At 43.0% G+C, this 142,533-nt stretch overlaps 5 protein-coding genes and 1 long non-coding RNA gene across 12 annotated transcripts in view; 4 read left to right on the forward strand and 2 right to left on the reverse strand.

Moving 5' to 3' along the window:
• Window positions 1-7,280: 7,280 nt before the first annotated feature.
• KPNA3 (karyopherin subunit alpha 3) lies at window positions 7,281-60,434 on the forward strand. 2 transcript variants are annotated; one of them, XM_042867608.1, is made up of 17 exons: window positions 7,281-7,388; window positions 26,359-26,403; window positions 39,773-39,862; window positions 40,075-40,104; window positions 40,192-40,244; window positions 40,338-40,433; window positions 42,724-42,809; window positions 45,385-45,471; window positions 45,864-46,033; window positions 46,750-46,794; window positions 49,792-49,923; window positions 50,965-51,093; window positions 52,780-52,884; window positions 53,020-53,091; window positions 53,193-53,355; window positions 56,131-56,225; window positions 57,682-60,434. In XM_042867608.1, exons 1-17 carry the CDS (start codon window positions 7,308-7,310, stop codon window positions 57,778-57,780), a joined length of 1,578 nt encoding a protein of 525 aa, XP_042723542.1. In that variant the 5' UTR covers window positions 7,281-7,307; the 3' UTR covers window positions 57,781-60,434. The 2 variants fall into 2 exon arrangements, with proteins under 2 accessions (XP_042723542.1, XP_042723543.1); XM_042867609.1 differs by lacking the exon at window positions 7,281-7,388 and adding an exon at window positions 18,065-18,131.
• Window positions 7,973-11,415, forward strand: LOC122177848. The gene is made up of 3 exons (XR_006178173.1): window positions 7,973-8,593; window positions 11,000-11,100; window positions 11,346-11,415. It is a non-coding gene; the product is annotated as an uncharacterized LOC122177848 (long non-coding RNA).
• A 5,270-nt stretch (window positions 60,435-65,704) lies between the features above and the next one.
• Window positions 65,705-66,975, reverse strand: ARL11 (ADP ribosylation factor like GTPase 11). Its single transcript, XM_042867835.1, has one exon. The coding sequence runs from the start codon at window positions 66,655-66,657 to the stop codon at window positions 66,088-66,090; it is 570 nt and encodes a 189-aa protein (XP_042723769.1). The 5' UTR covers window positions 66,658-66,975; the 3' UTR covers window positions 65,705-66,087.
• Window positions 66,976-71,826: 4,851 nt separating this feature from the next.
• On the forward strand, window positions 71,827-92,556 carry RCBTB1 (RCC1 and BTB domain containing protein 1). 4 transcript variants are annotated; one of them, XM_042867665.1, is made up of 13 exons: window positions 71,827-71,921; window positions 72,059-72,146; window positions 75,713-75,863; window positions 76,285-76,435; window positions 76,917-77,083; window positions 79,474-79,632; window positions 80,622-80,729; window positions 81,257-81,399; window positions 84,284-84,474; window positions 86,952-87,078; window positions 87,556-87,707; window positions 88,493-88,623; window positions 91,606-92,556. In XM_042867665.1, exons 1-13 carry the CDS (start codon window positions 71,906-71,908, stop codon window positions 91,744-91,746), a joined length of 1,725 nt encoding a protein of 574 aa, XP_042723599.1. In that variant the 5' UTR covers window positions 71,827-71,905; the 3' UTR covers window positions 91,747-92,556. The 4 variants fall into 4 exon arrangements, with proteins under 4 accessions (XP_042723599.1, XP_042723602.1, XP_042723601.1 ...); XM_042867667.1 differs by lacking the exon at window positions 72,059-72,146 and having other exon boundaries at window positions 71,839-71,921; XM_042867666.1 differs by lacking the exon at window positions 71,827-71,921 and having other exon boundaries at window positions 71,951-72,160.
• Window positions 92,557-93,919: 1,363 nt separating this feature from the next.
• On the reverse strand, window positions 93,920-129,993 carry LOC122178415 (histone-lysine N-methyltransferase SETDB2-like). The gene is made up of 28 exons (XM_042868589.1): window positions 129,890-129,993; window positions 129,155-129,214; window positions 126,096-126,218; window positions 124,990-125,055; window positions 124,081-124,183; window positions 122,844-123,410; window positions 121,395-121,517; window positions 120,450-120,619; window positions 119,839-120,058; window positions 117,997-118,081; window positions 116,724-116,832; window positions 115,590-115,915; window positions 114,431-114,519; window positions 112,384-112,498; window positions 108,116-108,426; window positions 107,325-107,352; window positions 106,725-106,850; window positions 105,350-105,456; window positions 104,654-104,758; window positions 104,426-104,561; window positions 102,561-102,668; window positions 101,679-101,812; window positions 99,485-99,531; window positions 97,848-97,906; window positions 97,186-97,252; window positions 96,197-96,319; window positions 95,501-95,572; window positions 93,920-94,398 (listed from the first exon to the last, which is right to left on the reverse strand). Exons 1-28 carry the CDS (start codon window positions 129,903-129,905, stop codon window positions 94,259-94,261), a joined length of 3,735 nt encoding a protein of 1,244 aa, XP_042724523.1. The 5' UTR covers window positions 129,906-129,993; the 3' UTR covers window positions 93,920-94,258.
• A 341-nt stretch (window positions 129,994-130,334) lies between these two features.
• CAB39L (calcium binding protein 39 like) overlaps window positions 130,335-142,533 on the forward strand; it is a 66,654-nt gene continuing 54,455 nt past the window's right edge. The window contains exons 1-2 of one of the 3 annotated variants that reach the window (XM_042866886.1): window positions 130,335-130,374; window positions 132,139-132,338. The gene's annotated coding sequence lies outside the window, so the exon portion shown is untranslated. Of the gene's footprint in view, window positions 130,375-130,427; window positions 130,658-132,138; window positions 132,339-136,998; window positions 137,049-142,533 lie in introns of those variants that run through there. The other 2 variants (XM_042866885.1, XM_042866887.1) reach the window with 2 other exon arrangements.

Below are 142,533 nucleotides of genomic sequence, written 5' to 3' on the forward strand. Positions count from 1 at the left end.
TCCTATTGTGATTAAATGCTTCAGTTTGAAGGGGAGACACCTAAAAATACAAAGTGAGGCCAGGATCCATTTTGCTACCTCTCCTCTCCCACATCACCATTTCAGTGGTATTTTTGCTGAGAAGATTAAAGCCAAATGGGTTCACAGTACACGGAATACATCTGATATCGTTAGGAAGCCGTTCAGAAGGATGAATGCCGGCCTACTTTAAAAAGTGGTGGTGTAAAAATAGCACTCTCACACTTGACACGTCTGACCCAGTAGAGCAGATCTCTCTGTGTGCTCAGAAAATAGCTATTTACTTTCATGGCTGAAACGAAACCCTCTCACTGCAAACATGTACCCATATGCTTAGCCTTATGCGCGTGTCGTCTGGTTTATCCAGTCAAAATAGCTGTGCACATTGTTATTTTCAGGATTTAAGATGCTATTACCATGGGGACTGAAGATCCAAATAGATCTTGAGATCAGATCACGGGAGGTTTTAAAATAAAATTGCCTTTTCTGCCAATAATCATGTGAAAGCAGCCAAATGCTTTGATGAGTGAGCCTGGGGACTAGCTGCTTTGCTGACTTCTTACACATGGAAGTTACTGAGACAACAAGAAAATTATATGTTTTTCTTAACAACACAGTACCAAATGTGCAATTATTAGCAGGCTTTAAATGTGTAGAATGTCTCCTCCAATGAATGGGATGTGGTAGCAATATAGCCAGCTGTGACGGGTATGACTCGATACCAGAAACATAACTACACTTGAATTTTCTCCCATTAAGGCATACAAGGGGAAGGGGAGCTTATTCCACTTACACACTGCATCTGTGATATTCTACATGTGATATACACACACACACATACAACATACATAGGAGTAGAAACTAAAGCTTGTTATGCAGAACAGAAGCTACTGAGATATGCCTCTATTTCTGTTGTACACTGGGGTGCAACCTCCACAGCAAACTGACCTCAGGTCTCCGGAAGGAAGCAATGTCAGGGCAGGTTAATACTGTGATGCAAGAATGCGAAAGCAAATCCGCCACACTTAGGATGCTGTAATCAGAGCTGCATTAACGAGGGGCAGGGACAGCCCAATCTGTGGGAGAGTGCAGGAGGCAGTGGCTGTACGACACAGCATGGTGATGCGTGCTGCTTGCTGGCATCAGGGGGAGTAGAAGCATCCTGAGCCAGCCCAGTAAATCTTCACCTTTGCTGCAGTAATTATTCACCTAAAATTGCCTTTGCTCACAAGAGAAGTTCTCAGTCCAAGCTAGTGAAATCACATCAAGTCCACTCGAAGGCTATTGATAACCTTTGATGACGTGAGCACTAAAAACTGCTTTGGTGGCACTGCAATTCTAAATTGAGATGCTTGTGATAAAAAATGCCCATTTCCTACAGCACAGGTAGTAAGCCTTGTAGCTCTCGTAGTGTGTAGGAGAAAACATGTATCACTGATACATGCCACAGTCTGAAACTGGGCATCACGCCTTGTGATGGTAAACATGTGCTGGTTAACAAATTCTGGGCTAGCTAAATGTTTCTGGCTGTAGTAGATCAAACCACAATTTCCCCATCCATCCCAGGACATTAACATGTGCTAGTTAATGTATATCACTTAGTACCTGATCAAAACAGCAGGGTCACGGCACCATAGTCTTTAGGAAACTGGCAGTCCATGAGGCATTCAGCATTGGTTTGCATTATGATTAGGAGGCGTTAAAGGTCACTCCTACTCCATGCACATGTTCCAACCACAACACAGTGTGTTGCACTGTCACCCTGCCTTCTTGCAGCCATGCAGAGCTGGTGCAAATGACACCAGTGAGGTCCAGCCATGGCAGATTGCCTCAGTTTTGTTACAATCTTCAGTGCAAAGACATCTGGTTTCTAAATAGTGGATCTTCTTCATGATGGGGCATACAAGGGGAAAATGTTAACCTCTACCCATGCTCCTCCATCCATTCAGGTCCCCTTGTAACCAAGTGCCAATTTTAGGTCAAGGGAAGCAGTACTCACTGATGGGAGCAAGCTGCGGGTCTTCCCATGCTGGCTGGCTGGGTCCAAGATCTCCATAGACAGACATGCTTCCCCTTTGCCATGAAACAGAACCAAACGTCTCCTGATGCAGAGGGTGAGGAATGTGGTAACCCATACTCTGTGACCACTATGTTTAAAGTAGGTTTTCATTATCCCTGCAGAGTTTCCCAAATCCAATGACGTTATTTTCCCTGCTGTAGAGCACTTCTGCAGTTATCTCCCTTCCAGACACACTTCCATCTCACTGCTTCTACTGCGGTATTCTGCGCATCTGTAATGAAGAGAAGAAAGCAAACTCCCAATTATACCAATAAATTATCCACTTTGAAATATAAATTAAGAGAGCTATCCTGCAGACAGTCTTCCCCAGGTCCTCAGGGACCCTCCCTGTAAACATCCCTTTGCTGTTTTCTTCAGATGCAGCTTTATCTGTGTCAAGAATTTCCTGCTCCTTTTTGGGGCTGAGCATCCCCAGACTGCCTGTACCAGAGGGTGTGGGCCATGCAGCAGACCACACAGAGCTGTTTATGCCAGGAAAATCAGCCAGCCCATCAATTTTTACTGCTCACAGCCCAGCCTAGCGCAGCTTTCCAGTATTTGCATCCTAATGCCAAACACCAGGAAACTGGAGGACCCGTAGCTCTGCAAACTATATCTCAGAAGATTTTCTTGCATCAAAGCTGTGGGTAAGATGACCCAGGCTGCTAGTTGTTATCTGCCTTAAATTCGTGAGGGCTGGCCTGAGGCCCTGGCTTACGTCCCAGTGACCCCTCTGAATCTGCAGTGGCCTGGAGCTCAGATGTCAGGGGATATCTGCAGCTCCAGGTGTGTGTTCTGGCACCAAGGACATCCTCCTCCTCCTCCTGAGGTTGGCTGGGCCCAGGGCCAGCTCTGACAGCGCAGCTGGCTGGCCTTGGATCAACAAAAGGATTGAGATGTGAGGAGAACTGGCAGGGACTTGCTGCCCTTCTTGGGAGCTGCTGTTAAGCAGGGCTCTTGTCCTTAGTCTCTCCTGAGCTATGATGAAGTTATGCCCATACCTGGCCCTATATGTCACCAGTATGGACCCTGACTTGACCTGGGATCTGACTGATCACTGTGGTCTTGTCTGGTGATCTGGGCTTTTGGCTGGCCCTGGATACTGTTGCCCAACAAGCTCATCTTGTTTGGGCACCATGGCAAGGAGCCGCTGTTCTAAAAGACCACACCCCACATCCATCTCGCCATCACCCTTGGTCTTCGTTCACCTCTCACTGAGCAGTTCTTGCTGCTTGCTGGAAGTGGGAAACAGCATAAAATGAGGAAGATCTGGGGTTTCTTACAAGAATAGCAGAGGAGAAAAGTGATACCCTGTCCCTGGGGAGATTCCCCTAACTGTTCTCACAGTCAAAGTATGGGCAAAGTTGCTGAAAGCAGCAACTTGCCTCATAGGCAGCACAAGGGAGCTGTGAATAGCCAGAGATTTTATGGTTCCTCCTTCATTAGAAATGTCACCCAGGTTCTGGAAATGCTAGTGTAAAAGCCAGCTGCTCCATCAGTGCACCTGTTCCTTGACTGCAGATACCAAGGCATGAATAAACTCATGCTTTTATGCCTGCATAAACACTGGTCCCTCAAAAGCAAGCCTCATGTCAACTCCTCCATCAGCTATTCAAGTCACCCCAGAAACAACTTCCCCCAGAAGCGAAGCCAATCCTCTGGGACTGTCCGGCACAGGTGGCCCCAGGAGGGGCCTGTTTTCCCTGAGCTCCAGGTCAACCTATGTTGCTTTAACAGTCCTAAAGGGGGGATGACTGGTCTTGCAAAGAGCCATTGTCCATGCTGCCTGTGGGAAGCAGTAGATGTTGTATTGCTATAGAGAACTATTCAAGACAGTCAGACCCATTGAGATACCATTGGAGGACACAGAAAGACACCAGAGAGCCAAATTTGATGAAGTACATACTCCTGATATAGCTAGTATCCTTGTGTAAGCCATCCTAGCCTGTAGCTGAGTTTTCAGCCCAAAGAGCTGCATTTTTCACCCCAGACTGGAGCCTGTCACCAGGTAGGATGCCTCCAGGGTGGATTACTGAAGAACCTGGACCCTGATGTGAGAGAGACAAAGTGGCAACAGGAATTGTATTTGGGTATCAAATTCATAGTGGTATGGCTCATTGAGCACTACCTTGCTGATATAAATGTAAGGATTATGCTGGTTCAGAATAAAAGGTCATCATAGCCAGTCCAACAGACAGCAGTAAATGGATGTCTTAAGAAAAGCATAAGAACAGGAAAAAAGCAATAATTCCCCCAACACTTACCCAGGTTCATTTTCAGACGAGGAGTTTTCCTACCTGGGTGTGTATCTTTGTACACAGCAACTTTCAATTTATTTCTCTTTTGGTGGATCTATCTTACCTCTCCTTCAGTGCTTGTTATCTTATCTTCGATGATGGCATTTGACAAAGCTTGGGTCTTCACCAGGACTTACTCTGTGGTCATTACTAAGTCCTAGTCATCATGAGTTAAGAACATAACTTATCCTATCAAGACAAATTTTGACATCAGTGATAGAAACATTAATAACCTCCCTCTAACAGACTACAGAAAGCAAGCCCTATAAGTTAAAATCTGCTGGGAATTAGAGAGCACATGCAAATTCAGTAGAGAAAGGTCCATCCTGCTCTGCTGTGTCAGCAGTCCTACACTGTCCCAGAGGTCTTGCAACTCAAGTTGTCCCATTTTGTGATGTGCCAGAGAGACATGAGACTGACAAATGGGTTAGGTGAATTTTGAGGATTAATTAACAGTATGATTAGAAGTTGTATGACTATACAGATTATTTTTGACAGTGGTCTGTTTTAAATCAGGGGTTTTAAATCATACCACCTCACCAGCTGCCCCGCTCTCTTGCAGTGAGCAGCAGGAGGCACGCACATCTCCCACATCTTGCCCACATCTGGGTCAGCTTGTTCTGCTAAAGCCAATAGGTCATCCCAGAAAAAAAAAAGCAGCACGCAGCTCCATGTATAGAGTGGGACACCTGAAAAGATGTTGCAATCCTTCATCTCTGAGTTGTTACGAAAAATCTTTCCTCCCTATGACTCGTAAGTGACAAAATGTACGTTGTTGGGGCACTGAAGGCACTCACAGATTTCACTGGCCACAACCAGCCTTCCTTCCTTCCCTTCACCTTTCCTTATTTCAGTCCAGACAGGACAGCAGGTTGCATTCAGATCTGTGGCTGGGCAGGGCTGTAGTGGAACTGGATACTAGCCCTGATGCAGCATTGCTGGGGCAGGGACTGATGCCGCCAGAGGGGGCTGAAATGGAGTACTGGGGGGCTGCTCAGGGCCAATATATCTTAACAACCTGCTCTTGGCCCTAGTATCTTGAAAATCTTGGTGACTAGGAATACATCAGTACGAAGCTCATTTGGTGAGGCAGAACAGCCACCCTGAGCTATATAATTCATTCAGTTTCCAAAGCAGCAAAGTACTCACTCCTCACATTTTAGTAGTGTCTGCTAATTATAGTGCCAAAAAGCAGTATTTGCTTAACTACATCAGAATGTTTTCTCTCTGAGTACATGCAAGTTTAATTATCTAGTCAACAGCTCCACCAAGAAGCTTTATTCAGGCAGTAAAACTAATCAAACTGCCATGTAGCTCTAAGAGGAATCCAATTCCTGAGCGTCTACTAAGACTCGCCCAATGCACCACAGCAACTGACAGGCTTATACGATGAGCAGGAAGAAATGGGGCTCAATGATCCTTAAGGGTGCCTTCCAACTTGGGTTATTCTATTATTCTGTGATTCTGATTTGGAGTCAGTGGTAGCAGTTGGCAGCCAGACTTGATGATATGTTGAGATCCCTTCCAATCCCTCCCTGCATTTCTATGATACTATGATCACTACCACCATCTATAAAAATACGACCTATTTGGTGGGTGTAGGTTTACGGACTGGTAAATTGAGTTGCCTCAGCCTGTAGGTTTCCCATTTTTTATTCACAAGTTTTCCACTTTACCTCATAGGTTAAGTTGAATGGATCTGAACAAAGCTCCTTTGTTGCCAGCACCGCTCTGATGTCCAAGTGGCTCTGAATAACCACAGCTGACGGCTGCACCACCTTCCTTGGCGGGCAAAGCAAAGTTCTCAGCTACTGAATCTGCTTCGGCAGCTCTCCTGAAGACAGCTGGGCAGCTGGATCCAATTCTCCTTCACAGCAGTGAGCGTCAGACCTAGGAGCCACCCCTGACATGGCCATCTTGACAAATGTGGTCATGCTGTCCATTGCTCCCAATGTGGCAGATAGATGCTCAGAGGAGCATCTGTTGGCAGCTACTATCATACAAGAGGGATGGATATGCTACATCGAGCCCTGGGATACAAGCATTTGGCACGCGGCTGAAAAGCAGACAAGCGCCGGTTCTCCAGATTGCATCCATCCCCCAGTAGGCTGCAGGCCTCGGTTTGCAGAGCTGTGAGTTGGGAGCTGAGGGACAGAACGGGGCTGGGGGAGGCGGTGAGGGAGCACTGAGACCTGTCTCTGTGGGGCTGCGGCATAACATGAGCTAGGTGTGAGCATGACATGGCTCGGGGTTTTTGAGGGGAGTGGGTTTGGGGTTTTCTCGGATGCTATCCACAAGAAACACACTCTTCTTCACGGCAGGCACTCACTGTCCACCACATCACCTCGGCACTCCGTACCCGATGTCACCTCACCTCACACACCCCCGTGTCCAGCTTGGCAATGCTACGTGTGACTGAAGTACCTCAGACCCACTGGCAGCACGCTGCTGTGCTGCTTTCGATGGCTTCGGGAGGCCCGGTCAGTTTCTCTCCGCGCTCAGAGGCTGGCACAGAAGCGGCGCACACACCGCGCCCGTCGGCCGCCTCAGGCCCTTGCGCGGCGCCACCGGCTCCGCCCGCTCCACGTGCGAGGCCACCGGCCGCCGGGGACTACAGTTCCCAGCACGCCCCGCGCCGCCGCGGCGTGCGCCGGGAAGCGCGGTCTCTCCTCCAGCCTGGGGACGGAGAGCGCGGCAGAGAGAGGGCGGGGCGAAGCGGGTGGAGCCGCGCGGCGATTGGCCGAGCGCCGCCCGCCGCTCTCCCAGTCGCTCGGCAACGGCGGGCGCGCCCCCTCCCCCCTCCACCGTTCTCCTCCCGCCCCCTGTGGCGCGCGCTCGTCACGGCGCGTCTCCCGCCCCCCTCTCCTCCCCCCCGCCCCTCGCGCGAGCCGCCGCTGCCGGAGCCGCCTCAGCTGCCGGGAGCCGCCGCCGCCATGGCCGAGAACGCCGCCGCCGCCGCCGGCCTGGAGAACCACCGCATCAAGAGCTTCAAGAACAAGGGCCGCGACGTGGAGGTAGGCGAGGGGCCGGTGGGGCCGCGGCTGGGCCCGGCCTCCGCCTCCTCCTCCTCCTCCTTCTCCTCCTCCTCCTCCTCCGGCGGCGGGCGGGCGGGCGGCGAGAGGAGGGGCCGGGGCCTGGCCGCGCTCGCGGCGCCGCCGGCGGGAAGGAGGCGGCCGGTGGGGGAAAGCGCCGCGGTGCCGTCTCGCCTCCGTCAGTCGGGCGCGGCCGGCGGGGAGCGGGGGGTGGGACAGGGAGGCGGCGGGGCCCCACGGCGGGGTGCGGCCCCCGGCACCGCCGCCCCCGGGGCCCGGCGCGGACAATGGTGCTACCGCCTTTTGTGGCCGGGGCCGTGCGCCCATCCCGGGGCCGTTGCGCCCATCCCGGGGCCGTTGCGCCCATCCCGGGGCCGTTGCGCCCATCCCGGGGCCGCTCCCCGCCGCCCGCGGGGCTTCCCGTCTCTCTCCGCGCCAAGTCGGCCTTCCGTTCCGTGTTTAAATGTCGGTGGGCGCGGATTTGGTGTCCGGTTGAGTCGGGAGCTCCACCGGGGCAATGTGGGGCTGAAGGCCCGTCTGCCCCCCGCCGGCATCCCTCCGCAAGCCCGGGGCCGGGCTGGGAGCTCGTCCCACCCCGCTTGTGTTTGAGGTTCTGTAACGGGAAGGGAAAGGGGTGGGAGCCGTGCTGGAACCGCACCGGGGCTGGAATCGGATGAGGGTTGACGGGAATGAAAGCGTCGATGTGTGTCAGCGTGCGCCGACTTCTCCTGGCCTCCAGCGCTATCGTCGAGATGGACTCGTACAGTCGGCCCTTTGGAGAGCGTGTGGTGTCTGTGCAGGATTCCCACCTATTGTCTGGGTGGGGTGGCGGCGGTGCCGTTAAGCTGACATTCCCGATGCGAGCTAATCTTTACCTTGATTTTTTTGCTGAACTTACGACGGTGGAGCTTCCTCACACAGATATCGCATGTGAGGAGCTCATTGACTTCGATACTTCTGGGTAACGCTGGGAAGCGTTAGCAAGTAGCTAAAAATTCCCGTCCTTTCTTTAAGCAGTTGCTTCTCAGGGCAGGAGGAGGCGTGGTGGGGTTCCTTCTTCCCTTCTCCTCCAGTGAGGCTCTTCCTGCGGCTCCTCATTCATTTAGCCCATGCTCGTTGCTGGCTTTGTTGCTGCTTCCTCAGCCTCTGGCCTGAATCCATCGGAGCTCCAAACAGGGAAAGGTTAGGTATGTTGGTGCCCGGTGCAAACTGAGCTGTCATCCATCCTTGCTTATGTTACAGCGTGCCCAAGACGGAGGGGAATTAAATATCCGCCTCTGTGGGGGGGAGAGGAGAATTGACGGCCTGAGCTTTACTGGGATTAGTTAAAGCAGCCCTGCTGAGGTACCTCTGCTCTCAGGAGAACGTTTGCTCCTGAAGTGGAGTAATTATTTTGGAATTTGCAGTTACAGAGAAGTCTATCCTCCGGGGTTATCTCCCAGTCTGCTGACTGGCTCCTTTTGTGGCTGAGCCCAAGACTGTGGTGGATAACCACATTAACCCTGCTGGACCTGAAGCTGTCATCCGTGCTTTTGGGATGGGTCAGGCTCTCAGAGGAATCTTTCTTTTGTGGGCACCGAGCAGATGAAACACAGGAATAAGTAAAAGCAGCATGCTCGTGGATACTTGCTAGAATGAAATTTCGATTCATTTAAAGGACTATTAGAAATGCCAGTGTCTGTTGTGTCTTTGAGGACAACTTAATTCATATCAAGTGTCTGAAATTTTCTACTGTAGCTCTTTTTTGACTTTTTTCCCTGATCATGATCCTTATTTAAAAGCTGGAGTTCAGAGTGCTTCTATAAGTAAACTTTATGTAACTTGGGTGTCTAGCATGTAAGCTAAATTTATAGCAGAGAAAGAAAGAAGTGCAGCAGTGCTGTATAATTGCTATTACTTGCTGTGCTTCTCCTCAGCTACCACTGTACGTTCTGACAGTGTCTGTATTCAGTGAGATTATCAGTTCTCCGCAAAACAGTTCTTGCCTAAATCAAGTGCTGCACGTAATTCCCTACTGTCAGCAATTAAATGCACTTGTTTTGGTGCGTGCTGCAACAAGGAGTGTTACATAGAGATGCTGCCTCCAGTTTTTGTACGTGTCTTTTAAAACCAGACTGAGAAGTGCTGTCACTGATCTGCATCTGCACTTTCTCTTAGATTCCACCATAGGGAAAATAAGTGGTTAGAATGATGGAGCAATAAATCATGGTCTGGTATCTCCATTATATCCTTTGGAAAGCCTAACCTATTCCATACCGTATGTTCCCAGGTTGGGTTTGAAAGCAGCGTTGTTTGAGTCACCTTCTGCCTGGAGACAGTCCCTGCCTTTGAACTCATCAGGCTCAAAAGCATTTTAAGAATACCTTAGCAGCCTTCCCTTGGCTTCTAATAAATACTGAAGAGTTCTTATTGATCCCCTCTGGGTACAGGCTATTATAGCAGACCAGAACACTTACTCCTTTAATTTGTAGTTAACTCATATTTTATTACTGGGTTTGCTAGGCCACGATCATCTTTGCTGTTTGTTAATACAACTTTAAGAGGGAAACAAAAGATGAGTAAGTACTTCTGTCTGACTCTAGGACAGACCTTTGTGCCCTGTGGTCCTCTCCTAAGCCCGAGGAACAGGATCAGGGAACTGGGCAGGTTATAGTAGTCTGTTGCACTATTTGGCCTGTGCACTTCTTAAGTCTTAGATTGGGTTGGAGGTTTCTTACATTGAGTCACAGAATCACAGAATGGCCTGGGTTGGAAGGGACCTCAAGGATCGTGGATCTCCAACCCCCTGCCACATGCAGGGCCACCAACCTCCACATTTAATACCAGACCAGGCTGCCCAGGGCCCCATCCAACCTGGCCTTGAACACCTCCAGGGACAGGGCATTCACAACCTCTCTGGGCAGCCTGTGCCAGCACCCCACCACTCTCTCAGTAAAGAACTTCCTCCTGACATCCAACCTAAATCTTCCCTCCCTCAACTTAAAACCATTTCCCCTTGTCCTGCTGTTATCTACCCTTGTCAAGAGTTGATTCCCCTCCTGTTCATAGGCTCCCTTTATGTACTGAAAGGCTGCAGTGAGGTCACCCTGCGGCCTTCTTTTCTGCAGGCTGAACAAGCCCAGTTCCCTCAGCCTGTCTTTGTAGGGGAGGTCCTCCAGTCCCCTGATCATCTTTGTGGCTCTCCTCTGCACTGTCTCCAACAGCTCCCTGTCTTTCTTGTACTGGGATCTTCAAACCTGGACACAGTACTCCAACATTGCTGTTGCCTTCCTGCATTAAGGAGGTATGGTTGTGTGTGTAGGGCTGGAATTCTGACTTTGAAGAATTCATACTTGTTATCCCCAAAGAAAGAGTAATGGCAAAATCAAATGCCAGAAATAAAGTGCTACTCACTTAATGTTAGCTTGTGTTCTTGCTTTTATGAGTGAGGAGACTTCTATTTTTATAGGCACTGAAATAGGATTAGCAGTAGTCAGAACTAACCTGAACCTGCACAGCTGGGTGATAGAAGCCAAAACGCCAGTGTCTTCATTTGGATGAACAAGTGCCAGAACAGTTTATCCTCACAGCCTTCTCTATTTTATATTCTCCAGAGTTGTGAAAAGGCTTTTAAAATCATCCCATGTACAAGGAGAGTGCCTTCCTGTTCATCGCCAGCGTGTGGTCTTAAGGCTCAATGGGTGTTTTTGTAAAGGTACAGCACTGATTATTCCGACACAATTGAGGCTTTACTAAAAAAGATTAAAAGAGTTGCAATTGCTTAATTTGTGATACTCCTTATAACTGCTGGGCTTATTTGTTTATGATGATATTTTGAACCTTCTGATTTTTCTGCTTGTGGTTTTCCAGCTTCATTCTTTACCTCATAATGTCGTTCTGAGAGCTTTTTCCTCCTGCCACTTCTTGGAGCAGAAATATGTTACTTACTCTCTATTGCAGTAGCAGGCACCGTCTTGAGGATGGAGATGATAGATCACAGAATCACAGAATGGCCTGGGTTGAAAAGGACCACAATGCTCATCCAGTTTCAACCCCCTGCTGTGTGCAGGGTCACCAACCAGCAGACCAGGCTGCCCAGAGCCACATCCAGCCTGGCCTTGAAAGATGAAACCATTCAGCCAGTTTCTCATTATTGGGATCAGTCAGCATCGTTGGCTAAATAAAATTTAAAAATTCTTGATAAATTGAGATGTCACAGCCACCACTGCCTCCTCCTGTTACATTTTTTGGGCCCGCTGTGTCACCTTTTGATCTGTGTCATCTGTGGGCCCAGGGACTTTGTGGCATCCATTCTTATTCCTTACCATCAGCAACCTGATCCTGAATGAGGCAGAGCAAGGCACCGGGCTTAGCCCAGATCTCCATCAGCAGCTCTGGCATCTTCTGTGTGTTTGCTGTTCCTGCTCTGCTAGCAGTGTGGATCTAGCTCTTGAAAATGCTGGGATTTATTCACATTTTTTTGTCACACTGCCATGATTTTTTTTTTTTTTTTTTTTTTTTTTTTTTGCAAGCAGAGGAATATTGCTGTGGGGAGACCAAATCCATGTGATCACTGGGCATCTGAGAAGGGTGTGGGCTGACTGAGAGCTGTGCTCCTGTCAGATGTCCAAGGCGTATTGCAGTGGAGGTACCATAGCTGTGCAGTGTTAACAAATGAGGGGATGTGATGCTACTGGCTCATCTCATGGTGCTGTTTGTGCACTGATTGGTGCTTTTGTGGCCTCCCTGTAATTCCCTCTAACACCAGCTGAAACAAATAAGGCTTGTAGCAATCCCAGAAAGCCAGTTGTTTCCAGCTATTTTGCAGTAACCCGCCTTCTTTCCAGGGCATGCTTTTGCAGGTTGATCAGCCTTCTGCCTCTCGCTTTGCTGGCACAGGATCTAATACTGACAAAGCAAGGGTTGGGAGGGAGTAGGGCTGGAGGGCTGATTTAGGTTGGTTTAAGCATCTGTGGTCCTGTTGCTTTAACGGCCTCAGTGCAGCTCAGGAGTCAAAGTGAAAGCACAGGTGTCAGGTAGCTTCCTGCTGGGAACTGCTTTTAATGTAACATCAAATATGCTCAGGCAGAGCTTCTAACCTGCAGATCTACAGCTCCTTTATTAGCCTTTCAGGCCACTGTGCTCTCAGGAGAATGCAGATGTGCACGCCTGCACCACAAGAAGAACTGCTTGGGTAGGAAATAAGATGCAGATATGGGAAGCTTCTTGCTTCCTTGCTGTTGCTACATAGCTTTCTAAACTTCAGTTACTCTGCAGGTAAAAAGTGCAGTACTGTCAAATGTTTGTCACCATTGGCAGCAAACAGACACCTCCTTACTTCACTTTGGTTTACTTTTTTCTTGTGAAACTCAATCAACTGAACTCACTGCATTTGGAAATGTTTAAAAACGTGTACTTTGGGGAGGCATTGTTTGTTTCAGAAATACCTGTGGAGAAGACAATTTGGAGATGGCATCTGATGATGAACGTAATCTCTGTAAGCTGATTGGAATCTGTATTGATACCCAATTATTATTTGTTCTTGTGATATCCCAAGGCTTCTCTTCCTGTAATTACACAATTTGGTTTTCTTCATTCTATTGTGTGTTCAGCAACTACAGCTCTTGCCCTGGTATTCCTAACACCTCTTCTATCATGGCATCAATTTTTAACCTGTAGTCCAAGTTGGTAAGTTGGTAGCAGCATAACTATCACACTAATTTTAGGGGCTCCTTCACTATTTTTATGTGAGTTGTTTGAGGTTTTCTTAATGCTTGTGCAGTACCAGCACAAAACCAAGGATGATTCTTTTCCTCTGAAACTGTGTTACCTGAAGAGGTGATGATTAGGAGGATGTAACAGCTACCACCAACTGGTTAGATTTGCATGTATTGTGGGGTTAGAAATGGAATTGGACATCTAATATCTAAGTCCTAAAGAGGCAACAAGCTGCCTGAAGCTGATGTCATTAAAGGAATAGAGACAAACTGCCACAAAATATAAAACCTATGTATTTTTCCAAGAATGCAGCCTGCTCGTTGTTTAGAAAATACCTAGGGCTGTGAAACTGATGCTGAGTTGGTATTCCTGGATCCTTCCGTAAGAGCTGGGGCTGTGGGCTTTGCATTCCATTCCACTGAATTTGATGTTGGTAATCAAAGAGCTAGTTTCCTCCAGAAGCTTGTCCTGCACCAGAACTAGCTGTCTGTGGAGTCAGCTAGTGGCTAAGTTCTTTGTGCTTCATTCTTTTCATCTTCTGCTCCCTAAGCTGGTCAGTCACATCTGGAGATGAACGGTTGCTCAGGGAGATTGGCATGAAGAGGAGAGTGTCGACCTTGGTCTAGAGGGGGATGTCCCTGCCTATAGCAGGGGGCTGGAACTCGATGATCTTAAAGGTGCTTTCCAACCCAAGCCATTCTATGATTCTATGACTGTTAGCCCTTTGCAGTCAGGTTGACACCAGTAAATTTGCTGAGGAAGTTCCATGCTCGTTCTTCAGGGTCAGCTAACACTTGTATCCCTTCCTGGATTAAACAAAGCTGCTGTCCGTTTTCAGCTTGATTTTGTGTGTGTTTAGTGAAACACAGGAATGCATGCTGCATGGATGGCTTCAGGACCAGAGATGAAATGAGTATCTTCCCCATTCAAACACCTGCGTTGCTGCATTGGTCATTTCCCTCATTTTTTAATGTCTGTGTTCAGCTGAGGATCTCTCCTTGTATGTTTTTAACCGTGGTTATTGTCAAGTTCAATAACAGATGGATTTTGGAGGCAGTGATGGAATAGGTGACTGTGCAAAATCAGCTTGGAGAAATAGCTTCCTCACAGTTTGAGTTGTTAGCCTTTGATGGAAGTGCATTTTAATGAATGATCAAATCCTATTGCAAACTTGCTGTACAGAAGATAGTCAAACCTCATTTGTGTGAGGTTAAGGTGGTCAGATACGTGTGGGGCACCTCATTGCCTGCTTTCCGAAGATGCAGGAAGGGATTCCTGGCCAGGCATAACTTGATATCTCAGACTTGCAGGTCTCAGAATAACCCAGTCCTTAACTTCTTCTAAGGAACTGCAGTCTAAGTCACAAAACTGGAATTACACAGAGACTCTGGAGCTCTCTCCCAGGTGAGCCCATGTCACCCTGATCCACTCCTATCCCAAGTTGGGGGATGGCCCACTTTGTCCCTGGGTTCACTTTGTTCTCTGGCAGTGTTTTCCGATGGGTCCTGTAGCTGGGAGTTCCAGAGGAGCTGTGGTACTTGGCCGTCAGAACCACTCTGCTGCTGGTGGTGGCAGCTTCTTAGCAACAGCTGACACCCTTCCATGGAATGGTGTGCAAATGGGACGTTTAAGAAACTGAAGGCACGCCGAAGAGAGGTGGTATAAGTATGGCATCGGGGCTCTTATCACACTGAAAGATGAGGTGGAAGCACACAGAGCTCATGACGTTGCAGTGATTAAATTCAGAAAGATTGCTGATGCTGGAAATCAGTGTATTTTGCAGCTCCTAATGCTCCGTTTTCTCCTTGGCCTGTCAGCTGAGACTGTTCTCATGCATCTTGAGGAGAACGATCTCTTCGTAGATTTAATTAGGCAGCTTGCACATGTTATACTTAATCTTTTTTTTTTTTTTTTTTTTTTGCATTTTGATTTTATCTTTTAAAAACAGAAGAAAACAACAACAACAATCATTTTATTTGAGCTAGGTAATTTTAGACCAAAAAAGCTTCCTATAGAAGAATATAGAGCATCTCTGTAAGGTCTTTGTTTTGTTTTCCTTCATGGCACCCAATGAACGTGTGCAAATTGCATTTATTCTTTCCTATTTTATAGATAGGAATAACTTTCCCCACTTAACAGGGAGGATGTTTATAAGTATAATGTGGGAGGTACTTTAATATTACAGCAGAGGACTGTTTAAGTATCTGGAAACAGAGTGTCTTTGTTGAAACACAGATTGCTCAAGAAGGTATCTGGCATGTCCTTAGCTGAGTGTTTTGTCTGTTTGAGGGGAGAGATCTAGGTTTTGTCATTAGCCTGAGCTGGCATTTTTGGAGGGAGCATAAGGAAAATGAGTTGCAAATTCAGTGCCCAGGTTATGGAAATCCAGCAAGTCCCAGCAAGGGGGTCTGCCACTTTCTGGCTTAAAGGGGAGGTGGGGAGAGTTTGTTTGCTCGGTTTCTTCATGTGAAAGGGGGGGAAGGGGAAGCTAGGATAAATATTTGGCAAGCTTAAGAATGTCTCATCTTCTGTGGCAGAAGTCTGTGAGGCCATTCTGACCAAACACTTCATTTTGTAATTAGATTATGGAAAGTAGTCATCTGCAATTTTAGAAGAAGCTCTTATATTTAAAATTAAGCTTTTACATTGATTTAAGATTTAAAGAAATCTGATAGTTGCACCCGCTTACCATGAAGAGCCATTTTAATTTTACTTTATTTTCTGTTGTCTCACCCCCAGTACACGAATAAAGACGATATATCGGCTGTGAAGTGCTGCATTAGAAGTGGTGGGTTTGGTTTCTTTTAAAGTCTGTTAGTGGGGAAAGAAACTGGGCTACCTCTGAACTGGATTCTTCTATGCTACATGCCCTATGCAGGGCTCCCCTTCTGCAGCAGCAGCTGGCTGTGCTCCTCAAGCAGACAGTGGGTGTACTTCCCCTCCTCACTCAGGGAGTAGGAGGAACGCTGGCTTCCCCTCCTAGGAGAAGACAGATTGCTTGTTCTTTCTGGTGGGAGTGCAGGACAAAACTACTGCTTGGAAGGAGTTGGTGATCATGGCTTGGCTGCCTGTCGGCCTGAGCAGAGTATGGTGATGAGTTAGCTGGGGTTAACTGGAAGCTTGGCCTTTGGTGGAGCCCATGCGGCTGTACTGAAAGCTGTCTGCTCTCAGTCAAGGTGTGATGAATGGACTACACTTGTGTTTTGATGTTAAGCAGAGAATTCAGCCCTTCTTTCATTCTATATTAAAACAGCAGATAACAGTCGTATTCTGGATTGCTTCGTGTCCTTCAGCTTCAGTGCAATTCGTGTTGAATACAAACAGCTAAATTGCTTTGAGTCCAGTCTCCTGAGGGCTGGTTGATATACCTGTACCTTTAAACTGGATAATTAGTGTATGGAAATTAAAACAGCAGTGCTCACAACTCACATCTTTGGTGGTAGCTCGGTATGTAGGTTAAAGAAGTGCAAAGAGGGGGTGTCAGGATCTCGAAGAGTAGGCTTACAAAAGAGTGTGTTAGAAGAAAACTCAGCAGCTGCTTTTCTGTGGAGGTCACTTGGAGTAGCAGAGGATATCGTGGATGGGCAGCTTTGCGTCCTTAGGGCTTTCAGGTGACTCAGCACCATGAGCAACAATAATTGGCTTGTGGCTTTTTGTGTTGGCTTGCATGTCTGACTGCAGTGAGTCATTGCCCGTCATTGAGTAAAAAACTCAGTGGGTACCTGATGCACCCACTCTGCTGAGGCTCTCTGGGTTCAGATATGCCAGAAGAGACTGAGAAACAAGCAGCAGGTAATCATTTTAGAGGCCACAAACAAACAAACAAAAAAACCCAAACAAGTAAACATGGCAGATGTAACTGAAAAAGAACTTTTTGGTGGCCTTCAAAAAATAAAAATCATTGCTCTTCAGAGGACAGTTCGAAAGTTTATAGAACTACTTTGTAATGAGATAAGTCTCAGAGTTGGACAGAGGGAAGAAGAATCTGTGTTCGTTGTACACTGAGGGGAAAAGAAACGTTGGCTGATATCCCTTGGTGCTCATACCTAAGGAAGCAAACAGAGTAGGAAGGGTTAATTCTGACAACAGTTTGATTGAGTTTGGCAAGGATGTCAGATCTTTCTGGGAAGAAATAGAAGGGATCCATGTCTGTATTGTCATTGGTTTCAGTTCTAAGTACTTGCATTCTAAGTACTTCCAGTTTTAAGTACTCACATTCACACCACTGAGATGCTGTTCCAGAATTTTGTGTTAATAATCCCAGAATTTTGGATTCATGCACTGATTTTGCTTGCTGTTGTTGGAGCAGGCTCTGTGTGCTTTGAAGATGTGAACAAGTGGAACAGCAGCATCAGCTTCTATCAGTGTCTCTTTGTCTGAAGCTTTGTTTCTGGCTGAAGCCAGCTCTACCAGAACAAGTACAACAGTATCATCAGTCTAAGCCTCAACTTTGAACAGACAAACAAATTATATTCCTATGCAAATAGAGAACATCTAACTTCTAATGTTAACTGAAGATAGGCAGCTGCTAACCTTAGTCATCTGGAATACTGTATACAAAGGAGCGCTTGGATTTTTTGCCTTCTGACCAGAGCCAGCCCAGCTTCTGAGGCTTTTGCATTTTCACATAGGTTGTGCTATTTCATGCTTGTTCAAAGGTGTCAGAAGGAATAAAGAAGAAAAGCTAGTAAAAAGATTTCAGGGGACGGACAGTGTTTACTTCATCAGTGGAAACGCCTTCTCTCACTGTACTGCACCCACAGCCACATTGTAAACTATTTAAAACTGTGCTCCAGGGTATGCTTATGTGCAGGGGGGGAGCTATTAGTTCAATCCAATCCAGCTGTTGGAACTGGGCCAGTTTCTCTTAAGTTAGGCAGGTGGAAGCAGACTGGAATTGACTTGCAAATGCTAAGCTTTCCTGGTCCCTGTGCATCTAATCAAGCTACATACTATTCCAGGTGTGTATTCTTTCCTGTCGGCATTCATCTCCTGGTTTTCTGAGTCTGGTTCCCAAAATGGTGAAAGGTAAGAGCAGAAATAAAGAATTTCAGTGACCAGTTATCTTTTAATGAAGTTTGTAGACTCTAAGAAATTAGAATCAATTTATTCCCTTCTTTCGTTTTTAATAGTCAAAAGACCAAAAGCAGCTAAATGCATGTCTTAGCCAGGCTCCTGAAAACACACTTTGTGTCCAGAGAATCACCAGAACTCTTCTGCTGGCTTGCTTAAAAGCATCCGAGTCATAGAATCAGAGAATCTCAAAATTCTTAGAGTTGGTAGGGTCCTGTAAAGGCCATCTAGTCCAACTCCCTGCAATGAACAGGGGCACCACAGCTACATCAGGTTGACCAGGACACGATCCAGCCTTGCCCTGAAAGTCTCCAGGAACAAGGCATCCACCACTTTACTAGGTAACCTGTTCCAGTCCCTCAACACTCTCACCATAAAAGATTTTTTCCTTATATCCCACCTATATCTACCCACTTTGAGCTTGAAACCATTTCCCCTTGTTCTGTCACTACGGACCCTGCTGAAGAGTCTGTCCCTTCTTTCCTGTTGCCTCCCTTTAGATACTGAAAGGCTGCTATCAGGTCACCTTTGAGCCTTCTTTTCTCCAAATCTTTCCTCTTCCAGCACTGATGGAAACGGTGTAAATGTTTTGATTAAAAGCTACCACTCCTTAGGTATTCTGCATAATGAGGTGGCAGGTCTGGGTGAGCACCACACTGAGCTCCAGATCTGCTTGTTACCGTGGTGAGTAGATTGAGCCATTAAATGGTGGCTGTGCTTTCATCTTCCCTCTACCCAACAGTATAGCTGAAAATGGTTAAAATGTTTAAAATTCATAGCACTTTGGGAGGTTTAGGTTAGATATTAGGAGGAAGTTTTTCACCCAGAGGGTGGTGACGCACTGGAACAGGTTGCCCAAGGAAGTTGTGGATGCCCCATCCCTGGAGGCATTCAAGGCCAGGCTGGATGTGGCTCTGGGCAGCCTGGTCTGCTGGTTGGTGACCCTGCACATAGCAGGGGGATGAAGCTGGATGATCACTGTGGTCCTTTTCAACCCAGGCCTTTCTGAGATTCTGTACTCTGGTGACGTTTGATATACATATTTTTTAAATGTAGAAATGATGTGTGTTATTAAAACAGATTTTTGTGAAATTTCATTTGTAATTTAAACATAAAATCTTTATCCGGGAATAACAGAGAAAGCGGTGACTCTAGATTTCTAACTAGTTGTATCATTCACACATTTGAATTGGTTTTGCTTTTCTAGTTTGTGCTATATCTGGAGATGAAGTAATCTTACCAGGCGCCCACAGTTCCTTGTCTCTAAAACCAATTTATCTCAGGGACTTTAAATTGCTACTAATCGATTAAGATTGAGTTTTAGATAAAATGTAGACATTACAGATTAATGGAAACCCTAGGACTAGTTCCAGTTGTGGATTAAAATTAACTTGCCATAAAGGAGTACCGGTGTTGGAAATCTGTTACTACCTTCAGGGGTTGTCTTTCAACTGAGAAACTGCTGTATCTCATGTGTAGTTTTGTCCTTTTGAATTGGCCTGAATTTTCTTCTTGTTTTGTTTTTCAGGAGAAATGTACTACACCATGAATTTGCTAGGATAGTTTTTGGAAAATGCATTCATTTGTTCTGGTATACCTTAGGCTAAAATAACTGATTGATTGCTGGATTGCTTTTATTTCTTTGTTCTGTTTCTGTTTGTTTATGGGAGCCCTGCAGTTGCCTTTTCAAGTAGTGTGACGTATTGTACAGTTAAAGGCTCAAGCAGCCAAAGAAGCTTGTTTACCAGACTTAATGCTGTCCTTACAAACTTAATCTAAGTGCTATCCAGAACTTCAAAGTACTCGTTTGTTTTTCTTGGCCACAAGGTGTGGGTGGCTTTCTGAAAGGCAAGGAGTGGCAGAGCTCTGACAGACCCTTAGCTCTTTAGCATATTGTGAGCACCACTTACAGGGTTTCACAGATGTTACTGGTGAGGTACATATCAGAGAGTGGTGGAGATTGGAAGGGACCTTTAAGGTCGTCTAGTTCCAGCCCCCTGCTATAGCACACCTCTAGACCAGGTTGCTCACAGCCCCATCCAGCCTGGCCTTGAATGCTTCCAGGGAGGGGGCATCCACGACCTCACCAGGCAAACCTATTCCAGTGTCTCGCCACCCTCACAGTAAAGAATTTCATCCTAATATCTAGTCTAATTCTACCTCTTTCAATTTAAAGCTGTTTCCCCTTGTTCTGTTGCTCCATGCCCTTATAAAAAGTCCCTCCCCAGCTTTCCTGTAGCCCCCCTCAGATACTGGAAGGCTGCTATAAAGTTCCCCAGGAGCCTTCGCTTCTCCGTGCTGAACAGCCCCAGCTCTCTCAGCCTGTCCTTGTAGGAGAGGTGCTCCAGCCCTCTGATCACCTTCCTGACCCTCCTCTGGCCCTGCTCCAACAGCTCCATGTCCTTCTTGTGTTGGGGGCCCCAGAACTGGATGCAGTACTCCAGGTGGGGTCTCATGAGAGCAGACTAGAAGGGCAGAATCACCTCCCTTGACCTGCTGGTCGCACTTCTCTTATATGCTTAAGCCAGGAGATCCCATATGTTCAGTGACTTAAAGATGTGTCTTTAAATACAATAGTAACAAGGGTTACATTACAGTGACAATTCAGAAGTTAGCAGGGTTATCTTCAGTCACTGCTTGATATCGAGAGTTTTATGCTCAGTTTTGTCTCCATGTCTATTGACTGAAAAATGGGAAAGAAATTTTCCTTTTCTGACTGAAATTGAGCTTTGACATATCTTGTCAGGGGAGGAATAGCACAGTTGGAATGCTGATCTGATGAGAATAGCTTCTGCCCATTGACAGAATCAAAGGCTGTTTTGCAGGAGCTGTAGCATTCTTTGAAGCCTTGTTTTGGGACGTTGATTTGAAGAAGCTTGCTTTATTTTCAAGGCTTAGTCTCTTTTAATAAATTTTTATCTTGTGTCAGCTTAGCATCGTTGTGTTTTGTATTGCCCTGGAATAAGGTTCCTCCATTTGTTAGGTTTGAGTTTCTAGCTCTTCCTGACCTTTGTCATAAGGGTGGAAGAGCCTACAAAGGAGCAATGAAATAATTGGATTATATTAGTAAGTGTTGCAGTCCATAACGCAGCAGCTCAGATATGCACTGTGACTTTCTTTGCTGACATATAAACGTCAGCGTCTGTTTTGGTGCTTGGAAAGTGGAGATTATATCTCTTTTAAGTGGAAGATGTCAGTGCTGCTCTTGACATGTAACGCTTTGCATCTGGCTTTGTGAGAGTATTCAGAAAGAACAGAAGTGAGAATACTGATTTATCTAGCAGCATCTGGTAGATTTATTTTTTTTTTCTGATTTGTTTCATAAGGTAATGAAAAATAAACCAAGGAACCTGACATTAAAATTTTTGCTAGATGTCTGGTTTTGACTTGTAAGCAGGCTTAGTGTTCTTGGGGCATGACAGCTTCACCACTAACTAACTGTTCCACTACAAGACTACAAACTGGAAGAGAAAGATCACATTGTGAAACTTCATTAACTTAATTATGACTTGAGCGATGATAGAATCATAGACTGGCTTGGATTAGAAGAGACCTCAAGGATCATGAATCTCCAACCCCTAGCACCTCACCACTCTCTCTGTAAAGAACTTCCCCCTGACATCCAACCTCAATCTTCCCTCCCTCAACTTAAAACCATTTCCCCTTGTCCTGCTGTTATCTGCCCTTTCAAAGAGTTGATTCCCCTCCTGTTCATAGGCTCCCTTTAGGTATTGAAAGGCTGCAGTGAGGTCACCCTGCGGCCTTCTTTTCTGCAGGCTGAACAAGCCCAGTTCCCTCAACCTGTCTTCATAGGGAAGGTGCTCCAGCCCCCCAGTCATCTTTGTGGTTGTCCTCTGGACCCTCTCCAACTGCTCCCTGTCTTTCTTGCATTGGGAGCCTACTCTTGGACACAGTATTCTAGATGGGGCCTCATGAGAGCAGAGTAGAGAGGGACGATCGCCTCCCTGTCCCTGCTGGCCACCTTCTGATGGAGCCTAGGATACCGTTTGCTTTCCGAGCTGCAAGAGCACACTGCTGGCTCATGGTGAGTTTTTCATCCACCAGGACCCCCAGGTCCTTCTCTGCTGGGCTGCTCTCAAGGATTGTTCCTCCTAGTCTGTTCAGTGATGTGTAAAGTTGTAGCACAACTTGTTAACTGTTATATGTTCTTGCTTCTTAGCAGTATGTGCTAACCAGTAGTTACTACTGTTTATTTGTTCTATCATTTTGCACCTTGAATATGATGCTTTAGTACCTTTGTGCTTAGGTTTACGTTCTGTGGGAATAAACTTGAGTCAGTTTGTGGTTTTTAAGGATTCTGCCTTTGCTGAGTTTTCCCTCTGAGTTTTGGGGTCTGGTTTTATGCAGTGAAATGGTTCAGCTTTGTCTTGTGATAGCTTTGAAAGATGCCGTTTCAGCTTGGCTTGAAGTTACGCGTTTGAGTACGTTAAGCTGAGAAATGACTGCAGTCAGATGCTGTGGATGTCAAACGTGGTATTGCCTCCATTGCTAACATCTTGCTAGGCTGCAGCTAATACTGTGTATGGAGGTTTTAGCAGATGGTTGTCCTCCCAGCCTAAAAGCTGGCAAGGAATCCATGGGCTTAGGTTGGGAAATCGTTTTCTGTTTTAGCTGGGGAAAATGTTTAAGCTTTCCATTGGTGTAAATCTCTTGTAAATAATACATACTGACTCTGTACATGTTGGGGCTTGTAGGTCGTATGAAAGCTTGTTCTTAAGTGGTAATGCTTCCTTAAAGGGAAGCTTCGTTTATAGCTGTTGGGTTATGTTGTGTTTGCTTCTGGAGCTGTAAGAAGATGCTGATAACTGCTGTATTTCTAAAATAATTCATCTGAAGCATGAACTTTCTAAACCTACTTTTTAAGAAATTCTAATTAATTCACTAAGCCTGTTGCATAAAATAAAAACAGGTTGTGCTTATCAATCTGCACACTTGAAGGCTTACAAAAGCTCAGCAGATAGGTCCAGTACATAGCATGGTGCTGTACGGCACCTGGCTTCCTTGTTGTCAGATGAGTGAAGCATGTTTCAGGGTTTAGAAGCAAGGTCCGTCAAGGCACAGATAGCCTAACTGCATTGAGATCTGTCATGGAGCAGTTCCTTCACTACTGGATCATTGTCTGCTCCTGTGGGAGAGAAGAGATAGTCAAGAAGGGGGAGCAGTGTAAACAAATCTTAATTAAACAGAAGGCATAAAGCTAAGAAACGTGGCTGGTGCATACCCGTATGCATACGTGTATTTTTCACATACACTCTGTAATTCCAACAACTGACGTGTTTGGTGTGGAATCTGTGATCATATATCAGTATCTAGTGGCCAGAGGCACAAATGCTTGCATCATCAGTGTGCATCTGGTCACGGTCAGAGCATGGCAGCCAGGTGTAACCCTCATAGGCTCTTCTGTTCCATGTATGTGTGGGAGAGACCATAGCCCTAATGCTGCACTGCTGAGTTTTGCATGGCCCTGGGTCCCCTGACACACTGGATTTTTAAAGGCATGGTGATGACATGGAGCTGGATTCCCCCTGGGAGTCCTTAGTGCTTAGTGAAGTTTTGTCTAGGTGACATCTCCTGCTTGCTCTGCTAACGGAGGAGCAGCTCAGCACTTAGTGGTGCATACTGCCTGCGTTGTGTCTTTTAAAGGAGGAAAGGAAGAAAACCTGCCGGCGCTGCTTCAAATGTCAAACTGTGTACAAAAAGCTTAAAAGGAAATGCAGGAGAATGCCTAAAAAGGTAAAACTCAGGTGATGTGGAGATTGCCTTAAGACACGTATGGAAGCTCAGAAAATGTATTCAGCTACTCAGAAAAACATCCATGAAGTTGATAAGCTCTCTGAAGAATGTTTCTGAAGAGTGATAGCTCTCTAAATGAGGAAGAGATGGGAGATTTCTTGCACGTCAAGTGTAAAACCATAATGCAGTAGTCAAATGTTTTGAAAAGCAATTTGTTAAAAGCAAACAACTAGTGAAGAACAATATTGAGACGGGATGGTAATAGGATAGGATCATTGGGGCTGAAATAATGGAAGCATGAAGCAAAGATAAAACCCAATTGAAGAGCTGAGTGAACGACTTGTCATTAGGAAGAAGCTTAGAGTCTTCCCAGTAGAGCTTTTGTGAAGAGTTCACTCTGAGTAACCATCTTCAGTTAAAGTATTGCTAGAGATAAATTGATGAAATGAATAGTAATGCTTGCTTGGTGCTACACTGTTTTTCTCTTTACTACAGCAGTCAGCTACTAAACAGTTGAAATGGCGTATTTTTCTTAAATCTGCCTTGTTTGTTGAATGGTAGGTGACAAATGTTATGGTTATCCCCTAAGGAGTTTCAAATGTGGTCTGATTTTTTTGTGTGTTCAATGGAAAATATTCTCGAGTACTGTCACAGATAACTGAGAAAATGCAGGTGGAAATCATAATTTGGGATCAAACTGGAAGCTACGTTCTGCCTTGCATCTATTAGACCTCTGAAATTCCATAATCTGGTGCTTACAGTACTGGATTTGGTGTGAGGGGAGATGCTAAAGGGTGCTGAGCTTAACTGATGGGTCGTGCTGGGGTATGGCTTAAATGTAGAAGATTTGGTGTCCAGCATGTTCAGAATGATCCAAAAAAAAGTTTTGTAGTAGAAAATTAAGACAGATTTGTCTAACTGAGCAGAGTTATGATGGGAAGTATTGAAAAGCATTTTTAGACTACTTAGTGGCCTTAGATTTGACTTAGTTATTAAAGTAAGTATAAAATTCTAGTTGGCTAGCAGCTTGAATGACTGACCAAGCTAGCTGCATGCAGTGACTTGACAAGTTCTTCATCTTTTTGGGTTTTTCACCCATTCCCTAGCTCTCCAATTCCTTCCCATACCTCAGCAATCGGGTGTAGGTGGTCGCAGGGATCAAGTGGTATAACAAAATGGTGAGGGAGGGGAAAAAGTGTGGTTCTGGTAGATGCTGTGGTGCGAGTGTCCTCTTAGTGCAGTGAGGACTTGTCTTGTTTGAGGCAGCACGTTTCATGCTTGTAGATGTGAAATGAGACTTGTGTTGACCTAAGTTGGTTAATCAAGCACTGAACTGGAAGACAAGTCTTCCTTATGCTTAAGTCAGCCTAAGATAATTAAATGGATACTGCAGTGCAAACGGATTGAGAGCAGTAAAGCCAGGGGTAATGTTGAATCTGCATCCCATGTAGGCTCATGTGAAGAGCTCTCATTTCAATCACCCGTGTGTGAGCTTTAGGATGTTCAGTGTTACCCTAGATGGCCGGTGGGCAGTAATGTTGGTTTCTGTGTACTGCTCATTTTGACAGAAGTTATTTGCCCTAACTCAAAAGGAGCGAAAGTGGCAGTGAAGGTCAGTAGCAAAGATGGAACACAGGAAGTATTTTAACAGGTAAGTTTTAGTTAGTGTGGCTGATCTTTCTAGGCTGCCAGCAGTCATTCAGTCCTGATTTTCTTCTGGTTACGTTCTGATGGTACACCTTCTCCACTGTAAAATGAGCCTAGGGAGAGTGCTTTCACTAAGATAAACTGTTCTTACTGACTTTTTTAATCCCTCTTACAATACAGGGATAACTGTATTGTAGAGAATGCATATCGAGTGCCTGGTATCTTCCTGGAATTAAGACTTGTATGGGCTCATTTTCCCTTACAGTGTTTAAGCTGTAGATTTGAAGTAGATTCCATGCCATTGTACCTCTTGGTTTCCTTTTGCCACGAGCCTAACCTGTCTTTGCATTGAACTCAGTTGTCTGCTGTCACTCATGGCCTATTCTGGCCAGATGATAGGCATAGGTTTTGTGTTTGGGTCATGAGTGTGGTCATAGGAATCTTGAGACTGTCTGAACCTGTATTTGCTGCTGCTTTTCATGCATGTACATAAACACCAGAAGAGTCATTCCAGTGAAACTCTGGAGAAGTAAATATTTTCTGTCTTCAGGATACTTATTGTGGTTTATAGCAAAGCTTTCTGTAAGGTGTGTAATCTCTTTTTAAAAAAGAACAGAACAACTCATGCATCTTACTAGGAGAGATTGAGTTCTACATTATGCACACTGTTTTCCCTATCTTTGAATGAATGAGTGTACTTTTGACCTAGAAACAATGGATTCCAAAACATACACAGCACTTCACTCATATATAAACTCTTTTCTTTTTTTTTTTCTTCCAGACTATGAGAAGACACAGAAACGAAGTTACAATTGAATTGCGGAAGGTGAGTGCTTCTGTTTATCAGTGTTGATTTTCTTATAATGCCTTGGTATCTTTGCTGAACGTTTTCCCATAATCTTTGCTGTTTGACCTTAGACTTGTATAGAGAAGTTGTGTATTTGTAGGTTATGAACTGTGGTTTCTAATGTTAGCTTTACTCTGCCGGTCCATAGGCTCTGTAGAGCAGAACTGAGTACTGATTTACTCAGATTTATGCCTTGGAAATGAATGCTTTCTGTACCAGTTCTCATATTATTGCGAAGCTGTCAGCTGTTTGAATGTTTAAAGTCTCTGAATGGGGGAAAAGAGTTTTAGCACTTAGAAGATATGAAAGTTACTGTATTAGGTTTATGTGGCAAGATTTTGGTAGCCAGGGCTGCAGGGCTGGCCTCTGTGAGCAGCATCCAGCAGCTGCCCTGTGTCAGATCACAGGCAGCTCCAGCTGTTCCAACAGAGACCTGCTGCTGGCTGGAGCTGAGCTGTGAGTGATGGTCGTGCTCTGAGAGAGCAGACTTAAGAAAAGGAAAAACCTCTGTGCAACAGTAGCTGAAAGGGGAGAGAGAAGTGGGAGAGAAACAGCTCTGCAGCCCCCAACATCAATGCAGAAGGAGGGCAGGAGGTTCCCCTGCAGCCCGATGAGAGGCCCATGGAGAGAGCAGGCTGTTCCCCTTTAGCCCTTGGAGTACTGTGTGGAGCAGATATCCTTGTGCATCCTATGGAGGAGCCCATGGGGCAGCAGGGACAGAAGGTGACCATAAAGGAGCAGCAGAGACAAAGTGTTGTGGACTGACCACAACCTGTTCCCCTGTGCTGCTCACAGTAGGAGGAAGGAGGTGTTTTTTGCTTTTAATTTCTCACTGCTCCAGTCTGTTAGCAGTAAGCACTAAATTACATTGATCTCCCTATGGCGAGTTTGTTTTCCCTGTGAGTGATCTCCCTGTCCTTATCTCAACCTTTGAGCCCCTTTTCATTGTATTTTCTCCCTTGCTTTGAGGAGGAAGAGTAAAAGCAGTGTGGTGGAGGTGAGTTGCCCAACAGTGGTGTGAAACCACCATAGTTAGCATGTTTTATTTTCTGGAAAATACTATTTCTGTACTGTGGAGGAAGTTGATTTTTAGGGTCAGGTTTTGGTTATATAGGTTAAATGCCAGCATAGCTGGGAAGATAATAACCATGAGAAGTGGATCTGGTTCAGTTCTCTGCCTAAATACAGGACTTGTTACACCTTTGTCATTTGTAAAATATTTGCAGCAGCCTTTCTAGGCATCTCAGAGGCTTGCTGCTGGAGGACGTGTCCGCAAGCTGAACTACATCTGGGCCATATATGTTAAGAGAAGGGTACCTTCAGTGTACTTCAGGATAGATCTTGTTCCTTTTAGGCTTATCTTGTTGAGGCAAATGCAGTTCTTCCCTCTTTATGTGCAAATACCTAAATTTAACTCATTGCTACTCATCAGTTTCAGATTGCCAGCATTTTTCTGGAAATGCAAAGCCTCAACTGAGGTTTAAATCGTGCTGAGGACAGTGAAGGGCAATTCTTTACAGTGTTCCTATTTATATTGAGTATGTTGTTAAGTAAAATTCATCCTGTGATCCATAATATCCTTTGGACACTGCCTTTAGTACCGCAAAACAAGGGTAGTTTTTGGTGCTCTACTTGCATAGTTCAGTAGATGCAGTTTTAGACATGATGGCTTCTTGTTAATTCCATATGCTTTCTCCAGACTTCCTTGACTTGAATTTCCATTCTGATTTCCAGTATTCTTCAAAGCCTCCTCAGCTTGGTATTCCCTGAGTGACTTGATGGAGGTGAATGCTTTGAATATTCCAGATTCGGGCCAAGCTCCTTTGGGTCTCCCTTTGATGCATTTCTCCATTCTGCCATTTGATTCATTTGATCATGTTTATAGAGCGTTCTTGAAAGTGCATCTTCCCCCCATGTTCATGGAAACTTGTTTTGTGCATTGTTTGCACACCGAGAGAAGTCAGAAGCCTTGTTAACATCAAGGTGAGATGGAGCTGTATTGACTTTTTTTGATAAATCTTGATTTTTGTAGGATAATACCAAGAATCTTATGCTAATACTTTTTGGGATCCTTCTGTTCTTCTAACAAAAAATTTTTTTCTTTTTTGAGTTTTTATAGAAACTCCTGTCTTCCATTATGATATTACAAAAAAATGCTTGTGAGATTTATCCTTAGAATACAAGGGATCATTAGAGAAACCTAAGTGGACCCAGATGACTGGAAAAAAAAATCTTAAGTACTTACATGAGTGTGATGTATCATCTAAAAGTTGTTTAATACTTTCATATTTTCCTAATCAAAGAAACTAGTTGAACGTGTCTGAAAGTTTTGTGTAGCTTAACTTGACTGTGGCCTCATCAATCCTGACAGAGAAACTGAGCTGTGGAGAAACCTGTCTGTGTATGTACAAACAGCTAGCAAGTGGAAAATTAAATAAGCAAGCTTTTACTAAAATGAGATTCAGGTAATTAATTTGATATTTGAATTATCATCATAAAATTCAGCTGCTATTGTGGCAGAGGCCCTCTGTTTTTCAGAGCCAGCATGTTGACTCAGTGTAAAACTTGCTGTGTAACTGAGCTATGCTGTGGAGAGCCATTCCTAGCACTTGGGCAGACCTACGCCCGTTAGCAGAGCAGTGCTGTAAAAGATGGCTTCTCTAATGCAGCATATCCTCATACAGCTGCTTCAGTTGTGAGACTGCTTACAAGTATTCCATCACATGAACAGGTCTGTTACGCACTTAAAGACATGTAAGCACTGGATGTAGGTCGTGCTGTAAATCATGAGTGAACAGCAGCTGCAGAACACTTGAACACAGGAAGTTGTGTTCTCTTGGAGTGTTTGCTGAGTGTCTTCCATTGCAGACACCCAAAGTCATCTGCGTTACAAGAGATTCAACGTGCATCCAAGTTGTTGATTTGCAGCAACTGAACTACTGCTGCTGGTGGCCACCTGGTTTTCTGCAAGAATTCTGTGGCAGATGTGAGGCCACTGTTTCTGGTATAGACTTGGGACTGAAATATAGAGAGTAAATAATTTCAGTAAGTTCCAGCGGTAGAGTGGATCAGATGTAATATTGTTGTTTCAGTTTTCAGCTTTACAGCTAACACTGCTACTCTAGCACAAGTGTGTCAAATTCAGGAAATGCCTCTGTTGGCATGAGTTCAGTGATCCATCTGTGTCCCTTCATGGATATCTCTTCTCAATCCCAGCTATCCAGATGCTAAGTGTGCACCTGGCTTTTGAAGAAAACAAGCAAATATATACATATAATACATATTCTTGATTCCTACAATTGAAGGACTGGATAGGTACAGATCTGTCTTTTAAATCAACTTATAACTATTAAATCAATGGATCTGGTGAAGTTGCTTACATGTCTCTTTTGTAAGATGGAATAAATAAATCACAGCTTTGAACAGCAGTAAACAATTTGTGTGCATTAATGTAAGGTGCTTATTCTCTTGAAATTCCAGACATCAAGTTGCAACACAGTGTTTCAAAAATATATTAACCTTATGCTGTCTCTGTAGCATGCTGCAGCTCTTATTTAGAAGGCAACTTCAGGTTTTTTTTACATTTCTTTTTCCCAACCACGTATTTGTGTATCAGCTGAGCAAGTGAACTTGTTTCTGACATAGCAGTTGTCCATCAGAACGCTGGCCCAGTCCTGGGTTGGCACTGTCAGATGACAGTCAGATGACACTCCTACTAGTCAGATGTCCTTCTCTGATTCCATATTGGCCTTGCTAAACACTTCAATTTAGTGTTTAACACTTTGAGAGTGGACCTGCTATGCTTCTTTGATTCACAGAATCACGGAATTGTAGGGGTTGGAAGGGACCTCTGGAGAGCATCGAATCCAACCCTACTGCAAAGCAGGCTCCCTACAGCAGGCTGCACAGGAAGGCATCCAGCTGGGTCTTGAATATATCCAGAGAAAGAGACTCCACAACCTCCTTGGGCAGCCTGTTTCAGTGTGAAAAGACGGTCTTGGATTGTGGCTACACTATGAGTGCAACAGTGGGTCCTAAGAGGTTAAAAAGTAGCCACCTCTCTTGCCAGAGAAATAAAATAATGGTGCCAGTTTTAAACTTCTCAATGTGTAGTGATGGAGGAGGATTAGGATTCAGTTTAAAGTTCTGTACTTGAATGGAACCTGTAACTATATTGCTCTTAGGGATCCTTTGCTTCTAGGCAATTTTTGTAATTTTTTTTTTTTAAGGGAGGATAAAGCTCTCAACTTGGACTATTTATTTGCTCTAAGAAGTATAGTACTTAGCCTTATTAGTGCTAGTACAGCCATTAGGTCACATGCTACCCTTCAAATGAAGTGTTATAGTCCAAACTTCAGCAGAAACAGAGGATGCTGTCCTCCTTTATCATGCGTTAACTAGAACCCTAAAAACTTCCAGGTCCCTCACAAGGTATTTATTTTTGACTTTGGCAAACTCAGCTGTCTGAGAGCTCACAGGCATGAGCTCATGAAAGCTCTAATTGACAATTAACTTTGATGCAATATGCAGCAGTTATTTTCTAACCAGTGTGTGGATTAAGGAGCCGTGGGCATACGTCCATTTACCTGCTTCTCTGGCATACAGTACTTTTCTCTACTCTGATCCTTCTTAAATAAGATTTCTTATGTGTGCAGTACCTGCCAGCTACAGTCATGAGCCTTGAAGAGAAAGATCTGTCTTCATCTTACTGGAAGGACTGTGGTGGGGAAGATGAGAGTGCAAAAGGAAAAACAAATCTTAGAATCACCAAAGTTGGAAAAGATATCAAGATCATCCAGTCCAACCGTCCACCTACCATCAATATTTCCCCACTAAACCATGTTGTTTAGTGTAACATCTAAGCATTTCTTGAACGTCTCCAGAGATGTGTTCAGGTTAGTTAGCAGAACCTCCTTTGTTTGTGTGTGTTGTTTCACAGAATGGCTGAGGTTGCAGGGCCTAGCAGAGGTGCCCAGGGCCACATCCAGGCAGCTCTGGGAGATCCGCAAGGAGGAGACCCCACAGCCTCTGTGAGCCTGTGCCAGTGCTCCATCACTGCACAGCACAGAAGGGCTCCTGGTGTTCAGGAGGAACCTCCTGTGCTCCAGTTTGTGCCCATGACCTCTGGTCCTGGCACCAGGCATCGCTGACAGAGCCTGGCTTTGACCTCTGGCACCCTACCTTCAGGGATTTACTGATGAGATCCCCTGCTCTCCAGATTGAACAGTCTCAGCTCCCATAGCCTTTCTTCTTGGGACTAGACCCTTCACTGTCTCTGTCTTTCTTTGCTACGCTCTCTTAAGTATCTCCACATCTTTCTGCTGGGGAGCCTAGAATTGGACATAGCTGTCCAGATGTGCCACCATTGTTGAGTAGAGGGGAAGTATCACCTTCCTAGATCTTCTCAGTGTAGCCCAGGATCCATTAGCCTTCTTTTGATGGGGGCACATTGCTGGCTTGTGTCCAGCTTGATGCCTGCCAAAACTGCCATGTGCTTTTCCACAGAGCTGCTTTCCAGCTGAGTGGACATCAGCACGTCCTGGTGCCTGGGGCTGTTTGTTCCAGGGTGCAGGGCTTTGTATGTCTCCTTGCAAAACTTTCCTCAGGTTCCTATCATCACAGCTCCAGACTGTTTAAGCTGGGATAACAGCTCAATCCTCTGCTCTCTCAGTTACTCCTCACAATTTTGCATCTTCTGCAAACTTTGAGGATACACTGTGTCCCATGATGCAGATCATTAATGAAGATGTTAAAAAGGACTGAACGCAATGTTGTCCTCTGGGATTCACTGTTAGTTCTTAGTCTCTATTAAGATTTTGTGCTACTGGCCAGTAGTTAGGACAGTTTTCAACCGAAGTCACTGCCCATCCAGTCCATTCATCAACAGCTTATCTTTGAGAATCTCACAAAGGACCGTGTCAAAGGCCTTGCTGTATTCACAGCTCCCCCTTCTATCCATCAGGCTGGTAATTTCATTGTCAAAGAATCACAGAATCACAGAATTGTAGGGGTTGGAAGGGACCTCCAGAGATCATCGGGTCCAACCCCCCTGCCAAAGCAGGTTCCCTACAGCAGGTCGCACAGGTAGGCATCCAGGCAGGTCTTGAACATCTCCAGAGAAGGAGACTCCACCACCTCCCTGGGCAGCCTGTTCCAGTGCTCCGTCACCTCACTGTAAAGAAGTTCTTGCGCACATTTGTGCAGAACTTCCTATGCTGCAGTTTCCAGCCGTTTCCCCTTGTCCTGTCTCCACTCACCACTGAAAACAGCTTCACTGAAACACTGAAAGCTTCTCAGTTTGGTCAAGCATGACGTCTCCTTGATGAGTCCATGCTGACTACTACTGGTATTTTCTTCCCCTCTGTGGGGTTTGATTGTAGGGCTGGATTGTGGTTTCCAGGATTAGCTGTTCCATCGCCTTTCCAGGGACCGAGATGAGACTAATCAGACTGTAGTTCCCTGTGTCCTCTTCTAGCCATTCTTGGAGAATGGAGGCATCATGTTTGCTTTCCTCCAGTCTTTGAACACTTCTCCCAGTTGCTGTGATTGATAAGGAATTACGGAGTGGCTTCACAGTGATGTCTGCAAGCTCCCTCAGCACTTTTGGATACATTTCATTAGGACCTCTGGATTTTTTTAATGTCTGATTTGTTTAAATGCCCTGACCTGAACCTCTTCCATCAAAGGTACATTTTCCTTCACCCTTGATCTCTGAATCCAGGCATTTCCGAAGACCCGTCCTGCTGATAACAGCTGAAGCAAAAGAAAGTACCTTGACCTTTTCCCTGTTTTCTATAACCAGGTCTCTTGTTTCATTCAGCAGTGGGCCCCTATTTTCCCTGTCTTGCTTTTTTTACAGATACGCTTACAGAAACTCATCTTGTTGCCCTTAACATCCTGGGCCAGATTCGTTCCTGTTAGAGCATTCACTTTCCTAACTTGTATGATGTAGATTTAGTTTTCTTCACTTCCCAAGATCACTGCTATTTTTTTTCTGGATAGCATCCTTGCATCCTTAACAGATGGCTGGAGAACATGTTCTTATGGTATCACCTCAAGGCTTTCTGATTGTTTTTTTTTCCCTTTGTCATGCCCTTAAATCTCTGTAGGTGTTAATAAGTTCTGTAAGATGGTAATAGTAAGACAGTAAGTAGAGCCAACAAATGGTCCTTTCCCAACAATTAAAGAAATTAAATCTTTCCCCAGGTTCATATCCCAGAGCTGTTTCTAGAAATCCATTCAAGCTTTCATTAAGAGGTTGTTCAGAAGAGGTTTTCAGAACATCCCTTTGCCACTCTGATGTTGGATCTGCAGGCATTTTATTCCTTTCATGATGGTCTGCAGCCAGTGCTCTAAGGTGCCCCACTCCAATCAAAAGTAAATCTAAAAGATTTTGAAATTATATTTAAGTGAAAACCCTAAAAATTAGCACAGTTTGTTTCTTTTAGCAGTGACACCTTAGAAGAGATGTCCGGACTGTTCAGATCTCCTTACTGGACACTGTGTTTGTGGACCTTTCCCTGATGTGAAGAAGTGTTTGATAAAGTTTCTTTCACCTGAAAGCAAACACTTACTTGTTTCTTTTCACTTGAAGCTTCTCAATTGAAGAAAAGTTGAGAAGAATATATGATTATGTATTTGTTAACACCTTTCATAACTTCACTAGCATGTCCCATTGCCATGGTCTGAGGTAGTAAGCTGAACTCAGCACATAGCTTAATGGATATCATTTTTGACCAGAAGAATTCTTCCATCTTGTTTGCATTGATAGGCATTTTTTTTAATCCTGTGGCCATCACCCAAGAAGGTAAACAAGAATTTGCATGCTTAGTGGTAGTTAAATTTAACCTCCCTGCTGTCAGTGAAGCAAGCAGGGTGGGTATCTATTATCAGAGGCTGTGAATGGATCATCACAGTGCTCTCATGGTATTGTTATTGTTCCTGTTTGGCATTCTTGCCAGTCATGTATGTCCACAAACCTTTTGTTCGTATGGAAACATCTGTAGACTATTGTAGTGTGGTCTTTACCAGAGCACTGACAAGCTCATAACCCGCGGTCAGCTACTGCTAATAAACTTGCAGACTTCATTATAGGTAACAGGCGTGGTTCAAGCAGTGGTTGAGGTCTTTCCCTTTTGAAGCAGAAGACCTGCATTGTTTCCTTGGTGACAAGGCCCTGCCCTTCAGCAGGAATTCCAGTCTCCTCTTGAAAGATTGCCCACCGGTCTTTGAGCAGAGAGGCTGTATCCAGGCAGGTTTATTTGTCTTCACCTTCACCTTAGATGCCCACAGAAGCTGGTGCTGTGATAAAACAAAAAAAAATAAGGTTTTTTTTCACCGTATGACAAAATGCAAGTGCTTTAAAATCATGCCAAGGTTCAAATTCTGTTTTATTTTACCTTATGCAGGGGAGCAGTCAGTTTATGGAAGTACTATATACACTGCTGTTTCAAATAGCCGTAGAGCTGCTTTTAAGACTCGAAGGTTCCATGAATGTTCTGAATTTATAAGACCTGCTAATAAGAGCAGCTTCTTTTTTTTTATTTTTTTTTCTTTCTTTTTTTCACTTAGATGATCTCCAGAGGTGCCTTCCATCCCCAAATATTCTCAGTAAGAAATTTTCAGTGCTTTTCAGTAAGTGCTGACCTGTCTGCCTCAGGCCCATGCAGAAGTTCCACTCCTCTTCTGTATGTTCTTGCCAGTTTTTCAGTCCAACCATCTGCAAACAATGAGCAGCTCCAGGAACTTTCTTGTTCAATCTCACTTTTCCTGGCTCAGATCATACTTTCTGAGCTTGTTGCACTGTATGACTGACAGCCTGAAGATGTTGCCTGCATTCACAGAAATTCTAGCTATGGTCAGTTGTGTCTTGGGAAATTCAGTTCTCTCCTACAGGTAAACGAGGGCAGTATATCTTACATGGTTGTTCCTGCTTTTTTGGTTAACACCAACATTAGGAGTTACTCTCTCGGGCACACTCATACTGCCAAAGGAATTGGCTATTGTGTGTGCAGGTGTAAGGGGCTCTTCAGGGAGCTACTTACTGAAACTGGGGAGAACCAGGTTTTTGATTAGTTCAGTTATGGTGTATTTTGTGGCCATTTTTGACATGCATCTAGAAATGGAAGACTTCTCAGCGTTATGCAGTCTCACCATGTTAAGATTTCTTAGTAGTCTGGTGCTATTCTTCTTTAGTCAGGAGACCCTGTCCCTCAGTAGGATTTCACAGAAGCATTAGAATGGCTTGGGTTGGAAGAGACCTTAAAGACTATCAATTTCCAACCCTCTTGCCCTGGGCAGGGCTGCCACCTACTAGATCAGGGTGACCAGGGGCCACATCCAGCCCGGCCTTGAACATCCTTGAGGATCCACAGCTTATCTGTGAGCTCCTATTTCAGTACCTCACCACATTCATAGTGAATTTTTAAACCTAGATTATGTATGTTTTACGGATCAGAATTTGAAATATTCTTGCTTTGCAGTTCTCACTTATTGGTGGCTTTGCAGTGGAATGATTTCATTCCTGCTATCTGTAGAGTTGCTCGTGGAAGCTGTTTTCTGTCATTAGAACAGTTCCGTGTCTTTTCATCTAGGGATTCATGAAACCTCCTTCCAGGTAAATAGGATTTTTGTGGGGAGTACTGTTTGGAGATACCCACTGCATCGGTGTGCATACGGACAGTTTCTTGAAGAAGAAACATTTATTTCTCTGTTCCTGATCTTCCTGTGTCCATTGCCAAGCAATGCCCTCTTTGTCCAAATCCCTGAAAGATGTATAGGGAATTGGAGGAACTTCAAATTAGTTTATTAATTAATTAAAAATATATATGTTCACCACCCATTTTCTGGCCACAGGCAGAGAGAACTTGTGCACACCTTTCTAGATATTACCCAAGCAAACTATGTCAGCTTACAGTATTTGTATAGAAGCTCACTCACTATGAATAAACGTGAAGTGTGCATCTTGAAGAATAACACCTTCAGCCAGGTGGTGTTTCTGAAGTGCTTTGTCTACTGGTATGATATGCTCTGGGGTTACCACCTGGTGTTTGTGGGGAGTGATTTTCCAGTTGCTTGGCAGATGAAGGCTATTCCTTCTATTCTGTGCAGATGCTGTTCAGTCACCCACAAAGGGATTCATGCTTTATTCCATCTGTGATTTCTGTACTCTCAGCTATATTCCAGCTCTTACCATCCTTGTATTTCAGGATGTTTAAGAGAGGTTATCAAGATGCATCTTCCTTCTTGTTTTCTAGAGTAACTGGATACCACAGCCTGTATGTTACACTGTCGTAGAGACACAACCCTGATGAACACTGATAGCTCAAAATAATGTTTATTTTGAAGGGAGGCACACATCTATGGTGAGATATACATCTGTATTCAGTACCACAGTTACAGTGTGACTTTGCTTCTTGCATCCAAAAACTCCTAGATGTTTCAAGCTAGCAAGTGAATCATACAGTTTCATCTGTTTCTAGCTACTGTCATTTCGGAGGAAAAGAAAAAGGAGGGTCGATGAAATGTGTATTAGATACAAATGCAGTCCACATGTGTGTGAATATCTTAATGTTCCTGTCCCTTTTAATAGTGTGGTTTTTGTTACAAATGGATGGCATCTGTTTAACATAAACACAGTTGACAGGATTTGGACCTTACTTTTGAATTTCCACGTAGGAAGACTGACTTGAAATGATTCTTTCATCCCTTCCACATTTTGGAGGGATCTCAGTGGAGGATGTCTAAAGTGTGCCTGTTCTCTCCTGTTCTGCCCCAGCACAGGTGATTTTGTGTGGAGTAAGCAGGGTATCTCCTTTCTCTCCCTGGATATGAAGGTAGTTCCTTAAGATCAGTGGATTCAGTGGTGGGGGAATCCACTAAAACAGAGGTGTGAAAAAAAAAAGCAACACCTAAATAGGAGAATTTGCAGTTAGAGCTCTTGGGAAGTTTTGTTTTATTTTTTAGTGATGGGAGGCTTATATAAGCAAGAAACTAGAAAGAACAAATAGTGATAGGACAATGGGGAATGGTTTTAAACTGAGACAGAGGAGGTTTAGGTTAGATATCAGGAGGAAGCTTTTCACTCAGAGGGCAGTGAAGCACTGGAACAGGTTGCCCAAGGAGGCTGTGGATGCCCCATCCCTGGAGGCATTCAAGGCCAGGCTGGATGTGGCTCTGGGCAGCCTGGTCTGGTGGTTGGTGACCCTGCACATAGCAGGGGGTTGAAACTGGATGAGCATTGTGGTCCTTTTCAACCCAGGCCATTGTGATTCTATGACATTTCCTAACTGGAATTTTTTTTATTTCCATAGAAAGATAGTTCACATTTGCTGTAATTCTTGACTATTCCGGTTATTTCATCATTGCAGTCAGGGGATCTGCATGAGTCCTACATCTAAAAGGATTTCTAAAAAATATAAGAGTAAAGATCACCTGTTTTTATTACAGGATGTTGCAGCGCATGGCTGAGCACCTCTGATAACGAATCACTGTTTGAAAACAAGTAAATATTACAGCTGAATGGCCATGGAGAGCAATTCTTAAAATAAACATACTTTACAAAAACCCTGTAAGGCTCTCTCCCTGAATTTTATGATCCAGTCAAATGCTTTAAGGGGAACTCAGACTGAAAACTACCTTTTATCACTGTAGTTTGCTGCTAGTGACAAAGAAACTCAGTCCTTCCCAGTTGGTGATTTGCAGTGAATTGTTTAACTTGCTCCAGCAGAGAGCTAGTGGCACTTCTGCACTAAGACCCCAGCTAATTCAGCCTGCATCTTTTCTGTAGACAAGAAATGAATGCTCAGTCAGCGTGCGCACCCTAATAACTGTTTTTCTCCCTGTACATTCATGCATGTGTGGACTCCAGTGTGGCCAGTGTGAACTGAAGTGGTATCTCAGGGTGGAAGGAGAAGGACGGTAGTACTGAAGGTATCAGGACATTCCTCCAGCATCAGTCCCTTCTCCCAGTTTTGGTGTGTTTTAGAGTCACAGCACAAGTGCTCATGTAAGAGCCATCCATCTTGAGACAGGAAGGAACCGCTTCCTCACAGGGGAATAATGCAGACCTGCACCTGGGAGGGGCCTCTGGAAATCAGATCTGTTCCCTGCAGTCGCCAAAGCATTGACTGTGAGTTAGACGAACAGTGGCAAAATGTGCTTGAGCAAGGCCAGATTGACTCAGGTAGAATGGTGTTTGCTCTTTGCTTAGAATGGCAGCACCAAGTATTTGGTGTGGGAGAATAACAGGAATGTGACACAGGTCTTCATGGTGAATCCATCTGTTAGCCACCCAGTACAGCTTGTCTGTGTGACGGTGTCTTCTCAGCATTGAACTGCCTGCTCATTTTTGTCTTCCTTCACTCCAAAAGAAACGCTGTGTGGGGGGCTCCATTGAACATAATTCGGTTTAAAGGGCTTGGGGTACATTAGAAGCAAGGCATAATACGATACGATCTCCGTAGTCATCACTGATTGTGCAGCAGATAATTGTTTGGAAACCACAAAGCCTGCTGTTCAGTGCTGGGATAATATATATGGTCGAGGTTTAATACACTTTTAATAGCTGTTTAATACACTTTCCCAGTGTTTTGCTTTGCTTTGATTGAAATCTTAATGTGCTTATTAAAATATAAAAAAAAAAAGAAGTATTCAGATATACATGCTGCATCATCGTGTTCTGTAATTGTATCTCTAGACACAGCAAGCAAAAAATCTAGTCTAACATTTGGAAAATGCCACTTTATACTTTGGAATAATAATACTTTTAAGACATTGTAGATTGCAGAAGTGTCTGGATACAGTTGCAAGCACTGATTTGATTCCCTTCTTTTTTAATTAGGGCTCAAGGCGTTCTAATTAAAGGTATAAATATTGAATCATTACCTTATCACTGAAATGGCAGTGCTTTGTCTAATTCCTTAAAGGAGCTGTGGCTGGAGGCTGCTTTGTTGGAGCAGGCTGACTGTGCAATGCCACAGGTGTCAGCGCTGCTTTACACACAGGGCTAACACAGGGTTAAAACTAATGCAACAAGGGAGCTTCAAAGTACGTTTAGCTGAAGATCTTACACTGGAAAATAGTTTCTGTTACATGTGGCTGAACACGAATGTCATCCAGATCTACGTGTGCAGTAATTTTGTTAGAAAATTGATAACTGCAAGGATTTTTTTCCATTCAGATTTCATGGACTACTATAGCTCTGTGTGAAATACTGTGAATTCTGTTTGCAGTTACAAATGGCTTTATAAAAGCGATTCTATTTGAAGTCTTATTTTGAAAGGGGCTATGATATCATCACCCTACTAATTAGCATTGAATGTATGTATTTTTTGCCATTCCTTTCCAGAACAAAAGAGATGAACATCTTTTGAAAAAACGAAACGTTCCCCAAGAAGAAAGTTTAGAAGATTCTGATGTTGATGCTGACTTCAAAGCAGTAAGTCCCTCGATTCTGGGAATTACTTCTATAGCTTTCGTATCTCAAAGCAAAGTATTCTGATTTTACTTTAACAGTGGAAGTCTTATAGTTACTTGAAAGCGAAATCGTGAACTGATGCACTGTTTAAATTAGTGTGATTGCATAATATGTTGAAAAAAAAGGAAACAAAAGCAACAAAATGACTGAAACATTTTGTTTTTCTTTTCAAGCAAAATGTAACACTAGAAGCTATACTGCAGGTACGTTACTTTCATTTCTTCATGTATTTGTTTATAATTAGCAGTGCTTGTTCTGTGCATTTTTAGTTGTTGTTGTTATTATTTCAGAACGCCACAAGTGACAACCCAGTGATCCAGCTGAGTGCTGTTCAAGCTGCAAGGTAAAAATGAATGAATGGAGGCACAGAAATGAACTCTCTGCACATTTTTCATGATGAACGTTACTTATTTTAATTCTACATTGAATTTCACAGAAAACTCCTATCCAGTGACAGAAATCCACCTATTGATGACTTAATAAAATCTGGAATTTTGCCAATTCTGGTAAAATGCTTAGAAAGGGATGATAAGTAAGTATACCTTTACAAATGTTCATTTGCACTGAAAAATTCTATCCAGATGACTGTTCAAAAGTAGCTGAGGATCCATAGCATGTTACAGTCTAACACAATGGATCAGATTCCATGACAGCAGAATATAAATTCTCCAGGAATATTGTTTATTCTGCTGCTGAGATGTCATTTTCTTTTTTAGTGCTTTCTTGTGTATATCTAATTAATGGAGTATACCTTACTACATTTCTCATTGGTTCTGAATACTGCAGACTTTCCTGTTAACTACTTTTAAGAAACCTGCCTCAGTCTTCGTGTGAGCATTTGAGAGAGCAGAGTGTATGTATGGTTGTAAACAAGGCTGTTCTGTATGCAAGAATACAGTTGTCATCTGTTTCATTGGGGTTATTAGCTCAAGTTTATGGCTCCTTTCACTCCTATTGCATGGTGGGCTTTCTGACTGTGTGCTGCTCCCTCAGGTGATAGAACACCACAGTAAGCACGCTTTGTGTTCTGATTCTTTGATGGAAAACGAGAGCTTCAGTAGAGGAGATAGAGAATGTTGTGCATGTTGTTGCACGACTTTCATGTCACGTAATGAAAAGTGCTGTATTCCACAATCTGTGAGCCTCTTATTGAGACAGATGGGGATTAACATGTTTGAGGTAAATGTTTTGGGCTATCTTTGGTCTCAGTGAGCCATAAATGTATTTGCAGGATTTCCATTTTCAAAGTCATTTCTGCAGCCACAGGGGCTAGGAGCTTCAAAAAGTGCAGACTGACATTTTGGGTGGAATTGGATGGCTGCAAAAAAATATGAAGTGTGACTAGCTTTGTTTCTAGTTTGTTTAGCAGAGAAGTTACTAAGAAAAGAGCAGGCAGTAATGTCCAAATCAGATAGTGTTTTGAAAGCAGACAAATGCCTGTCTGCTCTAGAATTAGATGGTTCAGTGCTGTGAAAGTTTAAGGTGAATTTTATTTAGGTTGTTTGTATGATTTATCTTTGTAAACATTTAAAAGGCCTTTTGAAAGTGAGCTCAGCACTTTCTTAGGCAATCCTTTTGATTGTGATTGCTATGTAATGTTCAGTAAAGGTAAATTTTGCTAAGAGTTTGTGAAGCAGATAATTAAAGCTGTTGTTTGTGTTAACTGAAAGTTTATCCCAAGGGCACTCAGATCACAGGGGGAAGAAAAATTAATTGTGTGCATGAGGACCAATTCAGAATTTCAAAGCATTTGATCCTAGAATGTAAGGTTTATAGATAGCTGCTTACACATGCCGTTTGTTTTTACAAATTTTTATTTCCACATCTTGTACCTCCATCTCTATTTCTTTTCCAATCCTATCCCCAATAACTCCTGAAAATGCTTTGGAAACCAATGCATGAGAAAAGCTTAAGGGAAGCAGGTGATATGGCTGTATGTAAAACATTGAGGAGGATGTCAAAAATGAAAAGTAGTTACCTCATAGTAAATATTCTGTGCTACTTCTGGGTCTTGGACACCTTGCTATTACTGCAGTCACTGTAAGCCTGAAACTCTTTTATAGATTTTACAACTCTTAGCCTCTAAAATTTGCATGCACAAGTTTTTGTGCTTTGTTTTATTGGGCTGCTGTTGGCGCAAACAACAATTGATGGATAAGTAAGCTAGGATCAGTACGGGTATGATGCTGTCCTTTGGTACTGATTGGTGTACCTGTACCCTGTCTGTGATAGAGCAGACAAAAGTCTTTCTCCCTGTGTATCTGCTTGCATTTGATCTTGGATGTGATGTTAGAAAGGCTACAAGGTTTTGTTGGTTGTGGTCAGCCATGATTAATTTGCTAAGAACTCCTACTGGCAGTAAGACAGTTGCACTTTCTTCATTAAACACTCATGGCCTTTGGGTGGGTTGGGTGTGAAGAGGTGTCTGTTACTTATTAGAGGGGCATAATCCAATTTTATGACGTTGTGTACCAGAAGTGTTTCATACTGAAGGCAATCTGCTGATTTGAGTAGCAGTCAGCTTCACTAGTTGGTGGATATTTCAACAGGTGTTACTGATTTTCTTTCTTTTTATTTTTCACTAACATGAGGTTGGAATGATAAGCAGTTTAAAGAGCTCATAAATGTAAAATTTGTGTTTTTCTTTCCTCTCTGTTCTTCTGAATTGTCCAAGCTTAGAGTTTTTCTAAAAAAATCTTGTAGGCAGGAGGCACTGCTTAAATGTGGCATCATGGAGTGCATACAGTGAATAGTGCTGAAGTGAACCATAAAATAATCTGAAGATCATGTCAAGTCACTACTGTAAAATTATTTCATTACAGTCCTTCATTACAATTTGAAGCTGCATGGGCATTGACTAACATAGCATCAGGCACTTCTGCACAAACTCAAGCTGTTGTACAGTCTAGTAAGTATTACAATATGTTTATTGGGGGCTGGGCGTTTGGGGTTAAAGGAAAAGGGATTTTTGGATAACAAACACCATTCGCTATCAAAACTAGTAAAACAATAAAAATATGTGCCTGTCCTCTTTCTCAGAACTTTCTGCTTTTGCTCTTAATGGTTAATCAGTTTGTCAGTAATGATTAATATTAAGGATCCCAGACCTGAATTTCCCTCAAAGAAGATAGAGAATGACAGGTGATACAATGAGTGTGACAAAAATGTTAGTCCTTTCTAGTGTTGATTTTTGAGTTCATGTACTGTTAATTCCCCTACACCTAAAACTTACATTAGAAAGTAATTCTTTCTACTTCAGTGGTGTGTTCATAAATCTTAGCAAAGTTGTTAAATACACGTAGTTATGTAAAATTGCCCATCTAAATACAGAGTTAGAATTACCTTCCTTTCCTTGACTGTGTGATTCGTCTCTCCTGTATGCACTGTTTGTTGTGCTGGCTTTGGCTCCTAACCAGCCAGTGAGATTTCCATTACCAAGAGACAGGAAATTAAAGTTAGTTGAAGATAAATTATGTTTACTGAATTGAATCAAACTGTTCTTATTTTTTTTTGTTGTTTATATATGTAGCTTTTGTGCATTGACACGGTTATCTTTAAGCAATCACTTCGATGCTAAACGCAATGTTTTGTCTTTAAATGGGAAGCTATGGCTGAGCAGTTAGCAAATTGTCTAGACATATTGATATTCAGTGCTGTTATATGGGAAAATGATGACTTAGTTATTTGATTTTTTTTTTTGTAAAGTGAAAATTAAAATCAAAAAGTGCGTATGCACAGCACAGCAGAGTTGAAAGCATTGCTGTTGGGTGCACAAAGGCTAGGAGTTCAGGGTGGATACGTCCCTCCAAAATCTGTTCAGGTAACACCTGAAAAGAAGCAAGCGTGATAAAATGACTGTAGAAAAGCAAAAATATTTCCTTAGTTTTGCTTCTGAAGAGAATATGGAAGTTTAGTTTGAAAGGCTAGCTGCCTCTTTCTGGCAGGTGACCAAGGGACTCTGAACTGTGTTTAGATAAAGGCTGGTTTGCAGGAATGAAGCGATAGACCCTTGCAGCTACAGAGGAAGCTGCTGCAGCCTAAACACGAAAGAAGGCCTCAGCAGTCAGGGACAGATGGCAGTTGGAGGACTGAGCAAGAGAGGGAAGGTGCTGTTCACACAGAATAGATCTTGGCAGGAACGAATTTGGAGCAGAAGTAATTAATTTTTGTGAGAGCAGTGGATCAGATAGCCTGCAGATCCCACTTTCTCAGACTTTTCTCCTGCTCAGGTACCGATATGAAGTATTTTCATTTCTGCTTTAAAAGCAGGATTGCAGTCAAGTGTAAACTACATACCTGACCCTCCCCTCTGAAATATGTTGAATACATGTACAGCTGCAGTGTAATTTCAGTAGTCAGAGAGAAAAGGAAGCTTGAATATTCCCCTTGAGCTAATGGAAGTGGGATGGTTCTGACAAGAAAAGAGAGTGTTCTAAACAGTATTGTGTTGCTGTCCCTCCCAACTCGTAGTAGAAATCTACTCCATTACTCATCCATGGCAGGGAAAGAATTTGACGTTCTCTTCATTCTTCATCCCTCTGCATTTTTTTTCATGAAAACATATCAGGGATTTTTTTTGGCTTGTTCTCACATGTGAAATTATCACCAGGGTATCAATTCACAGTTGCTCACAAACCGTGTTGTAGTTTTTTAAAATTCCAAAGCCATTTTGGTTCTTACCATCTCTACTAGAAAGACAGTTTTTCCTTCTACATAAATTGATCTATTTTACATGAAAGACTATAGGATGAGTATGATAATATGTTGAGTTTAAAAACTGCTATAAGAATTCCCATGTGAAAAAGAATATGAGTTGGCTGAGGGAAGATAGCTCACAGCAACAGCAGAGGGATGGTTTCTTAGCTTTTAAGTGTATTTAATGCAGCAGAGATTGAAACAAAAAATCAGTACCACTTCCTTAATCTGCTGTGTTGCTTCTGTTATATAAGAACAAATACAAACTTGTCTTAGCACTGTATGGCAGATGGATGTAAATCTTCACTACACGTGGAAGCTAACTATAGCTGCTTCTTGGAAGGAAGCTATTTTCTTAAAATCAAGATTTGAAACACGTTTGCATGAGTAGGCATGTCATTCTGCTAGGTATGTATTGCTATCTTGGATAACTCTAACATCTGAATTACCAGGAAATTAAACCTAGCGCCTACGTACTTGTGGCTCTTAGGTAGCACTTGAAAAATACGGGGAGATATTGAAATGTGGACAGCATTGTTGTTTAATTCGCTTGTTCTCAGGTTTGTATTTTCTGCCTCTAGAGATTTTTGTAGAAATGTTTAACAGGATTTGTATGCCCTTCATAACAGAAGCATGTATGTTAGTGTAAAGCACGGTAGAGAAGGTGTTGAATATGAATCAATGGAAGTATTTTTAACTATGTCAGTTATTCCGTTTTTCATTATTTCAGAAGGTTATTGCAGTGTTTGAGTTCCACTGAAAACAAATCCAATCTTTGCATTCCATAGATGCAGTACCCCTCTTTTTGAGACTACTCCATTCTCCGCACCAGAACGTTTGTGAGCAGGCTGTCTGGGCGCTGGGAAATATTATCGGTAACTCTTGTTCTTACGATGATTTGCATTCAGGGAGTGTTTCCTTTTAGAATTTGACTTTTGAACATTGACATTATCATATGAGACTATGTTTCCTCTAAGTTCTGTGGCTTAATATATTTTTTCATGTGGCCAGAATTACGTACGTACATACTGTTGTTTTCTAAAGAATAGTGTCACTTGCTGCACAAAATGTTAGCAGGATAAATTTTGTGTCTCTTAAAATATACATACATATCCATATGAATGTATATTTAATTGAACACGAACTTTTAGTAGTAAACTGTTGGTGAGGAAACATAGAATTTCAGAATCCCAACATGCCATTGCATACATTTCAAGATTTTCCATTTTTAATGTAATTTCTTTTACAACAATTTTCATTTCTGTAGGTGATGGTCCTCAGTGTAGAGATTATGTCATATCACTGGGAGTTGTCAAACCTCTTCTGTCCTTCATCAATCCCTCCATTCCCATCACCTTCCTTCGGAACGTCACATGGGTCATTGTAAATCTCTGCAGGAATAAGGACCCCCCACCGCCTATGGAGACAGTTCAGGAGGTAAATACAGCATTATGAGACAGATGCTATTTTATACTCTGCACTAGAGGCCAGATATTTCACACTGTCACACTGTGAATTTATGCATGTCTTTTGCCACTGTCTTCTGCCACTTACTAGTTGTTAAGTAACTTGACTGAGATAGCAGCAAAGCTACTCATCTGAAGCTGACAGATAACACTGCTTACTTATATATTATAATGGACGCAAGAAAAATTGACATCTGCATGGTGTTAACGTACTTTTTATCTAAAAAGACTATAAACATGATTCTGTCTATATTCTATAAACAGAATCATTGGAATACAGTTATTTTCAGTAAGAGGAAATAAATATAGACTAGTGAATATAGTTTAGTTTGTGTTTTGACTAGCTGTGAACATACAGTTGTTGTCAAGTCCCCACTTGAGAAGCACCTGAAAATCCCTTTACACTGATGATCGGGGAGATGTCTATGATGTTTGCTTGTTTTCCTCCAAAATATAGTCTACTCTTTGTGTCTTTGAAACGTATTACTGTCTTTTTTTGTGTTTTTACAAATTTTAAATAAGGTACATATTTTCATACATACTTCAGGGGAATGAGCAGTTGCTGAGAAGTACATGAGTGTAATATGCTAATTCAACCTCAAGCTAAGTTTTATGTTGACACTATTTGAATTCATGTTTGCACAGCAAATTTTATTCTGTTGTAATGACTGATGAACTTCTTTTCAGATTTTGCCAGCATTGTGTGTTCTCATTTACCATACAGATATAAACGTAAGTAATTTCTGAAGTTTTAGATATTTTGCTTTTCTGTGTTGTTTAAAGAGGAAATACTTTGAGATTGTATTTGAGGCAAACTTGATTTTGTTTGTTAACTTACATATAGTTGAGTAAATGTACAATTAAGTACTAAAACTAATGTAATTGTGATCATTCAGAGCAGGAAAAAGGAAGTGCGAGCACCATTTCTGAAATATACTTTCTAAAAGTCTTATTTTTACACTAGAAACTACATTTTTCAAAAACCCTATTTTACAGAGTTGTGCTCTAGAAGTTTGGAATTTTGAGATAAACTCTTGGCCTTAATTTACTTTAATTTTGCCTCAACTTGTTACTTTGTGTAAATAATAAGGTTTGAATTTTGGTTAGTCCTTTGTATGGTGAGAATCTGGTCTTTCTGATCCTTGTGGGTCTCTTCCAACTCAGGCTATTTAATAATTCTCTGGTTTGGAATGTATGATTCTGTTTATCAGTCCAGTCAAACACTGTGATCATATGGTTAAATCTAACTTCTGTAACCTCTTGGATGCCTGAATTTGCAACCTGTTTGACTAAGGAAATCGCATAGGAAGATGTATTTAAATATATTAATATTTAACTATTAAAGGTATTTAAATATTTATGCTCCTGAGCCATGGTTTTTGCATACATTTTCAAAGTCCTAGAGAGTGGTCTTACCTCCTGAGGTCTTTTATTGTGGCTTCAGGAACCAAGATCAGTACACGTAAGGGATACTGAGCTGCTTTTCAGCTCTTCTTCATATCAGGACTTTGTAATGTCTGGAATTGTTGCTCCCTGTAGTAGCACCACAATGTAAGGAAGCAGAAATTGAACACCTTGGTGGGTCTGGGGATAGGGCGTAAGGTTGGTGGAAGTGCCTTAGATAACCTGAGGCCTTAGATAACCTAAGGCATTTCCTTAGGCTTCCTCTTCGATGAAGCGTGTTTCTGCTGCTCTTTTAATGGTGTAGTCGTTCCACAAATATTTGCAAACAGTTTAATTTGGGATTTTGCCAGGGTTATCCCAGTGTAATGTGAGTGGGAGACAGCACATGGTGACTTTACAGTTCATAATTTGGACAAACCAAAATGGAGAGTCATAGCAAAACCGAAAATACTTCTGACCTATAGGCTTTGCTTGGCTTTGTTTTGTTTTGTTTTCTGGCAAATTTGAAAGCTGTTTGCAAGGAATGATTTTGTGAGAGCTTCTTAAATAAAATGTGAGACTACATGGTGCCAGGTTTTGACTGATCTCAGTAAGGGTACCCATCTTTCTCATCCCAAGAATCAGGTGCTGGTTGGAGGTACCAGCGTGGTCCCAGCCTCCCAGTACTGGAGCAGCAAAGCTACCTGTGGTGATGAGTCAGTGAGGCAGGTAGATCAGCAGGCAGTCCTGTGAGCACCTCTGGTGGCTGCTGCTCTCATCACCGCCAGGGCTGTGGGACAGGAAACTGGTGAAGCTCCATCTCTCACTGCTTCTGCTGTGATGTTGGCTCCACTGCAGCACGTTCTGCTGTCCCTGTGGCAGCAGCTGGTGAAGGCAGCAGCAGGCTGCGTCAGGAGAGCAGTAGGTACATGCTGCCTGATCTCTGGAGATGGGTGGAAACAGTCTGTGGGGCAGGTCCTTCTCACACCTTCAGTATTATTTAGCTTTCTTAATAGCTGGAAATTTTGAACGGCTATCTGTTTGAAAGTAAAGTGCAAATGCCTTTACTTAAATAGCAGATGAGGTTTCTTTCAGTTAAGCTGTCAGAAAGAGGAAGCTGGCTCACAGATCTCCATTTGGGTATGCTGCATTAAGCCATTCCCATCTCCTTCTCATAAGCTTCCTTAAATCTCAGCGAGCTGGGCTGCTAACTCCTTTTTGCTCACCATGAGACACTGGGCACAAACTCTGCCTGCAAAGCCTTCAAAAACTTCAGACCATCTAACCTCAGAACATAAATAAGTTGCTTAGATTTAGAGCCTATTGCTCTAACCTCTTTCTAGTAAATCAGATGAGAGCCCCATTCAAAAGGTCGTTTAGTTCACAGAGTAGAATATAAACTGGGAGAGTGGGCTTACTGTGCTCTTAATTTAGACACTTCACTTAGGTGCAATGAGTTCAGGCTCTAGTCTTTCTTAAAATTCCAGAGAGTAACTGCTTGGCTTTAGTTAGCTTTGGAAATTGACTTAGAAATGCCCTCAGGGGCATCCGGGCTTCTCTTCCTGTAGTTCTTAACATCACCTCCAAGTGATGGGATATTACCTCTTTTTCTGCTAGCTTTGTTTCTGCTTCATATCCTACCTTTAAAACAGTTAATTTTTCTACCTTTCCATTTTTTTGGAGGGCTCTCAAATCATCCATACCAAATCACCAGTGACTTCATTGTTACTTTCTTTAAGTGTGTCCTGTGTAATAGTCATTTCTTTGTGTTTGTTCCCTTCTCTTGAACAGTTGCCACCTTAAAATGTTTGTCCTTTAGCTGGTGTAAGAAAGTTCTCTTCTTTGCTGTAGATTTAAATCTCACTGCACTGTGCATTAAAGTGTAGCTAGATGGCTTAAAGACTAAGGACATTTAGCTGTTGTGTATTCAGAAGATAGTAGATCTAACAGATGAGACCAGGGCTGAGAAGTTGGTTCACTATGGTCTTCAGAAAGTTACTAGCTCAGTTACTTAACTGAGCCATTCATCTGTCTCCAAAGTGCAAATCAAAGCCAACAATTTACCTTTGTCAGGTGGTGAGTGCTGTGACTTCATGTACCAAAACGTGTCAGTTAAAAGGATTTATAACTTACTATCACTGAACAAATGGCCCCGGTTTTCATTGTTGTTTGTAATAATCCAACACTTAATGCATCAGGTTGCATTTGAGTTTTTCCTGTAACTAAATGGCATGCTTTTTTTTTTTTTTTTGCCCAGATATGGAAAATAATCACTAAATTAAGATTCAGTGATAGGAATTTTGCTACTCAGTGTGTAAATTATGCTATGTTCTTTCCACCTTACAGATTCTTGTGGACACCGTTTGGGCTTTGTCCTACTTAACAGACGGTGGCAATGAGCAGATACAGATGGTGATTGATTCAGGAGTTGTCCCTTTTCTAGTTCCCCTTCTGAGTCATCAGGAGGTCAAAGTTCAGGTAAGTCTGCCTCAGTTTCCATGCATAGTCCTTTGTAACCTGTTTGCTTTCAAATTGTGCCATGGAGTATTTATTACTGCGGTTGAGATGAGCATTGTAGCTACAGTTGTTGTGGATAAACTGAACAAAAAAGTTACCTACACCAAGAAAAAACGTCTAAAATTATATTGAATCTCTTTTTGAAGTAATTTTTTTTTATTTCAATAAAGCAGCAGGTTACAAATTTATAAGTTAAGTTTCTCAGATTATGTGTACTCTTTTCTGGTTACAGCATCTGAGTAACTCATGGAAATCAATTACAGTTTTGATACTTTTTGAATGTTAATGTCTTTGATTCTGAGTCTTTTCAGTAAATCTCTGATTTTCTACAGAAGGTAGGTTAACTGACTTTCAACACAAAGGGAAGCTTTAAGTTAGTTAATGTGTGCTTGATTTTTATAAATTAACCATTGGAATGTGGAAGCTTCTGTGCATATCTGTGCATTTGCCATATTTGTTTAGTTTGGACTTTGGATGAAGGTTGCCTGGCTCAAAATTTGTCAAACCAGTTCACTTAATGGAAAAGTCTCTCCAGTTTTCTATCACTTACAAAACATTTATTAATTCATAAGGATATAATGCGCGTTTTTGAAAGTCAGCTGAGAGTAAATAAGAATATAAGTAGTCTTTTTTTCTTTATTATCTTGCAACGGAGGTGTGAATTAAAAAGCTTGCAATGTTTACAGCCACAGTCAAGGCCTAGATATGTTTATTGTAACTCAGATCAGATACATGACAAATTATTTCTTTTGTTATTCTAATCTCTTTCTACTTTCTAATCTTTTGGAGTCGATCTGCCGCGTGCTTTTCAGTAAAATACTGCACTGTTTCTGTTTTGATGAAACAGTGCCTGTCCTAGAGTGCAGCTCAGCAGCCTGTAGTGCTAAACTCTCTTCTGCAGTGTTTTTGTAGAGACATTTAAAAATGATCTTTATTTTAACAGAAGTAACAGCAACATTTTTAACACGCAGTTTTTTTTCCCTTCCCACTTTGCACGTTCAGACAGCAGCACTGAGAGCAGTAGGCAACATAGTAACTGGTACTGATGAACAGACACAAGTTGTTCTCAACTGTGATGTTTTGTCTTACTTCCCAAACCTCCTGACGCATCCAAAAGAGAAGATAAACAAGGTATGTTATCATCTGCTTCTTCTTTGCTTAATCCTGTTTAAAAAATAGAACAGTGATCTGTAGCATGGCGCAGAAGAATTTCTCAGAGCTGTTATCTCTGGGTTGTCAGCAATTCTGCATGAAGACACCGCCTCTCAGACTGGTGCAGAATTAGGGCAGAAGTCAAACAGGCCTATTGAGGGTCCCTTCATTACTGTTAATGCATCAGTGCTGATTTTTGGGAGGACTGATTTTTTGCTTTCAAGTATGATTTTTTGTTTGCAAAGTGAGTAAGTGGTGAACTTATACTACAGGTTTTTGTATCTGAGGATTGTTGCTTTTGGTTGAGTTCAGTGAGATGGGTAAAAATGGCCCAGTTTTTCCTCCCAAAAATTAAAGGGGTTTAACAAAACTACACTTTTTTTCACAGTTTTTTTTCTCTTCTGTTGTCCATCTTCATTTTCAAGGGAGTACAGAATACCACTGTCCTTTTTGAAAACTATCCCTCCTTCCTTTTGGCAGAAGGAACTTTGCTGTTGCGAAGGATTAGATGGAATAGGGAGAATTAGATGAAAGGAAGTGATAAATGCCCTCCTTTCTAGAGCTGCATTTGATGATGTTTGCTTTATTTTTTGATAATCATCATGCCATCTTTCCCTGCAGAGATTGGGCTGGCTGGAAAGGAGGCTTTTTCTCTTTTCTCTGCCCCTTTGTTTAGCTTACAAGATTTCCCCTTTTTAGTGTATCACAGAGGGGGATTCTGTTTCTTCAGGCCTTGGAAAATGCCAGTAGTGCTGAAGAAGTTAATCGCCAGCAGTTCAGACTGCTGTGATCTCTTTCTGTCTCCCCTTCTGGCACTCAGGAAAGAATGAGAAAGGGCTCTATGAAGGAGCTATTTTGCTTTAAGAGGAATCTATGAATACCTTTGAGTTTTTTGTTTTAATAACGTGAGGAACAAATACAAATAAAAGTCAAATGTACCTCCCTAAAAAATTGAACCCATTATGTTTTCTCCAGTATTTTATGATTGGTTTGATGGCTTATTAAAATCAGGTTGTTTTTAGTTCAGGCTGAGAGCTTTTTTTGGATATTCTTGATTGGCTTGGCAAAATAACCTGTTGTAAGCAGGAATTTTTTATTGCCAGTAGGTGTTAGCTATGCTGATGAACCACCTGAATGAGATAATTGCTTGGTAAGGTCTCAGGGCTGAAAGTCTTGTCTGATTATTAATGGGAAAACTCAAATGAGCTTTGTAAGCTCTGCTTCATATTTAAGAGAGTAAACAGGAGATGGAAGCACAAAAGGCTACTACTGACCGGTCAGGTCCAAATTTACAGTAGTTTTTTTTATTTGGGGTTTCTTTGCTAAACTTATTTAGAGTTTACAAACGTGGCTATAGCTGTAGCAGTGCAAAGTGGATGTAAGGTTTAAGTTGGTATTGCTGCCACTGTGTGAAGTAAGTAATACTTTGACCAGTGAATTAATCATATCAATTTTGTAGTGATCTCGTGTGTGTTTGGCTTTCACAGTGCAATAAAACCTTGTCTGTTGCAAGTGCTACTGGGGAAGAAACCTGGAGGCTCTATTTAGAGATGGTTGTGATATGAGTTGAGGTTTTGAAGCTGTTTTTTTTTTCAGTTTGATTTTTTTTCATCTGTTGACTGCTTTCAAAAATGTGTTTTGCTTTTTTATTTTGTTCAATTTTAGGAAGCAGTTTGGTTCCTTTCCAATATCACAGCAGGAAACCAGCAACAAGTTCAGGCTGTAATAGATGCTGGGCTAATCCCTATGATCATACACCAGCTGGCTAAGGTCAGTCAAGCTGTCAGCTATGCAAGTTGTCATCCTCTTTTTATAAACCTGACATGAGGAGTGTGTGATTTTTAATAATGAGCCTGACAGATGTTTCCATGTGGATTTTAATGAGCTATTAATTTTACTCTTCAGGGTGACTTTGGAACACAGAAGGAAGCTGCTTGGGCAATTAGCAATTTGACAATAAGTGGGAGGAAAGATCAGGTACGTATAGTAGGATTTCAGGTTGTCACTTAAACATTGCACATGCAGCCATTTCTAAGAAGCAAAATGTTCAAAGTCCTTTTTTTTCTTCCATTATTTAGGTTGAATACCTTGTACAGCAAAATGTAATCCCACCATTCTGCAATCTACTCTCAGTAAAGGATTCTCAAGTGGTACAGGTGGTGCTGGATGGTCTGAAAAACATCCTGATAATGGCTGGTGATGAGGCTAGCACAATAGCTGAAATTATAGAAGAGTGTGGAGGTATGTGCTTAGTGTGCTTTAAAAAAAATAAAAAATTACTGAATTCTGTTCTGTCTTCTCTTTGCTGTCTGATGTTTAGTACAGAATTTTTGGGACTCTGGGCCATCTGAATAAGCAAATGACACTCTATTCTCTTTATCTTGGTTTAAGGACAGTCATGTTAGAAACAATTAGTGGAGGAGCTTTCTGTAGCTAGGTGTTCCTAGGCTTATATGAGAATTGTACTTCATTTCATTTGGTTATTGAATATACTTGGTTTTGCAGTAAAACACACAATTCTTGTTTTAGTTCAGTGCCTTGGTAGTAGATGGCTGAATAGGGACCTGCTGGTCAAAGTGAGAGATGAAAGAAAATGCACAGGCAGTGTAAGTAGGGATGCGTTGCCTTGGAAGAATACAGGGATTCCATCTGAATGTGTAGAGATGGGATCAAGAAAGCCAAGGCACACATAGAACTGAAACTGGCAAGGGACATGAAAAATAACAAGAGTTTCTACATTTACACTGGTCAAAAAAGAAAGGCCAAAGAAAGTGTTGCCCCTCTGATAAATGAGAAGGGAGACCTGGCAACAACAGACATGGAGACCACTGACGTACTCAATGTGTCTTCACTCTCCGTTGGCCTTCTTGTGTCCCTGTACCTCTAGGCAGGTTGGGGGAGCAAAATACTTCCCAGTCTAAGAACAGAGCAAGTCAGAGGCTGAGTATGTACAAGTCTGTGGGGTTTATGTGCATGCTATTGTATGGAAGGAGCTGGCTGTAGTTGCCAAGGCTCTCTCTATTGTAGCTGAAAATTCATGGTTGTCAGGGGAGATCCCCAGTGAGGAACCCTAACATACCCCCAGAAGGGGAAACATAACTTCTATTTTTAAGAAAGGTAGAAAGGAATATCCAGGAAACTACAGGCTGTTGAACCTCATGTCTGTACCTGGGAAGATCATGGAGCAGATCCTCCTGGACGCTATGTTAAAGCACGTGCGAGATGTGGAGGTGACCCAAGACAGCCAATGCAGTTTCACCAAGGGTAGATGGTACCTGGTCTATCTGGTGGCTTTCTGTGATGGAGTGATGACATCAGTGGACAAAGGAAACATAACTGATGTTGTCTGTTTGGACTTTGATGTGGTCTCACACTACATCCTTGTCTCTAAGTTGGAGAGAGATGGATTTGAGTGGTGGAACATTTGATGGATAAGGGTTTGGTTGGATGGTTGCAGCCAGAGAGTTGTGCTCAGCGGCTCTGTGTACAAGTGAAGATGGGGGACTAGTAGTGTGTTCCCATGGGTCTGTCTTGGGACCGGAGCTCTTCAGCATCTTTATCAGTGACACAGACAGTGAGATGGAGTGTGCCCCTCAGCAAGTTTGCTGATGACACCAAGCTGAGTGGTGCAGTTAACACTGTACAAGGGAGGGATGTGATCCACAGAGACTTGGTCAGGCTTGAGAAGTGGACCCGTGTGAACTTAATGAGGTTTGACAAGGCCAAGTGCAACGTGTTGCACTTTGGTCAGAGAAATCCCAGGGATGTGTACAGAGTGGGAGGAAAACTCCTTGAGAACAGCCCAGCTGGACATGAGTCAGTGATGCGTGCTTACAGTCTGGAAGCCCAGCAGTATCCCGGGCTGCATGAGCAGAGGGGTGGTCAGCAGTGAGGGCGAAGGCATTGTCCTCCTCTGCTCTCATGGGGCTCCAACTTGTGTACTGCATCCAGGTTTGGGGCTCTTAGCACAAGAAAGATGTTGGAGTGTGCCCAGAGAAGGGCGAAGAGGGTGACCAGAGGATTGGAGCACATCTACAATGAAGAAAGGTTGAGGAAGTTGGGTTTGTTCAGCCTGGAGAAGAGAAAGCTCTGGGGACACCTTGTTGCAGCTTTCCAGTATTTAAGGGAGCTTGCAAGCAGGAGATGGACTGACTATTACACAGTCCGACAGTGACAGGACAAAGGGGAACGTCTTTAAACTTCTTAAAAGAGGGGAGATATAGGTTAGATGGTAGGCAGAAATTCTTTATTCAGAGGTGGTGAGGCATTGGCACAGCTGCCCACAGAAGCTGTAGATGCCCCGTTGCTGGAGGCACTCAAGGCCTGGTTGGCTGGGGCCCCGGGCAGCCTGAGCTGCTGAGTGGCAGCCCTGCCTATGACAGAGTTGGAACTGGATGGTCTGTGAAGTCCATTCCAACCCAAACCGTTCCATGATAATAATTTCATTAAGGCTAACGCATACAAGGAATCAGGCTTTGGGATATTTCAATCTTAGTTTGAATTGATGTAGTGTATTAAGGTAGCACTGAATGTAAATTTGAGAACTTGATGTATTGGAAGCTTTTCTCTTGTGTGTAACACATCCAGAGTTAGGGGACTAGGATTTTAATCTGACTTTAGGATGAGATTTTGTTGCCTTAGTCAAATAAAGCCACTTCCTTTGCTTATGTGCAGAATCATAGAATGGCCTGGGTTGAAAAGGCCCCCCCTGCTATGTGCAGGGTCACCAAGCACTAGACCAGGCTGCCCAGAGCCACATCCAGCCTGGCCTTGAATGCATCCAGGCATAAAACAAAAGCTATGCACTAGACAACAGTAGTTTTAAAAACAATATTTCAAAACAACCAGAAGCACAGTGGCTTTTATCTAAAAAGAGAGACAATTCCCTTATCCTATGTTCTAGTACGTTTCTGTAGTAATGTTTCATGGGTTTTCTTGGTTAGGTTTTTTTTCTAAAGTCGTCACTAATTCACTCCCAATTAATTTTAAAATTCTTCTCATTTTTTTTGTGTCCAGGGTTAGAGAAAATTGAAGCCTTGCAACAACATGAGAATGAAGACATTTATAAACTAGCGTTTGAAATCATAGATCAGTATTTCTCTGGTGATGATGTAAGTATGCTAAAGATGGAAAAGTGTATGCGCTGTGCTGTTAGTGCTCCGTTAGTAAGTACGTTGTCCTTGGTGATCTGTTCCATTTGTTGTGAACATAGCCTGTCTGGGAGGTCAAGCTTCCTGCTCCCTTTTCAGTGCTCCTTCCCTGAATTGCAAGTCTTTGAAGAATTTCTCAATTCCAGGAATTTTCTTCAGCAGTATCAAGATGACTGATCTCATTTTGTGTAAATACATTGACACAGACCCAGTGTTCATTGCATTGACACGTACCTGAACATATAATTACTTATGATTAGAATCTGAACAGTTCTCTGGCTCTCCTTTTTTTTTTAATTTTTTTTTTTACTTCAACATACACCAGTCTTAGAAGCTGGGGAGTGGATCCTTGTTTCAGATAGATTACTGTATTTCAGCTCTGTAATTGCTCAGTGTGGAATTCACATTGAAGAGAATGAAAACAGAAAACTTTCTGCAGCTGATTGATGTGGACCACCTGATATTTTCTTGCATCCCAATATTTTGACCCAGTTCCCTATGCTTGTGATGATTCTGTGGATAGTATCTAGTATCCTCCATAATGGTTCTGAGATATCTGTAGTTAACTGAAGGGCATGATCTTAGTTGGTATAGGTGGAAAAATAGCCTTGTTGAGGTTAGTGCTGCTTTTTGTGCATTTACATTTTGCATAAACTAAAGTAATTTAGTGTGTGCCTAATTGGCTGAATTTACTGCCTTTTTTGGGGATCAAGACTGTACTTCAGATTATTGCCTATACTGGTAGCACGTTTTCTGGAGTTTCTGAAACTTATTAGAGATTGTAGAAATTCTGTAATTGGAAGATAGGAATTAAAAAACGTAATGACAGATGAATTTTCAGACAGTAACTTTAAGTTGCAAAATGAGCCCTTGTCATTTTAGTACCACTGCAAACCAATGCAAATCCTGCCACTTCGGGAGCTCCGCGTTCTCATAAGATAGCTTCCTATTGAATTAAAGGTGTGCAGACTTAGGCAGCATTGCTTTCAGAAGGCAGAAGTGTTAATTTGTCCACTCACAAACATCTGCAAGCAATTCTGAGACCAGATTCAGTCTTTGTAGTGGTGTGCCCTAGTCCTCCTCCTGAGAATTGCTGCTGTCCCCCAATGCCTTAGTCCCTCTTTCCAGTTCAGGTGTTAAGTCGCCCAAAGTAAAGGGAAATGCCTTAAGGTGAGTCAATTCTGCTCCACTCCAGTGCCAGACCCCCAAAACCTATTTAGATCTCCCCACCCAGAAGGGCTCATTTGTGCTTGTGGACAACACAGAGTGTGAGGCATGTGGCTGCTGCAACCAAATTAATGCTATCGCAGTAATACTTAAAATAGATAAACAGATGAACATTTGTGAATCTCTTTTATGAGTACCAAATTGTGCTGGGAACAGACGTTTAACAGATTGCTGTTGTATTGTTTGATAGATCGATGAGGATCCCAGTCTCATTCCTGAAGCCACTCAAGGAGGTACTTACAATTTCGACCCAACAGCCAACCTTCAAACAAAAGAATTTAATTTTTAAGTTCAAAAAAGTGCAGCGTCTCTGTCCCACACCAGTATGAAGCACCACCAGATGGCTACCAAGTGAAGAAACAAAAGGCTCCAAGACACACATGCCTCTTCGTTTTGATGCTTCTAAAGCAAGCCATGTATCGGTCACTTTGCAGTTGCCAAACGTCACTATCACATGGACTGTAAATGCATATGCATGATCTCTTAAACTGTTTCAGAATTCTTTTTAACGGTCCCAACTACCTTTTTTTGCCTTTTTCCTGGTGCCACATGCTGACAACCGCAATCTGCAGTTCTGTTAAGAAAATTCCATAGTGGTGGCACATTGGCTTTCCACGGAAAAGTAGCTTCTTTGGAAAATGGTGCGCTGTGGATCAAGACACTTTGGTATGATGCATACATTTTGGAAGACTACAGGGGCCCAGTTTGCTCTGAGCCTTCGTCATTGTCCTCCACAAACATATTTTCATATACTTTATGTGGAAGAATAGATTAAAAAATGCAAGCCAAATGATTTCATTGGTGAAACTGAAATAAAAGTAACTTAAGCAAAAACAAACAACAACACAACACTTGGCAATTGATTAAACACTTAAAGCAAACAAAAAAACTACTTCATCTATCAGTAATTGATGTGTGTTCATTAACTGCCTCAGAAACCAGGGTTGGAGAATGAACTGTAGATTTGGACTGGTAAAGCTTTTGCCATTATACCTAATTTTTGAGAACAGCGAGCCCTATTTGACCACTCACTTCAGCCTGTGTGTTCCTGCTGTTTTGAAGTAATCAAATGCTGTGCATGGTATTTTACCTGAGCTACAACCTGTTACGGACTTGAACTTCTGGTTAAGCTGAAAGCAAGAATCCCAGACTGTAGAGAAAAGAAAAAAAAAAAAAATTCTGTCCAAAAAAACGTATCGGTTAAAAAGAATCTTGCTTTCAACTTTCAGCAGTCAGTATATTTTGTTTTAAATTGATAATTGGATATGGTTGATTCATATTGGGTTTAAACTGTGGAGCTTTCATGTTTACTGTAATTTAGTCTTAATCTATTTTTTACTTAGTAACCAGTGCTTTTGATGATGTGGTTGGCAACAAACCAGCAACTACTTAGAAGCGTCATAAAAGCTTCATTCTTGGAGTATTGGAAGAGTTACTCAGAAACCAGTCTCAAATCTTAGTCGCGCGATGAAACAAGATGCAAACTGGTTGACGTGTGAGGCTGTATGGAAGCTGCCGCCATTCAGCAACAACCTGATGTGCAGCGCACATTACATAACTCTACGTAAGGTATGTGAGGTCACTGCTTTAGGAACATGGCCCGGCCCAGTGGTTTTCAAAGGGATCTCGGTGTCACTGGGGCGAAGATGGATAATTCCGTAAGCTATCACACAAACTGGTTTTGTTGCTGTTGTTTACTGGGTGTAATTTCCCAATGCGTTGATGTGAAGGGATAGAAAAATCTAAACTAATTTAGTTATTGGATGTGGGTTGTATTTACTGTGATGAAGATAAGGACAGATGCCATCAGAGCTTTGTGGATCAGCTGTTTTTCCACTGATGAACAACGCATAGCAGGTGTGCATTCATTAAATATATATCTGCCAAGGTGGAGCCACTTTAAAGAGCGAGTTGTCTTGTATCCCAGCTGGATACAAGCGTATGTTTAAACTGCAAGATTTTTACTTGCTAGATAATCTGTTTTAATATAGTGGTTTGGCCTCTGATTATTTATAGGTTTTATAAATTTTAGAATCAATTTCTCTTTAAGGTGGCTCAGATTTTTCAACTCTCGTGCACATAAAATTGAGTTGAAGTTCATTGTGCCTTTTTTCTTTTCCCAGAAGTTGAGTTGAAGCTTCATATGGTAACTGCATCCTATTCACACACTATAGTCTAAAACCTTGAAAATGTGTGGTGTTCGCTAAGAAACTAAACAATAAAAAGTCAAAGTTAGGTAAGGTCACAAAGGTTTTGTGGAATTCGAGTTCCAGCAGGTGTTATTGTGAACAAATATTTCCCCTTCTAACTCCATTTCGTTTCCTTCTCTGCCGTATAGACTGACGGTTACCCTGCTCAGCCTGTGCTCACTATTATCCTACCGATTACCTACAAATTGATATTAAAGTAATGGTTTTCCACGACTGTGAAGATCTGATCTTTTTCTTGCACTCAGTGCATTATGTTAAAAGTGAACATCGGCGAACTGAGTCCAGGCAAGACAAGGCGTGTGCTCAGTTCTTTCTGTTGTGACCTTATCAGCTTTTGATTGGGATTGCACCATCGCATAGTTAATAAAGGAAACAAAGTATATTGCTGCACTTTTACGTTTTCAGAACAGTGTTTAAAATTGCATTGTTTTTATTATTTTTTTAAACTATCAGTTAAAATAGACTAAAACGTTCTTTCAAAGAGGCATCTAAATGTGTTCCTAATTTTGTATATGGGCTTAGGTTTTGTAACCAATAAAAAGCTGCTATCAAATACTATAAAAAAAAAATAATTCAAGAAGTTATTTTGAAAGTTACGGAACTGCTTAGTCTTTGCAGATCAACCTATAGGGGTTTTTGTCCTTGACTAAGTATTAGTTAGCAGAAGTCCACCTCAACGTCTGCCGTATGTTACAAGAATGAATAAAGTAAGCTAACGCAGTGGTCTCTGGAACTTGGGTACTGTTCTGGTACGGAGTTTTATACATTTCTGTCAGGTGTTGCCATAAACGTGTACAGGCGGCGATGGTAGGTGGGCTGCAGCTGATGTGTGTAACTGGGAGACGGTGAGTTCTGCTGCCTGCATGGTGTTCTGTAGCATTGAGGAGCTCACCATCCTGCTCCACCTCCAGAGATGTCTCCAGGTTCCCAGTGCCACTTGGGATCTGTTGTTCTGCAGTGATTTGCCACGCGGGATGGCAGGCGCCTCTCCTGCAGTGTGCCTTGGGAAGCCCTGGGCAGGGATCTGTGGCCAAGCTGGGTGGCAGCAGCCCTCACCTCAAGGTATGAGTTCCCCTCTTGGGGTTCCCAAGTGGATTGGAAATGGGCTTTGCATTGTCATGTGGTATCGTGGCCATCTGATAGCTTCCACTGGGCCCTACCTGACTGACTGTTGGAGAAATGAATGTGTTACTCTAGGAAACGTCTTAGAAGGAACGAAAACTAGAAGATACGCTGATCCTCCTCATACTTCTTAAAACACAAGCGTATCATAGAATCACAGAACGGCCTGGGTTGAAAAGGAGCACAATGCTCATCTAGTTTCAACCCCCTACTATGTGCAGGGTCACCAACCACCAGACCAGGCTGCCCAGAGCCACATCCAGCCTGACCTTGAATGCTGCACTTCCATTTTGTTTGCTTAATCTGCACAACAGAGAAATAAGCATGAAGATGCGCTGCAGATGTATTTAAAACAAAACAAAACACCACCTTAAAATCTCTAAGTATGGTCTATTTTGTTACTCTGCTCTGACCTATAATGCCCTTTGGGTTTTGAGTGTTTCAAATGGGTCTTTTCTACCAAAGCAACCTGGTTGCCTTGTGTTCTTTCTGCTTTTGTTGCATAAAAAATTGCTCCCTTTTGTGGTAAAATCACACGTGTATTCAAGCAGATGTAGGACAACAAATGATGGCAAGCCATTAGGAAGCACCTCTCGAGAAGGGGAAAAGAAGCAGTGGAGAGCTTGGGCTGCAAGAGGCAGTGCTTTGTCACCATGGCCACCACCATCCCGCTGTCCCTGTGATCCAGGGACACAGGTGTGGAAAGTGAGCTAGCTGTTCTGTTTCCTGTGGCAAATTGTGGTTTGTTTTGTGGGTTTTTGTCATGTGCTGAGATGAAGCGTAATGGAGCTCGTGTTTGCACCTTAACTATTTGTGTGCTGATCACCCTTTGTGATCTGTATTTCTGTTTGTTTAATCCTACCTCATGGAGCCAGGTGGGAACTTATGTGAATCCAAAGGAGAAGAGAGGGTGAGATGGAGATGTACTGCGAGCAATCAAGCTGCTTTCAGTGTTTGTGCAGGAAGATGCATTTCTTGCCCTCTGATCACATCCATAGCTGTGCCCTGTTCCTCAGCATTTCAGACAGCTCTGCAGGATTCACTGTGATCAGCACAGCTCCTGGAGGAAATCTTCCAGCTTTCCAGAACTGGCTGCTGGAAAACATCACTCCTATCAGCTGGGTGAAGAGACTGGAACAGAATCCCATAGGAATCATAGCTTCTCCTGAACCTCGCTGCCTGTTTAAACATGGAGCAGAGAGGCCAGGTTGGATGTGGTGCTGGGCAAGCTGCTCTAGCGAAAGGTGTGCCTGCCCATGGCAGGGCTTTGGAACTGGGTGTATTTTAAGATTCCTTCCAATCCGGCCCAAAGGCAGCTGCAGAGCTGAAAGGAATGGGTTTGGTCTCTATTTCCACTAGGAACAGTGTCAGCAAGGGAATCTACGTGGGATGTAAGAACATCTCCCATGGGTAGGAGGAGAGACACCAAAGAAATAATAGAGATTTTAGCTTCCGTGCTGGCTAAGGACAAGGTCATGAAGTCTGCTGGCTGCACCGGGTGGAGCTTCCATCAGATCTGTGCACATCCCTGCCTTCTTGGCATCTCCCATTGCTCAATGGGTACCAGAGACTGCATTTTCCTGGGGTGATGAGAGATGCAACCAGCGTCAGCTGCTGCAGGAACATCCCTCCCTTCTGCCTGCAGTTGGGTCCAGCAGCCACAGCACCCACATTGCCCACCTGCTTCCGTTGTCATCCTTTAATCCCTCCACACGCATTCCTGCAGTGTGAAAACCTCAGCATCTTCCAAGATTTTGTTTTTGCTTTTTTGTTGCCATGTGGATTGCTTGCCTTGCCAGCTCCTGGGCACCTGCTCAGGGTGTCCCAGCTGGAGCAGAGGGCTCTACCAGCCTCGGCCTCAGCAGGCAGCTCATGGAGAGCAGTGACTGCTGTAGTACATCAGCAAAGCTGGTCCTGGTCTGCTCTGGGATGGTGTCTGTCTTCCTGAGGAGATCTCCAGCTCAGTCCTTCCAAGGACTGGTTCCTCTGTTGCTAAATCTGGCCTGGGGCTGCATGGGTTTGTCCTCTCACTGGAGAAGCCGATGGCTTTGTGACCCCATCACGATGATGGCTTGGTTACAAAAAGTGAATTTAAGAATAATTCATCAACTCTGTGAACTTCGGGTCTTGTAATGCTTTGCAGACAAGAAGTTGATTGTGATTTAAATGCCATAATCAAGTGTCAGAAAGGTGAGGGAAGCCAATTAATTAACCCTTGTAAATGCCAAGGTGTATTTAATTGTAATTTATCATTTGTTGTGGCCTTAATTGCACGGCTGGTGTTTAATACCATGTGGCAATGGTGTTTTAGGCAGTGGTGGCAGATGAAGTTTAGCTCCTGTTTCTGTGAGCTACATGCAGTGAAGCTTTATAGGTGGTATTATTTAGGAGGAGGAAATGATTGTACACCTCTTAGGTGTATTAAAGTCATAATGATGACATTTCTCTGCATTTTCTAACAGTTGCTTTTGCAAACTCCTATGACGTAAAGCCTAGATGGAGCTCTGAGCACCTGATGGAGCTATCCGTGTCCCTGTTCATTGCAGGGAAGTTGGACCAGATGGTCTTTAAAGATTCCTTCCAGCTCAAACGATTCTGTGATTCTGTAATGTTGAAAAAAAAAAAGTTATTCTTAGCATTTCTCATTCTCGTTGGCCTTTCTGCCCCGAGGTGTTCCTGTGTCTCTGCCTTACAGCTCCTCTTTGAACCGTCCCTAGGCAGTGGTTCCAGTGCTCCCCTTGACCCCACAAAGGCCCCTGGTCCTATTTGATCTTGGGATGCTCACCAAAGCCAAGGGGACGCAGGGCTGGGACCCATCAGAGTAGGCCCTGCCTCTTACTAGTTGTTGTCAGCCCTATGAAAAGGTTCCTGGGTCATCAGGTGTATCCTTTCCAACACTGTACATCCTCCTGTATGCATACAGAGATTCTTCTTTTTGGTGTCCCCAGAAGAGGTGGCCGTCCTTGGACGTACTTAGAATGGCTGCACAGTGTCTTCAGCAACCTGCTGTAACCTCAGAGCTGGCCCTGCCTTAAGCTGTGCTTTGAAAGATGTCCTCCCAAACTCAGCTGTCCCGTGACTTGGCTTCTTCTGCACATAGATATAACAATGGCCTCCAGATTCAAGTCAGAGAAAAGCAGATCATATTACCAGCTGAACACTGATGATAAGACCAGGGAAACAGGGCTGATACAGCTGTGGGGAGCTGCTGGGGTGGCAGCTGTAGGAAGCCAGCATCCAGGAAAGCTGTTGGGAAAGGTTCCCCTGCAGAATCTCCACAGTAAAGAAGTGACGGCCCAAACGGCTTCCTCCAACCCTCCACGCTGCTCTCTTTGCACCAGTGAGTTTTGACATGCAGTATTTAAGTGCTGTTGTGCAAGGATTTTATTAGGACAGAGGAGGCTGGATAGATTTACCTGTTGTAACGCGCTCTGCAGCACAGGAGGAATGAACAAAGAAGAGAACCCTGTGGTGTTGTTTCAAATGTTACGAGCCAGCATCGTTCTGGCAGTCTCTGTCTCTACACACCAGGAGCCAGCTGTAAAAGCAGCAGCAGCACAGCGTTTCAATCTGCACTGAGCTTAATACGCTGCTGATCCCACAGTGTCCAATGGCCTATCTTGTACCATGAGAAATGTGAGGCCGCAGCATCAGCAAACTGGGTACGGAATATTTTGGGGCACAGCAGTGTAACAGAGTGATTTGCACTGCACCCATGGGTCTGCTGCTCGAGGACACCATGTGTCCTTTCCACGTGCTGCACAGACAGCCTAAGTTTGCTCATCTTGTATAAGTGCAGGTGCTTGAGGACTATTTTATCAGATATAAATAATTCTTCTGTCATGGTGCAGCTAAAAATTATGACATTTTTCACTTGGATTTTTTTATGGAGAACTTCTTATATGTGGTCTTGTCAGATTCTGTTTGTTCGTGACCATTTGAACTCTGCATTCCAGCTGCTGCCTCCTATGAAATGAGACCAACGGCTGGGTTGTTAATTCTTAGCACCATAAAATGCACTGTTAGAAGAAGACTTCTTTATGCATTTTTCTTTGGTGATTATTCTAGGTTGAAGTTCTTCTGTGAAAGCACTTGATTTCTGCTAGCAAAAACGTTCTACCTTCTCTCTCTCCTCCCCCCCCCCAACACTTCCATTCATTTCATAATAGAATTATAGAATCATAGAATCACAGAACATTCCCAAGGATCACGGAGTCCAACCCTGGCTCCACAAAGCACCACCCAAAATTCAAACCCTACATCTGAGAGTGTTGTCCAGATGAACTCCTTGAACTCCAGCACTGCCCTGGGCAGGCTGTTCCATGCCCACCGCTCTCTGGTGCAGATCCTGTCTCTAGCCCCCAGTTGCCCCTCTCCTACCATCTCTGTAGCCCTCCTTCAGATGCTTTCTAATAGTTTTATGTCCTTTTTGTGCCCAAAACTGCATCCAGTGCTTGAGGTGAGGCTGCTTCACTGCAGTGTAGGGCAGACAATCCCTTCCCTCAGCCATCTGGCAATGCTGTGTTTGATGCACCCCAGGATACGGTTGGCCTTTCTGTCTGCCTGGGCACACCACTGACTCAACCCTGACTAAGAGAATTTTGGGTGCAGGGAGCCCTCAGGCATAAATCTTATGGCTCCTTGCCCCCCGTGGCCTCAGTGAGAGCAGATGGAGCCCTCGCTGCAGCAAGGGCTCCTTGCCCCAACCTGAGCTGCACATGATGGGCATTTTGGGTGCCCAGGACATGGTGAGCATGGGGAGCCCTTTGGCTCTCAGTCTGCCCACACGATGGTTTCACCTGATTTTAAGATATCCCAGAGATGGGGCTTCACCTTGACCCCCAGTGTCTTGCCATGCAGGCATTTCCAAACACTCAGAAGTCCAAATTTAATTTCTTTATATTTAAATATAATCCAAGGGAAAACAGGTGCCATTTTCCTGAAAACAGCATTCACTAAAAATAACAGAAGGAAAGAATGAACCAAGACAAGAATCACAGAATGTCTTTGGTTGGAAAGGTCCTTTAAGTCCTCTAGTTCCAACCCCCAGGGAACAAGGAATTAATACACACGCATTGTCCATCAGCACTAATCCTGATTGACTTCCATGGCTTGAAGATCATACCCACAGGTGACATCTTACAGCCGAACAGCTGCTGCAAGTCCTGCTCCACCAGGGACGTAGTGTGAGCTGGGAGGAAAACAAAACCCTTCTGTCTCTTGTAGACACATCTGGCAGAGCAGAATCCTGTTCTGAATCCGGTTCAGCTGAGGGGCTGCTCTAGGGCCAGGGATCCCTGCCTCACGCCCCGGAGCAACTCCCCCAGCACCCCCAGGATGTCTTGCAAGCCCTGCCCAGTGTGGGCACTGCATCCCCGCAGCATCCATGGGTGCCCTGCCAGCCGTCCCCTGCACAGTTGCTGTCCCAGCTCAGCGGGAGCCATGGCCCCTGGCAGCTCCTGCTTGTTGGCCAGGAGGAGGACAGGGACCTCAGCAAGACCAGGGTGGCCCAGGGTCTCCTCCAGCACCGCCAACGCTTCAGGCAGCCGAGCCATGTCTGCGCTGTCTAGCACAAAGACCAGGATGTTGGTGTCCTCCAGGTAGTGGTGCCAGCTGGCCCGGAGGTTGGGCTGTCCCCCAACGTCCCAGAGGTTGAAGGACATGCCGCAGGGCGTCCGCATGGCCTCCACGTTGAAGCCCACGGTTGGGCACGTCTCCATGGTCTGGCCGCCCTTCAGCTGGTACAGGATGGTAGATTTCCCAGCGAGGTCAAGGCCCAGCATGACCACACGCGCGTCTCTTTTGCGCCAGCCTTTGGAGAACAGCTTCCCCATCGAGACACTGTTGCAGCCAGTCAAAAAATATAGCTAAAATAAAACGTATTTCTTGGATAATATCAGTGAATAGCAGAGCACTCCGTCCTACCTCCCTTAGGATTGCTGAAGGAGGAAACAGGCAGCCGGCCCTGGCTTCTCCGCGCAGCTAGACCAAAGCAGAGCTGTTATTTCAGAGGCATGGAGCGGAGCCAAGGAGCACAGCCCAGAATTACGGCTTCTGCACTCCCGCCCCGCCGCCTCCTGCCTCCATCCCGCCCACAGCCCTCTGAGAGCTCCGCCAGCATCCCGCAGGAAGAGCCGGGCACAGCAGGCTTCCTCCCAGCGGGGCAGGAATACACCAGCTTTTGTTCATTGGCTTCTCGAGGGGAAATCCACCCCCAGCCGGACAGGAGGAAACCCGGGCTGCTCTGGGAATGTGCTGAATCACAGCTCAGGGGTGTGGATTTCAACACGAGCCACAAGACAACCGACAGTTTGCAGTCTTACGACCGCACAACACAAATCTCAGTTCGGCGTTGGTTTTCACGACCTGCTGCACGGTGCTGATGGATTTAAAGAGATGCATGCAGACAGAAATTTTAGTGTTTGGCGGAAATACGACCAGCACGAAAATCCATAAAACTTATTGCATCAAGATGCTCACTACATTTTGACTTCCGTAAGTAAGGCAGTCAGTCCTCCGACACTGGGGGCGGGGAAAGAAATCTCTGCTCAAAAAGTTTACCAAGATGGCACCACTCTAACTTACACACCAGAGGCAGACACGGGCTGCTGAAACGGCAGAGCTTCTTGTGCAAGAGCAGCAGGTGGCAGCCAGCAGAGCCTGGCAAAGTGGATGGTACCCCCATCCGGTGGGTTTCTTGCCCTACAGCTGCTTGAAGGCACGCTGTGCTGAAGCAGCCATAAATCTGCAGAGCAGAGCAACGCTCTCCAGGTTTCCCAGAAGGAAATGTGATTTATGTGTTTTTCCCCATGCATCAGCAGGAGATGTAATTTCCTGGGTGCTGCTGTGCCTGGCAGCTCCGTGTCACATGGCACCACTGCTGGGACAAGCCCAGCACTGCAGCATAGGGAGGTGGCCGTCTGGACATACAGACAACTTTGGCAGGTGTTCCTATGAGAAAAGGCTGAAGCACACCCCGTACAGCTGGGGCTGGGAGGCACTGGGACCACCAGAATACAGAAACAGAAAAAGAGAACTACGATAAGGAGCACAGTGATCCTAACCCTGCAGCCCAAGGGCTGCCCAGTGGCCCGAGTCCTTTTCCTTAAAGGAGTTAAATCGGTGCCTGGCTCCTTAACCTATTTCTCCTCCAATCTGAGGAAACCTTCCTCCCATGTTGCCTTGGGCTGTGAGATCAACACAGTGGGTATTTTGTGATGTGCCAATGCGTGCCACCAATTGCCCCTTGAATCTGTGTTTCTCTGCCTTTGCTGCTGCTCTGCTCTGAGGCTGGACGAGTGAGTGGTACGGATGATCTGTTTCATTCTCATATCCCTGGTAATGAACACAAGTCTGTTCATTTTCTTTCTCCCTGCCACTTGTTCTAGTCATGGAGGTGCAGTAGATGCCTGCAGAGTCTGATCCACCCACAGCTGTGCTATAAAGGCATCATATTCCAATAAATAATACATGGGTGCAATTGCAATTCTGTGTAAGAGAGAAAAGAAAGTAAAAGCAGATGAGACAAGCTCTTGAGTGAATCTATTGCTGGAGCAGGAAGGCTGTACACTAAATAATTCAGAAACTGTGTTCAGAGGTGAGGGCAACCCTTACTCCAGCTATATCTTTTGTGGGCAGAACAAATGCTCTCGCCTTGTTTTTCATGTCTCTGAAGCAAGGATGGCGGTAGTTAATTCTGCTTATAATTAATAGATTCATAGAATAATTAAGGTTGGAAAAGACACTGGGATCATCTGGTCCAACTGTCAGCCCACCCCCACCATGCCCACCATCCATGTCCCTCAGTGCCACATCCACACAGTTCTTGAACACCTTCAGGGATTGTGACTCCACAAATTAAAATATAGCTCTGACTGTCTTGAAAAGCCTGAATCTCGATTCTTCAATTATTTTTTAGCATGTCTAGGTGAAAAGGGGGGAAAAAAATGAGCAAAAAATGTTATCTGGGCCAAAAAAGACTTTTGCTCAATCCTTTCTTGTACCTTTTACTATTTGCTCCTCCATCTGTTGAGCATCAAAGTTTTGAAGCTAAGATAGCTTTTTTTATACACTGTTCCTTCAGTTTCTGTTAAAAGGAAGCCCTACAGAGGGAATCCACGCTGCCAACCTATTTGTACTACGTATAGGTAGCTTCTTATCTGAAACTGTTAATTCTATGGGAAGTAAAAATCACAGCTTGCAGGTAACTTGGTGAGGCTCTTCTCTGTAGATCTATCAGGATGAAAGTCTGCTTTGAAATACCCAAATCCGGGTTTCTTTTGTACCTTTCTATATGATACGATGGATGAAAGCGAAGAAAACCTGTGACAATTGATTTTAACTGCATTTTCTCGTGCTCACCACAGAGTGTCACTGTTGCCACACTTTTCTCAGCGAAGATGCCGTCTCCAGAGGCATCAAACAGCTGCGGCCAAACCACTGGTGCTGGAGCTCCCTGCTTCGGTGAGGGGAGGGCTTCCTTTGGCATCCTTCTGTGACCGGATCTTTGAAACAGGTTTTCCTGAACAGCTCTCCATATATTTTGTGAACCTATTTATAGAACGATTTGGGTTCAAAGAGATCTCAAAGAACACCTAGTTCCAACCCCACTTCACATTCGCAGGAAGCTGACGGCGAGGACTGCAGAGCAACACGAAATAAGGTGGCAGTTATAGGTGATATTTAGCTTCAGATCATTTCATCTGGCATCATATGCTAGGACTCTGCAGCTAACTGATGGAAAAGGTTATGCTGAACAAAGAGGAGAGAAACAGAAGAATTTTCTTTTGGTATCCTTTAACAGTTCATTGAGAGTTGCCATCACGACTCTGTGCTGTAGTTGCTTACAGAGCTGCAGATACAGACAGATCTTTTTTATCCAAGGCAGACAAAAGGCAGTGCATTCTATCTATTCTTTTAATGTGCTCCTAGGAATGAATCTGATGATTCAGGTTACAGTAGGGCTCGTGGAGCAACTCAATGCTGTGCTATTGTTCCTTTTGAATTTCAGATGCTCTGAGTTTAATCACTGGAGAAAAGCATTTCATCTGCTCTGGTTATCAAAAGAGATGCAAGTCGAAACGATCAGTGCGAGAGAGATAGCAGCATCTCAGCTAAGTCACCCTGAGCTAACTCATCCAAGTCAGCAATGAGTTACAGACATTGGCAGCACACCGTGTTATGCAATAATTGTTTCTATTCTTAAAGCAAACAAAAAAGCCTCTGAATATCATTATTTGGCCCGGTTGATCTGTTTAGAGCTTTTCTAAAGTTTCCAGTCTGTCATAACTTTTCCAAGACGGATATAAGGCTTCATATCCCCTTTCCTTCTGGAAAAAAAAACACAATGAGAGAAGAGTGGTTTTGTTATTGTTTGTTTTTATGAGAAGGAAAACAAGGGAACAGAAAAAGAACAGAACTAAGCAGCATCCACTAGATTATTAAGTGCATTCCACTTCTTATAAAGCACTTGTATCTGTTTCAGCCCATTGTAAAGCTCAGGCACCAGTATAAACCAACTGCAATTACCCTGAGGTGTTTGAGGACTTGCTGCACATGTTAATAACTAGCAATAACACCAAGAAACCTGAACCCATGTGAATAAAAAAACTCCACTGGATGCTGTGTACCAGTACTTGCTTCAAAAAAATGGGTTTCTCTATATGATCAGCAGATCTTTTCCACAGTTCTAAGTAGGATCAAAGTTCTGTTTATGTAGCCTCACCTTCTCACCATCTCCTAGCAGTGTCAGGAAAGGCAGCTATCCTCAACAGATTATTTGTTTGTGGGGACAAAAAGATGAGCAGAAAACAGACACATGTAGGCACTGCTATTTCTGCAGCAAAAAGAAAATCATCAATGTGTTTAGGCATACTGTAGCAATCCCCTTTCTGGCTCTTTTAGAGCTTCCCACTGAGGCTCTGACTACACTTTTCCACATATCTTATCTATGCTTTGACTTTGCAGCTCGATGCTGCACAAGCTACCCAGCAGTGTCTTCCCAAGGCCACAGCAGCACAGCATGCAGGAACTTGGCAGGGAACATCTTTCTACCCCTGGCCTCCTGCTGTGCCTTCTCTGCCTCGGACTCCAGGGCAGAATTTCTTCAGCATCGCTGATTCCCTCTCACAGCAACCCTTCTGGATTTGACTCCTTCGGTGCTGAAATTATGATTACTCTTTAATGTACTCTTTCTCGTAAGCTGGCCATACCCAAACACAGGCTGATGCCTCTTGCAGGCCCTGCCATGCTGCTCCACAGCTCCCATCAGTCAGCTCCATCTGAGGGTGGTGACGCACTGGAACAGGTTGCCCAAGGAGGCTGTGGATGCCCCATCCCTGGAGACATTCAAGGCCAGGCTGGATGTGGCTCTGGGCAGCCTGGTCTGCTGGTTGGCGACCCTGCACATAGCAGGGGGTTGAAACTGGGTGAGCATTGTGGTCCTTTGCAACCCAGGCCATTCTGTGATTCTATGATTCTCTCTGCTGTCGCAAGCCCCCGCTGCCCCGTGACCCTGAGCACGGCCAGGAAAATAAGGAAACTTGAAGCAGCAGCAACCATTTCCTGGTAAGAGCCTCGTCGAACAACAGCAGGCTCTCTTGGGAGAGCAGCTCTGCACTCTTCCCTTTCCTGGATCCTCCCTACAGCTGTGTCCCGTCCTTGAGCTGCAGCTATTAACACGCAGCTGTAAAGACAGAAAACGTCAGTACTGAGTAAAAGCGGAGCGTGAACGCTGAACTAAACGCCTCTAAAACCCCCAACCCCGCCCCGCCCGCTCGCTGTCCCTCACAGCGCCGGGAAGGAAAAACAGACGGCGGTGACGTGTTCCACCCCTTGGAAGCAAAACACCAATAGGCGACGAGGAAGATGGTCACGTGACGGCAGGCGCGAACAGTCAAGCGGGAAGGGGGGTTGGGGGGGAATAAGGGGGCGTGTCACGTGACGCATCGCCCTCCGTCCTCTTCTGGTCGCTGTCACGTGCGCCGTGCCGGCGCGCGCGCTGCCGTGGGGCGGCTGCAACGGTCGTAACGGCCGTAACGGGCGCTGTGTGTGGAGGGGCCTCGGAGGGAGCAGCTCCGGAGGATGCGGCAGCGGCCGGGTGAGGAGCGTGAGGTGTCTGTGGCCCGGCCGGCTCTTCCCGCCTGCCGCTCTTCCGTCCGTGCGCCGTGAGGCTGCGGCTGTCACACAACGCTGCCCGGCGCCTCGCGAGCGTCTTCCTGCTTTTCTTTCCTTCAGAAAAGCATGTCTTCGCATTCAGGACCTTCTGCTCGTCATTCCCTTTGTTGCCCGTTTCCTTAAGGAGCAGGTCGAGCACGCTGGAAAAGTGAGGCTCTGAAGGTTGTTTTCCTCGCTGGTCTCTATATCAGTAATTACTCTCTTTAGGTCTCGAGTCTCTTGTTTGGTAATCTGTAATGCTTTTTTTAAGTGGGGGCAGTTTTGCCTCTTTGGAAAAGCGTCCTGCAGGCTGCTGATAGGAGGTAAGGTGGGCTCTCTGTGTTGGAACTCAGGGGAATGTGTGGGAGAGCCTTTGGAGCAGAGAGGGGCTTAGAAAAGCAGCATTTGGGAGGGAGAACTGATCTTTGCTGCCTTACTCCATGGGGCTCTGGGGCATTCTTATTTCTGTATGCATCTTGCTGGAATGTAGGTGGGTTTTCCAGGGTGTCTTGTCCAGAGTGAATTGCTTCAGTGAGTTGTGCTAATGACTCAGCTTCTTATTGAAAAGGAAAATGCACGTTGTGACTGGGGCTGTAGCCTTGTTATGGTGGTTGAGTGGCTCGGTCATCCTAGTAAGGCTTTTCTTTGTGTGATTAAAACAGCCTTGTGTTCAGTGGTGTCCATGTATGTGCTGGTTTTTGCTTGCATCTCTTTCAGCCAGCTGCTGAGCCAGGAGGACAGCTTGCCAGGTTTTAGTCTTCCCCTGCACTGCTCTTAGAAAGGCATCCAAAAATAAGTCACCTGCACGCAGAGGTTTGAGCATATTGTCTCAGGCATCCTGTCTTATGTAAGGTCTGAGGAAGGTAATAAGTTATGACATGTGATTTCGGGGATGTGACATTCTCCTTGCCACCAAAAAAGATGTCACAATAAAGTCACTTAGTCTGTGTCTCCCGTCAATGTCAGTAGCATGCATTGTTTCCCTCTTTTCAGCACTGGAACTTGAGATTAAAAACCAAATGAGAGAAGATGTTGGGAGGACCACCCTCCTGTCTAGGAAACCTGTGTCTAGGGTTTGGCTGTTCTTTGATTGAGGGGTACTTAAAAGAGGATCAAGTTTGCCAATTGTTTCTTGTTTTTCTGAAACTGGATATTCCAGCTTTCGTATTCTCACTGCTGGTTGATTTCCCAGTAGGGGAAATGAAGGCCTCAGCCTGCTATTTTTCTGTGCAGGAATAAGAATAAGCTGCAGTGTTGGATCCTGGGGAAGGAGTGACACAAACACACAACTGTTCTCAGATAATCCTTACAGGGGGATAATCTCTGAAGAGTTAACTGAAGTTTTTTGTTCTGTTGACAAAGGGTACTGTTTTCCCAGTAGGATATTGTATTATTGTTCTGTACAGCATGGGTTTGCTCAGCTAAACTGTAAACTCCATAAAATTTTATCTAAAAGGATTTAAAACAATTTTGTAAACATTGTTTTCAGGGGCTTTGTCATTTTGTTTTGCATTTGGTTAGACAGGGATTCATGTATGCATGCTGTGTATCGCTCGGAATCAGCGTGCTCATTGTTTCTGTAGAAGGCAGGCTAGTGAATGCATAGGCAGCAGTTCAGCACAGAATATTTGAAGGGCTTCTATCTCTGAAAGCACCGGGCTTGTCTTGTTGTGAACAGCTCTAGGAATTTTTTTCCCTAATGCTGATAGTGCCTTTGAGTTTCGTTTCTTGTCAGCGCAGTGTGAGGCCAGTTTGGTTTCCTTTTCGACAGGTCATCCTTTCTTGCTTATTTTTGGCATCCCTGAAATTTAAGCAGTCATCTTTGTTTCTGTTCCTGTTTGGCTGCTGATATTGTTGGGTAATCTCAAAGATGTCAAAGTAGTTAGAAGAGGCACGGCTGATATGAGCCCCTCTCCTGGTTGGTTCTGCAGTGGTGGAATACTGGCGTGGCATAAAGCAGCATGGTTGGTGTGGTGTTGTTTATCATGGGGTCATGAGGCAGAAATAAAGACAGTTAAGAGGAGTGGGGCGCAGTGTTTTGCAAAGCAATATCTACCAGAGCACCAAGTTTAATATTATGCCTTCTGTACTTACAAGCATTTCATAGAACCTTGGAATGGCTTGGGTTGGAAGGGACCCGAGGATCATCACGTTCCAACCCGCCTGCCACAAGCAGGGCCACCAACCCCCAGGTCTGGTACTAGACCAGGATTTCTCATATTCTTATCTTAGAAACGTAGGCATTAAATGTAGATATTGATGTATACATGACGGGTATTCCTGGGAACTGCTGCTGTGTTGCATATAGAATCCAAGCAATGGCTTGTTAGCTGATTGATGGAGACTTGAATTCCAGTACATTCACTACTGCATTGCACTTAAAAACTTCCCATTAAGGTGCAGGTTTTGAGAGGTGTGTATTGTAGTGGGGTCCAGGCCTCTGTGATTATCAGCACGAGTAAACTTAGCTCTTTGCTCGTGTTGTACAGGAAGGTGAGTGAAGGACGCCATGTCCCTCTGTGCCACTGCTTGCAGTGACGTGTCTGAGGTCTTCTGGATCAGCCTTTCATTGCAAGATGTGCCCAGAAGAAACTCTGCTTGTGCCTTTTGCTCCTCATATTCAGCTAGCTCCGGGGCTGAAATGAATTCTAGGTTGTCATTGGAGAGAACCTGGTGTGCTACACATGTAGCGTAGTCTCTTGGTAGTGTCCAAGGACTCACTGGAAAGCTAGGAAAGTGGCTAAGGTTGGTAGGGAATCCATTTTTAGGTGGGGGGGGAAGAATGGTGCTTATGCCTAAGTTGGGCATTTCTGTGGGAAATGGCAGATAAATAGTTAAGAAAAAATCTTTTTCATGGCAAGTTTGCATTAAGTAGGGTAAATTAAGTAGGTGAAGTCAAGAATGGACTGAGTTGGAACTTGGTCTTCTCAAAAGAGCAAGACATCACTTTTTTTTTTTTAAGTGACCAATAACATGTAAGCATACTGCATTGCAGGATTCACTGCTGGTCTTAGATGGCACTTCTGAAACTTTGCCTTGCTTGTCAGCACAGTTTTGAGAACTAAGCATGAGAAGCTAGAGTATCTAAAGCAGATAAAGGAGAGAACTAAGTATCAAGGAATTCCATGGAACTCTCCAATGAAAACTTTTTGGATCTCATGAGACTAGCTGATAACTGTGGGAATGGATCATAGATTGACAGTGGTAGAATCCCCCCAGGGTGTAAGCAATGGTATAATTTTTATGGGCAAGATTGAAGGCCTGAATGAGGTTTTGTTGGCTGGCAGCTTTGTTCTTAAGCTGGTGCGATTATCCTGGGGAAACTGGGAAGAAGCAGCACGGTGTAAGGACATATATACACGTGTGTATTCACTGACAGGTGGATACAACATCTGTTATCCAGGCAACTGTTTCCAGCTTGTTTCCAATTAAGCTTTGTTTCCAATCAGCTTTTCCTCCCACGTATCTCACTAGTTAATATACAAACCAGCAAGTTTGTCTTGTGGAATGGTGGCTGTTTAGTAGTACCACACACAGTTTGCTTATATACCTAGTTGAGAAAAGACCACTCTTCTAGTGTCCTACCCCAGTCATTTGCTGTTTGTTCACCTTACTACATAGGAATATAATGTAATACTTCCTATAGGATAGAATGTTATACTCTTGGACACACCGATTATCACATCTTTTTTCTCATTTATTTTCTTAATTCTGACATTGTCATCTCGCTTGCAGTAAGTTCATGAGACACAGTAACATCATGGTGGATGTGGGAAAGTGGCCAATATTTACCTTGCTGTCACCTCAAGAAATAGCATCTATTCGGAAAGCGTGTGTGTTTGGTACATCAGCCAATGAAGCCATATACACTACACACAATGATGAGGTAAGGCTTTACTACAATGGAGCAGGTTTTGCAAGCCTGGGTAGACTGTGATTTCTTTTCTTCTTTCACATCTTATAGAGCTAGTAGGACTGAGTCCTCAGAAGTAGAGCTGTAGCTGAGAGAATATGCTTTTACATGACAATACTGTCTTCCACTTTTGTGACTGTGTACTTCTGATAGTGCAGTTCCTGCAAATGAGAAGCCTGGCTTTCTGGCCTACACAGGTCTGAAGCATTCAGACTCATTAGTTAACGTCCTGAGTGCCCCAGTGCTGACATTCGAATTTAACTGTGAGTGAAGTCTTTGACCCTCAAAAGTCCACAGCAAAGCTCTGCCCTGGCTTCATGAAGACCTGCATATCACCAAATCTGTGCACACCTGAGTGTAAGTCACTTGAAATCAGTCTTCCTCTGTTTTTCAGGTGTTTGTTTTTGGACTGAATTGCAGCAATTGTTTGGGAACTGGAGATAGTCAGAGCACAATAGTACCAAAGAAATTAGAAGCCTTGTGTGGGAAGAAGATTTCCAGTCTCAGTTATGGAAGTGGACCACATGTTCTACTTTGCACCGAAGGTAGGAAACGAAGGTTAAATATAGAAGGATAAGTTACAGATTTAAGTTCTGCTTATATTTAACAAGAGTGGATTAGAGGACAGTTGTGTGAATCTGTTAATTGAATACTAATGCATTATTATGTGTATGCTAGGGGGTCTTCATTGATCTTAAGTGGAACCAAATATATTCAGTAATACGTTTCCCTTGCACCTCCAGTGCGTGGTAACTGCGGAGTTTTATGGTATCAGTTGTGGCTTACTTGGTTTTACCTGTGTGCTTTCACTTATTTCCACTGTAATCTGGAGGTCATACCGTGTTATGTGTAGTGGTTGTTCACAACATACATAATCTGTTAGCATCCAAAGGAACGTTGTAGTAGTCTCAGTACTTTTTAGTTTCTTTTTACTGTCTTGTTGGCACTTTTCCAATCCTTAAAATTCTATCTTAATTTCCTCAGAATTTGTGGTAGGTTTATCATATTCTTCAATGTCTTTTGCAGATGGAGAAGTGTATGCTTGGGGACATAATGGCTACAGCCAGCTTGGGAATGGTGCGACCAATCAGGGCGTTACTCCTGTTCAAGTCTGCACAAATCTGTTACTAAAGAAAGTGATTGAAGTAGCTTGTGGCTCTCATCATTCCATGGCGTTATCGTTTGATGGGGATGTAAGTTGAAACCCGTTCAAATCTCTTAATTCCTTCTTGAAGTGGGAGGTGTAGGTGACCTTGCAGTCTGCAGTGGTTACAACTCGACCTTTTCTTTTGCTTCCTCGACCTAAGGTGCCCTTTACTTCAGAGCAGACCTGAAAATAGCTTCCCCACTACTTCCTGCCTTTCCCCCCCACTTCCTCCCCCAAAGAAAAGAAATAATAGGGTAATAAATATTTCACAAGGAGGGCACCAGGCAGCTGTACTGCTTACAGAGGGAAGACTCTTTGTGATGTGCCAAACTGGAGATTACTTGCTTTGCAATTCTGCTATTAAAGGTGTTGTTGTCACTGGTTAGCCTTCAGTCTGCTTCTTGCAGTCTTCATGATTTCCACTGTTATTATGGAAAGAATGTTGCTTTGTACATCTCTGCACACTTGTGTGTGTAGCTGCTGAGCGAGCATTTGGTTCATGTGCCAAGTCTGCTTTATGCTGTTTGTTTCTGTGGCTTGAGGCTGTGTGTCATGGGAAACATGTCCAATTATTCTCCATTTAGTCAGATTTGACCAGTGTGTGTGTGATTGGAACTGCATTTTACTGCATGGAAGAAAGCTCGAGTCGACTCTGCCTAAAAAGAAACAAAACCACAAAAAGCACAAAGCTTTCTAGCGATGAAAATGGAAACTGCAGCTCTGTCCATCCCAGAAATCTGTGCACGTCTGAGTTATGGTTAATTATGGAGTCATAATGCTGCAGTTAACACAAAGGAGCTGAGGGTAGGAAAGAGACTGAGTTAATTTAAGTGGAATGCATTATATCTCTGAAAGGAGAGCCTGTGCTTAGAAAAGATCTTTGTGCTGTCATGTTTGCTTGGATTAAATGATAGAATTTGATATGTAATTCTCTTCCACGTGGGAAGGCAATAATATTCATGTGTTAGCTTAACTCTTGGTGTCAGCTACTGTGTGGTAGCTGCCTGGGGTGACTGTGCTGTCTTTTGTAATAAACATAACGTGTTTGAAATCTCAGTGGAAGGGGGGGAACTTCTTTGTATTTCCCATGGAGCTGATGTTTGCAGCTGCCTAGCTGCTGTGGCTAGTTAATGTACTATAAACACATCCATAGTGTACCTTGCTGTAGCTTAGTCTGTGCTCTGAGGTTTTATCTGTTTCAGAATCAATTAAATTGAAAGCAATGAAATATTTTAAGTGGAGTTTTAGTTACAGAAGGATTTGGCTGCAGGAAGCCTTGTGGCCTGATCTGAAGTTTTCAGAGAGGCGTTGGAGTTGGAAGTAACTCATGGAAATGCTTGGAATAATTCATTTGTACTGTTGGTTCAGTGTGAGCGTAATGCATTGCAAATAAAAATCGTGCAGAGATTTGTTAGATCAAAATATTCAGTAGGGATCAAAGATCCAAAAACTACAAGTAACAATAAGCAAAAGACTAATGCTTTCTCCTCTCTTCAAATTAGCCATGATGTATGAGTAGTGGGTTTTTGTTGCTTTGTTCTGTTGCTGTTGTTACTGATGTCTGACTCTTGGCTTGATGAACTTGCTCTATTCTAGGTTAACTGGCACCCTAGGGTGTGCAGATTTGACATAAGGTATCTCTGTCAGCATGCAGGTGGTTAGCATCTCCATAGTGAGTATTTCAAGAGGACAAACTTGTGAACTGTCTGGTTTATCAGAGAGCTGTCAAAAACAGTTCTATGCCAAGGGTGTAACTTCAGTAATAAATACTGAAGAAGCTGAGTGTTCAAAGCTGTAAGTATTTTTATAGCAAACTACTTCCCTGTCTCTTGGACTTCCACATGAAAGAAGGCTTTACTAATATGTATATTAGCTGTGTGCCACTGGCAAACTTGAAACTGCTACAAATGCTGTTTTTTGTTAATGCCACTGTGTAACAAGGTTGTGTTACTTGGACATGTGGCCTGATAAAACCAGCTGCCTTAAAAACTCCTAGAAGAGTGAAAAAGAGGAATGATTATCTGGCTGTAACCTAGGTTATTGTTCTCTCAAGAGTACTGAACAGGGGGGACTTCTGTGGGTCTGGGAATCAAATCACTTTCACTTGAATTCATGTCTTTCCAACATGGTGAAAAGCATGAAGTCCATTCATTCTGCTCTTCTGATCTGACTTCTACTTTAGGTGGAAGTACATGCCTTGTGCTGGCTGAAGTCAAATGCTCTGATTCTGTAGTAAAAAGCTGGAGAAGTGCTATGTTCTTATTTGTGATGTCAGTTCTGTAGTTCATTAACTTAAAACAGATGAAAATTATCTTAAGCATTTTAGCTAATTGAATAGGTTGGTTTACCTGATCTTGGCTATCGTTAGATTATTATTTATTACTGCTATTAAGTATTAAACTACAATTTTCTGTTTGTTTCTTCTTTTATGGACAGCTGTACGCTTGGGGCTATAACAACTGTGGTCAGGTTGGATCAGGATCTACAGCAAACCAGCCGACTCCTCGGAGAGTTTCAAACTGTTTGCAGGATAAAATGGTAGTTGGCATTGCTTGTGGTCAGACCTCCTCCATGGCTGTAGTGAACAACGGTGAGGTAAGCATTGCTGTGCTCATTCACTCTGTGTCAGTTACCCTGTCTTATGAGATTGAGGTCTGAGCATGGAATAAATGCTGATACAAAGTGCTCAAGTTACAAATGCTCAAGTGTGCTGTCTTTATGTAGGTGTTCCATCTTATGGCAAAAACTGCATTGAATTAGGCCTTCATCCAGTCTGCATCTGCAGGAATGTGAACAGTTGTATTCAATGTTTTCATCATTTCAGTAGCTTCTTGATTAGAGTTTTAAAAACATGCACAATTAAATGGTTAATCTTTCTGCAGAAAGATGGAGTGATCCTAGTTCTTGAATGTATTGCTGAATTACCAGCTCCAAAAAATAAAAAAAATCCCACAAAAATCCACCAAAGGAAGAATTTGATTGTTTCCCTAATATTGTGCAACAGTCCCATTTCAAATAAGAAGTTTACAATACTAACTTGCCTCTAAGTTTGAACTGTAACTTCAAGTTTACTTTGTCTCACTGTGTAACATTTTCTTGTGACAGGAGGGGCTGCAAAGGCCCTTGAGGTTGAGATGAGCTTCCATTTTGTCTTCGTCTGTCCACCATAATAAAACTAAAAGGAAAATTTGAGCTAAAACGGGGGCTTCATCTTAAGTGAATCCATTATATTAATCAGGAGGAAAGTATAGGAAAAGGAAATAGGAAAGTCAACAAAATCTGTTAAAACTTCCTGTAAACCAAAATCTGTGTATTACAAAAGTGTTAGTACTTCAAAGAGATGTATTTTTGAACACAAAAAAATTAAAGATGTAATACAGGACTGAAAAGCTGAATGCAGTCAGTTGTACAGTGTATTTAGTATCTGTCATCCTTCCCTGCATTCCTTTTGAAACAGTGTACAGATTTCTTTTAATAAGATATCCTTTTTGAACCTGTGCTTGATATTAAATCTGAAGAAACCAAGAATGTACATTCTGTATTTCTAGGAGGCTGGCTTACTGTTGTTTTCCTTTTGCCTTTAGGTTTATGGCTGGGGTTACAATGGTAATGGTCAGCTGGGTCTTGGAAACAATGGCAACCAACTAACGCCGTGCAGAGTGGCAGCATTACATGGTGTGTGTATACTCCAGGTATGTCTAATGCAGAAATGAGGGATGCTTTTATGTTTCTAGCATCTGTTAAAACTGTATCTTTAGAGTCTTATTGCTGCTTCTGGATTTCACAGCTCTAATGCTGAATCTACGTGGTTCCTACAGATTGCATTAGGAGTATAAGAAAGGGTAGTTACTCCACAGAGTGCTTGCTTTTGTAATTGTGAACAGCTTTATGTTTGGCTACTGTAGCTAAGTAGATTGTTTTAGATAAAAATGACATCGTTGTTACTGAGCTGTAGGAGTGAACTGCACTGGGCAAATACAAAAAGGGAAACAAGGGAACAAATATGTTCCAATTAGATTCTGTGTTGATATGCTAACTAGCCCTTCTAATGTGTTTTGTGCTAGCTTTAAGTACTGAGAAATAACACATTTTATTAGGTTGAAGATAGGTAGATAAAAGAATGCCTGAGGTGTTTAAGGTCAGCTAGACTAAGGTAATGTGTGTGGTAATTTTGTTCTTGTTTCTTTTTTGTTTAGTAATAATGCTTATACGTTTACAGATTGCCTGTGGCTATGCACACACTCTAGCACTAACAGATGAGGGTTTGCTCTATGCCTGGGGAGCTAACACTTATGGGCAGCTGGGAACTGGCAATAAAAGTAACCAGCTAAGCCCGCTGCAGATCATGATGGAGAAAGAAAGGTAATCTTTCTGAAACTGTTTCTGTGTTGATATATTTGGGCATGTGTTATGTGGTCTGTAGCATTGGAAGCATGTGCATTTGGGGTTTTTATTCTATTTCTATTGCCAGTGTTGAAAGCACGGTAACTCTTTCTATAGACTGAATGCTTTTTGCTCTCTCCAATGATTATTGAAAGTAAACATTTTATACTTTCCCAGTGCTGAAAAAAATGACCAAGTGTTTGGCTTCTCTAAATGTGGTTCCTTTAAAAAAATAAAAATAAAAATTGGAGCTATGGAATCAATGAGCCAAGCTTTTAAGCTGCATGGAGGCCTTCTTTAAAGGGGAGGAGATGATGGCAGGAAGGAGTGACAAGTGAGGGAAAATCAGTTTTGTGAAAGAACTTTGGACAAGTGCCTCTGGACAATGGTCAACTATGGAAACAGAACTCAGTTTACAAGCTTGCTAGAGCTGTGGCTAAATGCTCCTGCTTTTATCAGTGGTACCATTTAGCAATTTCTCAGATTTGTAAAGGATTGACCTTTGTCAGCACTCCTTCAGCACTCTTAGAATATTTGGGATGTAAGTCTTACAGCTCTTCTGCTGTTCGCTTACAAACATGGACCTCACTCCCTTTCTCTGGAGCTGAGTATATACCTGAAGATAGTCTTAATTTAGTTTGGAAGCATCATGGTCTATAAATCCCTTAACTTGTGTTATCTCTTATGTTACAGTCTTCTTTTAACAAGGGAATACTCATGGCTGACTTTCTTTTCCTCCATTTGCATTGGAGTATAAAATATAGCTGAGGAGATGTCTGAACAGTCATTCTAAGAAGTCATTCCTATTTTTTTCCTGTTTCTCACACTTTTCATTAAATGAAAAAGTGCACAATGCTGGGATTATTTAAGGGCTTTAAAAAGTTTGGAGGGGGGTTGGAATAAGGATAGAAACCAATGCAGCAGGAACCACTGAGGTGAGGCTGGCTTGTCTGTGAAGCAACTGGCATAATGAAGCAAAGTGAAATATTTCATTTGGAGCTGAGAGCAAGTCCAGAGGAAGCCACAAAGGTGATCAGAGGCTAAGGCACCTCTCTGCTGAAGAGAGGTTGAGGGGAAAAAGGAGCAAGTAAATGTTCAAGTTGTGTCTGGAATCTAAGGGAGAGACAAGTCACTTGAACACACTCATCTTGCTTGACTTGACTCTGTTGGAAACAGTGCTCCAAGTGGGTGAGCTGTTCATTTCCCATGAAGCATATTAATGCTTCTCCTGATCCTTTCGTTTATATGACTCTTCTGTCACACATGAAGTTGCTGACAGTTCCTTGGATTGCATTTTATGTTATTTTAAAGAATTTTGCCCATATAGCTTGTAAGGATCTTTTAGACTGAAGTTTGTGTTAGCTTGGAGGCAGTTTTGAAGATACATTAGTTGAATTTTTGTAAGTATACACTTACCATGTTGTACCAAACGTTTACTACAAAAGTATTGTTTTATACTAAGCAAGCATATCACCTATTACCTGTATGTATACTGAAAGTTATTTTAGATCTTGGTCTTTAAAGTTGAAAGAATTTTGTACCTAAAATGTATGTGGCCTAAAAAGCTGACTTATCAAGAATATTGTTCTATAAAGGAATAAACTTGGAGATGCATGCTTTTAGACTGGTTGTTATACATTTATTTGTCCCAGTTGGTCAGTGTTGGATTTTTTTAGTTTTCTTTTTTAAAACAAGAAAAGCACAGAAACATAAAGTTCTCTGATGCATTTTTAACATGGGGGAAGCCAGGAAAGCATAGCTTTCAGCTTTGAGCTTACCCTAGGACTTCCCCTGACTTTTGTTTGTTGTCTGGACAGAAGTGCTGAAAATATCCTTGGCAGTCCTTTCAATGGAAGTGTGATTCTTCTTGGTTCTCTAAATAGCAAGATAGGGATTCTGTGAGCAATGGGAGGAACAACACAGATGTGTGCATCAGTAGCACACTTAAGACTTTGCTTAAAAGGCAGTGATAGCTCTTTAAGAATGAGGAGTTAAGTGTGTATTCACTTTCAACAGGCAGTGCTTCATTTGAAGCAGGAAGTTGTTCCAAGCTGAGTTTCAGCATTAAGGGAAGGAAATGAGGGTGGTGAGGCACTGGTACAGGTTGTCTGGGAGCGGAGGATGCCCCATCTCTGCAGACACCCAAGGTCAGGCAGGAGGGGCTCTGAACATCTGATGGAGCTGTAGGTGTCCCTGTTCACTGCAGGGCAGTTGGACCGGGTGGCCTTTAAGGGTCCTTTCCAACTCAAATGATTCTGTAATTCTATGAAAATAACAGCAAAATGGGAAGCCAGAAACACAGGCCAGATCTCTGTTTGCATAAGGGAGGTGGGGGGCAAGGATTAAAAGAGGGACAGAAATGTTTCTTGAAGAAAAGGCTTATTGAAAAGTATGTGGGATCTTAATTTGAGAGAATTTTCATGGCTGTTTTGAAAGTTCTGTGAAGTGCTCTATCATACCATAGTGGTATTATAACTTTCTGATCTGCTCACTGTCTGTAGGTTTGTGAGTTCCGTAAGCATTTATCACTGAGAATAAGTATCTGATGTGTATTGCTTTTAAAGGTGAGGGTGGGAAATACTGTTTTTCTTCATCTCCTTTCTATGATTATGGAAGAGATGGAGAAACGTCCAGTAAAACTGACAGCATCAAAGCAATGTCTGATTACAATAAGATCTACAAGCAATCTGAAAACATCAGTGCAGCTCTTAATTATCTGTTCAGGCAGGATCATGCTGGTGCAGGGCAAAGAAGCACAGGAGTATCAGTAGGTATCTTGCTCAGCTTTTATTTTGGTACAGCGCTTAGAAGGTCACTCAGTTCCATACCTTGAAGTATCTGACAAGGTTTCTTCTGTTTGCAGGGTCGTGGAGATTGCAGCCTGCCACTCTGCTCACACTTCGGCTGCCAAGACACAGAGCGGCCAGGTGTACATGTGGGGCCAGTGCCGCGGCCAGTCTGTGGTCCTTCCCCACCTCACTCACTTTGCCTGCACTGACGATGTGTTTGCTTGCTTTGCTACCCCTGCTGTTATGTGGCGTCTTCTCTCAGTAGGTGAGAACGAGCTCTGAGATGGCAGCCGGTGCTCGGAAAGCCAAATTGATTTCAATACTGCTATGAAATTTGTTTCTGTGTTGTAACCTCTGTGCAGACTTGTGGTTATTATCGCAGTGTACCGCTTCTGTTTGAGGATGGTTCTTGCTTTAAGGAGAACTGTCGATTTAAAACTAGTTCTCTCTAGGGGGTGGTGGTGGTGTTTCTTGTTTCTCTTCCATCCTTCTATTGAAGGGAGCAGTCTGCTTCAGCCAAAGATCCAGAATGGGGTTAACAAGACTGTTTGCCAATAAACATCCAGAAATTGCCCTGTTTACACTGTGAAAATTGTGTATTTCATATGTTTGAGCTTCAGCTCAGGATAGGGAATGGCTCCTGGATCAGTGAGCATTACTTAGCACTCTTAAACTCTTTCTACTCAAAAGAATGCTCCTGAGTTTTGTTACTTTGGTCTCTAATGACTTTGAATAGTATGCGTTGCCTTTAGCTTTTCCTCCTTCATATTTACTCTTCTAGCTTGAATGGGAAAGAGCAAATCTCTTGCGTTTCATGCTAGGAAAGCAAAAGTAACCTTTTCTCCAGACTTGTACTTTTACCTTTGCACGTTACACGTTATATTTGTCTTACCTGTAGACAGCCCTGTAAATGTTTGAGTCCCTCTCCCAACCTGGCTTCTCCACAATAACTTCTCATTTAGCACATTTTTGCACTTACGGTGGTCTGAATAACAGCATCTCATCTATAGAGGAAACTAAACAAGCTCACCAGAGACAGAAGATCAGCTTGGATTGATCAGTCTCTGGGCAAATCCCAGTCTTGTTTTATCCTACTTCCTCAGTTTTCTAATCCTATGAAATATTTGTTATTCTTGCCCTTTGCAGAGGTCTGGTTGTTGTCCTGAACTGTATTTTCCTGGTTGTGAAGGCTCTAAATGGCACCTTCCCACTTTCAGTAACTTTAATTTTTAATTTTTATGAAGTATTTCCAGATTGAGTATGAAGGGTATTTGGATGTTGTTCCTCTATTTTAATTCTTAACCTAATATTCCCAATTACTCAATATTTACATCAAGAACAGTAATTCTCTGAGCATTTTTAATCTCCATCCTGCGTATATCTTTCCTTCTCCACCTGTTTTATTCATTATAGGCTCTGAAAACTTCTTTTTCTCAGCTTTTTCTTAGTGAGAGCTAACTCTGCATAAAGATTATGTTCTATTTCCAATTATGATGGTTCTACCAAAGAAATAAGTCAGTCACTCAGGATTGACTGTACTGAAGTTCAAATCTGCAGCCTTTTTGAGGAATGGACTTAAGGTATCTGGGGTGAAAGTCCATCATCAGCATAGCTTAAACTAAGCTGGTGACCTAGGAAAAAAAATCACATGAGCAAGTGAATGGGTATTGGAGTGTGGTTTATTTAGCCCCAGTGAGATGTCAGCTCTGTGTATGATCCATGCAGAGTAAACTACAAGAGTTTAGGTTTTTTGGGGGACAGAAATATAACATATATATACTGTTACACATTTTAAACTGTCCCTAATTATGAAAAGTAGTTAGCATGTGGATGATCTATATGCAGTCCTGTGGGTTACTGGAGACAAGCTGCATCTTTTTGCAATGCAAGCATTTTTTTCCTTTCTTCTGTTTTCTCCTTCTTTGTACTTCTGAGATGCTTAAAATAATGGGTTGAAGTTGAGTTATCTAAAAATATAGAGTTCTTGCTTTACTCAGTCTTAGCCAGCTTGTGCTGCATATGTTACTAGGATTTCTAGGGGTGAAGAACAGGACCGTTCCGAGGTCACTGCAGTAGACCCTAGTATTAAGAACTATCAAAGAGCTGTGATCTCACAGCTTTAATCCCCTTCCAAAGTTGCAAAGCTGTCTATCCCTTAAAGTAGATACTGCATTCTCAGTACAGTCTCCCTTCTTGCAGCAAGTCTTGTGTTGCCATGATTGACCGATGAACTGAGTATAACAGCATCACCAATAGTTGATATTAGTGAGCTCTGGCAAAGAGTCAAACAACCTGCAGGCTGTTGCTGTACACTATGTCTCTAGTGAGCTGTAGGTGGTGCAGGTTGGCCAGAGATGAGTTTGCAGGCTGGTCTCTCTTGCTGTAATCCAGGTGCGAGTGCAGAGCAGAGCTGACCCAGCACTATTGCTAAGCTGCCAGAAGGCTGCCAGTTTCACAGCTGGTCTGTGCACGGAGAGTGAGAAAGGAAGTCCTCCAGGTACTGGAGAATCTCCGTGGTGCTGGGTGATGAGCTGGAATGGGGACTGCTGACCATTGCTGTGTGCACCTTGTGGAGCAGTCCTTGCCACCAGAAAAGGTGGACAGGAATAGATTCATTCATTTGAGCCCTGATACTGACCTTGACGTTCAATGACTTCAGTGGCTAGCTTTAATTACAGTGATGTGTGTGTTCTGGATAAGGTGCTTACACATGCTTTCTTTGTTTAAAAATTGTTTCTGCAGAGCAAGAAGATTTCTTAACAGTAGCAGAGTCTCTGAAGAAGGAGTTTGACAGCCCAGAAACCTCAGACCTAAAATTCCGAGTGGATGGAAAGTACATCCATGTTCATAAAGCTGTTCTAAAAATCAGGTAGTGCTTGTATTTCACAGCTCCTGTTTAAACAATAAAACCTTTTAGCATTGCCTCTAAGGGGAGATGGGAAATAGGAGGGGTGATACCTTAAATCTGCAGTATATACTATCTGTGTATCTGTAATCACTTTAAATGAAGTGACTGTAGAAGGCACTGAATCAAAACTCTGCCTTAAAACAGTCCATATTCATAGTTTTAAGTCTATTTGTTGTTACCAGAATAATATATTTTGTTAAGCTAGTCTGATTGCAGTGTATACTGAAATGTTTCTGTAGCATAGCTTGAATTGGTTTTGTCTTGATGCATAACAGTGTACACTTTATTACAAACCAAAATCTGGACCACTGACTGATAAGATATGGTAACATATATGTGACTATTATAGAGGGCACCAAATATACACTTCAGAGAGGCTAGAATGTTTTATTCATTTGTTCATACAATAGTGTTCCAGATGGTGTCTTTGTCTCTTAGGTGTGAACACTTCAGAACCATGTTTCAGTCCTACTGGAATGAGGATATGAAGGAAGTGATAGAAGTAGACCAGTTTTCTTACCCTGTGTATCGTGCCTTTCTCGAGTACTTGTACACAGACAGTGTGGACCTTCCTCCTGAAGATGCAATAGGTATTGTTGTGGTCCAGTTCTGTTAGACAGCAGCATCCAGAGAAACTGAGAAAGGGCACGAAGAATAAATGTATTAAGATAGGCTTCTGGTCCTATGATGCATTTTTTTTCTGGTGATTGATTGTGCTGCTTTAAACAATCACTGTAGCAAATTTGCCACAGCAGAAGTAATGTGTGAAGCACTTGCACACCTTACTGAATATAAGACAGGATAATACAAAAGGATTTGTCTGTGTGTAATAATGGAAACTTGGGTAGCAGAGCTAAGAACAAACTGTGACTCAAGCCTAGATTTTTACAGTGGTACACTTATGCTCATGTTGTGCTGATTTTGCAACAGCTCCACTATCAAGCATTTAGGTATGTGAATCAGTGGAACAGTTCACCTATTTATTGAGATTAGCAGGATTGTAGCATGTGGATAATAAAAGGCCTTTCTTCCTATCTGATGGTAAAATACTCTTATAAAAGGGTATGTGCAAGAAGTGTGCCATAGCCACATAGCACTGCACACAGAATGCAGATGCAGCCTGTACCATGGGAGAATAAATTTATAGAGTCACAGAGTGGCCTGGGTTGCAAAGGACCACAATGATCACCTATTTCAACCCCCTGCTATGTGCAGGGTCACCAACCAGCAGACCAGGCTGCCCAGAGCCACATCCAGCCTGGCCTTGAATGCTTCCAGGGATGGGGCATCCACAGCCTCCTTGGGCAACCTTGGGAAATTGTTGAAAGGGTGGAAATAATTGCATGTGACTAATGTGGTGGCATTTTAATTGCAGGGCTTTTGGACTTGGCTACTTCATACTGTGAAAATAGACTGAAAAGACTGTGTCAGCACATTATCAAGAGAGGGATTACTGTGGAAAATGCATTTTCATTGCTATCTGCTGCTGTCAGATATGATGCAGAGGTAAATTTCCTAAGTTCAATCTCTTAAACAGGTGGCTCCTTTCTGATCTAAACTGTGGAGGAAAGCAGTCAGTCATGTTTTCATATAAGCTAGCTCCAAATATCAGATAGCACTATCTGCCACTTGCAGGATTTGAGAATGTTGCCTTTGGAATTAAGAGCTTCATTGCAAATATGGTTTTTATATGTATTTTTTGGATATGACTTGGCGGAGAGGAGAGGTGTGGGGAGGGTGAGCTGGTACACAGATATCTAAAGATGACTGAAGTTGCAGGTAGAGAATTGGTATCTGTCAGTGTTTGCATTGCTTAGCTCATGGTGAAAGTCTAGAACAGTTTTCATGAATTATTGTTTCTGTGGGAGGAAAAAAGCCTCCAAAAAGAAAAGATAAAGACTAACTCTCAAATGAGAGAAGGGCTTAAAAACAAAGCAAAAATTGCATTATGGAAAGAAACTCTTGTAGGTCTTGTAAGGTTGTGGGTTACACGTGATATCATGTGGTGGTAGGATCTGAGGAGTGGTTTATTTTGAGTTATTTTAACTGCAGTCAAATACACTTTCTTTAAATTATGCTTATGAAATGGCAAGATTGCAGCTGCTTTATGAACCTAATTAATTTTGAAGACTGAGGAACAGCATGTGAAAAAGGAGGAAGGCCAGTAAAACATCCTGCAGAATGTCTGCATTAGGACATCGCTGGTATGCAGCTTTGTCATGTAATCAGGAAGTATCCCTGGGCTTTCTTCAGTCCTTTGTGCTCTAAATAGTATCCATGCATCATATTTGCAGTTTAGTTTGTTTCTCACCTGCTATTTATAAAGAGTTGGTTCTCAGTAAGTGAATTCTGTGCAGCTTCTTGAACTTGAGAGCTGTCAGTAGGCATGAAATGCCCTAACGCAGCCACTTCAGAGACTGACTTCAGAGCCTTATGGTGCGTTGCTGGTTTGATGTACCTTAGTGAAGGGCTGCCTTAGAGTCTGAATTATGGCTTCAGTTCTGTGGTGATTAAAGGCTGTGTCAGTGCAAGTCATGAAAAACAGGAAGCTTTCTGTACTTTAGCCTTAGAAGGTTGGTTGTGGAATGGGTGCTCAGAGTGATTGATTCTGCCTGTAAGGGGAAGCTGGAAGTGAAGTGCAAGTTGATCCAAATGCTACATCAAGGAGAGAGTAGGCAATACTTAAGGGCTGCCTTGTTTAAAACAATAATTAAAGATGTATAGTAATGGTAGATCAGAGTTTGAAATTGCTTGGGTGATGTCGTTCATTCAAGGGTCTGTGTGTCTGGAAGACAGCAGGTAAAAGGACTTCACTAATTTAAAGTGCTTTTAGGATGTGAAACTCCCCCATGCTTTTGGGGATTGAGTGACTGGATGAAGAGCCTAGAACTAGTTCAGGTCTTCCTTCTGAGGAAGGTTAAAACATTCATTGGATGTACTTGTGGTTTTTTTTTTTTTTCTTTTCACTTAAATCTGTATTAAGTACAGCTTGCTGGGAGTGCATCCATCCACAAATGAAATTCAGACTTTTTGATACAGAGTTTTGAATTTTCTGAAGTTTCTGAATAGTGAAAGAACACTGTTTGTTGTACACCTTATTGCATTGACTTGGTATATGAATTTTTAATAAAGCAGTGCAAAATACCGTGATGTGTATGATGTAATTTTGTTTGAAATGCTGGTTAATTCTGTTCTTAAAAAACAAAACAAAACAAAAAAAAACCCTCAGTATTCAGTTCTAATAAGCTTGTCTTTTTTCATTGCACAGATGCCAAACAAGTCAAGATCTGCAGCTTCAGAAAGCCTGGTGTTAGGCCAGGATGCATTTCTGTATCACTGTTGTGTCAAGAACTCGCTGGCACACAGTTGCCCTAGTTGTCACTGTTGGCCTTAAGTGAAAATCTGAATGATAACCAGCCTGTCATACCTATGGTGGCTTAAAGAGCTGCGCACACTTGCTGTGCCTTGCTGCAGCACTCAGTCTGAGCTAAGGAGGAGGGGTGTGTTCTCATGTAGAAAGCACAGTTCCAGAAGTTGGTGAAGCACTGAAGGAAGTGGAACAGAATGGAGAGCTGCTGTTCTGGAAGGGCTGTGGCTTATTCCTTAAAGCAGCTTTGCTCTGCACCATGAGGAATTGATTTCCTTCCTCCTCAAAGGAGAGCTGGAAACAAACAATGTGAGCGGGAAACCTTCTGTGCTCAGCATCACGTTGTCAGCTGCTGTCTTTTGTTTTTTAGACATCCTTTCTCTCTGACATCACATGGGTGCAATGGGAGGCTTTTCAAATCCTTAAGTGGAAGGCTCTTCCAAGCAGTCTCAAATATCCAGAGCAAAACTTCTGCAAGAAATGCTGTATTGTGCCACAGTGTATCTTTATTTTTATTTGGGTCATCTGTGAAGCACTGTGTAACCTGGGTCTGTTTCTAATGAGCACGAGGTCTTCTGCTTAAACCCTGCTTTAATGTTGCCTGATATACACTTGCATTGAGCCTGGTGATGTGCAACTTGAAGGCTTTATATAATTAAGCAGGAAATTGAGCAGCCTTACACATAGGTCTGAGTTCATATTATGGATTGAAAGAGCTGAATTGTCTCCATCCGCAGTCTTGGTTATGTTTTGCTATCCTAGCAATTCCTGTTGTTTGTATTGGGTTTTAACAGGCGTCAGTAAATGTAAATAGACAGTTCATATGAAGAAACTTTAAAAGGCACAAAAAAATCAGATATTCTGAGGAATGTGACTCAGCTGTATAGGGAAAACCAAACCATGGCTGTTTTGTCCCCGTAACTGTGTTAGTGAGGGTAGAATCATTTTCTGATGTGTTTCTGTAGGGATGCTGGAATGAGGGAGGAAAAGGTTGAAAGGTGCTGGATTAGTTTGTCTGGTTCTCTGCAGAAGTAAAGCTTAGAAAGGCATTTGTGCCCTACTGAATGTAAGCTGCTGTAATGGAAGAAAGATAATGAGGCTTTCCTTTTTTTTCTATTTAGGACTTAGAGGATTTCTGCTTTAAATTCTGTGTTAACCACTTGACCGAAGTGACACAAACGACAGCATTTTGGCAAATGGACGGTCCCCTGCTGAAGGAATTCATTGCTAAAGCCAGTAAATGTGGAGCCTTTAAGAACTGAGTTGAGGCTGCAAGCGACGGGCGTCTGTAGGATGTTTTGCAGATGTAACAGGTCGGTGTAACTGCGCGGGTAAAAGCGGTACCTGGTGTCTCACAGCAGAAGCTGTGCAAGGCCACAGCAAAATGTGCTATGTACTCACAACTGAACTGCTGTAAAACTGTCAAGCAGTGTACTTGCATTTAGCACATCTGGATGGAGGAACTAGCAGCAGAGCTCCTCACAAAGGAGAGAGTAAAAACTGCAGCATCCAAGAGGCACCAGGTGATGTTAAGGACTTTTAGGGTAGGAAATCCTGTTTCTAGCATTGCCTGTTAATATTTTAAATGTACTGTTTAAGGGCTCAGAGCCCCTGAATGAAGTCGTTTAAATCATTAGCTGTCTGGGTTATAAAGAGCCAAAGGGCATGGATATCTTTTGTTGCAGTTGCATGATGTGAAATTGCTGGTTGCTGCGTGTAATTAACCAAGTGTATTCGGTGCTTAGAGAAGTGTGCAATACCAGTGCATCCTCAGAGCTTGCAGAAGCAACTGACAAAGGTAACTCAGAAAAGAGGGGCTGCTAGCAGATATAGTTTGAAGCCAAATTCTATATTTGGGTATAACTCAATATAAGTTGTAATGTATACTTTCTGTAATCTGCTTAAGTAATATTTATGACAGTTAATGGGAAGATTTCCCACTTGGACTTTAGTTAATTGGTTCCCCTAGTGGAAAAAGAATACACTGTTCTGAAAGCATTTGTTTCATTTTTTTTCAGTTAAGTATTGTATAAATTTAAACTACGTGCAATAAAATTCTTTTTTTTAAATAACTCTTTACAAGCAAACTTCCTTGAAGAAAATGTCAAGTTTTGTGTTATGTTGCTACACCTAAGTTGATTAGGAAAAAAAAAAAAAAAAAAAACCAACCAAAAAACCTCACAGATGATGTATTACTGAATCTTATTGACCTGACTGTGCTTGATGTGCACCTGTGACCTCCATTTCAGAAAGCCTGAAGTTTGTCTGTAGGTACCAGCACAGCACCTGGTGACTGCAGTCCATGTTGCTGATGTTTCCAGACAGGAAACACTGATGCTGTAACTTCACAGTGGCCACGTGCCACCTACTGTTTGTATCATGTGCAATAAGGATGTTATTGTGCTGCCTCCAAGCGTAGAGAAGTTTAAATTTGAAGTTTAGATTGACATTAACAGCAGATTGGCTTTTTGAGGTAAACCTCTGTTCAGTGTTTCATAGTGTTGTAGAGAGCAGGGATCTTCTACAGCATGACAGGAGGAGTTCGGTGTAGGATTGTGCGAAGAAACACTTCCATGTGTGTCAAAAGCAGTGTTAATGCACAACTTGCTCTAGACTGCAAACTATAAACTAATCTTGACTAAAGGTCTAGCTTGGTGAGAAACAATTTGGGGCTGCCCTCATCAGGAATTCAGATCTTTGCAATAAGGAAGGAAAAAGAATTAGCCTGAGTTGAACGAGCTTTACTTCTTTCCACTGATGGTGTATTTTCATCTTGGTTTCCTAGTAACTCATCATAGATGATCCTTTCTCCACTTTAATGCATTGAAGGGCATTGCCTTGGTTTTAGGAGGCACAGGCTGGCCCTGGAGCCTGTTGTGCCGTTCTGTAGTGTGAGAGCCATGCTCTTCAGTGCTGCTTCTATTTGCTGCTGAGAGGCACAGTGTTGGTAAACCCAAGGGGGTGACAGCCTGCCCCCTCCTAGGCCACATCCCATGCAACAGTGGGGCTTCTGAGCATGACTAAAGACAGCTTTCTTAAAAACACTTTATTAAGTTACTCTTTTCTAATTAATGCTTTTCTGTATTCAAATCATTTTAATATAATAGCTCTTAAAGGATACAACTTCCCTCTGTTTTTTTCTTAACAAAGAAAGCAAAAAGACAGTCCCATTGTCTGATCCATTCTATACTGTACACATGGATTGGAGTGTAGTACCTCACCACTTCTGGTCTGCCTGCAGCCATCACTCTAGCACTGCTGCTACAGCAGACCTAATATCAATCAAAAAACACTTCTAAAAACCTCCAGCTTACAATTCCAATGACTTCTCTCAGTGCAAGTCCTGCTAGTTGATCTTCTTTGGAAAGCCAGGGCAGCACTGTGGTCCTTAAAACAACACCGTGTAGATGCAGACAGGGAAGTGGCCACTTCACACAGGCAGGAGAGGCTGCTGCAATTAAAGTGACTTGAAAAAGCTTTCAGTGGCAGCTGATGATAGTCCTTTGTCTTTGAAGGAAAAAGTCCTTGGGGAGGGTTTTATTCAGCTTTAAAAAACTACAGCTGAAGTGTAATACAATTATCCACAGTAAAATTTAAAGAGTAACAACTTCAAGTTACTGCAACAGTGAGGTAAAAAAATGAGTAAAAACATCCAGTCTTTGCTTGTGGCCCTGACCTGGGGGAAAGGAAGTCACACACTGACCAGATGTGCTCTATATGGTTCCTATCATCAGAAAACGTGGAGTACTGACACCATGACTGACAGCTGTGGGGTTACTCAGACAGTGTACTGGATGTACTGGCAGTACTCTCTTGGGAGGGCAGGGAAACTTCTTTTAACTCCTGCAGTAGCTCAATCTGGTTATCCAGTCTTTTCCTGCTTTCCAGCAGTTCTTGAATTTTTTCCTCAGTCCCTATTATGGAAAAGAAAGGGATAAAAGCTTTTATTCATTTATTTTTAGATACAACAGTTATTAATGCCTATTTAGTGTTATAAATTAACAGCCACATTGCAGAGGCCTCTACTGCTCAGTTTTGCCTAGTGACACCAGTGCCTTTAGAGTGCTGCACCTTCTGTGACCCCTCATCTCTACTTCTCTTTACTGTCAGCCATCACAGTTGGCACTCATCCATTGATGGTTTGGAACCAGCTTTGACATGCATTCTCATTATTGACTTGGAAAGTAGAAGTAGTTTGGATGGAATCAGAACAGAAGAGGGTGACTGAGGAAGATCTGAGCTGCAGAAGTAGTGGGGAACAGGAGGGGGGACAGCCTTCACCAGCATACCCATAGGTGGCAATGCCAGCATCTCTGCTGTAAGCTCAGAAAAGGATGCAGTGTGCAGCAAGTGTAGCTTGGGATGATGAGCAGAAATGTGTCCAACTGCCCTCAGATGAGGCAGTGTTAGAACCTTGCATTGAGGTTAACTGCAGCACCAGGCCTGGTGATTTAGGAAACAACAGCTTTTAGTCAGTGGCAGCACTCCATTTTAGGGCCTGTTCTCTATAATTGTTTTGGCAACGACTTCAATACTTGAAGGCACACTAAGTACTAAGGTTGTCTACTAAGTTTTATGCTTGGAAAAAACAAAAGAAATGCTGAGAAGTAGTACTAGGTCTTCCTGACCTGCTAAGGGTAGGGAAATTGACATGTTTAGAGTTAGAAATAGACTGGGGGCTGACGGAATGGCACAGAGCTGTGTCAGGGCAGGGGCAGCGGGGGGTTAAGGACAGGGTCTGCACCAGAAGGTGCTGGGCATGGAACGGCCTGCCCAGGGCAATGGGCACAGCCCTGAGCTGCTGGAGTTCAAGGAGCGCTTGGACAGCGCTGCCAGATCCATGGCTGAATGTTGGGTGGTGCTGTGCAGAGCCACGAGTTGAACTCGATGCTCCTTGTAGGTCCCTTTCAAGCCAGCATGCTCTACGATTCTATTATTTTAACAAATTCTCAGAAGAATAACCTTTATACTAAAACCATACCAAAGTGCTACCAGCTGACAGCATAATTCACTTACCTGAATGAATATTTGTCAGTATGTTCTCAAACAGTCCACAGTCAAAGAGCGATATTACCGTCTCCTCATACTCTGCAGGGAATGATAATATCACAGAGGAAAGGTTTACAGAAGCCTTAATGTAGTGCCTAACATTAGATGCAGCACAAATTAATTAATTAATGATTTACATTATAGGAATTACCTGCATTACAGCAATTGCTTGAGGTTTTAAGAAAAGCCAAGAAAACACAGCACATCTCCATAGCACATCTAATTCTGGACAACATTTTCATCTATCCCTGCCTTAATGACCACGCCAGAATTATGCTTCAATTTCCCAATTGAGGCATTTTGTGTTTATTTCAATGGAAGCCTGCAGAGTTCACAGGACCATCAGGAGGTTCTCTCCTGGACTCTTCTTCACTGTGTGGGAGAGGAGCACAGCTGGTCTTCCCTAGCTTGTCCTACCAAAATTCACGACATTGAGTACAACAATTTAAAGTCAGAAGGCCTACCAGAGCACACTGAGTTAGCAGCAAGTTCCCTCTATGCCAAAAAAAACAAAACACAACACCTCTGCCCACCTGCAGAAATATGACAGAAGCCAGTTGCCAAGTACTAACAGTGGCCCCACATCACCGTTCTGAGGACTCAAGTGCTTGGCAGTCAGATCAACATTTCTGCTGTGAGAACAGCCACCACAGAACCCCGTACCTGTCTCTGAAGTGTTGTCATCCATCAGCTTTTCCTGTGCCAAGTGAAGGGTGTCCAACATTTCTTCAAATATGTCATCCAGAAGCCCTGCTTGTTTGCATTTCCTGAGAAAGTCGATTCGGACTGTTAAAACACAAACACTCGTAAACATAAAAGATCAGCAGCTTAGGCTTTACCCATACATTTCAGAAACTGAAACTTCAGTTCAAAGCCCACTTCTAGTAACACACATCCACCTGGCTCCTCTTTGCTACTCACTCAGCCCTCTGCAGAGGAAACAACAGTGTGGTCAAGTTCTTTACTGTGAGAGTAGTGAGGTGCCGGCACAGGCTGCCCAGAGAGGTTGTGGATGCCCCATCCCTGGAGGTGTTCAAGGCCAGGTTGGATGGGGCCCTGGGCAGCCTGATCCAGTATTAAATGTGGAGGTTGGTGGCCCTGCATGTGGCAGGGGGTTGGAGATTCCTGATCTTGAGGTTCTTTCCAACCCTGGCTGATTCTGTGGTCAAGAGAATATAAGCACAGTGCTGGGTGTAAGTTCACAGAAACTCAAGATTAGGCTTTGTTCAGAAATCAATGCATCCCCAACTCCTGATTCACCGTTCCTAGAGCTGCTCAATACCCCTAGTGTAGAAAAGCAGGTGATGTGCTTTTACACTAGTTATTTTTAAGTTCTCTGGACAGCACCACAGACTGAGCAAGATAAAGGATAGAAAACAGTGCAAGGAGCTCAATATTTAGGAAGCCCATTTCCTGCCCAGGGAACCACAGCATTCTCATTTAAGGTGCACCGAGCAGCTCTCGCACACTGCTGCATGGCTAGAACCTGTGCAGATACTGTGCAAATCAGACTGTCTTCCTTGCCACAACAGTCACTTGTAGATAAAGGAAATGGAAGTTTTCAGCACTGCTGCTATCAAACATCTCCAGGCACTGAACATCAATGCAACACAGCACAGTAGCACGCAGCTGTTCTATAAAGCCAGTCACACCTTTGTGTCTGCTGCTTTTCCTTCTTAATATCCGTAATCGGTTTTCTTCTGCCGTCTCTTCTGCCCTCTGTAAAAAAAAAACAACACATTTTAACATCACACTGATGTTTACTGCTCTGTTTTCCATACCTTACCTCTGTGTTAGTGGGCAGGGCAAAAGCAGCTCATGATTTTGTGAATCAAGTCAGCTTCTCCACACACCTACCAGTACCCCTCTCCAGACATTCAGGTTTCTAAAAGGGGAAGCAGAAACTGCTTCAAAGTGAAATCACTAAGGAAAGCACAGTGAGGGACACTGCCCTTCTTAACTGCAGTTACTGCACTTGCACAATATACTCAACAGCTGAGAAATTCTTGGAGACAAACAACCTAGTTGTGAAAGTACAGCTGAAAGCTGCAGACCGTCCATGTCTCCTCACATTGCTCCCTCTAATGCAGAGAGCTGGGGATGGCAGCAGCTCTTCCCAAGCTGCAGGCCAGCTCCTCTGGGAAGGAGAAATCCTGACACCCAGCACTCAGGGAAATTCCCATGAAAGCTCTGGTGGAGCCAAGAGAATCCTGTGAGTCTCTCTTAACACACTGTCAAAAATACTTCACTAAAGGAGTCCTTTACTGCAGCAGATGTGGGTTTCTGTTTTAGAACTATTTAAATTTGGAATTACCATTTGTTCCGTGGTGGTGGAAGATTTCAATGCATGTCTTTTCCTCTTATTAGCTGCATCTAGAAATCAAGAGACAAAGTCTGATTAGATCTGTGAAAACTGACTTTTTTCTTCCAACCAATCCTTGTTACTGTTAACACACGCTCAAAACGAAGGCTACACAAAGAATTATTTTAGGTGTCCCAAAGGTACATGAAATACATTGTTTCCTTTGCTGCTAGAAAACCTCCGGAGCTCCCAATGGGAAGCAATGTTACTGGTGAGCTTTTATTGATAAAGTTGCAAAGCATTTTTAGTGGCAAAAATCTCTGCAAACTCTGCTTCTTTCTCTCTGTCCCTCCCATCAATCCACACCAGCCTCTCTCCAACACAGCATCATAAGCAGAGAAGGAGAGAAAGCTGGAGAAGAGTACAACCACCACCAAAACTTGAGGGCTTTAAACACAGTGGAGTGACATGGCTCTCTCCCTTGTAGCTCTACATGCCTTGGATAGCGTGTAGTAAGTGTTAAACCTACTAGAAATCAACTTGTGAATGAGGAGTTACTGCTGGTACAGAAAGGGCTGTTAGAACAAGCTCTTTTTGGGCTCTGTGCTGTACATTTGTATTTTTCCTGGCCTGAAAGGAAATCATATCCACCCAAAACAAAGCTGGGTGGCCTATTTTGGAGCACTACAAAGTGCTGGCATAGGCACAAAGCACAGCTTGCTGTCTGTCAGGACACCTTTGATGAACACTAGGGTTTCCTCAGCCCTTCCTGATACGTTTTACAGTGCATTAGGAGTTGCCCTAAAAAGCAAGGGAATGCAGTCCAAACAGCAACCCAACCTCTCTGCTCCTCACAGACTGTCCTCAGCTCTTCTATGTGCATCAGGTTTCTCTCCAGAAACATCCAACACTTCCAGCTGAGCAAAGGCTGGAGCCCACTTCCAAGCTCAAGCTGCCCTCCCACCCCTGCAGCAAAGAGCAGCAAAACCTCTTGCCCTTAAGGTACCCTGTCCTCTTTCCATCGCACAGCAGGGGCCTGATATTTCCACATAGGAATGCAGAATGTACTTAGAACAAGGGGGATGTTTCTCAACTCAGTTTTCTCCAGACTGCCATGGAAAACATGCCTGGAGAGCTGGTTAACTCAGAGACACTCCTGACTACCTCCAAACGCAGCAAGCACCAGGACCATCAAGTTCAACTGCACTCCTGCAGCGGAGGAAGCAATTCTTTAACACACCCTTTTGCTACATGTAAAAAGCTCTTTGGGATCCTTCAGAATGAAAGGCCACGTTTAAGAAGGACTGCAACGAATGGAGAAGATGCAGATGTGAATGTTCTAACATTGCTACAGACAAAATGCCAGGTTTTTACAAGTTGCTTGGGCCTTCCTGCCATGAAGGGTTGGGTCCACAGTCAGTTGTGGAGGAGATCTGGAGCTGATCAAATATCAACATTTCCTAAATCAACAGAACTTATTGATTTCTGGTGCACATGTGGGTCTCAACCAACTGCCTCCTGCAATATCAGAAACTCCCCACTCAATAGAAAGGAGGAATAACGTTCAGTCTGTTCAAATGTGCCACTGACTGTAGTATGCACACCTCTAAAACAGATACAAATCAATGAAGCCATTAAAAGAAACTCACCGTAGTGATTGGTCCTGTTGCCTGGGTCATGTTTTGAGCAGAACACTCTGAAAGTTCAGTTCAATTTTAAGAGAAAAAGTATTAATGAACACATACACAGAGTTATGCTGACTGATTTTAACAAATATTTGAGTATTTTCCCCTCCATCCATTCTGTGTAAATTGAAAGACATCCTAAAAAGAATCAGGATTTTTCTCCAGCATTACCCACCTTGAAGTGAAGTCACACCCACACAAGTTTCTAGGGTTACTTCTGAAGCCTCAGCAGGCTCTGAATGTGGCAGCTTCAGATTAACAGCTCTATCACCCCACTGTCTGGCCCTGCTCACTGCTCAAATCAGCTCAGATGCAATTAATGCCAGGTGGCACTGGGCACTGACACTGAGACAGCGTGTCACCTGCAATACTCTTCCCAAAGCAGCTCATTAAAATGAGATAAACACTGTCAGGACAAAATACTGAACTACTAATGTTACTTCTTCGTAGCTACTGCCCTTCTGCCTCCCCTGTCCAGTACCAGCCAGCTCAGCTCCACAACTTGTTTAAATGCTGGTGCTGCCAGTTAAGTTATAACTCTGCAGAGCAAATATGCAGGATGCGAAGATTTCCTCCACTTTTAGGTGAGAAACAGGAATCCCTTGGAAGAGGCAAAATGCAACAAATGCAGCTTGGAAACACTCCTTACCTTGTGGATACAGTTATCTGTAGATAACATATCCAGCTTCTATCAATGCCTTTCTTACAGAAGGATCCCAAATCACTTTTTCAACTGCGTCACCTTGTCAAGAGCATAGCTGAGCTCATCTTTTCAATACAAACCTCCATTTGCAACGACTAACACTCAAGTGTTAAGAAATTTTTAAAGGGAACTGCACTTACTACACGATTTTCTAATTAGCAACATTCTTTTACTTAAAAATAATATTAGAAGTGCTGAAGAGTAGGCTGTTTCCTTGACAAGACAGCTTTTTCTTTTGCATGCAATTCATTTTGATGCACAAAGACTACTTGTGCATGCTTAACAACTTAGAAAGCTACAGTACTGGAGGCATTTTATTTATAGGACCATAGAATGGCCTGGGTTGAAAAGGACCACAATGCTCATCCAGTTTCAACCCCCTGCTATGTGCAGGGTCACCAACCACCAGACCAGGCTGCCCAGAGCCACATCCAGCCTGGCCTTGAAAGCCTCCAGGGATGGGGCATCCACAACCTCCTTGGGCAACCTGTTCCAGTGCATCACCACCCTCTGGGTGGAAAATTTCCTCCTAATATCTAACCTAAACCTCCCCTGCCTCAGTTTAAAACCATTCCCCCTTGTCCTATCACAATCCACCCTCATAAACAGCCATTCTCCCTCTTGTTTATACGCTCCCTTCAAGTACTGGAAGGCCTGTGAGGTCTCCCTGGAACCTTCTCTTCATCAAAGGTTCCCTCAATCTTTCTTCACAGGAGAACTGCTCCAATGTGCCTGAATTTCCAACACCGCCCTTCAGTTGTGGCTTTTAACTCCCCTCACACTTTTAAATCTATTCTTTCCCAGTGAAAAGCAGCCTTCATAAGCACAAGGACTTCTTATAATGCACACACAGCATTTTACTACCCAGGCTACCCTACCATCACTGGCACCATGCATTATGCTTACACCCCCACCCATACTGTTACTAACCTTTAACAAAGCACCGTGTGCCTTCTCTATTCTGCTCTGTTTGCTTCAATAATCTCTGCTCATCATCTCAACAGTGGCAATTCAGGATTTAAAACACCAGTTCTCCCCTCTCCAAAGGGATTCTCTCGCTGGTTCACTTTTCAGTGTATTTCACCATGAGGAAGGCTGTCGATCCATGGCCATAGGTTTTCAAGTCTCATTCTTCTCTCCAGTAATTTCACAGCAGCTACAAATATCCCCCTCCTCTTATGCCACTGATCCAGTCAGTCCAAAAGTCTTTGCCATCAAATTCCTAAAACATGCCTTACCACTTCTTTCTCATTCAGCCCTCTTGCACCTCTTCAGTACAGCTTTGCTATAGCTTTGCTCCATGCAGGACAGGCAAACAGACTCACAAGAGGTGTTTCTGAGTCCTTTTCCCAAATCTCTACAGCACCAGCTCAGAAAACCATCAAACCCAACCACACATTTGACAAACAGCACCACAACCTGGACCATCCTACACCAGAAAAGACTGTTAAATACCGGTAGACTCCATTTACTTCATCTGTTTCTGTGGCTGCATCATCACACAAGGCACAGAAGTAGTGGTAGCTCCTGCGGCAGGCTCTCTCCTCACATCCCACTGTGGCTCCTTTCTTGCGACAGAAATTGCACACCTACAACAAAATGAAACCTAACTTAGGAAACAAACATCATCCTCTTTGGGAAAATCCAATCTTTCACTGTGATACTTAGAGCTCTGTGTAACGCAGCCAGCTCACAATGCCAAACTCTCACCCTGCTCAATGTTTCACTCCTCTCTGCTATTTTGCCTCAGCTGCATCATTTCACCCTTTAAGCAGTACAAAAAGAGCTACATGAGACATGGACAGCTTCCCTCCCCACCTCGCTCCAAATCTTGCCCAACCTATTTCTGTGCTTATTCGTTGCATTTATGTTTTTTACACTAACTTCATAAAGAAATGAGTTCCATCCAAGAAGAGAGAAGAAGAGCTGAAAACAAAACAAGTAAGAAGATCTCACGTAAATCACCCTCCTGCTAAAAAGAAAAGGTGTTTCCCTTTATCCTTATGGGGTTGCATAATTTTGTTGCAGGCACTGGGTTGGTATTTCAAAGGCTCTCAAGGAAGTCTCTTAGATTTTCCTCTTAGGAAAAAAAGACCAGAAAACCCAACAAATACCAATTACTAAGAAAAATAACAATGGAATTTCAATAAGTACGATATCAAATTGATGTTTTTAATTCTAAATCTGTAATTTCTCCAATCTTAGTAGGTCAGGAGGACCAAGGCCTTCTTTAATTTCTTCTCCCAAGTCATAGCTGACCACACAACCTCAGTGTGCACCCTACCACCCTGCAGTGCTTTCAGACAGGACTGAGTGCAGATTCAGAAACTGCCTTACCAGTCGCTTTCCTCTCTTGAATTCATTCAGCACGGATTCCACATCAAACCTTAAATCTAGATTTTCTGGGTTATACTCTTCAGATTCCACAAATCCAGAGGAAAATAACTAGAAACAAAGAAACAATGGCAAGAATTAACAGAGTCAGTTAGTCATCAATGTATAGAATGTCCCTCTCTTTTATCATTGATTTCATACATCTGATCCTCTTGCACATACACGATCTGACATAACTTAAAGATGAACCAAGAACAGGCTGAGAGGTGAGAAAGTGAACTCCATAAGAAGCATGAATGAAGTCCAATGCCCAGAGTAAGGAGGAGAAACTGTATGGCTGACAGACTTCCACACCTTGACCATCTTATCTGACCAGTTGTTCAAGCCAAAAAGCAGCCAAGCAGCACACTCTTCCAAAGGCAGACACATTTACAAAGTCATCAGAATCACAGAATGGCCTGGGTTGAAAAGGACCACAATGCTCATCCAGTTTCAACCCCCTGCTACGTGCAGGGTCACCAACCACCAGACCAGGCTGCCCAGAGCCACATCCAGCCTGGCCTTGAATGCCTCCAGGGATGGGGCATCCACAACCTCCTTGGGCAACCTGTTCCAGTGCGTCACCACCCTCTGAGTGAAAAACTGCCTCCTGATATCTAACCTAAACCTCCCCTGTCTCAGTTTAAAACCATTCCCCCTTGTCCTATCACTGTCCACCCTCATAAACAGCCATTCCCTCTCCTGTTTATATGCTCCCTTCAAGTACTGGAAGGCCACAATGAGGTCTCCCCGGAGCCTTCTCTTCTCCAAGCTAAACAAGCCCAGTTCCCTCAGCCTTTCCTCACAGGAGAGGTGCTCCAGCTCTCTGATCATTTCAGTGCCCTCCTCTGGACCCACTCCAAGAGCTCCACGTCCTTCCTGTACTGGGGGCCCCAGGCCTGGACGCAGTGCTGCAGATGGGGCCTCACAAGAGCCGAATAGAGGGGGACAAGCACCTCCCTCTCCCTGCTGGTCACCCCAGCATTTGTTAATGCAGCCCAGAACACAGTTGGCCTTCCGGGCTGCAGGCGCACACTGCTGCTTAGAGGTAAAGAAAAATAAATAAAAAAATCATTCACACAACATTTACAGCCCTAAAATCGATTTCAAACCAAGCATCCAACACTTAATTATGTTTTTGAAACGTTGTGGAAAAATTAGTAGAAAAGTAAGGCAGGAGTAGTGAAAGCCAGAAGGCAGTTCCAGGAGCCGACACACTTCCTGCAGTAAGGAGCTCTCACTTATGGGAGAATATGACATCTGCAACTGATTCTGCACACCAAGAACCATCTGCATCAAGACACCAGCATGAAAGAGAGGCATTTTGACAGCCAAGAAAGCAACAATGTTCCCAGATCACTCAGAGCTTAACAGATATTTTTACATGGTTCACTCAATTCAGTGTCTCAAGAAGACTGAATTTCTACTGCCAGACTGCATGTATCTATAACTGACCAGGACATGCATGCACTCACTGACCAGGAACAGAGATGTGAAAACACCAAAGAGCAATGTGCCAAACTGCTGCAATCGTGCTCTCCTCCTCCCCAAAATTCTTACAGATGTGTTTTACCACAGATCTAGCTATTTTCCATTGCCCCTTCTTGACTGACTAGTGATGCACTCATCTTTACTGCTATTTTTGAAGCACACCTTTGTGCAGGACATCATAAACTTGGAGAATATTTCCTATTTCAACTGAAAGAAAGAAAGGACAGAGTTCATTGTAAAGTTAAAAAGAATTATAATAAGAATGGACAAGTGGTAGAAGTTTCCCCTTTAGTGCTTCTCCACTCTCCTTAGGCACTGCCCAGCTGAAAACCACTCACCAAACAACTCTGATGAGCTGCAATATTTTGCTCTTTGGCAACGTACATTATAGAAGCAGCCTCCCCTTCCGAACAGAAGGCACACGTCCTTCTCACCATTTTGGCCATCGTCTGGAGAGCACCTGGAACAGGAAGACTGGGACAAAACAAGCCACTTACTTACTTCACAGAACAGTCTTCCCCCCCTCCAAGTTATTTACAGCACCACTCCATGCATTCCAGTCTTACTTCGTGGTTTTCCCTTCAAGTCCACAGCAGAAATCTTCAGTTTCCCACTCCCATGAGGTGAGATGCACCAAATGTCTGAGACGTCGCCGCCGACAGCCCTGAGCTCTGTAGAATAAGGGTGAGAACAGCCTGGTGTTATTTTTAAGAAAAAGGATTTGAAGAATTCCAGCAACAGAAGTACAAGATAAGGAAATCTCACAGCCCAGCAAATCGGGCACATATTTCTCTCTTTCAGCAGTCAGCTCCTGCCTCAATTAGTTCCATATCCCGTCTATTTTATGAAAGGGGAGGTCTCCAATGAGGACACCAGAGCATAAGGGGATTTCTTTTTTCACCTCTGGCTCTGCTACTTTACTTAATGACGGGCAAGTCACTCAGCCTCCATGCATACCTGATTTCTTGTTCCCCCCAGCACCTTTCTGTACCTTGTAAGCAAGGTAGGATGGAGACAGACTTACACTATCTATTTTACATAGATATTATGTAGTTATATTATTATAGTGTAATATCTATATTACACTATACAGTAATCATCACAACAGCCTTAAAACTTAGGCAATAGATAAACAGACAACAGAAACAAATGGAAATCCATGGAAAAATTAGAAGCAGAACAGAAACAACGGCGAAAGGAAACTAAAAAGCATGTTTATGGTGTTTGAATGGTTGGGAAGAGTTCTCACAGCAAGTTAACACCTGAAATCGCTGCAGATGCATAGGCCCTGGTCCTCCCAGTTGGATGAGGTGTCTCTGGGTGCCCTGGGAATTTGGCAAGACGCTGAAGTTGGAGGCTGCAGTCCCAGCTGTCCTTACAGGCTCTGAGGAGGAATCCTGGTGCTGAAAGATAACCAAAGATATTTGGTAAGGTCAGCCTTTGTATTTCCAGTGCCTTCACAGGCACTCTGAAGCAATGCAAGGCCAGCTCTCAGCCAATCCTCACTGCAAAAGCAGCGAGCCTGCATCCAGTGCCCCACTTAACTCACCATCCCACCACCAACAGCAGCTTTGCTTTGGCCCTATGCTCTTCCTTAGGTCTCTGCTACAGACTGCTGTCAGGAATAGGACACAGAGCTACATGGAACAGCAGACCCAGCTAACTGCTCTTAAGCAAGAAGGGAAAGGCTAAGGGCATAATTCAGTTCCAGTTTAATTATATTTTGCCTGAACAACCACTGGTTTCACTACACCTCAAGTGTTCTGTGTGAGGGAGCAAGAAACCATCATCTCTGCAGTAAGGCCCACAACACCACAGATCTCTCATTCTTTCTCCTGCTGCCCCCTTTTCAAGTTGAAGAATCCTTCCACAGAAGCTGTTCTGCATCTTTGATCGTCTCTGTCACTTCCACCTCCCTTCTCTTCTACAATCATAGAACTGCTGACGTTGGAAAAGACCTCAAAGATCATCAAGTCCAAACCACAAGTCCAACCACAACCTGAAGACCTCAAGTCCAATCATGACCTGACCATCCTACCCTAACTCTAACAACCCTCTGCTAAATCATGTCCCTGAGCACCACATCCAAACGGATTTCAAACACATCCAGGGATGGAGACACAACCACCTCCTTGGGGAGCCTGTTCCAGTGCTTAACAGCCCTTTCTGTAAAGAAGTGTTTCCTGATATCCAACCTAAACTTACCCTGGTGCAACTTGAGGCCACTTCCCATCGTCCTGTCACCTGTCACCAGTGAAAACAGACCAGCCCCACTCTCACTGTAAGCACCTTTCAGATATTGGAAGAGAGCAATAAGGTTTTCCCCTCAGCCTCATCTTCCCCAGACTAAACAGCCCCAGTTCCTTCAGTCTCTCTTCCCCAAGCCTGTAGGAAGAAAATAACCTTCAAAACAGTGAGGTAAAAAGGCACAGTAGCACTCTATTCTTTCTTTTTATTTTCCCCTTAGGAATTCATAATATCCCAAACACATTTTTGATTGCTTACAAGCACACTGACAGAACCAACTGTTGCAGTCCCTTGGTTCCTTCCCTAAGATGCAGCAGGCAGCATGAGTGGCATCAGTGTTAGGACTGCTGTTCTGACCACGCACCACTTTCCAATGCTTGATTTTCTCACCCTTGATTTCATAGCAAAACAACTCGTCGCAAACTTCTTTTGTGGCTTTTGAGAGATGACTTTCACCTTTGCTACCTCAGAACCTAAGGTGAACGTCATCTCCAGGAGCTGAAGGCTCTTTCTCCACTAATGGGAGAGATGATAAAGCTGTGAAACAGAAGATAGAGGGAAAGCAGCCAAGGGAATGAATCAGCTGTGTGCCCCTGCTACTGCTCTGCTTGGTCCTTGCGCTGTTTTGCATCAGTGTTGCCTATCAGTGGTTGCAACAGCAGCAAAATGGAAGAAAGCAGTAAACGAAAGTAAAAGAGGATGAAAGCATTTCTCAGTGCACAGTGATTGTGCAATTCCACGGTGTATTTCCTTGAAATATTACTCATAGGTCCAACTTTCTCCTTTCTAGAAGCAGCTCTGGGAGCACCTGTGCAGGGAGATAAAGCACATTTTTGCTGTGCAGAACAAGAGGCACTAAAAGCCCCCAGCACACACATGGCAGGGTAAGGAGAATCCAAGGAGCTGCCTGATCCCAGTATCCTCACTGCTCAAATCAGGCACGTGGAATTGCACTGCCAATGCAAGGAACAGAAAGAAGTCACCACATACCCGTTCTTTGTGGGAAATCACAGAATGGCTTGGGTTGGAAGGGACCTCAAGGATCACGAATCTCCAATCCCCTGCCACAGACAGGGCCACCAACCTCCACGTTTAGCACTGGACCAGGCTGCCCACGGCCCATCCAACCTGGCCTTCAACACCTCCAGGGACGGGGCATCTACAACCTCTCTGGGCAGCCTGTGCCAGCACCTCAGCACTCTCACAGTACAGAACTTCCCCCTGACATCCAACCTCAATCTTCCCTTCCTCAACTTAAAACCATTTCCCCTTGTCCTGCTGCTATCAACCCTTGTCAAGAGTTGATTCCCCTCCTGTCTGCAGGCTCCCTTTAGGTACTGGAAAGCTGCAGCGAGGTCACCCCGCAGCCTCCTTTCCTCCAGCTGAACAAGCGCAGCTCCCTCAATGAGAGCAGCAGCACAGCACAGCGCTGCGCTCCTCTCAGCCCTGCGCCGCGCCATCAGCAGCACAAACACAGCTGCCCATCGCAAGGCTTCCACAACAAACCCACCCTCTGCTTACACACAGGAAACGTTTCCACTATTTTTTGAAGCAGATGGACGGCCTGGCGGATCCGCCCCTTCTCACAGCCGTTCCACGTTACGGGATAACCGCAGGGCTCCTCAGCGGCTCCCGACTCTCCCCCGCTCCCGAGGCGCTCGGCCTCGCAGCGCCGGAAGCCCTCAGCCACTCCCTAACACCGTCGTTCCACGCGCTGCCGTGCCTACGGTGCGGCGGGACCGGCGGAAAGGCGCGGACCGAGCCGCAGCGCCGCTACTTACCGCGGGCCGCCCGCTCCCGTCCACCGCCACTCCCGGGCCCGGCCTGCACGGCGCCGCGATTCCACGCGGGGGAGGAGCGCGCAGAAGCGGGCGGGATCCGGCGCACAGCGAAGCATGCTCAGTAACAGCCCGGGGCGACGGGATGGGGCTTCGAGCGGCCGATTGGCTGCTGTACGGAAGCGGGCGGGGATTGGAGGCGGGAGGGTCGCGTGGTAAAGGAGCGGCTCTCGGCCCATCCCCGCGCCTTTAGGTGCGGTAGAGCTGGGGTCGGGGGTTCGAATCCCGCTCGGGGCTCGAACCCGAACCGCCGGCTGCAGAATCACAGAGAATCACAGAATGGCTTGGGTTGGAAGGGACCTCAAGGATCATGAAGCTCCAACCCCCTGCCACATGCAGGACCACCAACCTCCACATTTAATACCAGACCAGGCCGCCCAGGGCCCCATCCAACCTGGCCTTGAACACCTCCAGGGATGGGGCATCCACAACCTCTCTGGGCAGCCTGTGCCAGCACCTCACCACTCCCACAGTACAGAGCTTGCCCCTGACATCCAACCTCAATCTTCCCTCCCTCAAGTTAAAACCAATTCCCTTTGTCCTGCTGTTATCCACCCTTTCAAAGAGTTGATTTAGGACCACACGCTGTACAAACATTACACTGAGCCGTGCACAGTGGGCGCTAACACCCTTTCCCCATAGACCACAGGGCCACACAACTGCCAGCCCTTCACCAGGACAGCCTCAGTCCCCACAGGCAGTGCCAGCACTGTACTGAGCAGAGCACCACCTCAGGAACCTCCTGCTGGTTCTGTCAGCACTCCTTCATATCCATGACAGGCAGTCAAGGATCCCTACACGTCTGCTCCTGAGCTCTGCAGGCTCGGCCACTTCCACCTCTGCTTTCTTTAGTACTTAAGTTTTTATGCAGTAACTCTGCTGAAGTGCTGGTGATGCTGACAGCCATGGTCACGAACACCCATCCCTGGAGGCATTCAAGGCCAGGCTGGATGTGGCTCTGGGCAGCCTGGTCTGCTGGTTGGTGACCCTGCACATAACAGGGGGCTGAAACTGGATGATCAGTGTGGGCCTTTTCAACCCAGGCCATTCTGTGATTCTATGAAACACAGAAATGGAGCAGTGTGAGAACAAGCAACTAACCCAAGAGCCCCATGCCATGCTGCTACCTGGTGTAACATTCACACTGATGGCAGGCTCCTAAATAGACACAGACCATGTATTTTCTGCAGCAAGGAACAGCTTTTGCACACCAGTCCCGCACTATAATTCCTACCACTGAGCCAGGAAAGAAAATTAAGAATGGTAAAACAGACTTCTTTTTTCACCTTGATTTTTAATGACATTTCCATCTGTTTTTCCACATTCAAGGTGAGCTTGGAGACATGAAGGTGTTTTCTATGTCCTCACTTGTTTAAAAGGCTTCTAGCAGTGCTGACTTACCAGCAGGCTGTAAATCTTTAATACAGCAGCACAAATTCAAATGTGAAGTTCGAAGTATCCAAAATAAACCCAAAAAACAACAGCTTAGGGGCACAGGCTCTATGTTTGTCCACAGTTACACAGAACTTCATCAAATCCAACTAGAGGAAGACAAATCCTAAGCTGTATGGACACAAGCCAGTCCTCTCGCCTCTGGGCCTTAGGGCCAAGAGCTGGCTCCTGCTTCTCTTGCAGTTTGTAGCGTAGATGTAGGCCTGAAATCCCTGCTGAAAGCATGGCTGCCTATTTTTTGTTACTCACAGGACTGTGTTCAGCCAGTGTATCAAAATACATACAATTATTTGCCATGACTTGAGCTTGCCATAATTTATGTCTCATTTTCAATGCTCTTATGGTTTGAAACATAGTACACGTAAGCTGATTTACACCTTGAAAACACATTTAACTCATTTAAATGAGCAGTCAAATCCATAGGAAAAACACACTGCAAATTATTTTATACTTTGTGTAAGCTTTCCGAGACAGTGAAAATTAAAACATTTGTCAGCACTGCACAAGTATTCCGGATATTTCTTCTGCAGTGAACAAGTTCATTTCATAAGTTGTTTTACAAAGGAAGCCCAAGCTTAATTATTAAAGAAGAAAACGTGTGTATCTGCTTAGTAATAAAAAGCACATCCCTTCACAGGCACACACACCAGTAGGCAGGCTGAAATATTATCATCAGCAATCACTGCATTTTATTTGCCAAGTGGCACAAGTTCACAGAGGCTGAGGGAGCTGGGCTTGTTTACTCTGAAGAGAAGGGGTGACTTCATTGCAGCCTTCCAGTACCTAAAGGGAGCCTACAAACAGGAGGGGAATCAACTCTTTGAAAGGGTAGATAGCAGCAGGACAAGGGGAAATGGTTTTAGGTTGAGGGAGGGAAGACTGAGGTTGGATGTCAGGGGGAAGTTCTGTACTGTGAGAGTGGTGAGGTGCTGGCACAGGCTGCCCAGAGAGGCTGTGGATGCCCCGTCCCTGGAGGTGTTGAAGGCCAGGTTGGATGGGGCCCTGGGCAGCCTGGTCTGGTATTAAATGTGGAGGTTGGTGGACCTGTATGTGGTGGGGGCATTGGAGCTTCATGGTCCTTGAGGTCCCTTCCAACCCAAGCCATTCTATGATTCATGTACCATATATCACACATGTTTCAAACCAACAGAGCTTGTGCAGCAGGTGAGAGAAGCAGCGTCAATACTGCACTTGTCACTTACACAGCCCATACTTGACCTACATGAAATCAACACATGGAAAATAGTGCTAAAAATTATGTAATAACAAAAAAAATCTCCCATCTTCTGGGGTCCCGTTACTAACCGTCTAGGGCTGCTTCCTGTATACATCAGTGAGACCACACTTCAAGCACAGCGTTCAGTTTTAGGCCTCTCTCTGAAAGAATGGAGAGCTGTTCAAGTGTGTGCAGAGGAAAGCAATGAAGCCCTGAGGAATGGCTGAAGTAATTGCAGTTGTGCAAGCTGGAGATGAGGGCACAGAGGGGAGTCCTCACTGCTCCCTACGGCTATTTGAAAGCAGGTTGCAGAGAGAAGAGTGCTGGCCTCTTTTCTCAGATGACAAGTGATGGGACATGAGGAAATGGCTTCAAGTTGTGCCAAGGGAGGTTTGTATTGGACATCTGGAAGAATTTCTCCATGGAGGGGGCAGTTAAGCCATGGAATGTGCTGCCCAGAGAGGTGGTGGAGTCTCCATCCCTGCAGTTGTCATGGACATGGCATTTAGGGACATGGTTTAGAGACAGGACACAGTAGGTTAGGCTGACAGAACTGATGATCTTGAAGATCTTTTCCAAGTCAAATGATTCGATGATCTACCAATTTTACAGCCTCTTCCTGAATCTGCACACAGTGTCATCAAATGTAGATCGTTTCTTTCCTACCAACACAGCAAGGATTTCTGTGTCTCACCTCTGACACACTATAGACACAGCACTGAAATGAGGCACAGCAGATCTTGAAGGATTTCACAGAATCAAAGAATGATTTGAGTGGGAAGGGACACCCACAGGCCATCTGGTCCAATTCTGCAATGAGCAGGGACACCTACAGCTCCATCAGGTGCTCAGAGCCCCATCCAGCCCAACTTTGAATTGTCTCCAGGGATGGGGCATCCACCACCTCTCTGAGCAATTTCTGTCACAAGCATGGAGGAAGATGTAATTACTTCTCTCACTTACAGCAGGACTTTCCCAGCTCACCCTGTAGCACGTCACTACTTTGCTGAAGTTCTGATTAATCTCATTACTACTCAAGACAAACTGTCCCACCAGATCCATTGGATTTAGGTATATTTAAAATAATTCTCAGCACTCAGACAGACTTGCATTCATATGAGTTTCGGGAAACTGAGTTATGCTAATTCATCACTGTAGGAGAGCACAGAAAACATCAATCAACCATTGCTGTGCACATCCATCATATTTCTGTTGCAAACTGCAGAAAAGCATGATTTCTTCCAGCTTGTAAATGAAAGGTGAGCGGGGAAGGGATGTAGGGGAGGAGGTGGGGAGAAAGCTTAGGAGCACAGAAAATATCACATAGGACAAGTTTGATGCCTGTCTGTGTGACAACCAGCTTTATCCGTGTAAACTATAAAAATGACATTTAAATGTAAATTTAAAAAAGTTATCAGATAAAAGGCATTTTTGTTCAGTGTAATTAGCACCACAGATTTAACTGTACTGCTCAGTATCCAGTCCCTTACAGCACATAAATCTCTATGTACACGAGGTGCTGACAGTAGAAAAGCTTGCTCTATAAGGTTTTCTTCCTGCATTTCTGAACTCCACACCAACAGGAAATCTCTGTCTCTGGCATACTTCCAACTTCATATCCATAATCCCACGTGAGTTCAGTTCCAGCTTTCACATGCCTAAGAAATAAAACATCTGGTCAATTTATTTAAGTGAAACAGTGATGTGCTTACAATTTGTCACCAGCAACTCACAAGCAAAATCCAAACGCATATGGAGGCAAAAGCATTGCACAGGCAGCCTGCTCAGATTGAACCAAGAGATATAAGGAGTGGCACCAAGAGATATAAGGAATGCTGACTTCCCTACTAGAACCACGAGGAGTGCAAATACCTGCACCTAGCAATTAAGGTTTTGTCAAGCAGCCTGATAGAGTCAGGTTCTAAACAACCCATTCTAACTTCCAGGTGAATTTTTGGGAAAAAAAATAAACCAAAGAAAAAGGAAAGAACCAGATACATGAATACATCTAAATGAGAGCATGGGCAGCTTTGCTCTTTTTACTATGCACAGCAAATCACTGGGGTTCAAACAGTTCCATAGGTGCAGTGGTGATGAAGGTTACCAGCTGCGGTCTAACAAGCAAGCTTTTAGTGCAACTGCACTGCACACGTGCACAAAGCCCAGGACTTGAAGTTAAACACAAGATCTTCAAGAACCAGTTGCTGTGACAAGTATGTGAAAGAGAAGTAATTTCTTATGCAGGAAACTGACTGTTCATAATGAATGCCAAATTAAATAGAGACCAAGGCGCTGAGGTACAACCAAGGGAAAATACGATAAAATACTTGTACTGTAAAGAAGAGTAATTGTGTGATACTTCTCACAGGGTAAGATATGAAATACCCAGTGAATTATCAGGCAGCAGGCTGAAAATAAAGCAAATGAGAACTTATCAAGCAGAGCATAATTGTAATACGAGACTTTTTGCCTCAGGATGTTCTGGAAGCCAGAAATATCAAATAATTTAAATTGTGGCTGGGTAAGTTTACAGAATATATAAAATGAAGTTCAATGATTCAAATGCTGTCCTTAAGGTAGAAAAGTTGCAAAGGGGTGACTGACAAAGCAACAGGACAAGCCAGGGGAACATTTCTTCAACTGTCCCCCTTAACTGCCTTCTGCTGACCACTGCTGCCTCTGCCCTTTGGCCTCAATCCCCCTTACACAGTTATTTACTGACTACCTGAAGAAGGAAGATTCCAGCTAAAATAAAATCTTGTTTCAAACTACTGTCTTCAGAGCTCTCATAAACCCCTACAGAACAATCCACAGCATGCATCAGCACAGGATCAAGGGCTGGGCCTACGGCTGCAAGGCTCCACAGAGTATCTGTGTACCTCAGGCAGAGGGTTTGTCTAAAATAAATCCTTTCTTCTGCATAACTAACTTCCTATAGCTCATATTTTCCTTCCTGGGTTTGGTTGTGGCCTTCTTTTGTCTCGCTGGCACCTGCAATCTGCATCTCCCCTTGTTGACATCTGGTAGGAGATCACCACACCTTTTGCTTTCAGAGGAAGTTTCCACTCTAGAACCCTATTGCCACATTCCCAAGACAAGTCTGACTATGCAGAACCTTGCTAATCTTGGCAGCTGTGAAGAAAAGGTTTGGAGTCAGCTTGGTGCCCACAGAGAAAATGTATGAAATTTAAGATTCTGTAGGCTCCAACTCTGCCCTAAAGGCCACAGCTCTGCTGGCCACTCTTTGGGACACAACACTCAGACCAGTCAACCACGGCTTTTAAAATGACCACGCTGAGTTAAGCCTACTCTTCAGTGGAAATACTAGCTTTAATGATAACCAAAATGGATGCACCAAAACCAAGCTACCCTACATCACATTTCAGTGCAAACTAAATAAAAAACTTTTAGCGACAAGCAGATTTTTTACTTCAGTCTTCAGTGCACAATGAAAAGCCACTCGCAAGCAGTCAGTTTTATGGTTTCATGTGGGTAAACAGCTGCACTCTTAGCATAACTTTTCCTTCATAATTCAGCATTATTTTCTTCCCTCGTGCCTTGAACAAACATTGAAATTCTGAAAAATTCACCTGTTTGTGAAGAAAGCAACCCATGGGAAACTTCTGTTGTGAGTCTCCACAAACACACTCTGTGCAAAGAGATTGGGGCAGCAGCTGTGCTGTGAAACAAAATACATGAATGAGAAACCTGGTCCTGCACTAAAGATTCTATTTTGTGCCAGGTGTGTCACTGCTACAAGAAATTCCTTCCTCCCCTCCTCCAGTCAACACAATTGCTGTTACTTAATGCACTGCCACTGGTTTTGTTTAGCCATGTCTCCATCATACTATGAAAGTACCCTCTCTTAGGAAAATCAAAGCCTTTTTAGTCAAGCTGTTCTCCAGTGATTTATGGTGAGAAATCATCTTTGATTTACGATGAGGCACAAATTATCACTAGATGACATGCATCTCAATGGCAGTGGAGCAAGCAATAGGGACACGTGCATGGTCACGGATGAAGGAAGGCTTCAGCAAGATGCACTGCTACTCTTACCCCCATACTACCTCTGCAAGGAGGTAACACTTACATATATGCAGGGATTTTGCAGTAGGACACATATCCATGCCATCAGAGAGAAATAAGTTACTTGTTGAGTGCATACAGGTGTGTGTGAAGCATTCATCTTAGTTGGAAGGTCTCTGGAAATCACTGCTATCTCTGGTTAAGTTGAAGCTGAGAGACTTACTAACCAGGTATCTCACAGTATGACTTTTTTCTACAGCTCAGTCCTATTCAAGAATTTCCTACAATATCACAGCACTTACTTTAAACCAGCATAAGCCAGAACTTACAATGGCTTGGAAATAAAAAGCGAAGCTGGGAGAAGGGTTGTGGCTCAGTACAATGCATAATTTGATCTCTAGATACCCCACACTCCCAAAATCATATTCTAAAATAGAGGAAAGAAGTGTCACTCATTACTTGGGAACATTTCACTCTGTAACCCAGTGTTGCCAAAACCTACAGGCCACGCATCTTATGTAAGCCCTCAAAGCTGGCACGAGCCAATCTGCTGTCCTGTCACTTCAGAGTGAAGGGAGCACCACACTGCCTTCACACACACACACCCAACCACGTATTTGGGTTATGACAGAACAGACTTTTGAAAAACCTTTCTGGCTCATGAAAACACATTACTCATTTAAGCTAAAGTGAGTAAAAGAACACGTGCAAGTTTTTACTTACATTAAGAAAACGACCCACATTTCCTTCTTTTGTGGCATCTAGTACATAGATATTTTCATCATTAGCATTCTTCAGAAACGTCCTGTCACCGTCTGCATCCACACAAAATATGCCTTGTTTTGACTGTCTGTGAGCTTCCTCTTTGCAGTTAGCTTTCTGTGGTGTGGATGGCTTCACAACGCATTTATCATTCAGCACATCCAATCTGCCACAGGCAACAGCCTTCAGAGACAGACTCTTCCTTTTGCATTCTGCACTGCCCATTTCTGCAGGCTCCGTCTGTCCAACTTCCACCAGATCTTCTTCCTTCTGCTTCTGGATGGATCCTGTCAATTGATGTCCAAGTTACCTCCCAACATTAGTTTAAAACAGAAGCCAAAGCCCTTGTTTGGCCCCAAACTCTTGTCCATCCATCTTTCTTTGTTCCCCAAAGTGCACATGGTTTCCTTACCATTTGCAAAGTCATAGCTATCCTTCCAAACACCTTTCACCACTTGTGCTGCAGATCATTACACCTCCTGCTGCAGTGCCTAAAGCATTTGCTTATGCTTCCCATGAGTGACCCACTCCCTCCCTTCCTCTCAAATCCCACTCCAAAACCATTTCTTCCACAAAGCCTTTCTTCCTCATTCTCTACTTTAATTTAATTTCTGAGAGAATCACAAACTGAAATGAAGACAGAAGCAAGATGCATGTGCAAATAATACCAGTTTCACATTGCTTCCTAAGGTTGAATGCTCCCAACCCTGCAATTCCCCACGTATCCTTTTTTGTTGACTGCTACAAATAGCGGGTATGACACAACATTATTTTGTGTATATTTTGAAATAGTATTTCCCACAGCTGCCCTGTAGTTGAGAAACAATTTTATGAACTGTTTAATGTGCCCCAAGGTCGACTTTGCCGGCAAAATAGCATCCTGTGTTAGTTAATGCACTGCGATATGCAGGGCAGCAATAACTTTTGTACTGCTGAGCTGCTAGAGCAGCCTAGGCACCCCACAAGCATCATTATTCTATCCTGAGAACAGGCCTGCAACAAACACCAAGATCACTGTTTACATTTTAAGTCTATCCCGTGATGATGTGGCACAAGTATGCTAAGAGTGCAGTGTTTGTAACTCTACAAACCTACTTTCTTTTTCTTTGTTTGTTCCACTGGTCAGTTCTGTTTTGCTTGAATGCTGAGGCTGAGAAACATTATCTTCATCTGAGCTGGCACTGTGCACCAGAGTATCAACCTCCTTTAAATAAAACAAAAAATAAGGAAAAGGTTGTGATGTATTTTTGCTGTGTGCAACTCTGGGTCAACAAAGGATAGTAAATAGATTCTAAGACTCCAGGGTTTAAGTTTCAAACCTACCGTGACACTGAGTTCCAAAGGTCCAAACATTTACTGCAATGCAACACATACCTTAATTTCAAATGATTCCTTGGAACAACTTGGAAGAAGCTCACCACTCAATATAATATTTATGTAAGTGCTTAAGGCCCAAAGATTTCACTAGTCTAAATGTTTTTGTGTTAAGTTGAACCAAAGCCCAAATATGCTTTGTATGTGGTTTTAATAAAATGAACAGTAAAGAAACCAGTTATGGAAGCACTGGAGTAGAACCAAACTGCCAAATTTTAGCATGAAAATATAATGTGCAATGAAACCTGTAGAGTAAGTTTACACTAGTCCCCTTCCTTTGCACATATTTTGCACTTGGGGCAGGTAAGATTCTCTTCACTGTGCCACTGCATGAAGTTACTGCTCCCATGATTTTCTTCTCTCCCTGCTGTATCGTTTTCTAGGGAGACATCACAAAAATATTATCATTCAGACTCCCTATGTTGCAATTATTTAACAAAGGAGGTGGAGGGGGAAGAATCCTTTATTGAGACTCATAACTGGAGTGTATGCAGAGGGTGAGGTTGGAAAAAGGAAGGCTGTGAGAGTAACTAGTGCCATTCTCAGCAAGAAGTTGAACAGCTGATAATGGAGAAAGGACAGGATACAGCTTCCAGCTCAGCTCACAGTGTGACATAAAATCACAGAATGGTTTGGGTTGGAAGGGACCTTTAAGATCATCTAGTTCCAACCCCCTGCTATAGGCAGGGACACCTCCCTCTAGACCAGGTTGCTCACAGCCCCATCCAGCCTGGCCTTGAATGCTTCCAGGGAGGGGGCATCCACAGCCCCTCTGGGCAACCTGTTCCATTGTCTCACCACACTCACACTAAGGAATTTCTTCCTAATATCTATCTATATCTACCCTCTTCCAGTTTAAAGCCATTTCCCCACATAATTTCATGATGAAAGATCGTTAGGATTTTTAAAATGTGTTTGAGATTAAGAGGTCAAAATTAACACATACGTTCAGCATAGTGAATATTAATCTTTTAAAGCCACTTATTAATATTACCATTTTTAGCTGGTGATTATCCACAACAGCTATTCTAGTTCCAAGCCTTCTCACAGCTGCAGTATTCAAATTCCTTGGATGAATTCTGTACAGGAATTTCAAAGGGAAACAGCAAAAGACAGACACGTAAATAACTCTCATAACACAGGTTTCTTTAAGAGTTTCTAGCTCATGAAGATCAGATCACTGCCTGTAGTCCTACTTTCACCTCAAACTACTTTTAAGAATGGGAGAATGAGGTTAAGTTCTCAACAGCACTTGAATGAAACACTATCATTTCTTTTTTTTGACAGAGACCAGCAATTGGTTTTAAATCCTTCTTCACTGCTCCTGAGAACCAAATTTGCTGTTGTTTGATTATTATATCACCTCAACACAGAGTACCTACACAGAGTTCTGCCTTTTTGCTGCTATTGCTTTCCATAGTTTGGACACCGTAGCTTCAAACAGGAAAGCAAAACAAGTTAAATGGGGAGAAAGAATAGAGGGTGAGACAGTCAGTAAACAGCAGATACAGAAAACGTTCTCACACAGAAGAACCTCAACCTTTTCCTGATGTGAAAGTGTGAAGAAGGATGGGAAGCAGTGTTTGGTATATATCCCTAAAACATCAAAAGTCACACTTATGTTTAGAATGCAGTAGAAAATACCAGCCTAAACCTAATCTGAGCATCTGTATAACATCAAGCAATAACTAACAGCTCTTTATCAGTAAAAAATTCAACCTAAAACCTACGATTTTCTTTCCATGAAAAAAAAAAAACCAAACCAACCATGATGATATTTCTTTGGGGTACTGATAATGGCAAAGAGTTTCTTTAAATCTTCTTTAAAGATTTCTTATTTTTTAAGAGTTGGAATAACAAATTCTTTCTCTCTGTTCAATTTTCATATATCTCCCATGTGAAACGTTTTTATTCTCAGAAAGGGAAATGAATGAGATTGAAAGTAGCTGTACAGTAATCACAAATACAAAAATATTCTTCCCTACAGTTTATAGGGGAAGAACCTTTTAGAAATGGCATCTAATGAACAGCTGACAATTCTATAATTCACAAAATTATTAATTTGTTAGGTTTCCAAGATACCAAAACGTGAGAATATACTGGCAGGTATTTGTTTTAAAGTTCCTGTTTGTGATGTCATTGTGCTTCTCAAAGATCTACAATAGCCTTTCCCCACAAAACAAGTATTTGCAATTACTTACAGGTATTACAAAGAAAGGGTAAGCAAAGCAAGGCAGAAAATTGAAGAAAACAAGCTCCTGGTGTTCTTCTGAAAGAGACTACAGTATGCTACTGATGAAGCCACATTATTATTTTGCAGTAGTTTTATTTCAGGAATCCTGATAGGCTATGAGACCTAATGAAGGTAACAATTTCTGTGTATTGCAACACCTGTAAAAGCAAGGCACTGTCAGACTCCTACCTGGCAAGGTTAAAAGTCCTAGCAGAGCACATTAAGGGACAAAGAAGAAAAGGTTTAGAGATGGAAGCAAAGAATAGTACAGTTAGTGGCTAATTTACTATCAGATCCTCTAGTGTCATCAAGTATGTTTTTAATTGCTTCTTTCTTTTCAAGTTAGCACAATGATTCATGCCCTGAAGAGGTCAAGACACTCAGGAGCCAAGTGGGATTTCTAACAAATGCCAAGAGATGCACGTTGTGAGGAAAATCAGTATATAAGAATAACTAAAACCCACTAAAACCAACAACCAGGAGTTAAAAGGTTGAAAAAGTAAAAGAAACACCTCTCAGCAAACAACACTCAATTCTAGTGCATGTTTTATAGAACACATTCTAGAATAACAGAATATTCCGTTTTACATTCAGTGAACTTACAGAGCTGATTCACTTTCATTGTCACAAGGTGGCTCCTGCTGCTCAAGAATATCATCTCTGCCAGTGTGCACGAGTTCAATCTCGGAGTCTGAACAGCTAGAGTCCAGTTTTCTTTTTTTGGAAAGAAAGCTTTGCTCTCTGTTATTCACAGTGCTCTCCTCTTTTGAGTCTTGATCAGCACCTCCCAACTCCTGAACTTCAGCTCTGCTCATTAACCTGCCTGGAAGAAAAAAATATAATTAACTGTTACTTTATTAAGCTGGGTCATACACAGCATCCTAGCTCAAACTTGTATTAAAGGCAAGAGAATTATTTGGGAAAACAATACTTTGCATCTATACTGAAGGAAAACTACCCTTTGCACAGGATGCAGAGACTTGTGAGGGAAAATGTAGGTGAGACAGGCTTTGCTTCAGATAGCACCATCACACTGCAGAATCCTTCAAGGTTTTTCCATCTGTCTGATCATCTGCAAGTTCAGGTCATACAGGCTCACTTCTTTCCCAACTTCAAGTTTCCCTGCTTGCTTCTCAAAGAAATTCCATGGCATAGGACAGAGGGGGGGGGGTAAAAGTTATGCTGTAAGTCTTCCACAGGTCATCTTCTGTTACCTGAGTAAGTACAAACAAACGTCCCCTTGTCGATATCATCCAGGCAGCGGACGCCCCAACCCTTCTTCTCTGTGTTGAACACTTGCAACCGAACTTGAATGCCATGCTGCACAACTCTGTTCTGACACATCATCTTGTCACATCTGCACGACACGCTACACTCATAAATTCTGTCAAGATGAAGCAAAATAAAACACAGGAAAGACAAGTTGCTGGTATGAACTTCACTCCCGAGTACAAACAAGGCTGAAAGGACAAAGAGCCTGGCTAAAACTGATTGCACAGCACTGCTCCAAAACTCATGACATTCTTGACTGTTGACTCAACAATTTCAAGAGTTTGTCAGCCAGATTTTGGTATAAGATGATAAAAAATAAAAGCTACCTTTTTATTTTACAGATGAAAGTCAGACGTGCAGAAATCTTAAAGAGGCAGCTGATTCTACTGGAAGAGACTTTGCAAAGACAACCTGTCTGCCAAGACCTCACTGCAGCTATCAGGAGTTCAGGATTTAACCAAATGACACTAAAAGAATTCAACCTGTGCTTTTTTACATTTGTTTGTGTGTTCTTAGACTGATACTGGCTGTGATGGTCTTGCAATAGATCTTGCAGTAGCTCTCCTTTCCTTGTGGCAGGTTTCCTTACCATTGATAGCAAGAATGAGCAAGTACAAGGGCCAGGTAAAAGTCCCTGAGCTTCTAAACCAGGTAATACTGGTTACTGGTTAAACCAGGTTACTCTTCTTGGGCCTCAAATTAAGATGTGATAACTGTAGTATCTGCAGCACAAAAGTGTTTTTTCATCTCTCTTATTCCAGACACATCAATTATTTCTGTAAAAATCATTCTTATCAATTAGTAAAACTGACAAAAAAATCAAGGTTTCAGTAATTCAAAGACAATACAGTTGTAAAGAGTACACAAAATAGCTCTGTCTTTATTACCCACTAGGAACAGGCCCTTCCAGTCTTTTGTAACTGTATCCACGAGATGTTTTAGTATTAGGAGACAGAGAAACTTTAGTACGGCAGCCTCTTGCAGTTAGCTGCAGACATGCACACTTGGACCTAGAAAATAAAAGTAACACGTTGTATAAAAATCAGAATGTATTTGGAGCAGAGTAAATCAAGCTTACATCTTGATAATTTAAAATGTACTTGACTATATACGAACACAAATGCACTATTTGATCATTTTTTCCACCTTTGCTCCAAAAAGTCATTTCAGGTACCCCATCCTCCTCTTTGTCTCTCGCCTGCTTATCCGTGCTTACAAAAATCATGTCCCCCCGTTCTCCATTCTGCCAGCCTCTGCAAAGGCACACACAAAAAGTTGACGTGTGACAGCAATCATCAACAGGACACTGTCAAATGGATTGAAGGAAGGGAAGAAAATCACCTGGTTCTGGCACAGTCTGTTAGCCTCTACTTCATCACCTTCCTCTCACTCCAGGCCCTAAGAATTGAATTATTCCACACTACCAATTGGAGAACTCCAGCAGTACTGCTGATCCTCACCATCTGAAGCCATGACTGCTCCAAAGACTCGCTGCAATTAGCAAAATCTCAACCCCTGAAACTACACATCAAAAGCATCTCAGGTCTTGGTGAGGTTCAACACACAGAAGGAGCATGCTATGTGCTCGCTGTTCTCTGCTGCCCAGCTAAAACTAATTTGAGTTACTGAATCTTATTCTATTTCAAGCTAGTGAGTACTATTGGTGATAGGTGGATGGTTGGACTGGATGATCCTGAAGGTCTTTTCCAACCTCAGTGATTCAGTGATTCTCTATGCAGGGTCATAGGCAGTTACACTGCACAGCAATATGAGCGTGTCCTTTAGCTATCAATTACACAAAATACATTCAATCCAAGATTAATACCTGCAGGCAAAGACCAAGTAAAAGACAAATACCCCTCAGGTGAGCAGAAAACTGAACTCACATATATTAACTGTGGCAGTTTCTCAGATTTAAACAAAGTCCAGAGTTAGCAGGGTTTAGAAGTCAACTACAACGAGCAACACCATTTGAAACAGTCCAGAATGTAAATTTCTTGCGTGACCTCAGTGTTTCACAGCATTTCTTGAGGAAAGGATGGAATGTAGAGACTGTAAAAGGAGATTTCTTCCTCTGCTCTAATTAATTTATCACAGAATCTGTGGCCACAGAATGGCCAGGGTTGGAAGGGACCTCAAGGATCATGAATCTCCAACCCACTGACACACTGGTTTCAGTCAACACCATGGCACAAGACAGCTACTGCAGACATCCACGTAGAGTTGTTCCTTCATCATTTGGCACTGCTTGGTATTGTGCACCTTCACACCTCCAACACCACCCTAATACTGACACATTAAGCACCGCTTGTCTGGGATTAGATTCTTCAACTTACCTATCAATGCAGCCATCCGTGCAGTCACATGAATCAAGAAACATGCTGGATAAATTGTTGAGATAATATCCACGAGGCCACGATGCCCTCCGGTATTTGAAATAAGGTAACCTGGCACGATCAATGTCATTAGAGAAGGAAATAGGCACAGATTCAGCTCCATTGCTAATATCAAGATCAAACACGAGGGGTTCTGGATTTACAATGTTCCTGCCCAACAGGACGTATGTGTTGAAAGAGAAGTGATCAATAAATAAGAAATCACATTTTGTCTCAAACAAATAATTCTGAACATCTTGAAAACTCCTCAGACTTCTGCCACAGGGAGCTTTGTAATGCACATCCAGTGACTTTGAAAGGCAGTCTGCTTTCGCATGGCGTCTCTGAAAGTGAAACAGTATTGGTATCTTCAGAGGATTTTCACCCCTGTAGGAGCTCACTGCTCTGTTGGAGAGACATGCACTGGAGCACTTGTGGATCCGATACCGGCGATTCAAAGGTACACGTTGAATTTCACTCGATGTTTCCTCACTCCCTGAGTCTGATTTTTCAATCTTCTCCTTTTTGCTGATAGGAATGAATGAGAGAGAATGAAAATGAAAGAGAGAATGAAAAAAAAAAAAAAAAATAGACAGAAAAGAACAGCATCTCAGATGATCAGTAAGCCAGCCAGTCTTCTAGTGGCTCAGCATTATTAGCGTAGGAAAGCTTGAAGGCAGCTAAGGGTTTTACTGAATGCCTGCCTGCATTACCTAACATCTCTGACACCATATGCAGACATGCACAGTGCCATTCCAAACAAGTGACAGCAACAAAAAAGGAACCATACTTTCATCTTCCAAATCAGCTCCCAAGGCTAATTATGAAAATGAAGTCATGTCCCTAATAACAATCTTCACAGTCTGTGAAAGCTTGAGAACTGAACTTAAAACTTTCAAGTGCCAGCACTGCTAATCCTGCTAATAATCATGGATCTTCATTCAGAACAAAACAGATGTTCTATCCTGCAAGGCTTTCATGTGGTATATTAGATAAGTCTGCTTAAAACCTCAGCTTTTCCATATGGGTCAATTTAAAAAATATATATATTTACTTTGAAAATTGTCAGGACTCAAAGTTGATTTTAAAATCAATGAATATATAAATAATACAGAGAGATTAAGAACTCTCTAATTCAGTAAAGATAGGTACAGTAATGAGCTTTGCCATTCTGGAAGTATTAAATAAATACACTGACCTGTGCGAACCCTCTACAGAATTTCCACTGTTGTCATCTCTAACAGGATGCTGTGATTTAGGTTTGGGTTCCTTTGTATCCCCTTCATCAAGAACATCATTTACTGAAAAAATTGGGATATAAGCAAAACCTCAATGGTCCACATTTCAATGATCTATAATTGAATTTAGTTACTAAAGAGATAGCTGCCAAAACACTATAAAGGTAATGCATTGCTATGAACTACAGTTAACAAAGCATGCTAACAAGCACCCTCCTAGAAATAAATGTTTTTGCACTTATACAGAGTTAAGTGTTTGCATTAAGGTTCATAGGTGAGAAGCTCACACACGCTCTTCTCTCTCTGCTACTTCTCCCCATCCTCTCTCCCCCTACCATTCTTTCTCCCCAGAGGAGAAAAATGTAAGTGTACATGCACAAATCTGAGACAGAAACACACTGCAAACATTTATGCTTTTTCACCAGCCATCACGTGATTTGATTATTAAAGGCTTCCACGAGGCTTTCAAACTGCACAGAGGTAAGATACTGGAAACATACACAGGTTTGTCTTCATTATTTGAGGTAAAGTGCTGGCAGGGTATTGCCATGAGGGGAATACTGTACAAGCCAACTTTGGTTTTTAGCTCAGGCTTATCAGTGTTTCTTACTGCAATTTCTAACTTCACTTGGTCCAAGCCACACACACACACACACACACACACACACACACACACAAACAAACAACAGAAGTACAAACCCAGATGAATGTCTGCAGTTCAGTAACTGCAGAGGAAATAATCATTTTTTTTCCTTGCACTGCTAACAAGCTCCTGACATCTACTTTATTGATTTCAACATCAGGAAACAAACTTCTGGTGAGACTAATTAAAGCTACATAGCAAATAAATGCAATTAAGATGCACTTACCATTTGTCAACGTTAAAAGATCACCCAGATCAGCTTCGTTTACCAGTGTCCAAGCCTGCTGGCATTCTATATAAAAACAAAACAGAAACAGATCTGAATTGCAATAGAGTAATAGGGACAATGATAGTCATCACTGCTAGAAGGAAAAAGAAAGCTAAACTCCAGACATGTTTCCTCACTGTGCTGATATAGAGCACTGTAACACAGACACTGCAATTAACTTTTTGCTACAGTCCTGAACAGACACACCTAGGAGAAGCAACACAGTCACAGCTCACATCAGTAACTGAAGGAGCACTGCACAACCACTCGCTTCCAGAAAGCTGCTGGAATGCTTTTAAACACAAGTCCAGTAGTTTTCAGAGGCAGCAATTTGTGTAAGCATGAATCAGTGCAAGATTCTCTCTTTGCTTCTGTCACCAGACTGACCATCTTCTGGCTAAGGACAGGATCTTGTCGGAGCAAATTAATGCTACCCCTGAATTGCTGGATGTGGTCTTCAGGTAATAAGACAACGAAGAGGTGACCAGTTCTGTCTCAACCCTATGCAATAAATATCACGAGTTGGCAGACAAACGTCAGTAAAATTCACATTAGTATTTTAGTTTGGAACAAAACAAAGGAAAATAAAAGTTTCAGTATGGCACAGATTCATACCAATACCTGGAGATTCAAATTCAACCTTTAGCTCTGCAATTCATTTTGTCATAAAACCAAGATTAAGGAGCTCAAGTTACCCCCCCCCAAAATCCAGTACCAATTTAAAACAAGCATTGTAATACAGAGTGTGAAAGCATCTTAAACCATTGCACATTTTCTTGCACAGAAGCAGCAAGATGTGAAGATTAGATTTACAGGGATGATTTAACAATAAGAAATATTTTTATAAATTAAAACACTAGTAAAATTAAAAACCAAACCTGTGTACTGCTCTAGCTTTATCTTCTGATTTTGATGTAGATAAAGAACATTTAGTTCCATGAAAATCAGGGACATTCTTATAACAAACTGCTGTTACATTTTTCTGCTAATATTACAACGGTTTTTCGTCAAATAAGACTGCAGATCATTCACAGTCCTGCTGAATGATTACAAGGATTTCAAACCTTGATTTGTGGCAGTTCCATTCTTGATCTTCTCCTTTAGCAGCAGCAATACTTCTTGCACCTGCTCAAATATGAGATCCACTCTTCTACTTTCCAGTTGTGTCCAAAATGCCTTCAAATCACCTGAAATACAAATTGTCATTCACAAGTCTGCACAGCTTCCAAGAAATCTAAAAACATGAGTAGCTCTTATTGGACTTTTTAAAGGCCCCCACTCACACTGGTGGGAAGCAGGGGTCTAGTACTTCTGAAAGATCAGGTAAGATACGTTTTTCTTACTGTAGGCTTAAACTTTCATGAGCCTATTTTCTAACCCTGAGCATGAAAGTGAAACAACGTAATGATGAACTAACTTCTGATGGCCCATGAAGCTTCTCTGACATCCAGCTGCAGGTCCAGAGGGAGCCACAACGATGATCAGGGCTGGAGCACCTCCTTTATGAGGATAGGCTGAGGGAGTTGGAGAAGGCTCTGGGGGGACCTTGTAGCAGTCTTCCAGTACCTGAAGGGGGCCCACAGGAGAGCTGGGGAGGGACTTTTTATAAGGGCATGCCATGACAGGACGTGGAAATGGCTTTAAACCTAAACTGGGTGGGTTCAGACTAAATATTACGAAGAAGTTCATTACTGTGAGTGTGGTGAGACAGTGGAACAGGTTGCCCAGAGAGGCTGTGGATGCCCCTTCCCATGAAGCATTCAAGGCTGAGCTGGATGGGGTTTTGAGCAACCTGGTCTAGAGTGGGGTGTCCCTGCCTACAGCAGGAGGTTGGAACTAAATGGTCTTAAAGGTCCCTTCCAACCCAAACCATTCTATGATTCTTCAAATAATTTTTCAAGTACATCAACAGAGGGTGTTCTGGAAGCCTCTCTCTAAATATTCATTAAGTTTCACCATAAATTAATCACAAAATCATAAAACTGTAGGAACTGGAAGGGACCTCTAGAGATCACCTAGTCCAATCTCCATGCCAAAGCAGGCTCTCTGGACCAGGTTGCACACGTAGGCACCTAATCATCACTGAAACTCAGAAATGACAAAGGAGAATGTTTTCAATGGAAAGAACTGAACATGTTACCACAGAAAAGGCATTTGTGAATAGCTCACAGCCAAAACCTTCCTTAGCTACCATGCTGCCCCATCAGTATTTTGGTAAACATTCTAGAGATAAAACATTGAACACACTTTCAGATAAAAGCAGTTTGATAAATTTTGCTCACCAAGTATATTAAGTACAGCAGCTAATATGCCTCTTACATCACAGAATGGCCTGGGTTGAAAGGGACTACAATGATCATCTGGTTTCAACCCCCTGCTACATGCAGGGTTGCCAACCAGGCTGCCCAGAGCCACATCCAGCCTGGCCCTGAATGCCTCCTTTCTCCATTACAAATATTTAAAAGAGCATTTTGTTTGAAGATTTTTAATGACTTTTTTTTTTTTTTTCTTTAAACCACTGATCAGATCATGGTTTATCACATGTCCTCTCTTTCATGAATATATGTTTGAGGTACTAAGCCTGTTGTTTAAAACAATTAAAACACTACCAGCGCATCTTTGGCAAGGACTTCAAAAAGAAAAGAAAAAGCTCAGTGTGTCACCAGACCACGCTAGAAAAGGGAACACGTCCTCTGTTTTGGTTAACAATTCCCATCTTCAATTGTGAAGCAGTAAATCTTTTTCCCCCGCTCCACTTCAAGAGCTACAGCCCACCATCACCACACAGTGTTTACAATGTACTTTCAGACAGCAAGTTATGGCTGCCAAATGTGCCACAATGACACCTTCCCAGCTGTCACAAGATGCAGCACTACTGCAAGGCCTGCAAAAAGGTGTTGTTTTTATTTTCCTTAGCAAAGAATGACTTTATTGCTCAGCACAACAGAACCCAAGTAATGCTATGTCAGTACAGAGCTTACAGTTACTCCTGAAAGGGTCATGGAAATAACAATCCTTTGTCACTACACCACAAGATGTTTCTATAATCAGCAGTTAAAAACTTACTATTAAAAATAAACAGGCAACATGGAAAGTACTTTTTGTAATATTACTGATCTGGCACTAACTCAACAACATTTAACAAGCTTTTGTATTCACAGCAATAGCAAGTATGTACATATAACAAAGTCTCTTGGAACAGCACACTGTCAATGAGACAACTGGTGCTCTGGGCCATTCCTACCCTCTTGCTGTGCCTAACAGTATCACAGATTTAAAATACTGGGAAACAAGCATATGTAACATCCCTCTTTAAAAAACACATATTCAGAAATATCATTAAAAAAATTCCACTGTGGCAGATCAAAACTGTTGCCATTATTTGTTACCTGCTTTCAGAAGCTTTGATTTAATTTCAATATATGGTTAACAGTGGTGGAAGGTCCACTTCAGATGATGGGTGACAGAACAGTCTTTCATTTCTGGGTCAGTTCTAACCTTGCATAGGCCAAAAGCAAACAGACCACATCACTACTGCCTGTCCTGCTCATACCTCTCAACTTAAAAGGCTTTCTCCCACTTCTCATGCTTGAGTGCCCTGAAACTCCAGCAGCTAGAGTTGCGAAATTCACAGCATAATTTTAATTTCAAAGAAGCAGATGTTCACATCATTCATCTCCTCTTCAATGTTAAAGCTGCTCTTGTTGATCTCAGCCAGGAGGATGTGGAATGAACAGACACAGAACGTGTTCAGTTTCTGAGCCTTCAAAACAGTCTCAACCAGCTGATGACTCCAAGCATAGACCAGCAGCTGGTGGCAGCACTTCTAAAGCTGGCTGAGACTATTGCTTCTGGGAGATTTTCTTTTCCCTCTATCTTTGTGATCATGTATCTTTCAGTACTGCGCAAGAGAATGAAGTTAGAGCAAGAAAAAAAGCAGGCTAAGCCAGAGTTCCCCAGAAAAACACTTGGGCGCTTCCTATGAAAAACCCATAGTGCTGACACATACTCTATACACAATATAAGATGGAACTGCTGCCATCCAGTTACCATTTTCATCTTCCAAGCAGTGTCAGACAAACACCACATTCCCCGTTCCCTCCATAAGTCTGAATTACACTACCTTCAGCTGTCCCTTTTCTGGAAGTGGGACGGTTCTTCTCTTCAGGACAGCCACGCAGCACTGCAAGGGGTGCAGAATGGACAAGTATGAGTTCAGATGAGAAATAAAAACGCTTGTCACCAAAAGGTGTGTTGGCAGTTATCAGCAGAGGTATCAGTGAGAGCACTGCAAGAGAAAGCGCTGTGGTGAAACGCTCCTCCTGCTTTCAAAGCTACACAGAAACACAAGACAGAGTAGAAGAACGCTGAAGTGAAAGAAATTGAGAAGGCTTTTTTTTTTTCCAAGCACACACAGATTACCATCACTACAACATGACGCTGCGGTGAGGTGAGCCACACTTTCTGTTGTGCCTCCTGTTAGCCCTTTTTAACTACTGCAGCCGTACTGCAATTAAGCTACACACAGGGAAAAGCCCAAAGGTTGTGGGTTTTTTAGGTCAGGGTGTACTGCGTCTGTTTCACAGCAGACTCGATGGAGCACTGAAGGAAAGCATTTCTCAGCTGCGCGGCAGATATTGGATTTCTGGCCACGACCACCAACGACACAGCATCAGACAATTACAGCGACATTCCCACGTGCTCCTCCTCGACTCTGGCACGGAAATTTCATTTGTTCGAGCGAGAAAGGAGAAAAAAGCGAAGCTCCTCACGAGATCTCACGAGTTTTGCGGCAACGTTTCTCACAGGATCTGCTTAGCGACTGCTCAAAACACGCATTCATACCGCTGAGGCTTACTTCGGTTCCCCTCCATGTCGCGGATCCCTGCTTAGGCTGGGGAGCGGCATGCAGGTGTTCCCGTCCGGCCCCAGCTGGACGAGGGCATCCAGGCCAGGCCGTGAGCGCCCCGCCAACGCCCGCACCCGCGCGGGGCCGACATGGGGCGAAGACCACGCGTGGGGGCGCGCCCGCGTTACTTCACTCAGCGATACCCCAGCCAGCCGCTGCCCCGCCACCACCCGCCGGGGGGCGCCAAGCACCCGCTGTGCGCATGCGCCGAGCTCTCTTCGTTGCCTTGCGGTTCACCTTCTGCGCACGCGTAAGGAGGGGCCGGGCCGCCCGAGCGAATCGCTGCGCGGAGGAGGCGGGCCGCTCACGGCAGATGGCGCGGGTGTCTTTGTTGCTATTGGTTGCGGCTGGGGTCGCGGTGCGCGCGGCGCTGGCCAATGGGAACGCGCCGGAGCGGGAGGAGGGGTCAGGGTGGCAGAGCCCAGAGGTAAACGGTGAGTCCGCCATCTTGGGTGGGCGGGGCGAGTTTGGGGCCGGGCGCGTTGGGGGAATCACTGTTCCCTGCGGTCCCGCCATCTTGGCCGTGGGGTGAACGGAGAAGGGCTGTCTGAAAGCCTTGTGTTGACCTAGTCTGGTCTGAGGTGCTCGGGGATGTAGTGCCTCTCGTGGTGTGGGTCGTGAGAGGGTTCTTCTGTAGTTGGGCACCTGTGGGGAAGTGGCAAAAATAAAAACAAGCCCCCTTAAAAGGGGATGTTTAACCTTTTGCTTCCAGCTAAGGTAATAAATTAAAAGACTCAATAAGTGTCCAAGTTACTTAACGCCACTGCTGGTTGCTGTCATTTGCTCTTGCTGCCATTTACTCTTGCTGCTGTGTCTTGTGAAACAACTGCTGTTATTTTGATTTGGAGCACATCAGTGCAGGCATTTACATTGCCCTCAAAGTTTTCAGCAAAAATACTAAATGAGCTTCGGCGTTGTGGCAGTACAAGATGATTCCTCAGGCTAAAATCAACCTATTGGAATAAAAGGCCTGAGAGATTGGTTTAAGTGCTGTGCACGGGGAAGGGAACAGGCTGTGGTTTCAGCAGAGGCTTTGTTTTCGCATTTTAAAAAGAGAGATTCCTTTCCTGTAGCAGTTTGTTTTGAGTACAGAGTTTCCTTCCTTCTGAAATATTAGAACTGATGATTGCAGACTAAGTAATTTTATTTTACTGAATTATTTATATACACACGCATACAAGTGACTGCTGAATGTTACCAAGTGCCTGTGGTGCCACAGGCTGTGTGAGGAATATATCAAATGCAAAGAATATGGAGCCAAACGTTATAATGATTGTGTTAACAACAAGTTATTTTGAAAGGAGATTTCCTTATAAAGTTGTACTTCCTGTAATAAGATTCTCCTAAACAGCTTCTGATGTTTGCATGCATGTCTTGAAACTGTGATAAGCATTAATCAGCAATGTGGAGACAGTACAGCCACCCATATAGCCATCCATTGTGGATGCCCCATCCCTGGAGGCATTCAAGGCCAGGCTGGATGTGGCTCTGGGCAGCCTGGTCTGGTGGTTGACAACCCTGCACATAGCAGAGGGTTTGAAAAGAGATGATCATTGTAGTCCTTTTCAACCCAGGCCATTCTATGATGATCTTATAAGCAATTAATGTTATTAAATATTCATATTTCTGCTTGGGCACCATGACTGTATGACTGCTTGCCTGGTGTGCTTAGGAAGCTAACAATTTTTATGATTATATAGTTTCCATTTGCTTCACAGTCATCAGCGGCAAATGAGCTCAAGTTTGGGGTTTTTTTCCCCCACCTATAATGCACTGAAATACAACTACTAGAAATCTGACCATAATTTTACTTGAAACCAATAAAAATAGTATAACTAAATGGAACCATATAACGCAATGCCAAGAAAGGTGTTCCCTTTGCTCTGAGCAAGCTGATGGAGGTTATTCAGTCTGTTGTGACGAGGTCTTTTGCCTGATGCCTGTCAGTTATATGTGAAGATACAATACTAGTGTTATCTGTGTTACTCACTATAACATAGTAACGTCACTCAGAATCTTTTAATTAGGAACTAGGAATGATAGAAATCAGAAGCACGACTGCATACTTGTTGAACAAATGAGAAATAGGGATATTATATGCATATTATTTGACAAAAAAAGGGAAATTTGTCTTTCTTAAAGACTAACATGTCGCTTGTGTAAAATAACTGAATTTCCTTGTTTTCTCTTTCGTCTAGAGCTGGAAGATATGCTTTCTACAACCAGGAAGCAATTTCTACTGTTGAGCAGGTGAGCTCAGTTCTTCCCATACTCACAAGCAGTGCTGAAGAGACATCCCAGTGATGTGTCCACAGCACTCCCCTAGCAGCAGTGCAAACTTGAGACTCGCCCACCAGCTTCTGCAGCCTAGACCAGGACTGATGAACTGCATCTAAAGGTGAGGGCAGCCCATTCCACATGCTTATACGTCTGTTAACTTTTTGTTTGTCATCTTTGTTAAGATGACAGTGAAAGGATTAACTAAGTTAGTGGTATGATTTATTGAGTTGGTGAATTATGCTTTTGTACTATATGGTTCTAGTAATACTAGTAGCGAATCAAGATGAACAGTTGCTTAGGTAGGCAGACCATAAACAGTTTTTTGAGTGGGAAGCTGATCCCAAAGCAACCATTTCTTCAACTCTCTTCTCCAGGAATGGTTTTAACATCTTGAGTACAATGGGATTTGGGTATATCTTCATTTGGCCAGATAAGCTTGGGTGAGGTACAGAGACACCAGTCTCTCTTTAGAAAATAGTGAAGCAGTGAAAGCCACAGACATTCAGAAAAGGTTTCATGATTGTAACTTTTTGTTCTTTCTGACTGGATTATCTTTTTGTTTTCTTGACATTTTTTTCCTTAAAGTGCTTTCATCTCAGTTTGATACTTCTACCTGCGCCTTCTCTGTCACATCCTACTTTTATCCTTTGTGATTTAACTTACTCCCTTACAGGTAAGTGTAGGTAACCATACTTCATTCTTTCAAAAGGCAACTTTAAGATAATGTTCTCCTTCATTACACTGATTAGTTTAAGTCTGGTTTATACATAGTCTGTTATTTTTCATTCATCTAATATATATTGACAAAGATAAATCAGAGAGCAGATGATAGTTTTGTAAAGATCATTGCTTTTTTACACAGTATGCTCAGTGGGTTATCCTTCAGCTTATCCTAGAAGTCTGACTGCTATTTATGAAGATGCATACTGGTGTTCTCCGTAGGTATATTGCTTACTAAATACTGCATGTTATTTACAGGCCCTCCATGCTGTGTTTTGTAGTTGTGTTACTGTTGTAGATATATTAGTTTTTAGGTAGTATTAAGTTATTTTGGATATTAATTTTTCTGGCTACTTAATCAAGGAAAAGAATATTCAGTTCTTATGGAAGACACTGGTCCTGTTAAATGATTTTGTTCTTCCTGTGTTCTAAGAATGTTCACATTCCTGGCAATTAAAAGTGAAGAAAAAAAAAAAAAATCTACTTAGAAATTCCAGTTCCCAACATCATAAACTGTTAATCACCCTAAGGGAATCTTGAAACACGCGCAGAGACTTGCTATGAAAAGGAAAGAAAAAATTTGTGTCACCATTGAAACAATAGACTTCTTTCATGTGGAGGACCTAGATATCTGTTAATTACCAACTAGGTTGAGGGTTTTGGAGTCTGGCCCAATATGCTGAAAGTCTTAACCGTCTACTGGCTGGCATATCTTTCAAGGTCTGCATTCGGAGACTGGTAATGTAATGTATTTCATCTTTATGGACTGTTTATGTAGTAGAACTGTTTCCATTTTTAGCTGTGTTTCTGTCTTGGAGTCTCAGCATTATCTGCGGTCATAGATTCCAGATAGTTGTGTGAACATAGTAATAAAGGACTGATTTAAATGTTAGATAACGCTGGGTGAAGTCAAGGGACATGAGTTGTCTTTCCTGTGCCACAACCCACTTACATTACATTACACTGAGACATCAGGCCTAAAACTGTGTTCTCTGATTTTGGGTGACTGGGATGAATTTACAGTCCTGAAAGCCTTTGGTTACAATTGTGCTTGAAATCTCTGGAAACCAGGCTGTAGATGTATATGAGAAGAACTAAAAATAAATGCATGCCTGAAACCTTTTTAATTTTAATTTCTTTATGTGAATATAACTACATATTTATCTGAAAAAAGAAGAAAAAAAAAAAAAGATTGGTATTTTCTGAGGGAAAGCTAGCGTTCATAAGATATTCTAACCATTCTGATGGGCTTTGTTTGTGGGTTTGCATGCAGATCAAACTATGTGCACGAAATATTTTAGTTAAGTAAAGATGTAGCAGACTAAAATTTAGAGATACATTGAACTTGCAGCGTTCCCACTACTAAGAGATGTATTACATGGTGTACCAGAGCTTCTTTTTTTTGTTGTTTTGCCTTCTGTTTTTTTAATCAAAGTGTAGAGTAAGTTGTAAGCCTTCATTGTGATGCCTGATGATTGATAGGTGAGTACAAACAAAGCAGTGAGCACCTCACTTAGAGTTGCACTTGATATAACAAAGCCCATCAAAATGATGCATGTAGCAAAACTGAAGTAATGATTATGTCTAGATGCAGTAAGCACTTTCAAATAAAACTGGAAGGTAACACGTTTTTAAATATGCTAAAAAAAAATTTTACTACAGCCATAGGAAACAATGAAAAAGGTTTATAGAGAAGGATCAGGTAAGCCACAATCCCGCGTGCACTTACATTTGGCACTGTCAGACAATGAAGTGGTTCTGTTCTTGCTGCTTCACTCAGCCTTCCCCTGTTAATTTGTGTGGCTCCTTAATGAAACTGGCTCAGAGAACTGGTTGGGGTTTAAAAGAAATTACTTATTTGTTTCAGCTAATTTTACCTGAATAAAATTTCCCGTCTAATCCACTGTAGAGATTCTTGATACTTCTGCTTCTCTCAGGGAACTGGGGGTGGCCAAGGGGCAAAAATTAGACTCTGAAGGTGGACTGGATTGCTTTCTAATTTTCTTGTCAGTGTCTCTTATCTCAGCTCAAAGCATTTGTGCAACTCCTGTAGTATGAGCCACCTCAATGTTTGTGCAGAGCATTGAACACAGGTTATTGTGGAAGGTGTTCATTGCACAGCAGAAATGTCCTAAGATTCAAATTCTCTGCATTTTAGGTTGTGTTACACCAGAAACCCTCCAGCTTCCTATGAAAACTGGAATTGGATGGGCTTCTTTCAGTAGTGACTGGATTTAAATTCTCTTTTGTTATTGCTGTAAAATTCCTGAGTGACTAGAACTGAATAGTGGCAAGGAATAGACAAAGTGAATTGTGGACTTAAAACTTTGCAACCCTTTCTCACAAGAAATGTGCTTCAGGTTTCCAGCAGTGTGCTGGCTAGCTGAGCTTAATTCTAATGTATGAGTTGGGCACTAAAGAGGAGAGCTATACTATTTGCTACAATACAATGCCCAGACAAAGACTGAATGATACTAGACAATAGATTGGCAGCCATATGCTCCTAGAGCAATTTAATTGTGAAATGACATCTTTAGATTATATTACAGCATAAGCTTTTTATAAAAAATCCACTGATATTAATGATGTTTGCTTTGTTTGTTTCTTGCTTGTCTTGTTCCAAGTGACCATTGCTTAGGATGAAAGAAAGTGCTGAATAAGCAGGTACTTCTTTATTTCCAAAAATAATGTTCAAATCAAAAGGGGAAGGGAAGGGAAGCCCTCCCAGTTGATGACCATGGACCAATACTGCATAACTGAGCTTTGAAACGTGGGGCCAATTGAGTTATAGCTGTTGGACAAACAGATTTTCCATAGGCCCCTCTTTGTCACACTAGCACAAGAGCAGGTGAAAAAAAGAAGGATACGTACAAATTTATCTGTAATGTTTTATTGCAACTGTACAGTTCAGTTGTGCTTAAATGTTGGAAAGATGTTATGTGTGACTTCTTAAGAGCCCTGGAAGTTACTGAATATGGAGAAACTGAAATAACGTGGAATGAAAATCATCTTCCAGCAACTACAGTGATCTTAGCAACATGTAACCTTCAGCTCTTTGTTAGGACTTTTTCATTTCTCAGCAGGGAGGCATGGCTGTATCGGCTTTCTCTTCTCAGGTGTACCTTTTTAATTGCACACTGTCATTTTTTAGACTTCATTGTTCGTCAAGCAGCTGTCTTTCACTTCTGCAAGTAAGTTAGAGGTGGTCATTGGCTACCCATTGCTTTTGGATACTGGAGAAGCCATCTGCATCTGAATATCTGGTTTATTTTTGTTCCAAATAAAGCATCAAATTGAGTTTTACAGACGGGGAGCAGGCTTGCAGGGTGCTTGTAGGTATCTTTCAAAGCAAATGTATTGTGTGTATCATAAAATCAGTCTCTGGGAAAACTGTGGTTTTGTGGGTTTCTGATTGGTTGGTTGTTCTTCTTTTTTCTTTTTTTTTTGACAGATCAGTTAATGTAACTGAGTTAATTAGCTAAGTTAGAAGTTTATTACATAGAAATGGTGTTGATCTTTGTTCCTACTCCTCCTTGTCTCCAAGGCATTGATAGATCTTGTGTCTTTTACATTATGATCTGTATTGAAGTCTATAACTGCCCAAGAGATCTGTACTCCTCTACTGCTGCAACCATTTGCCTTGGGCAAAATTGGAAAGTGTCAAAGTGCTTTTGGTCATCAAAGGCACTGAGATTTGAATGAACACTGAGGTCGAATAAGGAGTGAACTCAGGTCAAATTGACTTGATAACGTTTAGGATACACTCTTTTTGGTGAAGATTTTCTCTTCAATAAAAAATCCAATGTGAATATAAAATATATATGCCACTATGATTCATCTCTGTACAACCCTCTTTTGTCAGGGAAAGGAAAATATTTACCAGAGGAATTCCCAAGATACCCTCATGCTATTCTAGTTTCTTGGGAAGCAGTTAAATGCTGAGAAAACATTCTGCCCATTGTTTTTCCTCTCTGTCATTGAACTCTCCATCCTGTAAACTGTCTTTTCTCGTCACAGTTCATAAGGTCATGGGAGAAGATGGCTGCTAAACTATGTACCATTTTTGAGACTACAAAACATGGACTAAACAGATCTTCAGTTCTGCAGGGTATGTTGTTGCATCACTAATGTACTTCTAACAGAGCTTACAAGAGTAATTCTCAAAGAGGGGAGAAAAGTATGAGAACACGTGGCTATCTAGAATATGCACACCTGAATGCTAAAAGATGGTTTAAGCAACAGGGAAGTCCCATCTTGCTTTAGAAGTGGTCCAAGGGCAGCAGCTGATACGTAATGTGTATAAATGTAGTTTTTTAAAAGATGATTGAAGAAAACTCTCCAAATTTTCTTTGGGAGTTTTTTAGTGTAAGGCTAACTAAGGAGCAGTTCTGAAAATAACAGGAAGAAAAAGAGCAGTGACATAAGTCTAATAGCTGCACTAACATTGTCAATAGTGATGCTGAAAAGGCAGAACTGTTACGTACATCTGTAGCATAAATAGAACTGAATATACAAATAATCATATAACGATGACCAAATCTTCACATTGTAGCAATAAACAGTGACATAAAGCATCACAGAATCACAGAATGGTTTGGGTTGGAAGGGACCTTTAAGATCATCTAGTTCCAGCCCCTGCTATAGGCAGGGAAACCTCCCTCTAGACCAGGTTGCTCAAAGCCCCATCCAGCCTGGCTTTGAACACTTCCAGAGAACACATGGAATTCTTTATTGCAAATTTATGCAGACTGAAGAAAATCTTTAAGTGGCTAACGTAAAACTTTCAAAAAACTGAACTAATACGTATTACTAATATGTAATAACTGCCATTCTATCTGATTAATTGAAAACAGGCATTATAGAAGATCTGATGTATCAGATAGATTAAGGGATTGATCTGCTGTCTAGGAAACTGACTCATGAAACCCTTATACTTGATGAAGAATCATTGAATTAAGATCTACCTAATGTTGTGATATTCAATTACTGGACGTTTGTTTGCAAAAAAAGAACCCAACCTCAGACAAACCCACGGTTACATGAACTGCAAAATCCTTCCTGACAGTTTTATCTAGGCTGCTTAGAGCATAAGAATAACAAAGCATGGCATACCCTCCTATGTTTGATTGAAACAAAGAGCACATTGGCTCACTCTTTCAGAGTCAGCTTTGGGAAGTTAATCAGTATGAAAAACAGACTGGATGCACCTTAAAAATGAGGAACAGTATCATAAGAAACAGCACTGTAAAGTACAGGGACCACGGGCAGCAGTCAGTTGAAAAGGCACGCACATATATGATGTGGCCAAGAGCTGACAGTAATTGAGTACACTGAACTCAGAATAGGGGATTTCTTTTCTGATATTATTGACCTTACTTCTGGAATATAATCAAGTTTGAAAGATGCACTTTCAGACATATTTTGGATGTGAAATAGGTACTGATTGCAGGTGTTGGAAAAGCATATCTGTGCACTTCTGTGGCTGGTGACAAATAAGGAAATTCTGGGTTTGTTGAAATTGTTTGATTGTGGTTAGTAGCTATGCATAAACAGAGGGGAAAGCCTTCCAACATCATAGTCTTGCAAATACAGAAGTCACATAACAAGATGCAGAATGTAAAAGATAACATGAACGTGCATAAAGGAAATGATATTTGAAGTGATGGTTAACTGTTGTGCTAACTGGACAAATGTTTTCCAGCATTTGAAGTCAGTGCCAAGATCTGGGATCTTTTAAAAAGCTGCTCTTGTTCAAGAAGCTGTTAAATTGTAGAAGTAGGTAGTGTGGCTCCTGAGTGAAACAGTAAGATATTAAATAGCTTATATTTATGTCTTTAGTTACTTGGCTAATATGCAACTGTTCGGATTCAGGTCTTTGTGTGCTGAAATATTTCAACGGAAGTTTTTGTGCTTGTGAAAGTAATTTCATCCCATGCTGACAGCTAGTAGAGACTGTCTTGCTGTGGCCATGGAAAGTTAAAGTGGTCTGACTTGGTACACGACATTCTGGTGGGATTCTGCACTCATGAAATAAACCTTTTCTTTTCACTGCTGCTTTGATAGACACTCCAGTTTGACAATAATGTAAGACAAAATTTGATGTCTTTTCTAAACATTGCTGGTTTTAAGGAAGTGGTTTCAGGACTTTTCTGTCATGCTTCCACTACCAGGCCTGCAGTTCCAGCTTCTTGGAGCACAGACTGGTTAATTTAGTATACAGGTGGTTTTGTCTCCTTATTATTTTGGGATTGCATTCTAAAAAAAAAACCTGTAAAACAGAACCCAAACAAAAAGAACACACAAAGGAGAAAAAAAGGTTATTTCTGTAGAAAGAGAGGAGGTATGGAATCCACCTTTATCATGAGAAAGGTGACATTTCTTGAACTATTTCCAGCGAGTGTAACAATAGATCTGTATGCTGAGTAATAAAGGAGCTGTCAGATTGCACTGAAAGATGTACAGACAAGTGATGTTTGCCAAGAAGATTTCCATCGCTGTATTTGACCTGATACGACCTGTATATTTAGATATTACCATTTATGTCATGTGGTGAGTAATTTTTTTTCCTGGTGTCCAAACACCTGTCAGGGGTTTTCACTGTTAAGGCTACCCCAGAGAAGAATCAAAGCAGGCACAGGTGCTACTATTGCTTCAAAACAGAGGAGGACAAGAAGACAAGAACACTACTGCATGTTGTTTCCTATTCAGTGCAGAATTCCTGCACTGAAACTGCTGGTGGACCTTGGGCTTGCTTCCACTTCAGGAGTTCTAGGAATGACCCTGCTTTGTTAATTAAAAATAAAGGAACTCAACTCATAATTGCACACTTAGTGGTTGTATGTGTTTGGCATAATAATTAATTTGTGATGTCAGTTCCTGGGCAGCACAGATGGAGAGAACAGTAGATGGGTTGTAGTAGGGTGGAAATGTGCATGGATGTTTCCTCAGTGAGGCATGACATCCTTGAATTTCATGGAATTCCATACAAGTTAATTGGCTCTATAAAGGTTTTTTTCAGGATGGACAACATCTCTTTCTGGAGAGGCTTTGGAGTAATCTATCCTGAGACCAGAGGAAAATGTGGCTAAAATGAATGATGGGAGATTGTGCCAACAGGGACCATTTGTCACACAACAGGGGATGAGATGCTGTTATAGTCATGTTGTCATTCTTACTGTGGGACAGAAAATGCAGGCATCCTGTGTTCCATGACTGGCTGTGTATGTGTTCTGTGAAAGCAAGCGTATACACAGTCTGCCAAGTGGTGAATGTACTTAATGGTTTGTCAAGAGGAAGGACATTGGGGTACTTTTGGAGTCAGTGACGCTGTGCAATTTGGATTTGATCATAGAATCACAGAAGCACAAGTTTGGAAAGGACCTACAAGATCATCTGGTCCAACCATCCTCCCATCACCACTGCTACCACAAGCACTAAACCAAATCTCACAGCTCCTCATCCAGGCGCCTCTTGAACACTGCCAGGGACGGCGCCTCCACCACCTCCCTGGGCAGCCATTCCAGTGCCTGACCACTCTGAGAGAAAAAGTTCTTCCTCATGTCTAATCTAAACCTCCTCTGATACAACTTGCGGCTGTTTCCTCGGGTCCTGTTTGCTGCCTGGGAGAAGAGGCCAAACCCCTCCTCATCACAACCTCCCTTCAGGAAGTTGTAGAGTCAGTGAGGTTTCCCCTGAGCCTCCTCTTCTCCAGACTGAACAATCCCAGCTCCTTCAGCCGCTCCTCATAAGACTTGTGCTCCAGACCCCTCACCAGTTTCGTTGCCCTTCCCTGGACACGCTCCAGGGCCTCAATGTCTTTCTTGCAGTGAGGGGCCCAAAGCTGAACACAGTACTTGAGGTACGGCCTCACCAGTACTGAGTACAGGGAGAGAAACTTGAATTTGTTCTGATGACTTGTTCTTGAGGTTCCCTGTTCTGATCCAGTATTTTAAACTACCTTTACTGAATAATGGCATTTGGTAATGAGAAATAATGTGAGAAGACGTAGGTTCTCTGAGTCCAGAGAAAACTGTTGGCTGTCAGAGGTTTTCTTGTCTGGCTTTGGGCATGCCAGTTTAGATCAATGCTTGCTTAAAAATAGCAGCTTTTCTTCATAAACTATTGTAATGCTAAAGTTATATTCTCTGGCACTGGAAAAACCTGTGATTCTTCATCTAAATGCAGCAGTTTGGACTTTCAGCATAGTGCTATTACATTTTTGGTTCAGCCTGCCTGCTTTTGTAGGGTACTGAACTTCTATGAGAGGAGTCTCAGAAGTTTGGTATGTCTGTGGGTGTGATTTCTGGTGATGTACATCACAGGAACTCTAAGTATATTATCTCTATCTGCAATAACAGGGGGCAGCAGGCTGTGTACTGCCTAGTGCGTTTTATTTTGTTTCTGTCACTGTAGTGTTAGAGTGCCTTATGTTCTTGGATGCATTCATTTTCCTGTGAGGAGACTAAGTGACTTTTCCAAGTTCTCAGAGAAATGTGCAACACAAATAGGAACTGATTCTTCAGTTCCTTTGGTCTGAACTTTGGAGTTCAGTTTCTTTGGTCTGAACTCATTTCTTCATCCTATGCACAACATCCTGTCTCTGCATAAGACTTTCTGTTAGTTTTTATTCTCTCATTTGAGGCAATCTCTTGCAATATACAGCAGTTCTGTGGTTTTGGTGCCCTGAAGAAGTAACTGAGTGGAATGTAGTAAATTGTTGATGTTGCTGATGTCTTATTCAGTCTCTTATCCATACAGAACAGCTGTCTCAGCTCTCTTGGCCGGTCAGTCTTAAGAGGAAGAGGCAGTCTGTTGTGTCTAAGTACTACAGATATAATTTCAAACTCTCCCAAGAGAAATAGTTTCTGGTTTTGCATCTTTAAAATGAATGGTTGTGGAGACACTGGTTGCTATTGAGCATGGTGATTTTGGATGACACTTTAAAAAGTCTCTAAGATGCCAATTGCCAGAAGCTGGAAGATGAAGGTGGTCCTTCTTCTGGCATATATTTCTTTTTTTTTTTACATTGTATTTGGTGTCAGCTGCTCTTGGAGCTTTGTCTCCATCAACACCCAGAATGTCATCCAAAATGATGGTTCTGGTTTCTATCTCCTAACATTCTTCAACAACACATTTTAGAATGCACATCTCTGTGTGTTTGCTTAGTGACAGCTCGAACTTTTGGTTTAAATTAAACTTAATTTTATTTGTTTGCAGATCATCTGGAGAGCATGTGATGAAAAACGTTTTAGACTTCTGTAGAAGTGGTCAGTAGAGGAAAAGTCCCAATCCACTGTGTTTTATTTTCCCTACCCATCATCTCTTTTCTCAGAAATAGAGCCATATGTTATGTGTAATTATTATAATCAGAGATCAGTTGGTCTGTCGTAATACTTACATGACAAATCAGCATTAGAGTAAGATGAATATGCACTAATATGCTTTTCAGCTTAGAGCATTATTAGGAAGTTTGGTTGCTGTTATGGTAGGTGATTTTTGTGTGTGTGATGTGATATGAACTATAAAATTGGGTGTCCCACGGTACTTCTGTGAAGAGAGGTTAAATGTTAGATCTTCAGCAAAGGTCTTTTTTT

Source organism: Lagopus leucura, unplaced genomic scaffold, assembly GCF_019238085.1.
Source record: "Lagopus leucura isolate 7727_CA_CO unplaced genomic scaffold, USGS_WTPT01 Super-Scaffold_100001, whole genome shotgun sequence".
Lineage (NCBI taxonomy): Eukaryota > Metazoa > Chordata > Aves > Galliformes > Phasianidae > Lagopus > Lagopus leucura.

Bases quoted from the DNA above. Each gene is read 5' to 3' on its own strand.
- KPNA3 (XM_042867608.1), top strand. From the start codon at position 7,308: ATGGCCGAGAACGCCGCCGCCGCCGCCGGCCTGGAGAACCACCGCATC. The intron at 42,810-45,384 runs GTAAGTATTACA...TGCATTCCATAG, and splicing joins TCAAGCTGTTGTACAGTCTA to ATGCAGTACCCCTCTTTTTG. The intron at 46,034-46,749 runs GTAAATACAGCA...ACTTCTTTTCAG, and splicing joins CTATGGAGACAGTTCAGGAG to ATTTTGCCAGCATTGTGTGT.
- ARL11 (XM_042867835.1), bottom strand. From the start codon at position 66,657: ATGGGGAAGCTGTTCTCCAAAGGCTGGCGCAAAAGAGACGCGCGTGTG.
- RCBTB1 (XM_042867665.1), top strand. The intron at 72,147-75,712 runs GTGAGGCTCTGA...TCTCGCTTGCAG, and splicing joins AGGTCGAGCACGCTGGAAAA to TAAGTTCATGAGACACAGTA. The intron at 87,708-88,492 runs GTATTGTTGTGG...TTTTAATTGCAG, and splicing joins TCCTCCTGAAGATGCAATAG to GGCTTTTGGACTTGGCTACT.
- LOC122178415 (XM_042868589.1), bottom strand. The intron at 121,518-122,843 runs GTAAGTTGAAGA...TTTATTTTCTAG, and splicing joins ACGGATGGCTGCATTGATAG to GTCCAAGTGTGCATGTCTGC. The intron at 115,916-116,723 runs GTAGGTTTGTAG...ATCAATTGACAG, and splicing joins AACAAACAAAGAAAAAGAAA to GATCCATCCAGAAGCAGAAG.